The sequence below is a fragment of the Rosa rugosa genome, chromosome 6 (genome assembly GCF_958449725.1).
Source record: "Rosa rugosa chromosome 6, drRosRugo1.1, whole genome shotgun sequence".
In the NCBI taxonomy this organism is placed as follows: Eukaryota; Viridiplantae; Streptophyta; class Magnoliopsida; order Rosales; family Rosaceae; genus Rosa; species Rosa rugosa.
In genome coordinates, this window is record NC_084825.1 from 52,620,413 (window position 1) to 52,734,185 (window position 113,773).

The window sequence follows — 113,773 nt, forward strand, 5'->3', positions numbered from 1 at the left end:
TGTAACAGTAATACATTCTATTTAATAATATTCATTACTAATAATTATCTAATACTATTCAGTTTGTCCCGAGATTTTCTTATGTAAATTCTGTTAGACTCTGGCTTGTTTTCATGACTTGATTACTAATGAAATCGATTCTTATTTAACAAAAAAATTATAGTATAAATGCAAATGATATTATTGTAATAAATCCTCGAGTAATCAGAACTTTTTTTTGAGAAAAAGTAATCAGAACTTTTGAAAGCCATAGATTTGAAATTAAAGAGGAATAGCGCAAAAGAATGGGAGGGATGCCTATCTGTTTAAATTGCAAGTATATGTAAATGCATACAAACAGTTCCACACTTCCACAAGCAAGCTTATGAGATTTTCTACATCTGACTGGCGGTGTATAGAAGAATTGAATCGTCGGTAGATTAACACAACTACAGGGACCAAGTAGTCAAGTACTTCACTCTATCGTCGGAGGCACACGTACTCGGCCCAAGCAAGTTGGCACGTTTGTTAGTCACTAGAATACCCCCCACAACTGTGACAAGCTTCCGAACTCCAAACTCTAGTGACTTACTAGGTTAGGGCCCAAACCCAAAGTCCTAGTATATAAGGGAATCTTCACTCTTCCAAGTGTTCAGTCTCCACTTTCCTCAAAATCAGCTGGAGCAGGACCAGCGTCCTTGCGAAGCCCTAGCTCTGCCGCCGGTAAGCCAGTTAATAGAAATTGATTGTGCTTTTTGGCTACTTTGTTTGATTATACCTCTAATTTTTTGTTCTGTCTTCTTCTGTCAGCTTTGTGGGACAAAACCTGAAAATGAAGAGGATTCTGAAGTCACCCAAGTCAAGTGCCTCAGGTTCAAGTCAAACAGCTTGTCTTAAGAACCACAACAAATCATCTTCATCATCTCAGGTATTTTTTCTCTTTCTCCTTAGTCAGCCATTTAGGGTAACAATGAGAAAACATGTTCTGATCCATTGGTTTTTCATGGTAACACAAAAACCTTCTCTTTGTTTGTTTGTTTTTTTTTCTCTTGATATTCTTTTTACCTGTGTTGTTTTTATACTGATTTTGGCTTAAAGATTGAACCTTTGAGGGTTTTTATGCTGGTTTTGGCCTAAAGATTGTACCTTTGAGGTTGTGGCGCATGGGTTTTTCAGTCTTGACTTCTTGTTCTTAAGTTCAATATATATATATATAGTACTGCTAGTTAGGTTCAGATATATATAGTATTGTCTGTACGTGCGTTTTTTCTTTTTTCTTTTTCAATATTTAACCTTAATCTGAAGGAAGAGTGCTTCAGGGGTTTGCTATCTATTTTAGATTTTCCTAAATTTTGATGGTTTCAATAACCGTTCTTAAAACGTTCATTCCATGTTTACGTACAAACCTATTTCTTTGTTTCTTTTCTTGTTTCTTGAATAGGATTCAAATCCTACACGAGCTGCAAAACTAGGACTTGAAATATTTGTATTATGGTCCTGATATACTCTTTTTTCTTAACTAGACTCATCAAGCTAGTTGCATAGTCTTTTGAGTTGTATGTAGTGGTAACAGCTAGTAGCAGTAGCTTTGATGAGTTGATTTGTGTCATTCGATCACAATTACGTGTCTAGAATTCCTAATGTGAATTGATGCCTGCTTTACGGATTTGCTTTCTGTTTTAATCTTGCAGAATTGCAAGGGTTTTGATCATAATCCATACCCCACTTTCTATTCGAAGAATTAATTTTTGTTTCATGGTTTACAGTCCTTTTAGGTCCTCTACGATACCTTAAGTCTTTAGAACAATGAAATTTGGAGTTTCAGAATAGTGGCCAAATTTGGTGTCCTATGGCTCATTTTGTAGTAGTGTAAGTCTTTAGAACAATCAAACCATGAATGTACTTTTGTGAGTTATTTAGCATTTCTTATGTTTAAACTTTCAAGCCTTTGATGGATGTACAAGTTGAGAATGCATGTTGTGGAGCAAAATTTTGAATACTGCTTTTTTGTGTACTTCTGTTTGTTATTTGATCACAATTTTCTTAATTTTTGAACCAGCTCTATCAATCAGTGATGTTACAGAAGAAGAAAAAAAGTACTTGCAGATTATATTTAGTTGATTTAATCCACTCTCTGAATTGCCTCACACATTCTAGGTCTTGTCAATGTCGAAGGAGGAAGAGGGCATCGGTCTCCCAGAAGATATTATAAGGAAAATTCTGTGCCAGTTACCGGTCAAAACACTGATCCGGTTCACTTGTGTCTCAAAACGGTGGCGTTTTATCATCATTTCCGATCCTCAGTTCGCCAAATCCCATCTCCAACTAGCATTACAGTGGAGAACCCTCACCCAAAGACTCTTCGTCCACTCCTTAAACCCTCATTTTCAATCATGGGAATATGAAGACAATTTCAATGGTTCAGTCATAGACCTCACCTCCCCATACCCATCAAAGGAACCATGCCAAAGAGCAATTACCTCCTGCAATGGTTTGGTACTTCTAGGTGACTCTTATTTAACTGATTTGGTACACTTGGCTATCTGGAACCCATCAACCGGATTTTTCCGCAAAATACCTAGTCCAAGGATAACTATTCCCAGGAATAAATACGGATACGAGTTAGATTTTGCAGTTACTGGGTTTGGTTATGTGTCCTCCACCGATGACTACAAGCTTGTTTTAGTAGTCCCGGGCGATAGGACACATTTTCATGTCTATATCTTCTCACTGAAGGCCAACTGTTGGAAAGTTATTAAAGCCTCTCACTTGTCATCACCGGACTTCAATCACTACGTGTACGGGGCGACTCTTTCCAATGGAGCAATCCATTGGATTAACCACCGCTGCGGAGTTTCAGACCCAGCGAGTATTTATGCTTTTGATTTGGCAGAGGAGGAGTTCCGGGAAATGCCATTGCCTGTTTGGTTCCCAAATAATGACAGAGAGATGAGGGTTCTTTTAGGAGGATGCCTTTGTGTGTGGTTTAAGACGGATGCTAGGCGTAGCGAAATTTGGGGAATGACAGAGTATGGGGTGCCTGAATCTTGGGTTAAACTCTTTGGGTTTAGAGAAGCCGATTTACCAGAGGTGTTCTCTTCACAAGCTGAATGGGATCTGTGTTTTGTTACAGAAGACGGTAAAATTGTGATCAAACTACTTGAGAGTAATGAGTTCTTCAGGATTGAATGCCGTAAAGAAGAGAAGCCGGTCTGCAGCGGGCGATATTTGCTTCAAGAGGTGCCCGGGTATACGTCTTTTATTGAAAACAGATATTTATATGTTGAAACTCTAGTTTCGGTACCTGAATGATCATGTTGAGTCTTGGGGCATGAGGACTTGAGGCCTGGAAAAACTGCGAGGCAGAACAAAAATGCTGGGGACATTCATTCAAATGCTGGTTCGTTTTTATGTTTTAACTATTCTGTAATTTGGATTAATCCTCCTGTAACTATTTCTATCAATTTGTTTTCCGTGTTTTTATTTGTACTTGAGAAGCCAAAACTATGTTGCATGAAGTTTGTGTTGGTGCTGCTGCATGAAGACATTGTCTGATGGTTGTTCTAGTCATTTATCCTGAATGATTTAGGAAATTAGACGCCAGAGTTCCATTTTGTAAATTGTAAATGAGTAGATTAATTGACTCAGAAGGCAGCATTGAACAACTAGAAGCAAATGATGGGTTTGTTCTACTTTGCAATGAGCGACTCGTTTCTTGCTACAGCTCTCTGTTCAATCTCAAGTGTACACATGAAGAGAACTACAATTCGTCAAAACCATGATTCAATTGTATGTAGCAGTTATATACAGTTGACATAACCTTTCTCTCGCAACATGCACTATATACAGTCGCCATTACAATAACGGAATAACCGAATATGAGCATGAATGACAAGGCTCCCCAAAGCTCAAAAGCCGCTACAGAGCTAGACTTTGCCGCTTACAAGATTATTCGTTTTCCTCGTCACCGATGCAAAGAATCTCAAAAATTTAGAAATACACACAATCGCTCTCATTTTTTAGCAGACTTACCTACATTATAGGTAAAACCATTACTCCAAAAATGTTTTCCCCAAGAAATCTCCCTGTTGTGCTTGGCCTTGTCCAGAATTCATGGCTCCGAGTTGCAGAATTTCAAATTTGGTCAATTTCAAGCTTAAAAAAAATATTTGAGCCGAACCGAGCTGAGCTTTTACTTTTTAATATCCATGCGTCTTCACAAAAGCCTAATTGATTTCTCCTTTTCTCTTTCTCATAAAAAAAAATTACATTAATCTATGAAATAACTAACATTGTGAAATTCTAAAGCTAACGTAGCTATTTCATCTCAAATCTTCATAAACTACTGTAAGGATTAAAGGATTTGTGAACATTTAAAAGGGATGATGAAAATTAATGCAAAGACAATTTCGATAAAAGAAGATTTGTTCTAATCTAACCCTGTAAAGAAACTTTGGATTACGTTTTATCGTAGACTTTTATCTTTCTTTTTTAATTTTATATCGTGTTTTTGATCGCGTTTTAAATCACCACCATAGCTTCTATAAAACATTGTGAAATTCTAAAGCTATGTAGCTACTTATTTCATCTCAAATCTTCGTACACTACTTTAAGGATTCACGGATTTATGTACATTTGAAAATTTTCATTGAGACAATTGTTCTTTTAATAATTGGTGTAATTGCATATCGGTGCACTGAATACTCTCTCTTTCAACAAAAGAACACTCATTCTAATGTAAATCTTAAAGGAAATTAAGTTTTGATTACGTATATTGTAGAATTTTATCTTTCCCTTTTAATTTTAGATTGTGTTTTGGATCGCGTTTTAAAACACATCCATTGAATTTTATTGAACGAATCATAAAACAGAGAATTTTTCTTTCTTTCTGTTTTCTCGAGTTTAAACCGGTATTATTTTCACATAGAAAGTCTAAAAACACCAAGACTGTCACGCAGCCTAAAATACAAAGACTATAAATACCAGATAGCCGAGAGGCTATTTATTACAAATTTCTCCCCCGCTTGGTTTTGAATTCTCCTGGGGACTTCTTCTTCTTCCTCTAAACCCTTACATCATTCTGTAAAACCCTACCCAGCTAGCTACTCTTATCTGTACCCAGTGGCGAAACTTGGAGCCGAATCTTGGAGGGGCCGGAAAAAAAAAAAAAAAAAAAAAAAGACTTCAATAACATTTTTTTTTTGGGGTTTGGAACCCAGTCAAGCTGGGAGGCTCATCCCCACGCCTATTTTATTAGTTGCATAAATTAAGTACAATGGGGGGACTTGAAACCTAAACCCCGTCCATAAAATCACAATACAACTAATTTCAGAACTCAGAAGTACAAAAATTATTTAAATAGTACTCTACGCTCTTTTATAGAACTAAAGCCATCAAGTATAGAATCAGAATTGAAGCTCTTAGCAATTTCTCTCTCAATGTAGACCGCCAAGTTATCTGCCAAAAAATCATCCTCCATTTTGTTTCTAAGCCTTGTTTTAATGATTTTCATCGCCGAAAATGCTCTCTCACCGGTTGCAGTAGATACTGGAAGAGTTAATATAAGACGAATTAATCTATCAATAAGATAATATCTACATACCATTTCAGTCTCCACTAACCTCCGACATAATTGTGGAAGGACGACACTAAATACGTCCCTTGACACTAAATACGTCCCAACCAGGACGACAAGCTGCTTTCATTGTAAAAAGATAGCATGGTAAGCAATACGCTGCATCTTCAAAAGGAGAATATTCAAGCCAAGAAGAAAATTGGGTATACCATGACTCTTGAAAGCGACGAGGATGTTTCTTTCCAGACTTTGGATATTCCGTAAGGTGAATTTGATATGGCCCTAATTTCAAATAAGCACGTCTAATCTCATCGCGCTTGTTGGGTGGATATTCCCACATCTTCAAACGTTTTCCATGATCTCGTTCAATAGTAGCAATATCAACGTCATTAAAATCATGCCCAAGATTTTCCAATTGATGTTCTTCAGTATTTTGAGGATTTGAAGGAGGCTCAGCTGAACTCGATGAAGCATTAACACCAGAAGTTGTATTATTTGCAGTATCCTCAACTTCTTTTCTTTTAAAGAATGAATCAATTGTTTTCAGTTTGGGCATGATTTCATGAGCCTAGTTTCCAAACATGATCATAATTCATACCCAAATCAATAATGAATACGATAAAAAATTAAAACTGAAATCAATAAATAAAAGTCTGTACTCACCTTGAGCTCTCTGTGGTTTGAAATTGAACTGATAATTGATCACTGTAGACTGTAGTCTGTACCAGTAGTAGATGACCTTGCAGAGTTGTTTTGTAGAAGTTTAGAAGATGATGTGTTGAAGTTGAAATAGGGTGACTGACTGTTGCTCTTTAATGACTACTTAGTCACTTATAATAATAAAATATGAATAAGCATGAGATTCTTTTCTGACAAAAACTAAGCGTGATGTTCTTGTATGACAAAAACCAACAACGTGAACAGCAAAGGCTGGCCATGCCTAAAAAGCAAAGCAAATAAAAGGTTTAAAAATTACTAATTTAGTAAATTGGGGCAATGGGGGGGCCATATATATACAAAATTGCTGACTTTATTGATGTTATACACGGTTTGTTAAAGAAATTTGAAAACATTGGGGGGGCCATGGCCCTCACCCGCCCCTATAAGGATCCGCCACTGTCTGTACCCTCAATTGTACTTGATGCAAAACAGCACTGACCGAGATTCAAGAAACCCTGTCAGAGCTTCAAAGTTCAAGTCTTTTTAACTTCATGGTAACACAAAAACCTTCTCTTTCTTTGTTTTCTTTTGTTATTCTTCTTTCCTGTGATGTTTTTATGCTGGTTTTGGCTTAAAGCTTGTACCTTTGAGGCTTTTGGGTTGCTATGATTGTTGATGAGGAAGGAATTGAGTTGAAGATTGGGTTTTTGTGTTGTTATTATGCTGGTTATGGCTTAAAGATTGTACCTTTGAGGCTTTTTGGTTGTCATGATTGTTGATGAGGAAGGAATTGAGTTCAAGATTGGGTTTTTGGGTGTGAGATTGTATTTGGTTTTTGGGTTTTTGGGTTTTGGGGTGTGGGATTATGAGATTTCTGTCTGTTTAGGTGACGAGAGTAACTGGGAATAGAGAAGGGGTTCTGAGTTTTATCTGGGCCTAATGTAATGGTTTTGTTTGATCTTTTATCTGATTAGATACTCTGTGGAATCTGTGAATCATAGGGTGATATAGCCCTAAATGTGTATATGGTAATTAACAGGAGGATTAAAGATTCTTATGAGATGAAGTTGAATTGGTTTCATTGTTATGTTGAAAGGTGCTTGATCTACCTGTTTGTTTTCCCAAGTCTTTTTTGTTGGCCTAAGGGGAAATCTTGTTTCACTTGTTGGGCTTTCAAAGAACTGAATTCTGAGCACTGTCACAGGATCCACAGAATCCAGCAGAAAAGCGATTCTCACTGCGCAATGACAAACAAAGTAGCATTGCAAAGAACAAGAGCAGCAAAGTCACACTTCAAGATATCCAAGTTGTAAGACAGTTTGATTTCGTAGTATATATGTTTGAGTTTCGCTTATTGAAAGGATGATACTTACTTGCATCTCTCTGTTTTGGTACAATAATGAACATTGTAGGTCCATAATTTGATTGAAAGGTGTCTGCAGTTGTATATGAACAAAGATGAAGTCATCAATACCCTCTTAGATCGTGCTAGGATTGAGCCTGAGTTTACAAAATTGGGTATGGCACCGTACTACTCCACATAATTTACATTGCATGAGAATAAAGCCTATATCACTTCCTTTGGTTTAACATCTTTACTCTCATTTATAGTTCCAAGACGTAGTATCATCAGTTGATGGGTGGAAGAATAGTTAGACTTCGCATGTTTGTCTTCGATGTCCCTTAGGTTACTCACCTAATGTGGTTTGAAAGCTGATAAGATGTAGTTGACATGCATCAGAACTGAGTTTCCTTTATATTAAAACTGTGACATCCTAATTTGATATGGGGATTTTGAACTTTTCCTTTTTTCTTCTCATGGACCATGAGACATTTATTTGGCCTCGTGACAGCTAGATTCGTTTAACAATCTTAAATGTACTTATGCCTGCCGCAATATCCACTTATCGAGATTTGTCGTCGTGCAGATGTTTCATTTTTATCAATCCGGGGGTCATTTTTGGTACTTTTGTGTAGACTCTTTTCCAATCCATTCGCAGAAATAAATGGCGTGTTCTCCACCATCCAGCTAATTGCTAGGCAAATGCTGCACTGTAACTCCTGGGCATCAAAATCAAATGTTTCTTGGAAAAACCCCCTATGTTATCTTCTTGAATGCATATCTATTGTGTGTTGCACAAGACTAGAAAAGCATATTGCATCAGAGATGTTCGACCAACAGTTTGCTTAAATTTCATCTTTTTAATTTTCGTTTACTATAGTATGGCAGAAACTGGAAGAAGAAAATGCAGAATTTTTCAAGGCCTACCACCTAAGGCTGAAGCTCAAAGATCAAATTCATATGTATAACCGGTTGCTTGAGCAGCAATACCATCTGATGAAACAGCAAGAGCGTGCAGAGTTTAAGATAGCTCCTGTGCAGAATGGAATGCGTCACATGCCTGGTATATTCTTCTCAGAGAACTTCTTGAACAATTAAAGAAGGGAAAAATCAATATGCATGCTGTTTTGAATGAAGAAAAGAGTAGATATGCATGTCATTGCCTTCTCTTGCAATACCAACGACATCTATTGAGTTCCAACTTTTACTATAAAGAAAAAAGTACAATGTATAATAAAAAGACTAATTAAGGGGAATTCGCTCTGCACATACCATGTTTGCTTGGTTGATCAAGTATTTGATAGGTTACTCTTTGTTTGATTTCTTGGTTTTCTGGTTCTCAGCTTTGATGATTTTCCTTGAGTATAGCTAGGTACACTACTATGAACAAAACTAGCTAAAATGGATACCTAACTTCGTCCACAATTCTCTAACCTGTTGTTTATTCATAAATATCAACCAAAAAGGACATTCATATATGAGAAGAAAAATTTAAAGAAGATATATTCTCTGTGCTTTTTACTATAGTTGATCTGAAGTACTTCATAACAAATGATGTTTGGGCATATCTTGTATATTTTCCTTTTTTTTGTTGTCGATAGTTTGGAAGGTTTTTGGCCATTTCTAATTTAAGTCGATGTCATAAATATCATTTAATTTGATGCCATATTTTTCTTTTCTTTTTGTCATTTTGTATAGTCAACAATTTATCTATGGAATGTCCCATCATGCAGCAGCATCTTATTCCATCTACAGGTTATCCCGAAATCAATTCCATGGGCACCATCTCTAGTTGTCATGGAGTTAATGGAATACCTGCTCCAGGAAACTTCCACAGTATGCAACATAAGTGTGTGAAAGAGTGAGTATTGCATCTCCTATCCAATATTTTCTTCTTACATACTCATATCTTTTATCTTTCACGGTGATAGCTGCATTTCTCATAGTGAGAGTACAGAACATAATAACTGGCTCAACAGATTCTCATGCAAAATCTTATTCTCCTATTGTTTTTGTATATGTTTAAAATTTTGGATATGTTGTTATTTCGATTACCTGAGTGATGGATTTTCATGTCCAATGGTAGCTGTTTTCCGTATAAGATAGAGATTAACATACAAATCGATTTCAATTCCTTAAAGTGCTATGCCCCCATGATGAAGGTCCAGGTTACATGTACATGCATACAGACTACCATACACTTGTACATACACATGCACACATACCCGCACGCACACGCACTCCTCTCTTTATGATGTGTGCTTTCTATGGGCTTATGGTTTTGCTCCTTGTTGATCATGATGTACAGAAGAAGTCCAGCTAATACAGTACCTTTCTTCCCCGCTGGTGATATGAAGTTAGATGGGGCTTCAAGTCCTGTAGCAGTGGCATTGAATGGACAATTTTCCTTCACTCCTGAAACATCAGGGCTAAATCTGGACACACCAGTGCTTGACTCTGCATTTACTTCTGATATAGCAAATCTAGAGAGGTTGCGTCTTGGAGCAGATGGTCAGAACACATGTCCTGAGGAGTCACTTCAATCATCGGATCAGATGACTTGGGATTTTGGCTTCTCTAATACTGCTGAATGGTCAAACTTTCAAGGTAGATTTTTTTCATAATGGATTCCTAGTTCTTCTGGTATTTTTTTTTTTTTTGGATTGTCATGCCATGCTGGTATTCATCGATAGTTTAAGCTTAAATGCTTAAAGCTCATGCTGTCTTCTTCTTTTTTTTTTTTTTTTTTGGGATTCTTCTCTACTTGTTGGAATATCTAATTCCTGACATTTTTCTATCATCAACAGAGTTTGGACCAGCGGGGAACTATTCAGGCTCAGAGTTTCAACCTTCTCAGTTGGATATTAATCTTGATTCTGCAGAGCAAAATGACATGGGTAAGATATAGTTGACTCCTTTTACAATGCTTCCTTGCTCAATTTTTTAATTGGTTCTATTTGAGTGTTGCATCTGCTTGCATTCAAGAACCATTACATGTTATTGTGTTAGAGATAGAGATAGATATTTTCCAAACACGCATCTACTATCAACAAATCACAAACTATTAGTAAGATAGTGAAGTTGGTTCCATGGTTCTTCTGGATATTCAGAAATGATTGTCATGATATTTGAGATTGCAAGATGCTAACTTCTTACATGTTATTATTACAGTTGATGGGTTCCTTCTCGATGGTCCACCTGGTCAAGGCACTCAACCTGCAGAGGAAACTAAGCCAAAGTGAGTTCTTGTGTATTTGAGCGCCTCTAGTGTTCAGGATCAGATAGGTTTACCATGCAGGTCAAAGTGCTGCTTAGTCATGAATATTAAGAATTAGATGCTTCTTTTGAGCAAGATATGAACATCTGTTCATGATGAATATTCCAATCTATAGAGTTTTGGTTACAGTCATATGAAATGCATATCAGGGTTGTTTGTATTTTATTGTGACACTGAGTTTTGTGACTGGAGCCACACACACACACACACACACACACGTGTATGCATCTGTTACTTTCAACTTACGAGGGCTTACTGCAAGGTCGACACAGTCCAGAATATGGTCTCTATGTTTGTATGCAATAGATAATCATAGATATTACAATGACCACTTTAAACCAAGCAGATATGCACACAATACCAATGTATGGAACCAAAATGAAACAGATCATCAATAAGTCCTCAGTACAAAAGCAAATTTGCCTTTATTTCTATATGCACATTCAGCCATTTGCACTGTAAATTTAAGAGAAAAGTTCAACTACCGTCCCTAAACTATTCTGCCAATGCCAATTTGATACCCGAACTCTCAAAAGTATCAATGTGATACCTAAAGACCTAAATTGGCATCAACGTGATACTTCCGTCCAAAATTTCTGACGGCGTCGTTTGTTTGCTGACGTGGCAAGCACGTGGGTCCAAAAAAGGACAAAATCGACTTTTTACCCTTTTTTGTTAATTTTCATTTTTTTTTTTTGAGAAAATTTCAGCTACCGTCCCCAAACTATGGTGCCAAGGCCAATTTGATACCCGAACTCAAAAGTATCAATGTGATACCTAAAGACGTATTTTGACATCAACGTGATACTTCCGTCAAAAATCTCTAACGGCGCTATCTGTTTGCTGACGTGGCAAGCACGTGGGCCCTTAAAAAAAGTGATTTTTTTGTTAATTCATTTTTTTCTTCTTTGCATTTATTTTTCTTCTTCTTGTTCTTGTTCTTCTGGGATATTGTTCTAGCCAAACCGCCGCAAGCTCCGCTCCTTCTCCTCCACCCAAGAATCAAAGAAAAATAGCTTCTGCTTCTTCTTCAACCTCAGTCATCTTCTTCTTCTCTCGCCTCCTCCTCTCTCTCATCTCCTTCCCCTCCACCCAAACCATCACCAACACTGCCATCATCCTCTCCAATTCCTGCTACAAATCCATGTTCTTCGCACTCAACTCCCAGCGGACGGACCCAAAACGAAAGTTGGGTGACACGATTAACAAAAACAAAAAAATCAAATCTTTTTGCACCCAGAAAATTGCTCTGGGCACCCAGAGACGCCCATGTCTTCTTCTCCGCCAAAACCTATTTCCTTCTTCTCCGCCCAACAGCTTTCCTCTTTAGGGGCAACCAACTGGGAAACTGGTTTGCTGCACACCAAATTCTAGTGAACCGCTCCACCAACCATCTTCTTTCTTCGCAAAGACCGTCACCCATTCGCTAATAGAACCTCCGTCATCAAACGCCCTCCTCCACCACCACCGTCATGTCAGTAACAACAGATATCAGATACTCCGATCAAAATCACAATCACAAGGTCAAAGCAACATATAACTATGAATTCATGTATACAAGAACTAAAAACAAACCCAGCATAAACCAAAAAAGCAAAACCAACCTAGATAGCATTTGAGCACAATTAGATCAAGAAAAAGACTTGGCAGCTGGTACTTGGTACCTTTGGCTTGTCCCACACACTGTCAATTGCTCGATTTGGGTAAATGGGTCATTTCACTTTTTTTTTTGGACCCACGTGTTTGCCACGTCAGCAACACAAACGGCGCCTTCAGAAATTTTGAACCGAAGTATCATGTTGATGCCAATTTAGGTCTTTGGGTATCATATTGATACTTTTGAGAGTTCGGGTATCAAATTGGCCTTGGCAGAATAGTTTGGGGACGATAGCTGAATTTTTCTCCAAAAAATAGAAGGGTAAATGAGTCATTTCATTTTTTTTTTGGACCCACGTGCTTGCCATGTCAGCAAACAAACGGCGCCGTCAGAAATTTTGGACGGAAGTATCACGTTGATGCCAATTTAGGTCTTTGGGTATCACATTGATACTTTTGAGAGTTCGGGTATCAAATTGGCCTTGGCAGAATAATTTGGGGACGGTAGCTGAATTTTTCTCTAAATGAGAAGAGTGCAATATAACTTTTGTAGTGCCTCACTTAAGTGAGTTGTGGGTGTAAACATGTTTTGGAGGGAGATTCAAAAATTGATCAAACCCAATTGAGTTTTGCCAACCATCATCTACACAAAAACCGTATGAAATTCAATATTATCTGTTCACTTACATTCACTTCTCTTCTTTAGTTTCATTAAACAGAGAAATGATGATGAACACCAACCAAAATTCATTAAGGTTTATGAACCCCAACCACTTGTAGATGAGAGAGAGAGGGCTTGGAGTAGTATATATACAGCCTTCCTCTCTTCTTCAGCCCTCAGCTCACTTCATATATTCCAACCCAGCTACCCAAACTTCATATATACAGATGTTACGTTTCACAGTCGGATTGATGGGCTTGGTTTTTTTTTTATGATGAGTTAGTACTTAGCTTAACAGTACTACAAGTGCTAGCTACTAGGCTACTAGCTCATCATCGAAAAAACTAACCCACCATATCCGTTATATATGGGCGGAAAGGGCTGCAGTATTGGCAGCCAGCGGCAGGTACAGCAGCACCAACAAGTCAGGGCCGAGGGACAACAGCGCCTCGCCAGCCGCCGGCACACCACTCTTAGCAGATGATGCCCCCGGAGCCCCACCCACAGCAAGTGATAATGCCAGTGCACCATCAAAACTGGTGGAAGAATTGCAGGAACTGTTCCCATAAATTTTAGGCTATGTCTATTATATTTGCTTTTTCATGTTGTTAGAGCTTTAGAATTTGCTTCAGCATAAGTCTTAATATTTTGTCTTAAAAAAAAAAAAAAAAACAAGGAGAAAGAGTTGAGAATCAAGGAGCCTGGTAACAGTGAGGAAGAGTTTGATGTGGGACATGGTTTTGTTCTATAGGTTTCCTTTGTTTCCCATTCTTCAGAATTTTGTGGATTTTGGATTCCTTATTCATCAAATGTGTCTTTCCTGTTCATGTACTCTATTCCTCACTTCAATCTCAGAAAATACATTATTGCCTTTTTAATGTTCAAGCTGTCATTTTTGATTAATTGATAACACCAATACCTCAAACAACTTTTGATTCTAAACACAATTACCACTGCAAAACCAAACAGAAAGGATCTAAAGAACAATGTATATATAGACCAGAATGAAACAGATCAACAAGTCATCCTCTCTTATAAAAGCAAGTTAATTTGGAAAGCAAACCAAAATGAATACAGAAATTACATTCATTTTATTTATGCTCATTCAATCATTAATTGATCATTTACTTAAGAATGGTGATGAATCCACACATGAGATGTAATCTTCCAGAGAAACACAGGGTGAAATAATGGGGTGTGAGTGTGTGTAAGGTGGTCCTACATCCTAAATTCCTAATTGGAGGCTATAATTTTCATTGCTACATTAATTCATGTGAAGATATACATTTACATACCTGTCAACAATAACATCGTTCTGGGACAGGTGAGTTTCATAATCTCAATAACTTTTGGTAAGTCCAAAATCATAAATTCTATACCAATACCATAAATCCATTGCAGTACTTAACTTGATCTCGGGACGAGTGAAATATTTTGGAAGGAAATTCAAATACTGCATTATGTATGGTTCTTATATTAATTAACTAATGATAGAATCCATTGGTTAAAAATTTCCCCAAACCAATTAGCTTTCAGAATTCATATCATATACCAATCAATCAAGGGTAATACAACTGTTTAGTTTCTAATCTGTCACAGATTAGCTCTCATTCATATAACCTTTGGACGTTTAATTTGCAGACACACAAAGCCCCACTTGAAGTTTCAGAGATGATCGATTAACCTTATGAGTACATCCATGTAGCCTAATGTATAGGTAAAGAGAAGCATAAAACACAACAAAAGTAATACCCCTGTTTGTTTAAGTTGGTCCATTTGTTGATCAAGTTAACCGCTAATTAATCCAAGGCCCTAGCTACCATTTCAATCTTGTTTCCAACTAGCTAGTAATGAAGTTGAGATTATGCCCTTAAAAAATGAAGATAAATTGGGCCATTGATTTCTCTGATCCTTTTGTGTCATTGAGTGGAATACTGACACTGATCAAGTACATAACTCCATGGTAAATAAGGCTTCTCCCAACTACACGCCAATGACACCACACTATAAATCATATGGTATTCCCAGTACGTTCTTACTTTGCTTGTGAAGATGAATATGTTACATACTTAAATCGCAGAGAGACTCAGAGAAACAAGACTCTTACTGACCAAGAAAGAGCATTATTTCTTCTGAGTAATGCATGTGACAAGATGATCTCATTAATGTTAGGCATTTCTTATAAAGATATATGAAATTCAAAGATATAATTACTTTGTTAATGACATAAACCTAATCTTATCTAACCCATCTTTCTCCCTATATACCTAGCCTACCACAACTCCCTGCAAAATTCCTCATGTTCAGGCTGTCATTTTCCTCTGTTTCCCATTCTTCAAAATTTTGTGAATTTTGGATTCCTTATACATCAAAGGTGTCTTTTCTGGTCCTATATATATATACTCCTATTCCTCAATTCAGTCTCAGAAAATACATTATCGCCTTTTTAATGTTCAGGCTGTCATTTTCAGTTAATTGATTCTCAACACAGTGACCACTGCAAAACCAAGCAGAAAGGCACTATAGAACAATGTATATATAGAACCAGAAGGAAACAGATTAATTAGTCATCCTCTCTTAATAAAAGCAAGTACGGAAACCAAACCAAAATGAGTAAACAAATTACCTTCATTATTCTATATGCACATTCAGCAATTTGCATTGCAAATTTAATTGATCGATTATCTTAAAATGGTGATGAATATACGCATAAGATATAATCAAGTTTTTCTAATATTCCAGAAAAACACAGGGTGAAATAATGATGTGTGTCTGTAAGCTGGTCCTAAACTGGAGGGTATAATTTTCATTCCTACATTAATTCATGTGAAATTATATACTTATATACCTATCATCAATAAGATTGTTCTGGGACAGGTGATTTTCTCAATCTTAATTCATAGCCAATTGAGAAACTGGACTGATTGCTTTGGGGTAGAATCTTTACTTCGAAAAATATTTAGTATTTACTGGAAATCTGTTATAAACATCGAGAACAATAAGTCGACCTTCCCGATTATAAACATCGCACGTGAAGATCAATTTTTTTTTTTTTGGTTTTAGACGTACTGAATCTGTTAACGCGTGCATTGCACGCTCTGTTAACAGAGCCCAGGACCCAGGTGGGCTGAAGAATCTCCTACGATAATGATTCTGCTTATCTTTGGGCTGTGGTGCAGATCAGATTGAGGTGGCAGCAAGTTGCTCACTATCTGATATTTCAGTGTCAAGACTCAAGAGAAGTAAACATGTCTATAATTTCACAGGGTACCATCAGAGATAAAGAGTACAGTCAGTGAGTTCTATTATTTTTCCTTTAGTTGTAATACATTTTATCAGCGAAAATACAACAATACAGTTTAATTTGTTGTATGGAATTATTGTTCAGGTATATACTCTTTATTATTTTCTAGCTGAGGTTGATATAAAGCTAATGTCTATGCTTTTTAGGTTATTGGCTGATGATCATTCAAGCCTTCAAATCCTTAAACCCTAGGCCCTATATCTATACCGGATTGATATTGTAACAGATTTGGGACAACGGAGTAGGGTTACAGGAACTTCTATGGTGAGGCATGCGGTGCAGGAATTGCTGCACATGTTTAGCTTCCCGTTTTTCACCGTGAATGAGAATTCTGGATGCTTTGTAGGATGTGGGGAGTCTCTTAATAGATAGTTGTTCCAAATCTTATGTGCAGCGGATGCATTTGTTATAGGCAGTAATGCTTCCTTTCTGTCATCAACGCTGTTGGAAGAGGAGGATTAGCAGGCTTAGTCGATTAATTCTTCTATTGAGAGTACGACTATGCATTTAAGTTGTTCTTTTGTGCAGCTTTGAAGTTGAGTAATAAATTTCAGTTTTCACCAGTTATTTAAACTCAATTTTGATTTTGTTCATGTGTTCAATCTTTGAGGATATTCTGAGCTAACTGGAAATGAACAAGTATATATCAAACATAATACTTCAGGGAAAGAATATAAACCCGCAACATCGCGCGGGCGAGTGGTCTAGTAATCTCAAACTGGGAGATGCTTGAGTCTTTGTTTACCAATGCCATAATACTGAACGACAGATGCTCTTTGCACTTCACCACAGGGGGAAGAGAAAGCATATTCAACTAAAGGAAGAAATTAAGACAAAAGTCCCATCTGAATCTTGGCTCTGTCTATCATATTTGCCTTTTCATGTTGTTAAGAGTTTTAGAAGGTGGCTTCAGCATAGGTCTTTACACTTTGTCTTCAAAGCAGAAAAGAAAAACAAGGAGAAAGAGTTGAGAATCAAGGTGCCTGGTGTCTGACGTGGGACTTGTTTTTGTTCTATAAGTTTTCGATTAATTGATGACACCAATTTCTCAAACAACTCTTGATTCTGAACACAATGACCCTGTAAACCAAGCAGAAACTCTATATCCATCGGTTCTATTCTGTTGAAGCTGTCATTTTCAATCCATTATCAACAACCGATCCACTTACAAAACTTGATATCAATCTTGATTCTATTACACCATTGAATAATGTCTATGCAATGGAAAATCATGGATATTACAATCACCATTATTAACCGAGCAGATAGGCAAACAGTCTCAGTATATGGAACCAGAATGAAATAGATCAATAAGATATCTTCTCAGTACAAAAGCATATTTGGAAACAAAACCAATGAATAAATTAATTGCCTTCATTTCTATATGCACATTCAGCCATTTGCACTGCATTGCAAATTAATTTAATCAATTACTTCAAAATGGTAATGAATCCACACATGCGAAGTAGATTTCTCTAATCATGGTTAGCCCCAGCAGACTCTGCTTTGTCATGGTGGAACCTCACCACAATGGATGTTATATTGTCTGCACTACCACGGCCAAATGCTGTTCCAATTAACTTCCGAGCTGCCGCCTCGGGTTCTTCTTCTGTTCGGGCAAGTGAAACAGCATCCTGACACACAACGCAGAGATATATAAGCAGGGAGATCTAGTTTGAGAAAACCCAGAAACTGGGTCTAAGAGAACAAGAGGTTGTCATTGCAACAGGCAATGACAAGGACCTGTGTGCCAACATAAAAGAGCCAATAAAGAGCTCTCTCATCTGTGTGAGAATAAAGGAGCACATACATTCCAGTACCTGTGTGTGGGGGTGTGTGTGTGTGTTAATTAGAATAAGGGCAGGTCAGTTATACCTCATTTGGCACCACGTCCCACAGCCCATCACTAGCGAGCACCAGCAATTCAAATTCTTCATCTATCACTTGGTCCTGAGAGAGAGATCCAAATTTTCTCTTTAGCTTGAAATCTAATTATATGTATATCCAACAAATCCCTGACTACAAGTATAATCAACCCACTTTTAGATACCCACAATTAAAAAAAAAAATTTAAAAAAAAAACTTATATCCAGCTTGCTCAAAATATTACATCGGCGCAGTTGTACTCTCACAATCTAACAGATTCTTGAACAGTTAACAAAACACCTCCAATTTTCATGACGCATCAGATTAAAATTCAGTACTGAAATTAATAACCTAACTTTTTCATTGAATCATTTTTCTAATCACGAGGAATAACGAGGATTTACTTAAAAGGCAGCAACAGCAAATTCATGCACAAAAATAGCACCTTGTGAAAAAAACATATTGAGACGTTACAAATGCATTACCAACTTGCCATATTGGATTACGCCCTTTATGATTTTTGGTATTAATATAGGACTCAACAGATGCAACAATTAATTACTAAATAACTTGCTGTTAATTACTGGGATTATACTCTGAATTCATGCCATATCACTAGAAAGATAGGTAAGTATAAAGATTCACCCTCAAAATAGATTAAGAATGAGATGAATTAACCCGGAATTCAAAAATAACATCCTTATTTACCTGGATCTCAGGTTCTGCAACAACAAATTGCTTCAACATGCGGTTTCCAAAAGCCCGAGACATAGCCAAAACACCTCCTACCCTCCAAGTTCCTGAGGACATTAACACAAAAATATGTGAGCTAGACCACTGACACAGTAAAAGAAAGAAATATGCAGCTCTAGAGCTGTAGATCCAATTTTGCACACTTGTAATGAGAAACAAGTGATCCCCATGCAACATATTGTGTGCAACTATGTATTTATCATAGCAGCCAACATGTATTTCAATGCATCAATTAAGAGGTTTTGTTCAAGCCTTACCTGCCCACATTACAATGCCCCCAGCATTTTCAATTCTCTTTCTCTCATCAGTTCGATTTGGTTTATGATCCTCAGATAGAGGAATTGCTGTCAAAAAAGAGAATATATACTTTTAGAAATCCACACTACAAGTCTACAACTCCATAACTTGTAATACTCATTCAATACCCATTACAAAGAAACAAATTGAGAAAAAAAAAAAAAACAGCTGAACAAATTATCATTCTAATTGTCGAGGATAAAACCTAGCTAATCCAGGCTATTGGTTTATGGCTTTCAACATTCATTCAATTTCAAGGTGTTTTTGTGTTATATTTTTATTTAAGAAAAACAAAAATCAAAGCACAACTAAAAAGGACCCTGGTAATTACTAATTAGCAGGCATCAAATCTCTACAATCTCGCGGTTATAGATATGAAGTAAAACACTTGTATATATCCTTTAAAGTTTTCAGCATTGAAGTTTGAATGAGGTTTGAGGTACTTTACCATACATTCAGTTAAGAACTATTTACATTTAACCACTTTTATATTACTCGTGAAGCAGTTAATAAGTTAATACTTAATACCTTTGCCTGCCTTTGATATTACTGTACGAGAATCTCCAACATTGGCAACGTATAGATGGTTGCCCACTAAGACTGCTGTTGAAGCAGTAGAACCATCATCGCGGTATGTATCCCTTTCAGAATCCAAAAAAGCTGCATCAGTTTGTTGATATGATTCACCTGCAAGCTCACCCAAATTACCCAGCAGAAACAAAGAGACACAAGTCACAGGGTGACAAAGTGTTCGATACAGGATCCCACACTTCATGAAATGTAAGGACAAAACTATTTCCTCTTTCCACCTGTCCTAAAAAGACATGAATAATTCGTGTGTGTGGGATCCTGCATCAGAACAAAGGATACGCTACAAGCATGTCACCCACATACTGAAAGTGCTTCATAAGATTGAGGCACAAATAAGTTGCACTCACTAATAGCTAACTTGGTGTCTGTTATAAAGTTTGGATGCTTCATGAGATTCTCAAATAGATGCTCCTTCAGATATTCAGCAGCGCGAGAACCACCATGACCTGTAACACCATAGTAAAAGCTCATGTTCCTTTCTATTGGACAATAATCATGAATTGCATTTAAAGTGGAAACGGTTATCACACTTTGGTCAATCTCTAGTCACTGCAGTTTCCTACGGATGAGCAACAAATTGGCAACTACCATGTTTTTAAAGACCCAAGTTTTTCCACATGTTCAAACACTGAACCGGGAGAATCTAGTCATTTAGTCTGTCATAACAATCAGTGTCATTTATTTTGTTTTTTGTTACAATTTCACAGGCCTGATAAGGAATGTTACGTGCCCTACATTTAAGTAATTAGAATTTCTATGTATAAGAAAAGAAGATAAAGACAATCTCACCATCAAAAATTCCAAAGAGGCAAACTGTTTGCCCATCAATCTTGGAAGTTTTTATATCATAAAAATCCTCCATGGTGGCTCTTTTTCCCCTAAAACTGGAATAGCCACAGCTAAGTTTTCCGCCTTCACTGTCAATCAGAAAACAAGGAGCATGAAGTTCAGAATGGTTATAATTACAGCTCCAGAAGCATGTTAATTTTTCTAAGAATTTCAAAAAAAAAAAAAACACAAACAAGGAGAATCCCATATAAACCTTTTCCAGCCTCCACTGATATATCCACCCTCGTCATCTTTCTGCGATAAGACATCAACAATGGAACCCTGTTTCTCGGTCGCACTAGAATCAACCATCATCCTTAAACACGTTGTCTTAAATTCGCAGTTCCCCAAAGATGTTTGCATGCAAACTCTCCCAATGTTGTTCAAATACGCCCCAGTTTTTGTGCACGCTACTATATTCCCAGCTTGAACAATCAGACTCCTTATCCCACTCTTGCATATCATTTAAATCGACCAGCCTGGCCCCTCCCCGCACCCGATAACTGCCCAACAAAACAAGAAAAATCATTAATTAACAACCAAAATTAAATTCCAGATTCACATAATTAACAATGCGACAGTGATCAGATCAATAACTCCACAGATTTCCTACTCCTACCCGAAAACATCACGCTTTTAACATAAAAAAAAGAATCCAACAAGAAAACACTGCCAAATGAGCAAGTTGTTATTAGAAATCAAACATGTAAACCGAAAACTAGTCATTTCCTCCATTGAAATCCATCAAACTTCACATCCTTCCATTCATATAAGATCCATACAAACAATCAATCATTCTTTCAGCCCTGGACAAAACGTAATCTAGTATCATTGAGCTGGATTGATCTCAAAACCAATCCCGGTTTCAATCGACGACCATTCAAACACTTACCGACGACAATTCAAACACTTACAGGCAATCAAAACAGATCAAAAAAGCTGAAACTGGATCGAGATTTGATAGTAGGAAACTCACGCAGAAACGGCGAACGATCCTTCGAATTTTGAGCTCCGAACGGATCGATATCGATGGCCGTAAAGTATATACCGGCAACCGGATGAGGATCGGAATCTAGAGGTTCATGTGAATATACTACGTCACCTTTTCTGGTGGCTTCAAAAACAGATAGATAAGATAGAAGAATCTGAAACCCTAGAGAGAGAAAGAGAGAGAGAGATTGAATCCCTGAGGTGGATAAATTTAGTGAGAGAGAGAGAGAGGAAGGAAGGAGAGCGATGGTGATGATTGATTATGGAGCACCGAGAGAGAGAGAGAGAGAGAGAGAGAGGGAATGGGAATAATAATAGAGAGAGAAAGAGAGGAGGTGGCCACGTGGCGGCTTCCATGCAGTCCCACTTTAGGGAAATGATCTGGTCCATCAGTTTTTGAGGGATTGGCCATCGCCGCCTCACGCGTGTCCCGCCACCACCCTGCGTTTAGTGGCCTTCATTGGTCGTTTTGGCCCCCTCCTTCCATGCAATTTTGAAATCTCATTCATCTCGTTGGGCCTTTTTCTTTTTGGGTTTAAGTGATTATAATTCAATTGGGCTATGGGTCTAGCGCCTTACACCATTGGGTCGAGTGCTTACTATTGGGCTTTCTAGTGTGATGCTTGTAACTAGTCCAAGTAGTTTATTACTGCCGTCTCATCTCTAAACGGAACGTTGAACGAGGTGATGACGGAACTCGGAAGCAGTGCCTTATTGTTCGAACAGTATAACAACACTGTTAGACAGGCCCTGCATTCTTAAATGTGGTTCGTGTTCATACTGCATGTATCACATACCACTAAACATAAGACAGTCCGTACGACATGGTGTGTGATACCCCGAAAATTCGTATTTATTTTCCGAGGATTTTTCGGAATCTAAATTGTGGTTATTGGACGGTTTCATGGCTCGTGGATAGAGCGGAAGTGTTTCGGGCGAATAAATATTCGAAAAGTGTGGATTTAGGGGGGGGGGGGGGGTTCAAGGTTTTGATACGTCGAGATTCTCTGAAAACTTCATTCACGAAAGTTGTAGATCGCATCGATACGAGTTCCTGGACATGCGGTACGCGTCAATCGGAGCTCGTATGAGAAAGTTATGGCTATCGGAAGAAGTTTCCGTTTTAGTATAAATAGAGAAAATTAGAAATTATTTCATAAAAATTCCATTTCCTTTTCCGGAAAGTTTCTTCTCTCTCTCTTCTCTCTCAGCTGCACCTTCAGTATCGAAGAAACCCGGCTGACCCGACCCGGATTTTCCTGCGAGCTCCGGCGGTCTCCGGCGGTGAAATCTTCCAGATCAGCTCGTCTCGGCCGTCTACTCCTCCCTCTGGTGTCCTCTAGCAGCGATTCTCCTTCACGGCTGTGCTGCAAGGTAGGGCTGGGCAGAAAACCGAATACAGTGGCAAAACCGACCGACCCGCACTGGAAAAGCGGGTCGGGTAACCGAACCGAATAAACAAAGTAAAAAAAACAGCAGGAACCGCACCGACCCTATTACATGTGGTCCGGGTTCGGTGTCGGGTTTCAAACCGACCGTATAGAAACCAACCCGACCGAATTTTATTAATATATATTTTTTAATATTTTTTTATTGTTGTTTATATCTTATTGGTGGTTATAACTCTTACCATAGACCTTACCACAACCTATCACTAGGGTAAACAAAACACAAACTACCCATCTCTCTTTTCAGTTTCACTCTTTCTCGAGCGCCTCTCTCCGTCCTCTCTCAAAACAGTGAACCCTATCATCTCTCTGTCCGATTTCGATCTCCTCTCTCTCAAATCAAACCCCATCATCTCTCTCAAATCAAATCCTCTCTCCTGTCATTTCGATCTCTCGCTCTCTCGGTGAGTTCTCTCAAATCAAACCCTGTCATTACTGTTAAGAGTTTTATGGAATCATGGAATGTTTATTGTTTAGACTTTGATTATGAGTTTATGAGTTCTGATTGCTATAGGTTTCGCGTAGGTATTACTGTTATGAGTTTATGAGATTCTGCATTACTGTTATGAGTTGTATGGAATGTTATGAGTTTAGACTTTGATTCTGAGTTTATGAGTTCCGATTGTTATGGGTTTCGAGTCTTTAGACCACCGATGAGTTTAGGGTTTGAATTTGGGATTCGATGGAGTTTAGGGTTTCTGGGTTTCATTTTTTGTTGTTTGTTGTTTCTGGGTTTCATTTTTTGGGGTTATGGCTATGAAATTAAGTTGATTGGGTTTCATTCTAATGTTATGTGTTTATTAATCGAACTATTCACTGGTCTGTTTATATTTTGGGTTTTTTGTATTTGATGTTGAATCTGATTGATTGCAGATTCTGGTGTCACTCAAGGTGATGTACCTGTTGAATTGGGAGAATGATGAAGCATTGATGCAAACCTGCAAGCTGCAGCATCTAGGATGGCTTGTGTTCAATCTACTTTTATTTGCTTTTGAACTTGTAATAACTTGGAGTTTGGTTGAATTGTTCTCTATTTGTATTCAGGTCTGTAACTATTAACTAAGTTTGGACTATGGACTTATGGAGTATGGAATATATATGCCTGTAGCTCTTTGCTTAAATGTTTATTGCTTAGGACTCTAGGTGTTTAGGTCCTTCAGGATGTAAAAGCAGATGTTATATTTGAATTGTATGGTTTATAGATGGGCTTGAGAATGGCTGAATGGCCTTAAAAAAAGCAGGTAAAATGTGAAAATGAAAAACTTGGGCCTGCAAATATTGGGCCATAAATGAATATAAAAAAAACCTACCCAAAACTGAAAGTTCGGCCCAGCCCAAAACCGAACCGAGCCGACCCGAAAATTCGGCCCAACCGAACTTTCGGCCCACTCTTTTGTAATTCGGTGCTCGGTTTGGATTTGGGCCCAACTGACTGTTCCGGTTTGAAAACGGTTTAGGCCTCGGACCGAACCGGCCCGACACATATGCCCAGCCCTACTGCAAGGAGGCAAAGTTTGAGGATTTCGGACCCGATCAGTTCTCCGATCTCCGACGTCGGCGAGGCTTCAAGTCTTCTTGGTTGAGTTCAGAGCAGCCTCCTTGATCGATCTGTGGTGGTTGTTTGGATCGATTTACGTGGAAGTTGGTTCAACTCGGATTGAACAGTGATCCACGACTTGTGAGGTAGTTTTTGACCCTTCATGCTTGTTTTCTGACTTCGAGCTAGTTATGAAAATTCACAAGCATGCTTAGATGAAGATCTTTGATGTTGGGAGTTTTGTGAAATATTGAGTTTTGTCCGGCGGCGGTGCGCCACCGTCTGTGGCGGCGTTCTGGCCATATTAGGAACTGTTTCTGGTATTATATATCTTCTACTCGTCGAGACGAGCGTTTCGATATATAGTATGCAAATTTTGGAGTTCGTATGGATTTGTTATGATTTTTACCGTTTCATACCAGTGGATTTATTCAATCCGTGAGGATTCGAGCTTCCGATCGACTTGTGTTTTTGTCACATCGATTGTGGAAGTATTCCGGAGATTTTGGGAGGTCTCGGATGTGGTTTTGCCTCGATTGGCGCCACTTTGGGGATTTTAGTTCAAAGCGGGGATTTCAGACTTAAATCGTTTGTGAATTGTTACTAAGTTGAAACCGTATGTAATTAGGTACTTGACGAAGTATTTTGGACGGTTATTTTGTGGATTGGCTGCTTTGTTCTATATTGAAGACGCAACGGGAGTTTCAAGATGAGTAAATCTCACGATATTCGTTAGGAGCCTAGTTACCATATTGTCTTGGAGTTATGGGATTAACTGTGACTATAGTGGTATTAGTGGCATTCCTGAGTGGATGACCATGTATATATATATATTTGCGTGATATATATGTATTGGTGGAATCTGTGTGATGAGTTGGATGATTACTACCTGTGTGATGATTGGTGAAATTGTGTATTGAGTTGTGATTGTACAATATTATGTGTTGAGATACCATGAGTCTAATATGACCGTCTTAAGTGAGATTTAAGATAGGGTAAAGCTTGTGTAGGAATATCTGTGTAATGAATCGTTGAGATCAGTGTGATAAATCTTTGTGATGATTGCTATCTATGTGATGACTCGCTGGACAATGGCTATCTGCGTGATGACCGGCGAAATCTGTGTGATGATCAGCTGGACAATTGCTATATGTGTGATGATCCTCGAAATCTGTGTGATGATCCTCGAAATCTATGTGATGATCAGTGGGATGATGGCTATCTGCGTGATGACCGGTGGAATCTGTGCGATGATCAGTGTGATGACTGCTCGGTTGCGGAGCTGAATTGTTATTAAGTTAACAATGATTGAGAAGACTGCTGTGATGGCCGGGGCTACCTACGGACTTTAGAGTGTGGGGTTACGAAGATTACTATGATTTGAATTGCTTGACTTAGTGTGACCTCCTGAACTAAATTATATGCAGGGGTTACCATGAATTGTTTTGCTTGTTTTGAAATGTGATTGTCTTGTTTCTTCTTGATTGTATTGATTGATGATTTGATTTATCTTAAGAGCCATAGTGGTGACGAATTGTACTCTGTGGTGAGGATAGGAATGTGATTCATTGATTTTCACCTTTGATGTCATGTTGATGACAAAAGCTTCTAGTGGGGAGGGAATGAGTGTGATTGGGAATTCGTCGTAGTGCGTTAGAATGACATCAAACATTGCTTGAGGAAGTCTTGTTTAATTGAATTTGTGTAATGGGACGCTAGTTGAGAATATGAGCATGAGGTTGTAGTCACCAGTTGACTTATATATGTAGGCACGATATGGAAGATTATGGAATTGATGGCCGTAGGTGTGAGCTATGTGCATATCGTGTTTAGGTTGAGGTGACTTAAGAAATGTGTTTTGCTTTGTGGTTTTGAGTTTACTCATACGGGCTTGCAAAAGCTTACCGGGTTTGTTGTGTGGCAACCCGGTGCACCATTCAAACGGTGTAGGGGTTAATCCTGCAGGTCAGGAAAATAGTGGCTGATGCTGAGGTGGCGCCAATTGTAGCTTTACGGTAGGAAGCCATTTTGTGACTTTACCGTTATTAAGACTTCCGCTTGTAGTGAGCTCTGAGGAGCATTTACGTTTTATCTTGTTGTTGGCAATTTAATTCGTAAGCTTATGTAATATATGACTTTATGGAGCGGGTGAATATTGGAATTGTAGGTTCAGGGCATCAATATGTACTTGGTTTAAAGGGAAGATGTCTCCATGTATTTCGTATTGATGACTGAACGATCACACATGTATAATTATGGGGTTATATATCGATTTTTATTTGTGTTAAAAATCAGGGGCGTGACATGGTGAGTCCCGCTTATGACATTTATTATCTAGACTGAAATCCGATCTACCTCGCCGTGGCAGATGATATCTCACAAGAAGACCACTCTCCCATGCTTTCTAAAACCCTTCAAGACTAGCAATTCTACTCTATACATCTCACATCGAAAACATATGATAGAGAGGAGGCTCTCTTACTTATGAAATGAACTCCTCTCCCTCTTAGAAAAGGGGGCTGATCCATGATCTCCCCACACTTGTATTACTACAATCAGTACAAAATGACTACTTAGTTACTGTTATAGTGAAACATTTTAAGTCAACACAGCCTCCTCAAGACAACCGTTATACTTTTTGTATCCCTCTCTATTTTTATCTTGCTTTACTTCTCGTGTCCCTCTCTATTTCTTTCTTTCCTCTTACTTACTTCTTGTGTCACTCTCTATCTCTATCTTGCCTACTTATTACTTAGCTTCATGTTATGACATAAACATTTAACGCCGTCTTTGAAAAAAGATACAAAAGTCTATGTTGTTGGCCAAGTACTCCTGGTCCCCTTGCCATGACACGACTCACGAGGGCACCCTACTCATGATCTCTTGGTCGCAATCTCACGGTGACCTCACGGCGGCCCCCTAAACCGGCTGGACTTATAGGTAGATAGACACCATACTACGTGTTTCACATTTACCTTGTCAAGTCCACCATAGGAAGAACGAAGAACGAAGAACGAAGAACTCACGTAGGTGCATGGAAAAGTGGGGGACGATGGAGTCAAAGGTAAAAGTCCACCGTACCCGGAGGGGCATAGAAAATTTAGCAGCCGTCAGTTTTCATAAAGTGAAGGAGAACCCACTTCCTAGCTAGTACATGCAGTAGTACTCACGGGTCAGCCACCACTACGTACGGTTTCATTAATTCAAGCCTCTACACTTTGCAAGTTTCCAATCATATATTGCCAGCTCAATTTGTTTATATATGGATTAATTCCTAGGCTGCTATAATTCATTTTGGAATTTGCATTTTACATATTGATTGATTGAAAACACCAATTATTTGAATAGTAATGATGTCGACCTAACAATATCCATGCATGTTTACGGTCACATGAGTGAGGTTAATGATGTTTTTGCTCACAACAATACGAGTGAGGCTAGCAATATCTATGACAAGTGATATTAATAATTCTCACCCTTACGCTGATGCAAATGAGGCTAACAATGCCCATGACAAGTGAGACTCATGACAAGAGGTCAAAAGTTCGAGCCCCATCAAGGGTGGGAATGGGGTGGGGTTTTTTTAAAAAAAAAAAAAAAAAAAAAAAAAAAAAAAAAGTGAGACTCATGACAAATATATCCATGCTCATGCAAACGAGGCTATCGAGGCCTATTTAAGTAACACTAAGCACACTAAAATATGTTATATGTTTTTCCAAATTAGAGGGGGCCAAGCTTGGAGCTTTCTCCCAATTTTTCTTTTCTGTCCAAAATCATAGTTTTGCTCCCAAACACGATTTTTGGTCAAAATCACATGTTCTTATTTTTTCACCTGTACATACCTCCAATAATATGGAGTATTTACTACGTCACCAAGCATAAGTAACACCCACTTTGGGACATCCACAAGACATGGCAAGGCCCAACCGAGACATACATCGTGTAGCCCTATGTTCAGGCTACGCGGCGGTATCCGGAAGTCGCAAATCCGCCACCGGGAAGCCACCTTTCCGCCCTTGCCAAGATGCCACCACAACATAGCTTTCTACATGCTTCTAGGCTTTCTAGACTAGAAACATGTGGAAACTTGTCCCACATCGAAGAATAAGTAGAGGAAGGGCATTCCTTCATCTATAAAAGGAATGCCTCCTCCCACAACTCAACACATTTTCATTACATCTCTTGTAATCTTGTTAGGCCGCAAGGCTCGACACACTAGTATAGCTTTCGAGTGGACGTAGTCTCCCGCTCATGCGGAGGCGAACCACTATACATCTTGTGTCAAATCTCTCTCTCTCTCTCTTTATTTATAGCTAACTAGAGATCCCACGGATCACTAACGTTAACATTGGCGCCGTCTGTGGGAAGCCAACACAGTGGCTTCGTCACCTACCAGCAGAGTGTGCAGAAATTTGCACCTTGCAGGCTGGTCAACGCCCAGCGGAGTTAGTCAACGCCTATGGAGCGGTCAAAACTTGCAGAAACAACCGGTCAAAGCTTGGTCAACGCCCGGCGAGGTTGGTCAACGCCCATCAGGCTTGGTCACACTTTCGGTCAGCACCAGTCAAGGTTGGTCAACGCCCAACCCATGAAGGTCAACGCTGACTTCAAAAAAAAAAAAAAAAAAAAAACAAATTTCTCTGGGCACCCAGAAAACTGCTCTGGGCACCCCTTCCCTTTTCAAACTTTTTCCCGCCAGTTCCTATGTCTTCGTCAAGGCTCCAGTTCTGCCGGACATCATCCTCCGCCGAAAAACACTCGCCGCCTGACTTCTTCTCAGCACCGCCTCCATCCCTGCTGCAAGTTGCACCTCCGATGGGACGAACTCAATGTCGGAACTCCTCCGCCGAGCTTCGTCAGCGGCAACCTTCGAGTCTCCACCGACCTCCACCGCTGGGGATCACCGGCGGCACACCACCGCCCAACTCACAAACAAACGCTCCACCGACCACCGCTGCGCTTCACAGCCGGAAGGGTCCCCGCTGAACTCTTGGGCTCCATCTCCGCGGAACTGGTGCCCCGCCGGCATTCTCCACTACTCCATGCTCCAAGGGCACCGCTGGCCACCTCCGCCCATCTTGGCCCCCGCTGAGCTAGCTCCGCTGGACTTCTGCTGCCCCAAGTCCGATCGCTCCAGCCCAACACTGCTGCAGCGACTCCCAAAACTGCAGTTCCGCCAGCCACCACCGCCAGCGAAGCTCCGTAACCACCAAACTTCGACCGCTAAGCACCATCAGCGGCTCTTTTTTTCGCTAGGCTACGTCAGCATCAACGGTCGCCGGAACCAGCAGCGGTAGCCAGCCAGCGAGATCACGGCCGTCGTTCTGTCTGGGACTAGTGTTTGATACTATTAGGTCATATGGGAGAATGATCGATTTATACCAGCGACTCCAATCACGTCTAACACCAGCGACCACCTCCCGCTAGCCAGGCTAGCAAGCCCAAGTCCTCAACTTCCTCCGCCAAGCGGACACCGCCGGAAGGGCTCCACCGCCGCACTTCTTCAGCGGTATCTTCCGCCCAACTCCATCAGCGGCAAAAACCTCCGCTAGTCGCCAACAACCGCCAGCCATACTCCGCTTCAATCCTTTTGGGCCGAGCTTTAAAGAGGCGGACCTCAAATCTCTGGCGGAGGTTCAATTTTCTGGGCAGAGTCTCTTACCTGCACACCCAGACATCTGATTTGGACACCCACTGCCATCCTCTTGGATCAGCGACTATCATCCAATCTTCTCATATGACTCTGCCTTCGTTTATGCAGTCGAACTGTAGGTTTCTATGATGGTCAGAGCGCAACCAGCAGAGCCCGCCATCAAGATAAGTATTTCTATCTCTTTCCTTGGTGCACACGTGCCTAGCTTTCACAGGTGAACTAGCTTAGCACAGTTGGTCAAACTGGAGCATGGTTCATAACTCAATGCATGCTTTTCCCCTGTGCACACTTTCTATACATAATTATGCATATGGTAATTTACGTGCTGCAGTAAGACCATGCGTTCATATACTTGTTATCACATAACATGACCCACCATTGTAGCTATGCACACATTCATGCTCCTACCCATGTTGCACGTATCAACTACAATACTTGTGTGCCACATGCACATACGTGCCATGCATTTAAAGTTGGTAGCTCATGATGGCATACATATGTCCACAACTCTACATATTATACGCACATGCCATCTGTTAAGCATGCTATGTGTATATGCCTACATGCTTATAATAATCAAAGCCTGCAAGATCACATGCTCCGCCCAAAGTTTCTTGTCTCAAATATGCTGCTGTCATCCATTAATACATACTGGGCATTAGCACACTTTTTCGACTAGTACTTGGTTGTATATGTCTAGCAGCTTTATTCCACGAATGATAAATGCCTATATTGTTTGTTCAAACTTGGTCATATACAACTATATATGCAGCGGCACTGAGCCTTGGTTTATCTTTGGCTGGGCACTAATGTTAGAAATGTACCACGGGCACTAACCATCTACCTACTTAGCTACACATATATATTGCTCATTGCAAACTCTCGTGTCCGCATTTAATTGGTGCTTAATTGACTTGCCTCCATCATTATCAAAATTGGCATGCCTCAATTACTCTGCTGCACAAGAAATTACTTGGCTCCTTATTCATATCATAGTTATATTTCACTACCATTGCTATCCGATATATACATCTTACAAGCATTTTTTACAATATTATATGCTAATCGTTTATCTTGTCAAGGAGATATAATCACCAATTACCTCCGCAAGTAATGAACTCATCATCTCTCTCCAAAGAAACTCCGCCGGAGCAATGTAGCGTCATGCTCGCTAGCCTCCAAACCGGCACAAGATAAGTCACTATTTCTTAATCTCCTACGCTCTTGCAATTTGAGCTACCGCCGATGCCATGTCTATACATGTCTCCATGACCCTTAAGCATGCCTACGACATGTTCTTGGCCACTTTACTACATCGTACATGCTTGCTCTATGTGTGTGTCATTTTTTTTCGTGCACATACAAACTTTACGAGTCCACGGTCTACGACCAAAACCGCCAAGCGGTCAGGCAACGCCTCATAATAGCCATTGATCCGGCAGCAAGGGACTAGTTAACACAGCCTACGGCAGCCATTGATCCGGCAGTTAACCCCGACGCTTGGGTACCAAAGATTGGGATCGCTTCCCAACACCCTCTGCTCCGTGCAGCTCCCCCTCAACAAACATGGCTGGGGAGTCGGGGACTCTCTAGCGGGGCCTAGCAGGGGCCCACCCCATTGAGCTTCCGCTCATGCCTTCCAGGCACCCCATTGAGCTTCCCGCTCATGCCTTCCCGGCAACCCATTGAGCTTCCGCTCATGCCTTCCCGGCACCCCATTGAGCTTCCGCTCACGAGCTTCCCGCTCATGCCTTCCCGGCAACCCATTGACCTTCCGCTCATCTCCCTTGAGCTTCCCGCTCATGCCTTCCCGGCAATCCTCGAGCTTCCCGCTCACGCCTTCCCGGCATTCCCAATCTTCACATTCATGTCTACTCGACACACCACACGTTAATGGAACATGGAATTCTTCTACCATTTGTCGCTCCCGACAAATTGAATTCTTTTCGCGTTCCATTAATACGAGCGACAACCAAACCAACACAAGCGTTCACGTACTCCTCATTTACACGCTACAAACGCTTACCTTCGCATCGCTCGTACAAACTTACATTTATCATATGCAATCCATATGCTCACACGGCCATACGCGCTTTCTAGATTGTACGTCATAATCGATCGTCCTCGACGCCATTCGCGTGTATACATCAACATGTATCACGCACCTCATACGTTTATATATGCCAACGCATATCAATGCAACAAGCATTCTACATATGCCTGTCTTATTGTCTTTTATTGTGCAGGATTAAACGAGTCCCTTCTTGCTTACGGAGTTCGGGGACTTGTAGGGGCTCCGTGCCGCCCGGTTACTTATGCTTGATGACTTCGTGGTTATAACTCCCCAACCAAGAAGCTCCTCTTACTTGGGGACTTGTACATACCTCCAATAATATGGAGTATTTACTACGTCACCAAGCATAAGTAACACCCACTTTGGGACATCCACAAGACATGGCAAGGCCCAACCGAGACATACATCGTGTAGCCCTATGTTCAGGCTACGCGGCGGTATCCGGAAGTCGCAAATCCGCCACCGGGAAGCCACCTTTCCGCCCTTGCCAAGATGCCACCACAACATAGCTTTCTACATGCTTCTAGGCTTTCTAGACTAGAAATATGTGGAAACTTGTCCCACATCGAAGAATAAGTAGAGGAAGGGCATTCCTTCATCTATAAAAGGAATGCCTCCTCCCACAACTCAACACATTTTCATTACATCTCTTGTAATCTTGTTAGGCCGCAAGGCTCGACACACTAGTATAGCTTTCGAGTGGACGTAGTCTCCCGCTCATGCGGAGGCGAACCACTATACATCTTGTGTCAAATCTCTCTCTCTCTCTCTCTTTATTTATAGCTAACTAGAGATCCCACGGATCACTAACGTTAACATCACCAAAATCATCTAACCTATAAATCATGATTTTAAAGAAATTCTACAACTGAGGGAATAGTTTTTACAAGTTACAAAAATTAAGAACAGTCAACTTGAATAATAATCAAATCACCAATTCAATTATCTAAGAGAACTACATATACCTAGTTAAGCAAGTCAATGAATGAAACATATATTTCTGCTCTCTCTTCCCCTCTTTTTGAAAGGATACATCACTGTACTATATTTGACTCTTTCTACCCCAAAATTGTTTACAAACAACAATTCAAAACCAAATTATAATAAGAACCCTAAATTCTAGGGCTGCCACTTGGTTTGGTAATTACCAAACCGACCGAATACTAACCGATGTTTTAGGTTCGGTAAACCGACTTTTTGGTAACCGAGACCGATAAAACCGAAATCGAAAATTACCTAAAAAGTTGGTTTGGTTTTGGTAAATACCGAATGTACCGATTATCTAAATATTAGATTTATATACTACAATTTTCAATACACATACATGTATATTAAGAAATAAACATAAAAACTTTTATAATAGTATGAACATTACTACATATACTACATTAATAGTACATATATTTTAAGTAACCTAGTCAAAGATGGTTAAATAACCTAGTTTTATTGAAAATTGCTAAAACTTGATGTCATATATACAAAAGAAAGCTATAATTAATAGATGAATACAAACTTTATGACTATAAAATTCAAAAACCTAGTTTTGTTCATTCTAATTTATATTATAAAGAATTAGTTGTTCTAAAGTTGGTAATACCGAAAACCGAAATACCGAATTTGGTAGATATAATTAAAAACCGAAAATTTTGGTTGGTAATTGGTAGCTCATTTTGAAACCGAAAGCTTTGGTTTTGAAGTTGGTAATACATATAACTGATTCGAACCGACCGAGTAACGGCCCTACTAAATTCCCTTAAAATAACCACAAATCTCTATCTCACTAAGGACTAGTTTGAGATTGCTGTGACTTTTTAAAAAAAATGGCCAATTACATATAAGGCCATTTTTGAATGTTTTTTATGCCATAGGGCCGCCAACTATTTTTTCTCCCTCATAAGGCCACTAGATTAAAATATGTGTTAAATTTTGGATATAAAAACTAATATATTTACCTAAATGCCACTAGAGTAAAAAGTCAATAATCATTCTCTCTCCCTTCTCCGGCCGACCTCCAGCGAACTCCGGTGACTTCCGGCAAGGTTTCCGGCGACCACAAAAGCTGCTGTCATTAACACCAAAAGCTACTGTCACCAGCAATAAAAGCTACTATCACCAACAAAAGCTACGGTCCCCACCACCAACAAAAGCTACGCTCCTCAAAACCAAAAACTACTATTCCCACCAACAAAAGCTACTATCCCCAAAACCAAAAGCTAATCTTACTAGCAACAAAAGCTACTCCAGTGAGATTCTTGACGAGGTAAGAAAAATTACTATCACCACCAACAACAAAAACTACTCTCACCAGCAATAAAAGTTATTCCAGTGAGATTTCCGATGAGATAAGAAAAATTACTGTAACCAACACTAAAAACTACTGTCACCAACAACAAAAACTACTCTTACCACCAACAAAAACTACTACTAAGTAAAACAAAAACTATTCCCTAAAGTCGAGACTAATAAAGCTACTCCCAACAACTATGAAAGCTATCACCAAGCAATACAAAAGCTACTCCAAAATATCAAAAGTTCAAAACAACTATAGATTGAAAATCTCAAATACTAGAATCAAATTACTCTGATTTCAACTTCAACTAACAGAACTCAAGAACTTAATAAAGTAATCATCACATTCATCCATGTAAACCATAACAAAACTACGATCCTTCTTAACAAAAACTTCAGCAATTCTCATTTTGTCTACAACTATAATGTTATCCAATTAGAAAACCACAATGGATCTACAACGATACATGGGCAACAAGCGATAATCATTTGATCGAATATAGATCAAACTGAAACAATTTCAATCAAATGAACTAATCTGATGATTTGTTAACACGAGATCAAGGATAACAATGTGAGAATTCACCGAATCAAATTACAAGCAGAGTAAGAGAATAAAATAGATTGAGCTTCTGAAATGTTTGATTAGAAATTGAAAAGGTCAGAGACGAAACTTCTCGCGAAGACCGAAGGTTCCAGGATTCTGGCAGTCGAACATCATCGTTCGGATCCACGACCTCAACTTGCTGAGGCTTCTCTACTGCGGCGGCGCTGCTCTTTGGACTCGCTGGCGTTCGATTGTGTTCGTCAGAAGTAGAAATGACCTCATTCCCGTCGTCAGCAGAAACGACGGATCTCCCGAGTCAATTCGCTGCAGCCGAGATCCAAGATCGGAAGGTTAACCCAGTTGTGGAGAACCAAATGTTTCGGGTCAGGCTCAAAATTTGCTCGCCTTGGACGACGAAACAGTGGAGGGAGGGAGTCGGAGGGAATCATCGAGGAGCCTGAGACGAAGATGTGGTCGGTGGAATTGAGAGGCTCCTCGAGATCCAGTTCAAGTTGGGGTCGTGCGTCGGCGATTCAATTCCAGTTCTGGTTGCCGACGTGATGGTGGAGAGAGTGAGTACTTTGCCAGCGAGAGAGAGATGGAGTATTTCGCCGGCGAGAGAGAAAGGGAGGAAAGAGTTTCGTCGGGGAAGAGAGTGGAGAGAGAATGATTAATATAATAGGAAGCAGTTAGTTTTCTTAGATATAAGGGTAAAATCGTGAAGGACAGAGAAATTTGATAATGCAAGTGGCCTTACGTGTACAAGAACAATTAGATGGCCTTATAGCTAATTAAAGTTTCAAAATAATACTTACGTGTAATTTTCTATAAAAAAAAACTGCTGCTGCTGTGTTGTGAAAATAATCAGCTGTGAATTAAAACAGTTTTATGTTTGGTAAATAATATTTTTAAAAGTGTTGTCAGTACATAAAACAACTGTAGATCATGTTTTGATCCCACAACAGCTTCTAAAAGCAACCTCTGGGCTGCTTCTAAAATCTGATGTCAGTGACCTATAACTTTCAATTAAAGCTGCTAATAAAACTTAAAATTTTGAACAAAAGCTGATTTTTTTTAAAAACGAAGCAATCCCAAATGGAGGCTAAGCAAGTTGGGACTAGTAAAATCATTTCTCTAAACAAAATAAATAAAAAAAACCTCTTGGGGTTAAAAAAAATAAAAAAAATCCGCCGAACAGATATTCCCTATATCTCCGGGAAGTACGCGGGGGCACGAGTTTAACTGCTCTCGGGCATATCGGTCACTTTACCCCACCGGACCTGAAAGTAACCGCAGAGAGAGAGAAGAAGGAGGAGGAGGACTATATATATATATTTTATCTGAGTGGGTCCTAGACAAGCAGGACTTTGTTATCGCACTCGGGTTGGACTATATCCACCATTTTCTGTTCTGTCTTTGTATAAAACTAAAACTAAAACTAAATCACGAGAAGGAGAGAGGGGGCTATCTTCTTAGACGGCCCTATACGCATCTTCCTCGAACTTTCTTCCTCTGTTTTTCTCTCACTCGTTGATCTTCATATACAGAGGGGTCTTTGTTTGTTTGTTTGATTTGATTGTCAATACCCAAGTCAAGGCTTGGTTCTTTCTGTTCGTTTCTGGGTATGTTTATTCCATCTTTTTACTTGATGAATGAGTTCTGGTTGTTGTGTTTTGAGTTGAAAGTTGTGATTTTTTGATCGGGAGTTTATGTTTAGTTGGTCAAAGATTGAGTTTTTAAGTTGTTTGGGAATATGATAATCTGTTATGTTTGCATCCCAACTGGTTTATTTGGTCAAAGATTGAGTTTTTAAGTTCTTTGGGAATATGGTAATCTATTTTGTTTGCATCCTGAATCGTTTATGGGGCGAAGTTAGTTGATTTCTGTTTCAAAGATTGATTTTTTTGTCAGTTATTTTGATGTGGTTTTGTTGGTGTTGGGTTTGTTAGAAGATAGCAATCAGTTTTTTTCAGAGTGTATGTAGTCTCATCTATTAAGTTATGGATGTTTCTGTGGTGGGATTTTACTTTAGGAAGATATTTTAAGGTGTAGTGCGATGTCTGCTTTTTGGAATTGTGGCAAATGGCACCAAGCAGCCAAAGACTTTGGCTTTTTATTACATGGGCATTATGGAAAAGTTTCTGTTTTGAATTTATTTCATTGAAGTTTTTGTTCAGGGGCTGGAAGTTGGGAGCTTGGGTGGTACATGAAGAAGTTCTTTGGGTCAATCAAAGGTTCATCGGTTGATTTTTCGTTTGGAGAGTCTGTTCAGAGTTAGAAACAGTCATGAATTTTCAGCAAGAGAAGATAGTCAGGTTAGTTCAATCAAACTGCTTACTTTGGATGATATTTTCCAGAAGTTCATAGTGTGCATTTGGATTTTTCTTACTTGAGCAAAAGGAGTGATTCAGTCTTACCAATACTATTGCTAATTTCACTTCTTTCATCCAGTTTGCTAAATGTTAACATGTGTTCTTTATTGTTTTAGGTTTCAGGATTGGAATCCAGAGAAACCTATTGACCCACCATATTCTCCAAATGATGGAATGCAGCGAGGAACTTTCAGAACAACATTTAGCTCGGTTTCATCTAAATTTCAAAGACGCCTGGAATCAGGTTCTGAGAGGATTAAGAAGTCATGGAAGTCCTATTCGATTGATGGGGTTGTTGGTAAAAGCTTTTGTTCTAGAGTTCTTGATCCGCAAGGGCAATTCCTTCAAAAGTGGAATAAGATATTTGTATTGGCATGTGTAATTGCTGTCTCCCTGGATCCTTTGTTCTTTTACGTCCCTGTGATTGATGATGACAATAAGTGCCTTGACAAGGACAGAAAGATGGAGATAACAGCTAGTGTTTTGCGCTCATTCACCGACATATTTTATGTAGTTCATATAATTTTTCAATTTCGTACTGGATTTATTGCTCCTCCTTCTCGAGTTTTTGGAAGAGGTGTTTTAGTTGAAGATGCTTGGGCTATTGCAAAGAGGTATCTATCCTCATACTTCCTAATTGACATTCTTGCTGTCCTTCCTCTCCCACAGGTACTCTATTGTCCTTAGTTGTAATCTGTATCTCGTGTAGATTATATGCCTATTTTGATTTTACTTTTGAAACCTAATACTAAAAAATATTTCCAGGTGGTCATTTTAATTTTTATTCCGAAATTGGGAGGCTCAGCATCATTGAATACAAAGAATTTGTTGAAGTTTGTTGTTTTGTTCCAATACGTGCCAAGAGTTATTCGTATATATCCATTGTATAGAGAAGTAACAAGGGCTTCTGGCATACTTACGGAAACTGCATGGGCAGGCGCGGCATTTAATCTTTTCCTTTACATGCTTGCTAGTCATGTAAGTTCGATGATATTATTCATTTTGTGCTGTGCATTTCCTAGCATTATATTGTTTAAGTATGGTTAACATTTCACTGATTGCCTATCTTTCTGTTTAAATAGACGCTTAAGTGCATAACCATCCCCATTCACACCAGTACATCATTTGGACATTTGAAATGACTTCAGTTGTAATTTATGTAGTATTCAAAATCTAATGGATGTTATGATCTATAGAGTTATTTAAAATGCATAACTCTTTTTGTAAGCATTCTTGAGCGAGCTTGCTGGTTATGCTTATGAGATAGCTCCTTCACACTGGTGTTGTTTTGAAAAGTTTCTGATGGAATTGTTAGGTATCCCTTATAAAAATATGAAATAGCAAAGGAAAGTTTATTTATTGATGCTATATGTGGTGACATTGTCAACTTTTTTCTTCTTCTTCTTTGTGTGTGGTAAATTAATAGGAAAAATTCTGATTTTGTGAGCCTCTTTGACTTCTATGGCTTACTTTATTAAATTCACATACTTTACATAGCATGATGGATCTTTCTGCATGTTCGTTTTATGATGTTTAACAGTATAGTTGCTTGTCTATCTTAAATGTCCTGATCTTCAAGTGATGATATGTTGCTCGTAGGTACTTGGAGCATTTTGGTATTTAATTTCTTTAGAACGAGAAACCACATGCTGGAAACAAGCTTGTGGAATGAATTCAACCATATGCTCCCGAAAGGATTTATACTGTGATACCGGGGGGAGGCATCCTAATAAGACAGCATTCTTAAATTCTTCATGCCCAATACTAGAAGAAGATAAAACAAAATTTGATTTTGGAATATTCCTTGATGGTCTTCAATCTGGTATCGTTCAGTCAGACACAGACTTTCCTCAAAAGTTCTTTTACTGCTTTTGGTGGGGATTACGGAATTTGAGGTGTGCTTATACAACTTTGCTTAGTGGGGTTGATTTTGTAGTTAGTTTTTGATGACTTATGCTTGACTGTTCTTGTTCATTTTTCAGTTCGCTTGGTCAAAATCTTGAAACAAGTACGTATGTTTGGGAAATCTTGTTTGCAGTCTTCATTTCTATTGGGGGCTTGGTGCTATTTTCATTTCTTATCGGAAATATGCAGGTTGGTTTTTTCATGGAAACCTTTTAGTCATGTAATTATGCCTATGATGCATAATCGGTTTTCAATTTCTGGTTCATATCTTTACTTCATGAACTTGACTACTCATCTAGTGGGTACAGTGAACTGATGAGATAGTTTCTTTTAAACAGACATATTTGCAGTCTACAACTACAAGATTGGAGGAGATGAGAGTAAAAAGGAGAGATGCAGAACAATGGATGTCCCACCGTTTGCTACCAGAGAATTTGAGAGAACGCATAAGGCGGTATGAACAATACAGATGGCAAGAAACCAGAGGTGTAGATGAAGAGAATTTGATCTGTAATCTTCCGAAGGACCTTAGAAGGGACATAAAGCGCCATCTCTGCTTGGCTCTACTAATGAGGGTGAGTTTGTCCGTGATTCTCTTGATTCTAATACACGCATATGACCATGATCAATGTTTGAGTGCCTTTACCTGCATGTGTTATTAATTTTTAAATTTCATCAAATGCATCTCAGGTGCCAATGTTTGAGAAAATGGATGACCAATTGTTGGATGCAATGTGTGACCGTCTCAAGCCAGTACTGTATACAGAAGACAGCTACATTGTTCGGGAGGGAGACCCAGTGGATGATATGCTCTTCATAATGCGAGGCAAGCTATTGACTATGACCACAAATGGTGGAAGGACTGGGTTCTTCAATTCTGAATATCTCAAGGCCGGTGACTTCTGTGGTGAAGAGCTTCTCACATGGGCTCTTGATCCTCACACCTCTTCTAATCTTCCCATCTCAACTAGAACTGTCCAAGCCCTTAGTGAAGTCGAAGCCTTTGCTTTGAAAGCAGACGATCTGAAGTTTGTAGCCTCCCAGTTTCGACGGCTTCACAGCAAGCAGCTCCGCCACACATTCAGGTTTTACTCACAACAGTGGAGGACCTGGGCAGCTTGCTTTATACAGGCAGCATGGCGCCGTTATAGTAAGAAGAAGCTTGAAGAGTCTCTGCGGGAAGAGGAGAATAGGTTGCAAGATGCACTTGCAAAGGCCGAGACTAGCTCCCCCAGTCTTGGTGCCACCATTTATGCCTCGCGATTCGCTGCTAATGTACTTCGTGCTGTACGGCTACGGCGCAGTGGCACACGCAAGGGAAGGGTGCCAGAGAGAATACCGCCCATGCTACTTCAGAAGCCAGCAGAGCCGGATTTTACTGCTGAAGAACAATAGGTATATATAGATAGGTTTCAATTGATTATAAGCTTGGTTTTGTTGTGCCAAAATGTAACATGAACTATTTAACTGAAAATCAAGAAAATTGTGACAGCACAATGGTAGAAAGCCACAATCAGTTCGTTGAATGTATTAGGTCTGTAAAGTATATTGTTGTATATGGCAATGCCTGATTGTTTTTCTGGTTTCACAAAACATGCGAGAGATTTTGCATTTTCTTTTGTGTATCGGAATTTTCTAATTAAGTGTATGATCTGAATCTGGTGGACTAACAGAAACAAATCCCCGGCATGCGTAGTTAATTGTCCACTAGATTACCATAATGAAAGGTTGAACGATTCTTGTAGACTTTGAATCTCTTAGTTAATTGTCCACTAGATGGAAAAAGATTTAGACTTGACTATTGAATCACGTAGACTCACCGGGGCTACCCAGCAGCCTATATCAGATTAAAAACATTTCGAATACCTGATGGTTTACATTTAAGAAGAGATTCCCGGTTCCATTACATAGTTTTGTGAATCACGAGTACTGGAGAAGGAGTAAACTCCTACTATGGAGTCTTGGGTTCCAAGAAGAAAGTTCTTGGTCCACAGGAGCTTCGGAGATGGAATAACATGTTTCTGGTTTTGTGTGCTATTGCACTGTCACTGGATCCTCTGTTCTGTTATATACTTGGTTTCTGATGAGGAGAACAAGTGCCTCAGATTGGACAGAAAACTGGGAATCATAGCTGTTATTTTGCGCTTCATCGTCGATTTCTTTTATATGCTTCATATCATTTTTCAGTTTCGTGCAAGTGTTGCTAGTCTTTCTTCTCGAGCATCTGGAAAAGGTGAATTACTTAGAGAGATTCGGTCATTAGCATGGAAATTTTTTCTGTTCTACTTTCCAGTTGACGTACTTGTTGTTCTTCCACTACCACAGGTATAAGAAGTTACTGCAATTACTTTAGCTATCATATTTATAGTGTTGTTTATGTATAAGCTGTGGACTCATCACCTTTGCTCCAAATCTTTGCAGGTGGTTATCTTTGTTTTAGTTCCAAAATTAAATGATTCAAGGTTTTATAAGGGTTCTTCGAATTTGCCCCTTGTTAAGAAGGGTTACAAGTATTTCTGGCATCCTCGCTGAAACTGCCTGGGCTAATCTCTTCCTTTATATGCTTGCTAGTCATGTAAGTTTTTCAGAACCATTTCTAATTAGTCATTACTTCTAGTCATGCCAGTCAATGTTATTAGACACACTGTGTTTTCCACCGGAGAGCTTCTGATGATTACTTATTGAACAAGTTCTCTTTAATATATACCTATTTCTGTTGTTTTCTCATAATCTTGCTATTGATTCTCTCCGATTCTGACCAAGTGGTTTGCTGCCCCCTGTAGGTTGTTGGTGCCTTTTGGTACTTGTTTTCTATAGAAAGGAAAGTAGCTTGTTGGCAAGAATCATGTGTAAATCGTGCCGGTGCTTACCCATGTTCTTTATATTGTGTTGCCACATTTGGAGCTAGCACAGTTCTGAATGACTCTTGCTCTGCAAATACACCAAATGTCACACTTTTTGATTTTGGGATATACTTTGACGCTCTTGAATCTGGTGTCATCGACTCAGCAGATTTTGTGCAAAGGATTTCTTACTGTTTTTGGTGGGGACTGCAAAATCTGAGGTCTGTAAGCATTAAACCCTTTGATATTTACAAGTTTAGATTTTTTTTATTAAATTAAACTCACATCCTAACGTATAGAATTCTTTCCACAGCTCCCTTGGCCAAAGCCTGAAAACAAGTACCTATGTTTGGGAAATCTACTATGCTGTTTTCATTTCGGTTTCTGGTTTGGTACTATTTTCATCTTTTTTTGGAAATATGCAGGTTGGTGCTGAATATAAATAACTTGAATCGCGATGTGTTGGTTATGTACTGTGGCATCATTTCTCCCTTCTAATTTTTAGTCTTTCATCCAAAACAGACATATTTACAGTCAAAAACGGCAAGATCTGCAGAAATGAGAGTGAAGGAACGCGAGAGAGAACACTGGATGGCCTTCTATACAATTCCTCAGCATCTCAAGAAGCGTGTAAGGGAATACCGAAAAGATCAATGGCAAGAAAACATAGGTATAAACATGGACAACTTTCTGCTCAGTCTTCCCAGGGACATTAGGACTGATACAAAGCGATATCTTTGCTTTGGGGCTATTCGTGGAGTGAGTTCTGCTGTCCTCTTTTGTTTATCTAATGAAATACAACCACTTACTAGATATTGGATTAATAATTACTTGGATGCATTTGATTTTTAGGTGCCATTCTTTGAAGCCTTGGATAAGCAAGTGCTGGATGCAATGTGTGATAGTCTCAAGCTAGCCGGTACTCTATAAAGAAGAAAGTTACATTGTTCGGGAAGGAGAACCAATGGATGCGATGCTCTTCATAATGTGAGGCAGACGCTTGAGTGTGACTACTAATGGTGCAAGGACTGGTTTCTTCTTCAACTCGGTAAATCTCAAGGCTGGTGACTTTTGTGGTGAAGAGCTCCTGACATGGTCTCTTGATCTACTCCCCTATTCTACTCTTCCAATCTCCACTAGAACTGTCCAAGCCCTTAGTGAAGTTGAAGCCTTTGCTCTGAAAGCAGATGACTTGAAGTCTGTAGCCTCTTAGTTCCGGAGGCTTCACACATTCAGATTTTACTCAAATCCCTGGAGGACTTGGGCAGCTTGCTATATTCAAGCAGCTTGGCGCCGCCACTGTAAGAAGAAGCTAGAGAAGTCTTTGCGGAAAGAGGAGGATAGGTTGCAAGATGCACTAGTCAAGGCTGGTGGAAGCTCCCCAACTCTAGGTTCCACCATATACGCCTTGCGTTTTGCTGCTAATGCACTTCGTGCTATTAGGCACAACGATAGGCCATTGCTACTCCAGAAGCCAGCAGAGCCTGATATATCTGCTCAAAAGCAACAGGTAGTAGTCTTTCGGGTTTGATTCAGCACTTTGTTTTGCTGTGCAAAATATTGTAACATGAACTCACGAAGTAATGGGATACAACAGAAATGTATTAATCCGAGTCTATACAAAAGTATGTTATATTTGGTCGCGATCGTTGTACTAGTTGCAGAAGTATAAGCTTGAGCAAAATGAAGCACAGGCTTAAGTCAACTTGTAGATTGGTTGACTCGTCAGAATGGGAATCTCGAGGTCGTTTTAATCACTTTTCGGTTTGTTTAATTCATTTGTCTTTTGGAGTTGTGTGTGGATTGGATGCGTCCCAGGTTATTACATAATATTGCAAAGACTTTGACCGTGGACTATAGTAGCCACCACGAGCTTAAAGACTCGAGTCTTTCACTTATAAAATTTGCAGGTCAAGCAACTCTTTTGGTTTTTATGAAATCATTGCAACACTTTTTGCTTCTTAAAAGCCATATTTTCTTTCCTTGTCCCTGCAAATAAACTGCTAGCTAGATCAAGATTCGCAAGAATGGCGCTTCAAATGTCAAGGTAAAGTGAATATATTTCTTAATTACCTCTTTTTTTCTTCCGCTTTTGGGTTATACGGTTGTACTCTTGTCACTATCAGTGAGTATGATATGGGTATTTCATGATCATTACTGTTTCTGAACTCCGTAAGCTTAACCAAGAACTGTTTTAGGCTATCCATAATCCATGTATGCTAAGCTATTAAGTTTGTGTTGTTCTATGGCTTTATTTAGGATACAGAATGGTGATATAGAAGAAAATGGTGGAGAACTAATTCAAAGGGCTAATGGTACTCTTTCAAGTGCAAGTTTAGCATCAGTGGACTCGGCTGTCGATAAGGTCTATAGAGCTATGGGGCCTGCAGGTTTTGAAGGGCTAAAGAGTTTTAGGAAAACCATGAAAATCTATTATGGTGTTTTGTCTATAGGCTTGAGTTCCAATAATAAAATTCTTTACCGCCAGGAATTAATCCAGCACAGGTGGAATAAGATGCTTCTTGTTCTGTGTGTCATCGCTCTCTCACTGGATCCCTTGTTTTGTTATATTCTTGTGGTTAATGATGAGAAGAAGTGCCTTGGATTGGACAGAACATTAGGAGCTATAGCTAGTGTTCTGCGATTTGTCGTGGATTTCTTTTATGTGTTTTATATTATTTATCAATTTCGTGCTAGTGTTGTCACTCTTTGTTCTAAATCATCGAAAGAAGGTGAACTAGTTCCACATACTCGGACAAGAGCATGGAGATATTTGTTGTTGTACTTCATATTCGACATCCTTGTAATTCTTCCACTTCCACAGGTATGGATTTCTACTTGACGTACTTACAATATGCAACTAATTGTCTATTATGTTTCTTATAGCTAGTATTATGTATTTGCCAGATTTCACAAGTAGCTAGAAAGTGTAGAACCACTTCCAGTTTAATTACATCTTTTTACAATTGGTAATGATGTGAAGTATTGATTACATCTCTGAACTCATAACTTAGTTTGCTCCATTTTTTGGTCTAGGTGATAGTTTATGCTATCATTCCAAGATTGAATAACTCGAGACTTTTCCATGCAACACAGTCATTGTACTTCATAGTTATCTTTCAATACGTGCTAAGGGTTCTTCGAATCTGCTCATTGTTAAAAGAAGCCACAAGTTCTTCGGGCATCCTCGCTGAAACTGCATGGGCTAAAGCTGCCTTTAATCTTTTTCTTTATATGCTTGCCAGTCATGTAAGTTTTTCATATTGCCAGTCATGTTAACCAAACAAAACTTCTAATCATTCTGTTCTACCTTACTTGGAAAACTAGCTTCTTCTCATCTTCACTTTAGTTCACCACTGATTCTCTCGAGTGATAAATTTTCTGACCCCGTAGGTTGTTGGAGCCTTTTGGTATTTCTTTTCAATAGAAAGGAAAACATCTTGCTGGCGAAAATCCTGTAAAATGCATGCTACTGCTCACTGTCCGTTATATTGTGACGATACTTTTGGAGCTAGCACTTTTCTGAATGACTCTTGCTCTTCAAAGACACCAAATTCCACATTTTTTGATTTTGGAATATACTTAGGTGCTCTTGAATCTGGTGTCATCGAATCAACAGATTTCATGACAAAGATCTCTTACTGCTTTTGGTGGGGACTGCAAAACCTGAGGTGTGCACACATTTCTAATTTGTGAATCAACAAATTAAAAGTTATTCTGAGATATTTGTGGAGTTTTTGTTCCTGCAAATGTGTTTAACTAGCTACCCTTTTGACATTAACTTCTGGTACATTTCAATTTTACATTCTGCAGTTCCCTGGGTCAAAGCCTCAAAACAAGTACCTATGTCTGGGAAGTCTATTTCTCAGTTTTTGTTTCACTTTCTGGATTGATATTGTTTGCATTTCTTATTGGAAATATGCAGGTTGGTCCTTAATAAAGTTTTACTTTCTGAGCTCTCAGTTATCGAGTCATTACGCATCACGAATTTAACACCTCTTACTGGCTTGACAATAACTGCTGTCTTTACTTTGTTGTGGAACAGACATATTTACAATCGAAAACAGCAAGGCTGGAGGAAATGAGATTGAAGGGGCAAGAGATGGAGTTGTGGATGGCCTTCCATTCCCTTCCTCGGAAGCTCAAGAAGCGAATATGGCAATACCAGAAATACAAATGGCAAGAAACTAAAGGTGTTGATGTGGAGAATTTTCTTCACAATCTTCCCCGGGACATCAGAAGGGAAACAAAGCAGTATCTATGCTCTGGTCCACTCAGTCAAGTGAGTATGTTCTATTGAGAAAGGTCACTATATACATCTAACATTTATACGGTGCTATCAGTTTTACATTACATGATGAGGTGATGACCATCCGCAGGTTCCAATGCTTCAAAATATGGATAAACGATTGTTTGATGCAATATGTGATCATCTGAAGCCAGTACTTTACATAGAGCACAGCTTCATACTTCGGAAAGGAGACCCTCTCGATGAGATGTTGTTCATCACTCGTGGCAAAGTATTGACTTACACCACAGAAGGCAATGCAGGCGCTGATTGTCTCGAAAAGGGTGACTTCTATGGCCAAGAACTTCTTGACTGGGTGCTCAAGACTTATCCCAATCCCAGCCTATCCAACCTTCCCTTCTCAACCAAAACAGTCCAAGCGCATACCAAAGTTGAAGTGTTTGCTCTAAGGGCTAATGACTTGAAAAATGTAGTCTCTAAGTTCTGGTGGCTTTTCCCCAGCAAGGGTTTGGACCAATCACGCCAACCAAGGGCAGCTCATGCTTTGCAAGCAGCATGGCGCCGCTATAAACAGCTTCAAAAGACTCCCCGGTCAAAGGAGGGCAGTGTTTCTCGCACTGACCATGCTGTAGTCTCAGAACCCATGATAGCATCATAAAGATGCACACACATTAGTTCAAGATAACATTTTACACTTCTTGTTAGGAACATGCAGGTATCAGTTTGCTTAGTTTGTTTTGGTAATGAACTAATTTAGATCATAAATGTTTTTTTCATTTGATTCTTGCTATTCTCCTTTTACATAAACATACAAGGCCAGCACATTGCTGCAGCCAAATCTAAAGCTTTAACAACAATAAGCAGCATGAAACACGAAATTACAATGCGAAAAATATACAATAGTACAATACGTATACAATATCTCTGCAGAGGTGCTAAAATATACATAGCACATATTATTAGGGTGTTAGGGTGTATATAGATTTATGTCACAGTAATCAACTAGCTGTAGCGCTCCTAATATTGGGTGTATGTATCAATCCTTTGGAAGTGTGCACAGTCAAGTAACTCAGTTGTATACTGTTAAAGGCCCATCCTGAAAGAAATGAAAGATGAATCTCAGTGGACAAAGCCCAAAACTATACATATGCTGTAAAGTTCTGACACTCAAACCCTTACATATACGGTTCAAAGTTCTGAACTTTTTTCTTCTTGGGGCAAAGAAGTTCTGAACTTCGCTCTGATAGTAAAAAAACAGTAGTATTGAGCTTGATGACCAAGGGCAAGTAGCCCCATCTTTGTTACGTTGAATCATTAGAGAATCAATGGTAGCTGTAACCTGTAAAGAAGCACATGATTGAGGAAATTGAAGCACAAGTCCAAGTTATCAGAACCAGATCGACTTGTGAGGAATGGTCAATAGCTCTGAATCCGTCTTCATAGTTGGAATGTCCATGTCAAATTGAAGGTATACTTTGTAAATTTATTTTTAAATTATTTTCTTTCGTTTTGGTTTTAGTGCAAGTTGTGAATTTGATCCATATCGTATATCGGTATATATGGACGTATTCAATCTCATCATTTTTAAAGTTGAGAATAGCTCTGTGGACTAGTGGATTCTGTCAAAAAAAGACTGCTCGCTAGTCACTACTACAAATATAAGCATAATATACCATTTGTCCGCCACCGTGTAGGAATGGTGAGACCACAAGAAAATTTGCACACCACTGTTATTTTTGGCGCCATATTTTACAAAATGTTATACCCCGGCCCACTTCTTTCTTATCAAATACAATGTTCTTTAGTCTTCAACCGCCACTTCCACCAGATCCATAATCATGGACAATTGCCCAGCACTCACCAGCAGCAAGTCCAACCTCTTTTTTTCTACTGGTCGAAACAGACGCAGATCCAAAAACCTCCGTCTCATGCATTGCACATGGGGATCTGTTAGAATTGTGGTTTTAATACCACGGTTGGAATTTGGTGCGGAAGCTTTGTAAGTAGTGGGTTAGGACAATTTATTTTGAACAATGTGTTTAGGAGCTAAAAGTTGGGAGAAGATGTCCTAATAACAACTAATATTAGGAGAATATGACTTGGAGGAGAAACGATTGAAATAGAGGAGGAAATGATAAGCAATACTCTGAAACTTTCAATTGCATTGCTTAACTTGCTTCTTGTTCTTCATTTTTCTTTCTTAATTACAAGGGTACGTACATCACATATTTATAGACCATGATGGATCATTCTAGACCTTCCTAGACTTGTTAGATATTCTAGATCTTAATTACACTTCCATGATTAATCTAGAGCCTTATCACAATTACATGATAATCCTAGAGACTTCCTTTACTTATATACTCACATGATAACTCTAGAAACTTCTTGCACTAGCTATCATGGTCATACTAGATCATGTTCTAGAATACTCTAGCAACTCTTAAGACTTCTCTTTAATTGCTCTAGACTTCTCTAGATTGATGTAGATCATCTTAGATGATCAATGTGCATTAACTTGCAACATGATCCAACCAATCTGCTAAGGTTCATAACTTCATATCTCCTCTCCTTAATACATTTATGTTTATTATCTACATATAAGTTGTTTCTTGCTTGATGTCCATGTAGGTTTGAGAAATGAATAGTCTTCCCTTGAATTCAATTAGATTTTTAATTTTTGATTGTTTTTAGGTCAGATTGAATTTGATCTCAATTTCACTGATTGATTAGTTAACAGGAAGAGTACTTTATACTGCTCATGATGTTGATTAGAGTGTCAATGATTTTTGTATCTCCATATGGATCTACATGAGTTTTATCTGCTTTTTATAGATTGCAAAGGAATTTTTATCTCTAATCATAAGTCTTTTTTTGTTTTTTGTTATACCCTTCAGAGGTATTGTTTGATTCTTGTCTGTTTTCTAATCACTTGCTGAGCAAGTTCACCCGTTGAGTTACTGGGTCAGTTACTATTCATTACTTTTTAGTGTTTATTTCCACCCTCTAGGGAAGGTTACAGTTGCAGGGCCATGAACGGGGTCTACATTGAATAATGAGGAAGAAGATGATGGGCAGCCAAGGAAGAAGATTCGGCGAGGAGTAGCTCGACAATGGATATAAATTTTCAATGCTTGGATGCCAATGAACAGAAGTTTAGTCATATCAAGAGAAAAATAAAAGTTTGAAAGATCGTAGTAACCAAATTTTGGTTTTTATGTGCACTAACCAGGAATAACAAAGTTCCGGGAAGCAATGGTCTAGACAATCGAAAATTCTTCTACCCACCCAGGTGGGTGGCCATGGTAATTATAACTAAGGAGATGGGTAAAATGTTAGGGTAATACCCAAACCCTCTCCCTAATCACAGGCCCAAGTCCAATTGTATCAGCATCTTGTACCCTTTTTTTTTTTTGAGAATGGAGCATCTTCTACCTTGTACGCTACAACGTTGTAGATCTCCACCGATGTTGATCAGACATAGGGCTGAGTCAAAAGTTATCTTCAGTAGTGTTGGGCTGTTTTGTCCTCCTTCTCAGTAGTCCTTGTCCATGTGACAGATCCCAATTATAGAGATCTCTTATATTGTACCAACGGCTCAATTATGGGCATCTATGAATGAAAATGCTTTTCTTTTAATTGTCTTTCCTTTCAATTGCCTCAAGCACCTAATATAAAATGACTACATGTACAGACGAATTAATCAAAAGAATTGATAGAGCGAGGTAGGGGAAATAGATGGAGTGGTCCAGAAGTAAGTAGATTGGGAGGAGGCACCATGAAAATCGAAACATGCATAGTCATGTGATTGATGAATCGAAGGTCGATCCGGGAATGTTGCAGTAATTTTGATTCAAATGGGGGTGGAAGAAAAGCCCAAGATGTGAGGCAAGAAGAAACTGAGCAAAGTTTTAAATAATGGGTTTGATTTTCTGGTTAGTATGTAGCTCATGAATATCTAATGGGATATGTGGTGTGCATGTGTGTGGATATCTAATGGTTTTTATTATTATTATTTTTTTTTTATGACAAAATAACCTTACAACGAAAAAGAAAAATCATGAGAGACACCCCTTCCCTGCTGATTCAAATAAAATGTTGGGCACATCGAAAGGGGTAGGCAGTAGAACCAAGATTGAGGACACTGGAAGTTATAAGTTAAGGATGCTAAATAATCGGCTACAAAATTGGCCTGTCTAAACGTATGTCTAAAAATAATATCGTGAAACTGAAGTGCCAATTCTTTAATGTCTCTGATTAGGATATCTAATGGGTTAATCTAGTTGTTTATGCTTAATTGCGGTCAAGTGGTTGTAATGAGTTTCTGGGCTGGTGAAGTAAGGCAAGAAAACTAATCCTTAATTCTACTGAGTTTAGTGAAAGCGGAATTTAGAAGGACCCAGGTAACCAGGTTCTGGCGGAGATCTAGGTCGAAGAAGAATGAGCAAAATGACGTCAGTGCAGACGAAACCGGTAAAACTGTGCGCATTTTACTTCTTTTCCTCAAACTTTAAACTGATGGCGCGTGCATACACGCTCCGTTAATGACCAAGGGGTGAGCACCCACAATCTCCGCTAGACAATTACTGATGGAGTTAGCTATTCAATTTAGTTGTAGGTCTTGGAAGTACTACTACACTACGAGTATTGGGAATGTGCTGCACTTTTACCATGCAGTTTTGTTTTCCAAGAGGAAACTATTTGGAAGTGCCACAAGAGTTTCGTACAGGTGGAGTCATATATTTGATTATTTCTGATTATTTGTGTAGTTGCACTGTCACAGCTGGATCCTTTGTTCTGTTATATACTTGTGCTTAACGACGATCACAATTGCCTTAGATTGGACAGAAAATTGGGGACCATAGCCATTGTTTTCCGTTCCATCATTGATTTCTTCTATATTCTTCATATCATTTTTCAGTTCCGTTCCCGTATTCCTTGCCTTTCTTCTAAAGCTCCAGAGATTAATTCGGGTAGAGATTCACGCAATATTTCTTGTACTCCCTAGTCGACATACTTCTAATTCTCCCACTGCCACAGGTAAGGAAAGCTTACTTGAGTTTCAGCATTTTGCATTTTGTGTTTCGTAGTGTAAGTCTCGTAACAGTTTGTGATCAATCTTGTAGCTTTTAATCTTTTGTTAGGTATGAGTCTTGGCAGTATATGTGAAGGATAGGCGCACTTAATACTTTATGAACAGTGTTCTTGGCTGTATGTTGGAGAATGGAGATTGTGTTCCTTGTGTGCGTCTTCATCACTGGTCATGTATTAATCATCACAATATAAGGGGTTGCCATCACACTCCCTTAACGTTAAAATAATTAATTGCTGGTGTCAGTGATTCCAACGTAGGGCTCCTCTGATCATATCCTCGTGGTCTTCACTCACTTTCTATAGCAGCTTTCCCTTCAAAGTTGTTCTGGTTAAACTTAAAGCAACTTCATGTTCTGATTTTTATGAGATATTTGCCACACCTTTCGCCTCCTCTTAAAACCTGTCGTCTTCTTTATCCTCACAACAATGTCGATTCAACTTTCACAGTAAGTGAATATTGTTCTCTCTTTTTTGTTCGGCTTTTGGGAATTTATGATTGTGATGTTCACTTGTTTACACCCCACCATGTATGATATGAATGTTATTTCATGATCATTACTACCTCTGATGATGATAATTAAGCTTAAACAAGAACTGCTTTAGGCTCAGTCCATGTATGCTAAGCTACTCTGTTTTCTGCATGATCTATATAGGACTGGTGATATAGAAGAAAATGGTGAAGAGCGAATTCAGAGTGTTAATGGTACTAATTCAAGGGAAAGTTTAGCATCAGTGCACTCTGCTGTGAATAAGGTCTATAGAGCTATGGGGCCTGGTTATAAAGGGCTAAAGAGTTTTGGGAAAATCATGAAAATTTATTATGGAGTTTTGTCTATAGGCTTGAGTTCCAATGATAAAATTCTTCGCCGCCAGAAATTAAACCAGCAAAGGTGGAATAAGATGCTTCTTGTTCTGTGTGTCATCGCGCTCTCACTGGATCCTTTGTTTTGTTATATTCTTGAGGTTAATGATGAGAAGAACTGCCTTGGATTGGATAGAACATTAGGAGCTATAGCTATTGTTTTGCGATTTGTGGTCGATTTCTTTTATGTGTTCTATATCATTTATCAATTTCGTGCTAGCGTTGCCACTCTTTCGTCTCAATCATCGAGAGAAGGTGAACCGGTTCCAGATACTCGAGCAAGAGCATGGAGATATTTGTTGTTGTACTTCCTATTTGACATACTTGTAATTCTACCACTTCCACAGGTAATTAAGAGAGCTATTATGTATTTGCCAGATTGCATAAGTAGAAATGTAGAAGCACTTCAAGTTTACATCTTTATAAAATGGGCATTAATTTAGAGTTCGACTAAAACTACAAACTCATATAACTTGCTCCAATCTGTGCAGGTGGTAGTTTTTGCTATCATTCTACGAATGAATAACTCGAGGGTATTCCATGCAATACAGTCATTGTACTTTATAGTTATCTGTCAATTTGTGCTAAGGGTTCTTCGAATCTGCTCCTTGTTAAAAAAAGCTATACGGTCTTCTGGCGTCCGTCTCGAAACTGCATGGGCTAAAGCTGCCTTCAATCTCTTTCTTTATGTGCTTGCCAGTCATGTAAGTTATCCATGATCACTTTAGTCATCCTGTTCTAGTTCATCGATCTCAAAAACTAGGTTCTAACTATCGATGGGTTTTGTTGGCCGGCCTGTAGGTTGTTGGAGCCTTTTGGTACTTATTTTCAATAGAAAGAAGAGCATCTTGCTGGCGAAAAGCTTGTAAAACTCATGCTACTGCTTACTGTTGCTCTTTGGATGAGTCCTGCTTTTCAAAGACACCAAATTCCACAGATTTTAATTTTGGAATATACAAGGGTGCATCTGCTGTCATTGGATCAACAGATTTCATGACAAAGATCTCTTACTGCTTTTGGTGGGGACTGAGAAACCTGAGGTGTACACACATTTCTAATTTGTAGATCAAGAAATTAAAAGTTATAATTTCTACATATTTGTAGAGTTTTAATTTGTTCCTGCACATTTGTTTACCTATAGCTACCCTTTTGATATTAACTTGTGGTACATTTCAATTTTACATTCTACAGTTCTCTGGGTCAAAACCTCGAAACAAGTACCTATGTGTGGGAAGTCTGCTTCTCAGTTTTTGTTTCACTTTCTGGATTGATATTGTTGGCTTTTCTTATTGGAAATATGCAGGTTGGTCCTTAATGAAGTTTGACTTCCGAGTTCTCAGTTATTTAGTCATTACACCTCACGAATTTAACACCTCTTATTCGCTTGACAATAACTGCCATTTGTTGTGGAACAGACATATTTGCAATCGAAAATAGCAAGGCTGGAGAAAATGAGATTGAAGGGGCAAGAGGTAGACTTGTGGATGGCAATCCATTCCCTTCCTCGGGAGCTCAAGAAGCAAATAAGGCGATACCAGAAATACAAATGGCAAGTAACTAGAGGTGTTGATGTGGAGAGTCTTCTTCACAATCTTCCCCGGGACATCAGAAGAGAAACTAAGCTGCATCTATGCTCCAGTTCACTCAGTAAAGTGAGTATGTTCTATTGAAAACTGTCCCTATATAGTATATATATGTAAGTTGTAACATGTACACGATGCTATCAATTGTACATTACATGATGAGATGATGACCATCCGCAGGTTCCAATGCTTCAAAATATGGATAAACAATTGCTCGATGCAATATGTGATCATCTAAAGCCAGTGCTTTACATAAAGCGCAACTTCATATTCCGGAAAGGAGACCCTTTTGATGAGATGTTGTTCATCACTTGCGGCAAGTTATTGACTTACACCACCGCAGACAGTGCAGGTGCTGATTGTCTCGGAAAGGATGACTTCTATGGCCAAGAACTTCTTGACTGGGTGCTAAGGACTTATTCCAATCCCGGCGTATCCAACCTTCCCTTCTCTACCAAAACAGTCCAAGCGCATACGGATGTTGAAGTGTTTGCTCTAAGGGCCAATGACTTGAAAAATGTAGTGTCTAAGTTCTGGTGGCTTTTCCCCAGCTCTGGTTTGGAGCAAGCACGCAAGCCAAGGGCAGCTCAGGCTTTGCAAGCAGCCTGGCGCCGCCATAAATACCGTCAAAGACTCGCCAATCTAACCGTCTAAGGAGGGCGGTGTGTTTTTGCCACCCACTGCACTGCATTCTCATTCCCTTCATAGCATCATAGAGATGCATGCACATTAGTTCAAGATAACATTGTAGCTGATTTATTAGTAACTTGATTTGATGAAGAACTAATTAGACCATGAATGTTTGATTTAGTTCTTGCTATTCATGTCCTTGGGATCTTCAGGTTCAATTTGGACCGAGACGTACTGGACTCATTTTCACTCACATATTAATATTCTTGAAGCAAATTACGTACCTTTACTGTTCCAATGACTGATTGCTCAGACTTTGATGAATAGCCCGTGGACTTGACTTCTACAGAAGCAAAATGAAGCAACAAGATCTTTTGGTTTTCAATGAGATCTTTTGTGTTCCACTTTTGGCAAGAGCTGTTTAGGCTAATTAATCTAGTAATTAATTTTTGTTTGCTGTATGATCTAAATAGGACACATAGCTGTGATTTAGAAGATAATGCTGAAGAAAAAAAACTCAAAAACTTGATGGTACTACTCAGTCAAGTGCAAGTTCAGCATCAGTGGCCTCGGTTGTAAGTAAGTTTGACTGCCGAAGGTGGAATAAGATACTTCCTGTTCTGTGTGTTATTACTCTATTACTGGATCCTTTGTTTTGTTATCTCCTTGTGGACAATGATGAGAAGAAGTGCCTTGAATTGGACAGAAGATTAGGGGTCATAGCCATTGTTTTGCGAGTTCTGGTGGACTTCTTTTATCTGTTATATATTATTGTATCAATTCCGTGCTAGTACTGTTGTTACTCTCTCCTCTCGATCATCAAGAGAAGGTGAATTGGTTCCAGATACTCGGACAATAGCAAGGAAATATTTGTTCCTCTACTCCCTATTGGACATACTTGTGATTCTTCCACTTCCACAGGTAAAGGATAGCTACTTACATCATAGCTACTTGTGATTCTTCCACTTCCACTTCCACATGCAGGTAAGGATAGCTACTTACATTATAGTTTTTTTTTTTTTTGGAAGTCCTTCCATTATAGTTGCATTAGTATATCTTGCAACTAGTTGCATATTTTGTGTACATGTGATGTTTATTCTTGACTTTTAATCCAAACCATTCACTTGATATCCTAAGGCTAAAACCATGACACCTCCTTATTAAATGAGGCATTTTAAATGCAAACGTCGTTTGCTATGAGGACGGAGACGGTAAAAAGACGGTTCTTTTCTCTTCCCGAGTTCTTCCGACTCACCTCACTTCTCATCGTCCTTTGTTTCTGGTTTATACTTCCATCTTTTCAAGTTGGGTTTTGCATAAAAGCTCAAATCGAAAAAGATTGAGACCCAATTTGGGGAAGCAATCTAAGGGTTTTGTTCAGACGATGAAGAATGCTTTGTTATCGACTCGATGCAGATCTGCGCCGTACAGGTCGTCTTCTTTAGCTAGTAGATTTTGGGGCTCACCAAACAGAGCTGCAGAAGAAACAGGGAAAGAAGAACAGAGCATTGAACCCCAAAACAGAGAAAGAAGAACAGAGCATTGAAGATTCGAAAGAAGGGGAATTTGGATCAGACTCCACTCGGCCTTTGATTCACAAGGTGTAAATAATGATTTTCTAGAAAGAGAACCCTTCAAATTCTGAAATTCTCCACCATCATCATTGAGTTCTTATTGTTAGAATTGGTGGGCCAATAGAATGAACTTGGGCATTTGGAATTGGAGCTTCGTTTTCTACAATTCGGCGTTGCTTGAGATGCATTAGTGGGATTTAGAATCTGGGTTTGGAGGAAAACTCGAGAGGAACGCACATGTTTTTCTTTTGTGTTCGTCTTCTCGAATACTGAATTGGATCTCAAATATGGGTTAGAAGAAATTTCATGTGGGTAGCCTATAACTAGTTCTGCTCAAGTTTCGATTGAGAAAGAAAAAGAAATTGCACAAGTGTGAGAACATTCTTGAAGCAAATGACGTACCTTTACTGTCCCAATTGATTGCTCATGTCAGTAATTACTTCCAACAGGTAAGTTGGCAGTTGAATTTGAATTACTAGTACAAATAAGGAGGGCAGCGTTTCTCGCACTGAACACTGCCCACGCTGCAGTCTCAGAATAACACAACATACCATCGATTATATAGATGCATAGTTGCATACACACCAGTTCAAGATAACATTTTACATGATTCGTTACGACTTTCTCGAAAAGTCTTTGCGGTAAGAGAAGAATATGTTGCAAGATGCGCTGGTTTGATTCAGTGCTTCGTGTTGCCGTGTAACTTATTGTATCATGATGTAATTCGACATTTTTCACGGAGTCCTTCTTGCATGTCTGCGCTACATTTGTATGGCTCATAACCAAACAAAACCAAGGCAGCTGGTAAAGACTAGAGACAGCCAGCCGTATGCATGAGAAAAAGACTTTGAAGAGTAGATCGGTTGACTTCACTCTTTATAGTGAGCTCAAGTCTTTCACTTCCAAATATATTTGCTTTTGACTTCTTTGAATCTTTATGACACTTCTTGCTTCTTAAAACCCTTCTTTTCTTTCTTTTCCGGCAAATAAATTGCTAGATCAAGATTTGAATTGTGACAATGGAGGCTCAAATTTCAAGGTAAAGTGACTAATTTTCTCACCTCTGCTTGTTGCTTCCACATTTGGGTTGTAAGGTTTTAAGCCTGAGCAAGAACTGTTCTAGGATAGTTAATCAAGTAATTTTTGTTTGTTGTATGATCTAAATAGGACACAGAGCTGTGATTTAGAAGAGAATGCTAGAGAAAAAACTCAAAAACCTGATGGTACTACTCAGTCAAGTGCAAGTTCAGCATCCAAAGACTCGGTTGTAAGTAAGTTTAAAGGGCTATTGAGTTTTATGAAAACTTATTGTCGAGATTTGTCCATAGGCTTACGTTCCAAGAATAAGATTGTTGACTGCCAGCATAAATTAGTCCAGCAAAGGTGGAATAAGATACTTCCTGTTCTGTGTGTTATTGCGTTATCACTGGATCCTCTGTTTTGTTACCTCCTTGTGGTCAATGATGAGAAGAAGTGCCTTGGATTCGACAGAAGATTAGGGGCCATAGCCATTGTTTTGCGATCTGTGGTGGATTCCTTTCATCTGTTATATATCATTTATCGATTTCGTGCTAGTGTTGTTACTCTTTCCTCTCGATCATCAAGCAAACGTGAATTGGTTCCATATACTCAGACAAAAGCATGGAAATATCTGTTATTCTACTTCCTATTAGACATACTTGTGATTCTTCCACTTCCACAGGTAAGGACAGCTACTTGAGATACTTGCATTATGGCATTCATTGATCGATTTGCACAAGTTTATCTTACAAGTAGTTGCCTATTTTGTGTACTTATAATGTATTTTCCAGATTGCTCAAGTAGAAGTGTCAGAACTAAAGGGACCAATAACTTTCTCCATTCTGTGCAGGTCGTAGTTTTTTCTGTCATTCCAAAATTGAATAACTCATGGGTTTTCCATGCAACAGAGTCATTGTACTTTATACTTATCTTTCAATATGTGCTAAGGGTTCTTCGAATCTGCTCATTGTTAAAAGAAGCCACAAGTTCTTGGGGCATCCTCGCCGAAACTGCATGGGCTAAAGCTGCCTTTAATCTCTTTCTTTACATGCTTGCTAGTCATGTAAGTTATTCAAAACCACTTCTAATCATTCTGTCCTAATTTATTAGAAAACTAACTTCTTTTCATGCTTACTTTTGTTTCATTACTGATCCTCTCAAGTGATAAACTTTCTGGCCCTGTAGGTTGTTGGAGCCTTTTGGTACTTCTTTTCAATAGAAAGGAAAGCATCTTGCTGGCAAAAATCCTGTAAAATACATGCTAGTGCTTATTGTTCGTTATATTGCGATGATACATTTGGAGCTAGCCCTTTCCTGAATGACTCTTGCTCTCCAGAGACATCAAACTCCACATTCTTTAATTTCGGAATATACTTTGGTGCTCTTGAATCTCGCGTCATTGAATCAACAGAAGTAATACCGAAGGTTTCTTACTGCTTTTGGTGGGGACTGCAAAATCTGAGGTTTGCACACGATATTAGATATATCCTAGCTGTTCTTAGATTTTCTGTTCTTAAACATTACCTACCCTTTGGAGATTAACTTGTGGTACGTTTCTTCGGCAGCTCCCTTGGTCAAGGCCTCAAAACAAGTACCTATGTATGGGAAATCTGCTTCTCAGTTTTTGTTTCGCTTTCTGGCTTGATACTTTTTGCATTTCTTATTGGAAATATGCAGGTTGGTCCCAAATTTGAGTTTTATTTCAGAGCTCTAGGTTGGAGTTAATTAGTACTACATGACACAAATAAGTATTTTAGCCTAGAGTCCTTTTTTGTTGTGGAACAGACATATTTGCAATCAAAAACAGCAAAGTTGGAGGAAATGAGATTGAAAGGGCAAGAGATAGAGTTGTGGATGGCTTTCCATTCCCTTCCTCGGAAGATTAAGAAGAAGATTCGGCGATTCCAGAGATACCAATGGCAAGAAACTAGGGTGTTGATGTGGAGAGTTTACTGCACAATCTTCCCAAAGACATCAGAAGAGAAACAAAGCAATATATTTGCTCCGGTCCACTCAGTAACGTACGTGGGTGCTATGTTGATACTTATGCCTATATGCTACATATATTATATGCTAGGATTGCTAGCCATGCTATTGCTACATTACATGTTGAGGTAATGATATATCGATATTAACAGGTTCCAATGCTTCAAAACATGGATAAACGATTGTTTGACGCAATCTGTGATCATTTGAAGCCGGTGCTTTACATAGACCATAGCTTCATAATGCGAAAGGGAGACCCTCTCGATGAGATGTTCTTCATCACTCGTGGCACATTATTGACTTACACCACAGAAGGCAGTGCAAGCGCTGTTTGTCTTGAAAAGGGTGACTTCTATGGCCAAGAACTTCTTGATTGGGTGCTCAAGAATCCCAATCCCAGCCTATCCAACCTTCCCTTCTCAGCCAAAACAGTCCTAGCACATACCAAAGTTGAAGTGTTTGCTCTAAGGGCCAATGACTTGAAGAATGTAGTCTCTAAGTTCTTGTCGCTTTTCCACACTAGCTCTGGTTTGGAGCAATGGCGCGAACCGAGGGCAGCTCATGCTTTGCAAGCAGCCTGGCGCCGCCATAAACAGTTTCAAAAGACTCCCCAGTCTAAGGAGGGAAATGTTTCTGCGCCTTCCTGACTGCATTCTCATTACCCATCATAGCATCATAGAGATGCATGCACATTAGTTTAAGATTACAGTTTACCTACCTGATTTATTTGTAACTTGGTTTGGTAAAGAACTTATTAGATCATGAACTTATTAGATTGTTGACTGCCAGCATAAATTAGTCCAGCAAACGTGGAATAAGATACTTCCTGTTCTGTGTGTTATTGCGTTATCACTGGATCCTCTGTTTTGTTACCTCCTTGTGGTCAATGATGAGAAGAAGTGCCTTGGATTGGACAGAAGATTAGGGGCCATAGCCATTGTTTTGCGATTTGTGGGGATTTCTTTATCGATTTCGTGCTAGTGTTGTTATATTTCATTATCGATTTTGTGCTAGTGTTGTTACTCTTTCCTCTCGATCATCAACCAAAAGTGACTTGGTTCCAAAATGCTTCAAAACATGGATCAACGATTGTTTGAAGCAATCTGTGATCATTTGAAGCCGGTGCTTTACATAGTGCACAGCTTCATAATGCGAAAGGGAGACCCTCTCGATGAGATGTTGTTCATCACTCGTGGCAAAGTGTTGACTTGCACCACAGAAGGCAGTGCAAGCGATGTTTGTCTTGAGAAGGGTGACTTCTATAGTTCTATGTCAAGAACTTCTTGACTGGGTGCTCAGGAATCCCAATCTCGGCTTATCCAACCTTCCCTTCTCAACCAAAACAGTCCAAGCACATAACAAAGTAGAAGTGTTTGCTCTAAGGGCCAATGACTTGAAGAATGTAGTCTCTGAAAGATTACTCTGATTACCTTTATCTATTGGTCTTCCACCTTTCCTAAATACTTTATATCTGTTAAGATACACTTAGTGGCACACTAAACACTTATTTTTTCTATATACATAATTAGTCGTTATTTTTTCTATATACATGTGTTTTACTAAATTTTTCTTTAATACATACTTCTTCTTTTTTTTATGATGCAAGGCTTACATACATAAGGTGGTCTATATTAGGATAGACAAAACGCAGTTCAATTGGAAACCGGAAGCGATAAGGATCTCGTTTTGCCTGCACAAGAAAAATTTAGTAAGATAATACCCACAAGAAATATAACACTAGCCGATCAATAGTAAGAACATCATACCATAAGAAAGAGAATACAAAGTCAATAAAACAAAAGAGAGAGAAAGAAATTGGAGTGCTGGACTTGCCAGAATTTCAACCATTACACGCATACCAACTTTTATGTGATGGCGGATCCAGTACCAGTCATTATTTTTTATCTGAACCCACCTGAAAGACATTAATACTCATCATATCAAACTACTTTGAATTGAAATAAGCCAGCTTTCAACTCTGGATTAGTTAAACCATGAAAGTATCAATGTATGCACCCCACTATTACACATTACTGAAATTAGTCGATTTGCCCCCTCAAGAAATAAAGATATGGCTTCCAGCAATGAATATAAATTTCAAGTAACAAAAACTTGAGTAAAACTAAATAAGACAAGCATAGCATATCATATACACCTCCGATGTCCACAAATGCTCCTTGATACAGATGTATAGATGTCACTTTTCCTTCACAGATCTGCATTACACATATTCCCACTGTAACATCAGCCACCCTGTCTCTTGCGACCAAAGACACATCCTTTACCCTTCTTTCTCAACCATACAACCTAGTAAGCATTCCGTACTAAATGAAACACAACTATGCCATATGGATGAGCACCTAAGCAATCAGCATTCTTTGGATATAACGTTCAAATTTTCATTTCCAGAAACACAACATATAAGATATAAAAAGATAAGCACAAGAACTTACTTGTCGGAGCTGAAGGCTTTGGGTTTGAAGAGGTTGGTGGGAGGGGAATGGGTGAGATGGGGAGGGGTCCATTTGGGTTGGGGTTTGGAGTGGGGAGAAGGGTTTAGGGTTTTAGGTGAAGAGGAATTGGTGAGGGGTTGCATCACTGAGAGTGAAGGTGAGAGTGTCCTAAGCTCTCAGAGTGAAACTGGTGAGTGGATAAAGTAATTTCTATTTTTGTTTTTGTTTTTTTCTTTCTCCATGTTGGGTTTCGATCTGGTGTGTCGCTTCTATAATTCTTTCTATGCTGTCTGCCAATCTCGGCTCTTTATGCTGTTATTGACTTGGATAAATTTAGCGCGAGTTGTTTTAAGAATTTATCTTCAGGGTTAATGGTCTTCTTATACCAGTTCATAAGATCTTGAACTTGCACAATGTTCATTCAACCTAAATTGGTTTGAGACGGATGCTTCGATATTTCTACAAGCGTATTAGGCTTAATAATTGTGGATGTTTATGATCATCATTTATTTTACTTCTAAAATAGGTGATTATATGATAAATAAATGAAACATTCAACTAATGCACTTGAGAATTGGAATTGCACTAAAAAATATAAATTAACGGATTTTTTTTTAAAAGAATAAATTAACTGATTTCAGGATTTAGAGTTTTATCAAACAATTAAAGCTAAAATAATAGAGTATTAAAGCACTTGAAATTTTCGCCATCAGCAGTAAGAGAGGTCATATATACACTACATATCCATCAAACAAGCTATGAACAGCTGAATAAGTAGGCCCTATTAATTATTAAGATAAGCACTAATTACAGATAGTTAATTTGAAATGTCAAGACTCTAAGAGTAGAATTTGAAATCCTTGGCTTGAAGTATGATATTCCTCAATGCACCAATAGGAGCAAAAATCAGCAATAACACTCCAGCTATAATGCAGAACTGTAATAGAAGAAAACCAGAATGAAATTAGTATTTGCAAAGAAAAATAATACGTAAAAGAACAAAGTACTTTAAGTTCTTGCTATCTTACCCAATTTGCAAACCAGGATAAGCTGAACTTCTTAGGTTTGTAGATGACGAGCCACATGATGCAAGGAAGCTACAAGAAATTTTCAGGTAATTAAGTACTAAAAGGGAATGAAAAATCCACTGATGCAATGTCATTATAGAAGTTACTTACAAAATATGTTGTGGGAGCAAAAGCAAATCCTCCAAAGAAACTGAGAAGCCCGCCAAAGAAAGGGAACGTGACTCCGATGAACAAGGTCATTGCTGCATTCACGCAGAACACATTAATATTGAGTGAAATAGAACATATGTACCATATTTCTAAACCACATTATTAATCATATCTCAAGACTCATGTATGATGTGTGAAGTTAACTCAAGATTAAGATGATGGGGAAGAAAATGATAATTACCAACAAATAGATTTCGTGATATAAAGCGAAGAGAATAAGAAGGTTTGAAATTCATCTGTTTCACTAGAGCTGCTTCAATTGTGTCAAACACCGGCATTGCATAGACCTACATAAGCAACAAGATGAACAACATGAATACTTAAACAACTGTTTATGCAGTAATGTAAATATTGAAGTAGGACTCTACCTGATAACTTCCAATGACATGAATAACAACAAAGGCATTAGCAATAACAATAAGCCACTTAGGTTTCTCCAATGATATGAGGATGTTATCCTGAATACTGTTTCCGAACACCCAATAACCGATAAGAGCAACTGGGAAATAGCACAAAGCCACCACAACATATGCAAGCATCACACCCTTCCACATTGGTTTTTTGGAAGGCTTGTCAGGTGTAGAAGGAAGTGTTGCTTGAATCTCCAAAACCACATTGTGACCAGCAAAAGAAAAAGCTACATCTCCCAAAGCACTAAAGAAGTTGAACACATTTCCTGTGGTGGTTGAAGCCCTGGGGCCATACTGCACTTCTGGTTGAACCCCTTTGTGAAGTGAAGCTCCCCAAGCAACTGTAGAGTAGCTGTGTAAATACACAATGAGACATTAAACCAAATACTTCAGCAAATTAAAAAATGTAACTGACATGAACTTCTTAATCTGAAACTAGATCCCATTCGTAGAAAACTCTGCTCAATCAATAAACTTGTATAGGAGGTGCCAGAAGCAATTCTAGAGATTAACTAAAGGCCTCTTGTAGAAGCACTTCAGGGTGATTTTGCAACAAGCAGTTCAGTTTTTAATCAAGGATTTGATTCAGGTACGATGTCATAAGTACTGGGTGACCTAAGTACTAGATTCTATAGGTTGGTTAAAATAGATAAAAGTGCTTTTATAGTTACTGAAGCACTTGTACTTTTTGGAGAAGCAGCTAATGGTTAATTCCCTAGAAATCACTACCTATCAATTATAGGAAGATATAAAGGTATATAATGTGTGTCTCATCTGTTCTAGGAAGATATATGGGAATTCGACTGTACACAATTCTAACAAATTAACTGGATGAAAAGGAAAATATATGTACCTCAAGGACATGACAGCTGCAGCAAGAGAAATACCAGCAATGGAATTGAAGCTAGGGAGGTGAGAGATAACAAAGTGGACAGCGGCGAAGATCATGATGAAGTAGGTGGTTTTGATTGGTTTTCCAGGGGACACAGTATCGTGGATCTTCTGCAGTGATTTACCACCTGTAATCATATAGACGATGCACGTACCAGATTGCACCATTAGTTGTTGGGGTACCACAATCCAAAGCCCTAGCTTTTCTCCGAAGGCATGTTGACCCAACTCATGGTACCTATCAAACCTCTTCCCCGGCACGGACTCATGCATCTCTACCATCTGCCATAAGGTGTATAGCGTGATAATCCATGAAAGAACAATCACAGTGACTCCAGGTCCCCTAAAGCACAAAACCCAATTTAGTTAATGGCTCCAAAATATGCTATCATTATGTTAATCATGCAAAAAAAAAATATGGCATATTACCTAGCTCACTGAATCTTAAACGGGGGTCCTACTTTGTATCACCACACGCTAAACTTAAACTCCAAGTACTGAATTTATGCATAAAACTAAGTCGATTTTGCTTCTATTATCTTTCTCACATAATGCCTTTAACACTTGATCCAAAAACAGCTTTGAACAAAATCAGTATAAGGACGTACTAAATCTTTAAAAATCATGTTCATGTCAAAAAGCACAAAAACAAGCCAACCTTTCGACCCTAAAAAACTCGAAACGCTGGTCCTACAACCAAAAACCTGAAGACATGAAATTGAAGCATGCCTTACCATCCAAGTTGAGACATGGCAAAAGGAAGACCAAGCACACCAGCACCAACCATGGCGGTGACATTGTGGAAAGCAGAGTACCACCAGGTTGCAGTCCTAGAACTTGTGATGGGAAGCCAGTCATTCAGATCTTTTTCCTTCTGATCAATACCTTTTGCTTCAATATCCATCTCTCCCTTCAATGAGTAAAAGCATAAGAGTTGCCCAAACCCAAAACAAGTTCTCTTGCTTTGATTTGATCATAAATAAGAACCGAGAAAGTGCTACGTAAGTAGGACTCCTACAGGACTTCGAGTTTGTTTCTTGTTGAACTGAAATCGTTAGGCTCCTGAGGGTAGATTGAGTACTTAGTGAACTGAAACTAACTCACACTATATGTGCAAGAACTTACTTTTAGCCATTTGATTTTTAAAAACTTTTGAAATTTCTAATTTACCCTTTTTTGGATCATATCTATCTCATTGAATCCTTGTAGAACTGAAATTCCTAAGTAGAATCTGTATCCAAAAAGGATAAAGATTCTTCTAGTGAGGAATCAGATGGTACAGAATTCAGTCAATCACTTTGCCAAAAAAAAAAAAAAAAAATCATTCAACACAAGTGAATCCAATCCACCCTCAGAAGTCTATGATTTCAGTTGAAAAAGGAAATCGTAAATCAAAGTCTCTTTGACTCTTTACCTATAGCTTTTGGGTAAAAATACTTGAACCTGTGCAACTACATTTTTTCGGTTAAGATCTTTACTATGAGGCTCTAGCTCAAGGAGAGAGGAGTGTATGAGATGGTGAAGAGGAGGCAGAGATAAAACTGTTTAGAAGAATGAGATATGCATGAGTCGAGTGGTTGTTGTAAAGTGCGACTCCAACCAAGTCCACAAATAGTCATGAAACAAAGATTCTGAGTTGTTTGTTAATCACACAAGGTTTGCTTTGGCAGTTGTCAAGCAAAGTGTAAGTGCACAACGGAGAAGTTCTCAAGTATTGCATATCACAGACTCTCGTTACGTAAGGAAAAAAACAAAAAACAAAAAAAAAAAAGCCACCGGATTGGTTAGTAATTTAGCAATTAACTACTCTTGAAACATATTGTCAATGGATACCTACAAAGCTTGATAGATGGAGAAAATATACAATGATATCGATGTAGTTTACGGTTGCAGTCTTACAAATAACTAATTATAGCTAAATCAACATTCTATTACAAAGCAGGAGGCCCCCAGAACCAATTCTGCGCTGTTGCTTCAGTGTTTCTAAGAGAAAATCTTCATTGTTTTTAAGCTGGAGATACTTTTCCATGTCAAAGCGTGAAGGATTTGACCCGCCCGGGTATGATTGGCGCTGGTAATTACCAGATTCTTCAATTTTACTGGATGCATTTTCCATGATGTTAAATGGCAGGGAATCGATTATTCCAGGGCTCCAACTCCCACGGCTACTAGCAGACTGACTATGGTCTTGCGCATTGGTCACTTCCTGTAAATTGAATATCAAAGAAATTTGAGTACGATATACTAGAGATAACAATGAATGAAAAACGAGACACGCCACAGTGGCAATCAAAAACTGTAATGGGGACGCTAAACTTCCAAATATTACCTGAGAAGCACCCCATGAAAAAGATTGTGGGGTCATTGGTGGTTCAGTCTTATTCCTGCACCCCATAGGAGTACCATCATTACTAGTCTCCCACCGCACCCAAGGCAGTACAACGCCATCCATGAAAACAGGAGGAGGAGGAGTTGACATGGCTGGACTCTGAAAAGTTTCGCCCTTCATTATTCCTCCTAAGCTGGAATTTGTATCACTCCTTTCACCATCAAGTGATGATATATCTGTGTCTTCAACATTTGAAATGAAGTCCTCAATATATCTCTCTGCTTCCTCAGTCAGTCGCTTAGACACCCTACCTTTGTCATTGCTCCTCTGCCAAGTGCAATACAAATGTCAATATACAGAGTCTTAGAAATTTCATACCAATCCCTCAGACAGGTAAAATAATAATAAATGTAAAATATAATAATAATAACATACAAATATAAACAAACTCAAAGATGACAAATTTTGCAGATTATCAGATGGAACATGTACCCTTCTAGTTCGTGACGGTCTGTCTGGACTGACAATTTTCTTTGGCTCAGGAAGCAATTCTTTTACAATCTTTGAGAGTTCCCTACTGTGTTGTTCCTCCAGCACTATTTCCGCTAATAAATCTTGTTTACGCTTTTCTGACTGTCAATACAAAAAAAAAAAAAAAAAAAAAAAAAAATATTTGATCTACTAGTAGCTAAAACTTCATTAAAATGGCACATTTGAATGCGAAGTAGTTGCACAGAACATTTCAAAGTAGAATATAAAAGCAAACACGGCACTCTCAGCTTACAGGCTGCTATGGCATAGTTGACAAATAATCTGCCCTAATATCCAGAGTCCAGACATCAAAGGCCATACTCTATACTCAACTAAACTCGCCTTTACACATAGGCCAACTGGTGGACATTGTGTAACAGGCTGAAAGGCACTCAAAAAGTCATAAATTGACTATTGTTAGAGATGAAGGACATTTCAGAGGATGCACTGTTTTCAGAACAACTACAAAACATACACAATACAAAATTATAACCTGAGAATCTAAATACAAAATTTCATACCCGTTCCAATTTGGAAGAATAATTCTTCCTGATCGAAGAAACAGCCTGAACTACATCTGAACCGTTAGAACGCAAGGAATCACCAGGTGCTGGAACAGTATATTTAGTTTTGCCCTTTTCCTGAATAAGTTAAAAGGAAATGAGCTTTAAAATCAAAATAAAGGACCATCAAAACTCTACAAGCGCAGGACAAAGAACATATGTATTGGTTCTAAAGAACACTAAAAGCAGACCTGTTCAAGTTCCGTCCTAATCTCTTCCACAGCATGTCTAAGTTCTTTTCGCATTACTTCATATAATCCACTTTTCATATCATTACCAGCAGGGTGCTCTGCCTGAAAATTAACAAGATAACAAATAAGAGCAACTGAGACAAAAGAACTAACTAGGTGGTCTTGATTTCATAAAATGTTCTACAAAGTTTGTCTACCTTCTTCTCTGAATATACAGCTCGTATAGTCTTCTCAGCCCCATTTTTATAGATATAAGCATCCTTCCCCTCATCATCAGTTAGGACAGAAGACTGGCTCTAAACAAAAAACTGAAAGTTAAGGTCTTTAAATTTTAAGGATTGAAGCCAACTCAACCACCAGATATGGTCACTCTCAGTGCTTCTTTTCTACCAATTTCAGCTATATGCTGCCCTAACTAAACACTAGTAGGTAAAAATTCAAACAAACATAGACCAAATAAATGGAGAAACACTTACGGAGTAACCATCATGGCACTTCAGATCTTTTTGGCTAAGAGACCTTCTTAATCCTGGCCTATAATTTGAATCCAATGACTTACGGGACAAGGGCATGTGGTTGTTTCCACTAGTGAAGTTTTTCGACTTAGCAGTGCTACGATTATGAGTATGATCGAGATCACTCTGTCATAAATGCAGCCAGAAATAAATGAGTTGGAGTATCTCTATAATCTGATATAGATAACAATCTTACATCTACATTGAGTATTAACAGATTACATAATAGTCTTCAGTCCCGATGTCTAATACAGTCTACACAATGTGGCTAAAAATTCTTTCTTTTACCCATGCAAATACTCCTTCAAATGATTCTAAAGAGCACTAATTGTAATGCAAATTTGTTATCCAAACAAGAACAGAATGCAACAGTAAACTAACTACTTTCTAATGCTATCACATCAATCACAATTCAAAATGAAATTAAAGAAGAAAGCCACCACTATTCTCACCTCTGAATCGCTCATCTGATACCGAGCAACAGAAACTGATCGCCTTTGCCTCGAATTTGTCTTACTTTCCGAAACTACCCTCCCTCCACCTGAGCTATTACCAGCACGGCCCCTCGTCTCACCGCCGCCGCTGCTCACCCTCGGGCCATGCCTCGACACCGACCTCCCCCGCCTCTGGGCAGGGGTAGTTTCGGAACTCCGCAACGCCGAGCGTCTTCCTCTATCATCCGAGCCAGAATCAAACAGCTCAATCGCCAGGTCATCAAGACTAATCTCCGGGAACCCCGAGCCCCTGACCGTGTTCACAAACTTCCTCCTGGGAGTCGGATTGACTTCAAACTCCTCGGCAGGCGGCTCCGTTAGCCCGCGCGAGAAGCAGCTGAGGCTGCGCGAGCGCCGGTGAGACCGATTAACCGAAGCCGAGTCCTCCGCCGGAGCCGGAGAGCTCCCGGTCGGCATCCGCTTCGTCGTCGATTTGAACGCCGAGGTCGCCATTTCGCGAAATTTCAAAACTAACAAGCTTGTGGAACGAATCAAACTAAAACAAATATAAAATAATCAGATAGACGAAAGCTAAGTTTTTCGACGGACAGTGAAAGCTAGGGTTTGAGTGGTCGGCGATCGGCCGGAGGTAGCTGAGAGAAGAGTGAGAGAGGTTTTAAGGGGAAGATTAAGACCAGGGTGTATACTCACTGTATGTATTGCAAGAACCTTCAAACGTTTGCACACTGAACACACCTGATTAAGACATGGAAGGAAAAAGAAATGTAATCAAACAAACAAATCAATGAAGATTAAGACATGCAAATTTTTTCCTTCTTTAGATGGATTAGAGCATGTGAACCAATGCAAATGGTATCAAATACTATAGGCGATTTGTAACAAATCACGCTTAAATTTTTTTTTTCCCTTTCATGAGTAGGAGTTGAGTCACACAAAGATGAAATCTCACCTATTTCTTCTTGCTAACAGACCTGCAATGCAATAAAAAGTAGGAATAAGGAGTTCATACAAAGAAGAATAAATGATGCAATTGACAAAGAGAAAAATTAAGCATACAGCTTTTAAGAATAGAAATCCATCATATAATTCGTATCAAACACAAACTATAGCTACGAAGATCATGAACATGCAAAAAAGGGTATATGAATTCAGTTGAAAGTATAAGGAAAACCGGTCTGAAGCAGAAACCACAAATAAGAGGGCAATCATATCAATGAAGAATAACAGTAATCAATATTTTCTCTCTTACAACTCCCCCTTTCTTAATGTGGACATAATTTTAAAATAGAAATGAAATTTTAAAATAAAGGTCCAGTTGCCTGTAGAGCAATTCTTTATAGTGGAAGATATACCCAGGTGATGGCAAGCTGGGAAAAGATTAGAGAAAAGGCTTGGTAAAGCAGAAGAAGACGCAGCAGAGGACTAAGTTTTTTTCATATTCCCAATCCCTCAAATATCTGGTGATATCTGACTTTGTAAAAATATATGATAAAGATATATGCATAACTAAAGTCCAAGTGGTTACATTACATGATACGTACCTTTCTACTTGATCATCAATTTATAAAAATAAAAAATAAAAATAAAAAAATCAGAAATTAAAGAAAAAAATATCTCAAGCATGAATGAAATTACACTGAAGACCTCAAAATTAATAGTCCTCTTGCTTAAAGGAGTATTAAACTGTGAAAAACATGAAAAGTATATGTAATATTGTTTTGAGAGTTTTACTTACCCTCAAGACTTAGATCAATTAGTTTCAGGTAGCCTCCTGGGAATTCTGTTTTGGCCAGCAAAGTTTTTTTTTTTTCTGTTTTTTTTTTTTTAATGGTGTGCAGAGAATATCTTTGCTGTAAGCAAACAGAAAATCCATTAGAAATTTACAACATTAGAGAATAAATATGTTACTTTAGGTTTACTGATGCAGGTTGTGAGTGTGAAAAAGGTAAACACATTTTTCTTCACGCATATTTCTCATGCTTATTCACTATGTAAATCATGAAGGTATATCAGATTACAATTCAAGGGAAGAAAAAACAAACTATATTGATCTGACCAAACTTAAATGCAGTTAAACTGACCAAACTTAAATGCAGTTAAACTGATCTATGTGCTGCTCTATCTGAAAGCTTTATAAGAAACTACCATTTTCTGATAATGTAATGATTCAGGTTATGGCTATGTTTAAAGAGCTTCAAGTTGATTCGGAAAGTGATGTCCTGGATAGCCTTTCAGTCAAAGACACTGTTGTTGAGGAACCATGAAAAGAGTAAAGCTTTGAAATACTGACAGTGGATTCAATCCTTCACATTATGTGGACTGTATATAATAGAACACCAAATCAGAGAGCAAAGTTGAAGAAAGGTATGGAGGGAACCAAGGACAGGAATTCTTGTGTTAGCTCAACTGGGTAAAGCACATAGTCTTTCATTTTGGAAGGCATGGAGAGAACTGCAATGCAAATTTCAAATACATACCCATATCACCCTAAATGAAAGGTTTATGCTGTAAATTAAATTTCTTGAAAATTGTTGTAGTAGAGCTGAAATTTCTGCTGAGATCGGAAGGCGTCTCTCAAAGTTCAACATGATTAGATCAGTTACTGAGAAAAAGTGTTCAGTAACTTTTACCACTGGTGGCTACCCATTTTTGGTTTAAAATTTTCTAGCTGCGCTACGTGAGTTTCTTTATAAAATACTGAATCTTTACTATGTATGGCCTTTTTGGTTGCTGTTAATTAGATGTTATCAAAGACTGGACCTTGTTGACTTAGATCCTAATTATGATTCTCAATTACTTTGATGACATTGATTGCATCACTGTTAACTTCAAGCTTGCTGAAGTTTTCTCCAACTTCAAAACAAAGTTCTATTAACTGTGTTATGGGCTTAGCTGGCTCTGTTTCACTCCAAAAGAACATACACTTAATGAATCTAAACACAACAACCTATCTATTTAAAAAGATCATGTAACTATTTTTTCAAAGAATATATAATAAAGAAGAAAAGAGAAAATTATTCAGACAAAGAATAAGAACATTTGAGAGTTGAATCTCAATTCGATTACTGCTATGATTGTTGCTGCATTCTTAATATATTATCAAAGGGCAAAATTCAATAAAGACAACTGAAACAATTTCGTTATGAAACTCAAACCATTATATCATATTGTTAAAAATTCTAACTTGAACTCAAAAACTGACAGAAAGCTAAATACCAATTTATGCAAACAAACTTTGAAGACCCTGCAAGTCATGTTCCTACCTAATACTATCAATCAATCAAAAGAAATAAAAAATTACTTAACGATTAGAATTGACCTACAAAAATGACAAATAGAGCAATGTTCTTACCTGTTTTCAAATTATAATTTGCTTATCACAAAACTCCTTTGACCAAAACCAAATAGTCCAAGACACACACCAGAACCTGCATTAGAAAAGAATCATACTTTAGTAAATGATAACAAACATAAATCAGACTAGTGCAACCTATACCAAAGTCGGGCATGTATAGAAAACCCTCATTTACACGCCTTGATCGAAGCAAAGAAGACTTTAGTATAAGGGGAATTCTAAGGTTTATCTGTTGGGTTGGAGTCTTTGGAGGGAATTGTTAAATGTCTCTATTCCCAGACTTTGATTCCACTGCAGTCACAAACAATTCCCTCCAAAGACTCCAACCCAACAGATAAACCTTAGAATGCAAAGTTTGTTGCCGAGCACAGAACTTATCAAGGATAAACAATTTCAATCACATACTCTAATACATTGCTAATTTGTCTTGCTAGCTTTAACATGTAAATTATTATTTCCCTCGCGCTAATTAATTAGTCTAAGAATTGGTAAAGAGTTTACACCCTTTGACAGAATTTTGGGTTCACCATGTGCACAAACTAATACATATACCAATTGCTGTTCAAATTTTCGCATACACTTGAGAGAAATCCCTTTCCTTGGTTATCATTTTGTGGCTGTTTTAAAGGAAGGGAGCAGCTGTGGAATAGAACATATATATATCTTCAGGTGAGGTGATTCATCAACACTCAAAAGATACAAACTGCCCTACGTCCCAGTTCACTATGTAAAACTTTGTTTGGTATTGACAATTCTCTAATATGAATTGAATTCGCAGAAACAAATATATAGTGAGATTGTAAAGCAAACAACAAATACAGATAGATTTCATAATCAAAACCACAATTTCAAACAACCCAAACCAAACACTCACCTCCTCTTCTTTTCCAAACCTGTCCTACTCGTTTCCAGGCCACCTTTGTATCGACCGGACAGCGACGCCTGTTAATGTCAGAGCTTGATAACTACAGTGTGCAGTGCAGGAGCTTTATTTTGAATGAGGGACACGGGAGTTTTTGGGCCGGTTTTGTGTTTTGATTTTTGAAAAAGGAAATTTATTATTTCCTACTATTTTCACGGATTTATTGCCCTCTTTGGAACTTTGTGTGCATGAACAAGTTTGGTGAAGAGGATCAAGCTAGGTAAAATTGCAACAAGAAAAAGGAAAAACAAACTTGCTTAATTAGTATATTTGCTTTGCCGGAGAAGTATATATATAAAAAGAAGATAGTAATCGAGAATTTTGATGTTTAAATATTTAATTCAATCATGTGGAAGAAAATACATAAAGATGGCAATAAAATTGCGCACCAATTGGCTAAACAAGCTATGGTTGCTAGAGAAAATAAATTTTGGAAGGAAACCCGAAGCTGTCAAAGTGGCGAGGCACTGTGCTGCAATGCACAGTTGGAGCATTTCACATGCGCCGAAGGGGTTTATCTTGGGCCTAGGAAGCCTTTGGGTTCCCCTTGACAAAGTCAAAAAAAATTTTTGGAAGGAAACACCATGGCTTTTTGAAATACTGTTAGTTGATTGTAGGAATTGAAGTTATGGAGGGTGGTACTTTTTTTTATTTGCTCTCATCAAGTAGGGTTTTTAATGAGGCCACATTTAATTCCAAAGGTTGTATTGACCATTTGTTATTGATGAAAGTTTATATTTGATAAAAAAAAATACTAAAAAAGTACATATTAAAAAAAATATTAAAAAAGTACAACGAAAAGATAACTCGATCTGCTACTATTAGTTTATCATTGATTTCCTGCAACCTCCGAAAGGTTGCGATATGGCACAAATTGCTCATGAAATTGAGCTCATAACACTAGTCTAATTGTATATGTGTATATCCTACCATTTTTCAAGCCAAGTGTTGCAACTGTATTTCACATCGCAAATGTTAAGTCCAGCATTACCCAAACAATTTTCTTGATCTCCAACTAATTTTGCATTAGCTTTTACAAAAAATCACCTGCTTGAATTTGTTAGGAAAGGCCACAGACGGCATTGGCGTGTGGCTTTCTTTCTTTCCTTTTCCAGGAAACCTACTTCTATACCATAACGTAAACGGAAAGGCCACCAACTCTGATATTATAGTGCTTGTAAGAGACTCCTATTTTAAATAGGATAAAGCTGAAATTGTCAAAGTTTGAATGTCCACACTTTTCTAGTTGTGAAAATGTCTGATCTAGCTACTCTAATACAAAGTACCGAAGCATCTAATCAGGCACAGACCAATTTTGAGTTTATATGTTAGAATCAAAATTATTTTCCGCTGCTGCATCTGCTAACCATGAACCGAAATCTACACATATACTATCGACATTGATTCAATACTACTTTTGCTGCCTTATGCTGAATCAAATGATGCAATGTACGTCATCAAGTCAACGATGCGAGTGCTGCAAGTTCATCATAAAACAAACCAAAATGAGAAGAACATTTGGATTATGGTTTCATCACCATGAATTCAAAAATGGAGGTTACATTAGGTGTCGAAAATCACCTGTATCCCCACTCATTGTCGTACCATGCAACCAACTTGTGGAAGTTATCGTTCAAAGCAATTCCGGCCTTTGCATCAAAAATACTTGACCTGCACAGTTATGATCCAATAGATGATGTAACAGCAATTACCAAAATCATAGGCATATATATGCATTTGTGTACCTGCTGTCACGCTCAAAGTCAGTCGAGACCACATCATCTTCAGTGTAACCCAAGATTCCCTTCAGGTTTCCCTCAGACTCTTCCCTATAGAGACCATTATAAATTGAATTATACCACCAAATCAGAGCTTGATAGTTTAGATCAAGAACTACTAAATACATTTCAACGTATTCGTCTCTGCCCTTACTTGATGGCAGCTTTTATTTCCTCATACGTAGCCGGCTTTTCTAGTCTCACTGTTAGGTCTACCACCGAAACATCAAGACTAGGAACACGGAATGACATTCCGGTCAATTTACCATCCAGGTCAGGTAGAACTTTACCAACAGCCTTCACAAGCCACAGTACATATGGTTAGTTTGAGACATTGCAAAACTAAGGTGACAAACCAAACATTACGGATAAGATCGACTTGTGGTAGTGAGGATGATTCACAATGTTACCCATGCGGTCAGAAAGTAAAGTGCATAATGCTTCACCGGTTTTAGTCCAAATCCTCATTTCCGCCCAACTTTGGTTGAAACGATATATACATCAACACAAATCATCAGTTGAAATAGGGGTGTAGAGGCCATTTGGAAGATACTTGAACGAAAATTAGGATTTGGAACTCCGAGGGAAGTTACTAGGAATTCTTTTGACGATAGCAATGACATTTTGATTCAACCACAAAGATGTTTTGTGATTCTTAGTCTAAGATTTCCGCATAATTTTAAAGGAGGCCAGGGTTTAAATGTTCCATCACATGTACTACAATTGCTATTACCTTAGCAGCTCCGGTAGTAGTGGGAATGATGTTTATATAAGCAGCTCTTCCAATTCTCCAATCTTTGATAGTTGGTGCAGCTTTTCCAGGTCTCCAATCATTAGGACATGTTCCATCAACACCTCTTTGGCTAGCTGCATCATCAAAAGTTAAGACCGCAAACTGAACATAGGGTAATGTGGCCTAAAGAACTAAACTAATGCCTCTATTGGTTCACTGCTTAGAGATTTAGGAATGTGGAAAGAATTCATTAATTAATTTCCCCTGTAAATGCAAGCTTGGGGAAAAAACAAAAGATGGCTGCTCAAAGGAAAATGGTGCCCGAAAAGATGGAAGACTAATTAAAAGCATTCGTCTCCAGCGGGTTTGCTTTCATTTCTCCTGAGACATTGAATTGTTCAATTTCCTCTAATCAAACGGGGCCGAAAAGAATTGCAAAACGAACAACAAAAAAGAGCCCTACCAGTAACTGAGTGAACAGTGCTCATCAGACCCTCGATGATACCAAATTTATCATGAATTACCTGCAAAATTCACATGAGTATTAGACTATTAGCAACAGCATCAAATTCTACCATGATCAAATGTGCAGACAGACATGAACCTTTGCAAGGGGGGCAAGGCAGTTGGTGGTGCAACTAGCACCGGAAATAACATTAAGCTCCGGCTTGTATTCCTTCTCATTGACACCCACAACAAACGTAGGAGCACCATCACAAGGGCAAGTGACAATAACCTTCTTTGCTCCGCCCTGGTAGTATACATAAAAGAAACTCAGGTAAGGCAATCAATTCATGACCGAAATCCATGAATATCCCCCAAAAACGAAGAGATCAAAGCCATAGTGTTTGAAAAAGCAAAGGTGTGAGTATAACAAAGCTAGCAAACCAATTTCTAGCATACAACTCTAACTTCAAAAGGAAAAAAAAAAAAAAAAAAGGCTCATCATAAAGGCCTGAGCAATTGCACTAAACTAACTGCCTGCTAAACAGAACAAAATTTGTCATGATCTGAAATCCACGATACATAAACCAAACTGCATCAAAACATGACAAGTTATTAGGGAGAGCAGCCAACCTTCAAATGGCCCTGAGCAAATTCGATTTCTGTGGCAGTACCAGAGGCATCCACGATGTATTCGGCTCCGGGGCCAGACCAAGGGATTTCGTCTTCTCGGCTAAAAGGTTTTACAATCTTTTCATTCTTTTTACTCTATTGGAAATGGAAAATTACATTATAGCTAGTGAGACTGTTATCATACCTGATTGCAAAAATGGTGACTACCTTGTTACCAAAGTAAACGTGATTTGCATTCTTAAGTTTCACATCGCAATTCTTCCATGCACCGTGAACAGTGTCGTGCTTGAACATGTAGACCTGGTCCAACGATAATTCGACTCCTCAAATTTCTGATCAACTATATTTTCACGACTTCGGACCAGAAATAAACTATATTTTCATGATCATTGAAAAATGAACATGATGGCAAATTGGTAGCAGCATTTGGTACCACATTTATCATTTTCACTACCCTAAAATGGTTTAAGAATTCGGATTTCTGAAAATTGAAATCATATGAAGTATTAGATTGCAATACACCCAAAATATAGAAACGAAAAGAAAATTACAATATAGTCGGCCGTGATGTAGGGGTCATTAATGCAAACAAGCTCAATATCGTCTCTTTGCAAAGCCACTCTTGTGACCAATCTTCCAATTCTTCCGAACCCTAAACAATAAGTCCATTATTTAAAAATTCTAAAGAATAGATACTTATCCAAATCTTCATAAGATTAAAAAGAGAAACGTGCAGTTAATGAAATAGTACCATTGATTCCGAGTTTGATTTTCCCTGTGAATACAATTTAAGATCCTATTAGGGAATCGTGTATAATGATGAAATTCAAACAGAAAGACAAAAAAAAAAAAAAAAGCATGATTAAAATTTCATCATTACCCATGACGATACACAAGATTGAACAGATTATTAGACAACAAGCTCTGGAGTGTGTGTATAGTGGGCAAGTGCAGCGATGCTATTATTGAGGTTTCCATATGGAAGAGAGACGGAGAATTGGAGACCAAAAGAACCGGTGGCTGTGACATCAGGCAAGGCCAAGACACTCCTTGGCTGCTCTGCGTAGTTTTAGTTTTACCGCGAGATTCGGTCACATGGTGAGAAAATGGATCTGGTTTTTGGTCTTTAGGTTTGAGATCACGGCCCAAATAGGACGTTTACAATTTGCCCCAATCTGAGCTACGTACCAGTAACATTTCAAACAAACTTCTAGTTGCAACAGTCTGGGCTGGTAATGGACTGTGGGGCTAATATGTGAATTCAAAAATGTAGCCCATGCTACAACCCGTGCATCCAGCAACAAATTTTCTTCAATATGTACACGTTGGGATGGTGTTCACAAAGTCTAGTTTAACTATGATTGACTATGACTAATTCCTTGATTATCGAGGTTTAGATTCCTTTTCCCCGACTTACTTGATTACCGAGTTTAGTTGGGTATCTACTTTCCGTATTCGATACAGGAAAAGTCTATATATGTTGTGTCTACGCAGTTGGCACAAGTTCGTCATTATGGTAACTGAGAATACCCAAAATTTCATAAATTCAATCTTCATCAATCTCTGAAGTCGAAAAACAGAAAATAGGACGACGAGATGGCGCCGCTAGTGAGTATGGAAGACTTCATAGAAAAACAACTTCGACCTGGTTCAACCTTGAATATTTTGGGTCAGGTTGCTTTTGTTGCACGGGAGCAACTCAAGCAAAGGAGGAAGGAGAAAAGTATTAAAGTCAAAACTCAGATGGGTAGTAGTACTAGTAGTACCCCCAAGGTTAAAGAGCCCAATTATGTAGCTGAAACATATTCCAAAGAGACGGATGCTGATATGAACAAAAGAAAGAGTCGAGAGGTCGACGATGTTGATCATCATGACAAGGGTTTTCAATTGAAACAACGGAAGACAATTTTTTTGCACGAGGAATTTGGTACTACCTCCAAGACTAAAGAACCAAATTCATCAATGGGTAAAGAATTTGAGGCGGATGCTTTATACTCGGTTGGCACAATAAGGAGAGACAGGTCTTTCCTTAGGACAAATTATATAACGAGCTCTGATTCAGGGTTTCAGGAAAAAAATGGGTTGACAAAGAAGAAGAGTATCGATGGTGGTGAGGATGGTAAAGCTTGGAGTTTGAAGCCCAAGCCGAAGAATATGAAGATTAAGAAGGAAAAGGGGTTGGGATTCAAGAGGCCTAAGGAGCATATGAGAGCACCAAGATATAGTACTGATCCTAATGACTTGCCTGAAGACTTGAAAAGGAAGATTGGAACTTTGGAAGGTATTGAAAGTTTTGAAAAGGCTAAGATGACTATGGTGATAGAGAAGCGTCTGTTCGAGACTGATCTGACTGATAGCGCAAGCCGATTGTCAATGCCTCTGAAACAAATCAAACCGGAGAGTTTCTTGGACGAGGATGAGATAAAGTTTCTTGCATCTCAACAAGACTGGCCGGTTTCGGTTATAAGTCCCGAACTTAAGGACGAAAATCTAACTTTCAGGCAATGGAATATGAATAAGAATAACGGCAACGTTAGCTCAAGTTATGTGTTGAAAACAGGTTGGAACGAACTTCACAAGAAAAACGGTCTCCAAGTAAATGATGTAATCCAAGTTTGGTCATTTCGAGATGTGGGAAACAACCTTCACTTTGCTCTTGTTCTGGTTGAGAAGGCAACAGAGGGCGGTTTAAGTAGTGGTGGTGATCGGTGCATGTAGTCTACCTTCTTCGCGATCAACAACGCCGCCTAGCAACAATAATGTTGATGGTGAAAATAGTAGTTGTAATATTGGCCAAGGAACAGAAATAAAAGAACAAGAGATGATAAGAGGAGGTGAAAATCGTGAGGTTAATGATGAGAGCAATAGCAGGAGTGGAAGAAGTTCAACACCGTCTAATAATGTATCTCAATATTATGAAACTTCGAAACCAACATTTGATTAAATTGTTTTAAGTGCTGAACAGTGAATCCTTAATTGGTTCTCATCATTTCATATTGTGAAGAGATGAGCAACCCTTAGTTTAGAAGAACAAGATTTGATTCTAAGATGAGCAACAATCAAGATTAGCAAACCTCACTGGTCCAAAAAAAACAACCTATATATCGAATTTCAATCTCTTCAGTCGTGTAAGACTAAGAAATACTTCAAATATCGTTTTGAATGAATCGAATTTCGAGTATCTATGATACAAAAAATTGCTTGCTAATCCCAAGTGCAGGAGTCGCGTAGTAGTATAGACTCAGAAGTACGAGTGTCGTTTCCACCGAGAGCAGTGAGAAAAACACAGAATGATGAATAAACTGAAAAGAAAACAATTTGAATGAGTTTAGTTGAGGAGAAAATTCAATAAGGATATTCACTAAGGTTTCGGGGTTCCACCTTAAATCACCTATGCAATCATATTAATTCGACTCTTTTCCTTGAAACTTATTCAAGAAAACTGACACTAAAGATAAATCCAATTTATGGTAGTTCAAACACACAAAGCCCAATTAATTTCTCTAGGAATAGTTCAAGTATAAACTGTACCTATGGCAACAACCTATCAAGACATAATTCCAACGAAATTATTTATCAATCTGCAACTCTACTTAGTCTCAAAAGCATGGATATTTTTACTACACAATAGGAAAAACATGGCTGAACCTATGAAATAGATTATCAAATACCCATCAATCAATGAAAAAGTAAATGCAGAAATTAAAATTGAACATCCAAAAACTGAATTTGCATTGAAGTTCTTGTCGAATCGAACTAATAAAAACTACATAGGAAATCCAAGGTTTCTCCCCTAGCCTTAGCTAGGAGATTAGTTCTCCATAAGAAAAATGAAAGCAACAAAATGATCCATGAGTTTGGAAGAGTACAACGCAGAGGATGAACTGTGGTTGAAGGAAAAGAAGAGAGAAGAGAAATCTGCTCCAACCTCTCTTTATAACCTTTCACTTTTGCCCCCAAGAAAATCTGAAGAAGAATCCAATCCCCAAAATACTAGGAGCCATTTGATGAAGTTTAATTGCTTTCCACTTCTTCTCAGAATCTGGTTTAATTGGGAGATCTCCTTCCATCTTGATATGATGTCGATCTTGGTTCTCTAATTTCACGGAGATTGGGCTCTTCATACTTATTCAATTTCCTTCACTCCCCCTTAATTAAGGTTTATTGATTCTGGGTATTTGGTGATATTGGGCTGCGGCAAGGCAAGGGAAGGTGCCTTCCAATATGTAGAAGAAAGAATGGAGAGCTAGGCACGTGGGAACACTTATCTCCTCCCAAAAGATAATTATACAAAGCACTTGACCGATAAAGTCAACTTGTCCACATCCAAGTCCCAGACCTAATAAAGCAAGAATATGATATAGTTAGATTAAATTAGGCCAATAAATTACTCAATAGTTAAGCAATTATGAAGATATGAATGCACTTTTGACCACTTATCACACCCCCCAACTAGCTTATTGCTAGTCTCTAGCAATTAACAGCGACTCGAAACGACTCTCCAACTCAAAGAATGCTAAAAAAAAACAAATTACCTAAGCCACTTTCGTAGGGATCACGATTGCATTTAGCATATGCAACAAGCCTTTAATTCCACTAAGAATTCCTTAGCAGACGAGTTATAGTCTCGTGAGGGTTTTCCAGGGATGATACCCACAAACATCAATTCCAAGAGATTACTACTTCCCATCATTAAACTCAGAGATACCAAACAAAAATATGTCAACACAGAATCAAATCATCCACTAACATAATTTCAGAGAGCTAAAAGAAGACTGAGCAAGAGCTCCACACGTTGTCCAAGTGCCAGACTCAACTCATAAACACCCAAAACTGCCCAGCCACAATCAGTACCATTCCAGATCCCAGTTTCGACACAAACCAAATCATCATAAGCAAGCCTCAACTTCAACTCTCACATAGGATATATCACTCAGAATAAAATCGCTCAGAAGTTGGTTAGGTGTTTCTCTCAATGCATATGTGAGAAGAATTGATGTACATGGATGCAAAGAGTCTCACATATAGTCATGAAAAATAGCTTTTTCTGGTAAAATAAAATAGATCTCATGAAAAGATACCAACCACCATTGAGAATATCGGACTACACCCCATAGTTCCCTCTCTATCTATTCTCCACAATTGTACCACACAACTCCCAAGATCATAGAGGTCTTATATAGGGTTGTAATGGGGCTAGGGACATGGCTAAACAAAGAACGGATAGGATATTCAAAGAATTCCTGAGAAACTATTAGAGGCCTTCAAATTATACACTAGACAATCTTGCTTTCTATGAGTCTGCATCTAAATAATCTGCAACGAACCGTGCTTACTCATCTTCTCTTTCTGTTTCGAATATTTTATTTATTTTTTTTTTTTTTTACTAGCAGCTTTTTTTTTTTTTTTTTTTTTTTCTGCTGCACATTTTTTTTCACTCCCTTCATTCACTAAATCTGCATACATATAGTAAGACTGCGCACACATATTTGCAGATTCCAAAAGCACAAAATTTCACCCTTCACTCATTCATTTTTTTTTTTTTTTTTTTTTTTTAAACTTTCCTAACCATTTCTCCAACAATAGTACAGCAATAATCAAAAGGAGAACATTTCTGTGAATACAAACCATCTCTAATAATTTCTCAGAAAATAAGGGGATGGATATGTATATGTGGCTCAACTCCAATATTGGAGCATGGTAGGAGAATATGGTTAAGAATGAAAAAGGCTTATTTTAAGGCTCAAAATGGTTATCTAGGGGATGATTGTATAGGACACAGGCATATATGGCAATGGAGGTAATCCTAAGTGCCTTAATCCCTTCCCAGTCATCATGTGGTCAACTTTTACGCTTCGAGAGACATTAAAGGAAGTTCTAGTGTAATAATCCAAGGCAATGAATCCTCGGTGGTTGATCAAAATAGAAGAATAATGAGATCATCAAAAATGTATTTAGCACAGAAGGAAAATAAGATTTCATATATAACCCTCAACAATAAAAGAATAGCTCAAATCTCACTTTGGGTTATAAGTCTCCACTTATTTTATGACTTTCCAGTCCATGTAAATTCCAAAACCTTGAACAATACTAACATGGCTGAAACAACCCCAAATGTCATGAAGATTATCTTGCAAAAGGACAACATGCAAAGCTAACGCTCATATCTCAAATTAACCACCAAAATCTCAAGTATTTCTTCATGCCATACAGGAAGTATCACTAATGTCTCATCATCGTATTGGGAAGTAGGCAACCTCAAAGGAAATATGACACAAACTAATAATTTTTTTTTTTTTATATTTTCCTTTTTTTTTTTTCTTTTTTTTAACACTATGTGAACAGTGACGACGATGAACAGTACCAAAATTGAAATACACAGTAAACATAAATGCACTAAGACAAAACTGACAAGTTGCTACTCCCCCCAACTTCAAAGAAACATTGTCCTCAATGGGATGATCAATAGCAAAAGATAACAGACAAGTCATTAAAAGTAAAGAGTGAGTAGGAAAGAGTGCACCTGAAAGAAGAGATGTTCCCAAGCAATACTCTGCAACTTGTTAGTGACCGAACAAGAAAAGAAAAACAAACAAAACTGAAAACAATTTTACACTTTACAACAAAGGGACTAAGAGTCCAACAGATCAATCTGCATAGATAGGATTTTCTAGAGAGATGGTTTCATCCTCTAGAACAATATTCTCCAAAAATGGTTTCAAACGCTGCCCATTAACTTTAAACACATTACCATTCTTTGGGTCCTCAATTTCAATAGCACCAAATGGAAAAACTCTTGTAACCACGAACGGACCTGTCCACCTAGAGCGAAGCTTACCAGGAAACAAATGCAATCTAGAATTATACAAAAGAACTTTTTGACCAGGTTCAAAAGTTTTTCTCAAAATTTTCTTATCATGGAAAACTTTCATTCGTTCCTTGTAAATCCTAGAATTTTCATATGCTTCATTCCGAATTTCTTCCAATTCATTCAACTGAAGTTTCCTAAGAGAACTTGCATCATTCAGACCAAAATTAAATGTCTTGATCGCCCAATAAGCTCTGTGTTCCAATTCTACAGGTAAGTGACAAGCTTTTCCATAGATTAATCTATAGGGGGACATACCAATTGGGGTTTTATAAGCTGTACGGTAAGCCCAAAGTGCATCAATTAGTCGTAAAGACCAATCCTTACGGTTTGGGTTCACTGTTTTTTCCAAAATTTGTTTTATTTCCCTATTGGCAAGTTCAACCTGACCACTTGTTTGTGGGTGATAAGGGGTGGCCACTTTATGAGTAACTCCATATTTCTTCATCAAGGCCTCGAAAGGCTTATTGCAAAAATGCTTACCCCCATCACTAATAATAGCCCTAGGTGTTCCATGTCTAGAGAAAATATTTTCTTTCAAAAATTTCAAAACAGTTTTATGGTCATTTTTCCGACAAGGAACAGCCTCAATCCATTTAGATACATAATCAATGCCTACCAAGATATATAGATATCCAAAAGATGAAGGAAACGGGCCCATAAAATCAATGCCCCAACAATCAAATATTTCAATGACTAAAATGGGATTCAGAGGCATCATATTTCTACGAGTTATCGCTCCTAACTTTTGACAACGCTCACATGTTCGACAATATGCATTGGTGTCCTTAAACAGAGTTGGCCAATAAAATCCACATTGCAAAATTTTAGCAGCTGTTTTTTTAACAGAAAAATGGCCACCACATGCTTCATTATGGCAAAAAGAAATCACATCATGCATTTCATTCTCAGGTACACATCTCCTATAAATTTGGTCTGCACAATATTTAAATAAATAAGGATCATCCCAAAAGAAACTGCGTACCTCCACCAGGAACTTTTTCCTATCTTGTGCATTCCAATCCGGAGGGATTTTACCTGTGACAAGATAATTAACAATGTTAGCATACCAAGGTAATTCCGAAATAACAAAAAGCTGCTCATCAGGAAAAGAATCATTAATAGGCTGCAAGTCAGGATTTTCATCAAAAACCAATCTAGATAAATGGTCTGCCACCACATTCTCGACTCCCTTTTTGTCTTTGATAGTGATGTCAAACTCTTGGAGTAGGAGGATCCACCTAATAAGTCGAGCCTTAGCATCCTTCTTAGTGAGGAGGTATTTTAAAGCTGCGTGGTCAGTGAAAACAACAATAGGCGATCCAACAAGGTAAGCACGAAATTTATCTAATGCAAATACTACCGCAAGGAGCTCTTTTTCAGTTGTTGAGTAATTCATTTGAGCACTATTCAAAGTTCTACTTGCATAGTAAATGACATATGGTTTCTTATCTTTTCTTTGCCCCAAAACAGCCCCTATTGCAAAGTCACTAGCATCACACATAATTTCAAAAGGCAAATTCCAATCAGGTGATTGCATAATAGGAGCAGAAGTGAGTAATGCAATTAATCTTTCAAAAGCAACCTGACAAGCATCAGTCCAAACAAATGGAGTGTCTTTAGACAAGAGATTACACAAAGGTCTAGATATGGCACTGAAATCCTTTATAAATCTCCTATAAAAACCAGCATGTCCTAAAAATGATCTAACATCTTTTATGCTCTTTGGAACAGGTAATTTAGCAATCAGTTCAATCTTAGACTTGTCTACTTCAATTCCCTTAGAAGAAACAATGTGACCAAGAACAATTCCAGAAGGGACCATGAAATTACACTTTTCCCAGTTCAGAACAAGATTTTTCTCTTCACATCTTATCAACACTCTTTCTAGATTAGACAAACATTCATCAAATGAATCACCAAAAACAGATATGTCATCCATGAAAACTTCAAGAAATTGCTCTACCATGTCACTGAAAATACTAATCATGCATCTTTGAAATGTGGCAGGAGCATTACACAAACCAAATGGCATTCTACGAAAAGCAAACGTACCAAATGGACATGTAAAAGTAGTTTTTTCTTGATCTTCAATGGCAATTTCAATTTGATAATAACCTGAGTAACCATCTAGAAAACAATAAAACTCATGGCCTGCAACCCTTTCTAAAATTTGATCAATGAAAGGTAAGGGAAAATGATCTTTCCTAGTTGCGGAATTAAGTTTCCTATAGTCTATGCACATGCGCCAACTAGAAACAACCCTAGTAGGAACCAATTCATTTTTATCATTCTTGATCACTGTTATTCCAGATTTCTTAGGTACAACCTGTGTAGGACTAACCCATTTACTGTCGGAAATTGGATAAATAATACCCGCATCCCACAATTTCAAGACCTCAGTTTTTACAACTTCTTTCATGTTTGGGTTTAGTCTACGTTGTGGCTCCCTAGATGGTTTAGCATCCTCTTCTAAGAAAATCTTATGTGTGCAAACAAGAGGGCTAATTCCCTTAATATCAGCAATAGACCAACCCATAGCAGATTTATGGGCCTTCAAGACATTTAACAACATACCTTCCTGTTCAACAGTAAGTAAAGAGGATATTACCACAGGAAAAGTGTCGTTTGGACCCAAGAATGCATGTTTTAGGCCTGCTGGCAGAGGTTTCAGTTCCAGTTTTGGCACCTCTACACTTGATGGTTTGCTCTCAACTCGCGGTGGAAGCTTCTCAAACTTAGGCGTCCATCCATTCACTCCTTGGACCTGAAAAGAACCAAAATATGAACTTATTTCAGCAATTTCAGCAACATTAGAATCATTTGAATTCATGAGGAAATTTTCTAACACATCTACAACGCTGCTCTTCACAAATTGTTCATGCATTAGAGTTCCAATAAAATCAACAAATTCACATTCCTCATCTCCATATGGCTGCCTAAACACATTAAAAATATTAACTTCCATTGTCATATTTCCAAAACTCAATTTCATCACTCCACTCCTGCAACTAATGTTAGCATCACATGTAGCTAAGAATGGACGTCCTAAAATAACAGGGATTTGATTTTCAGTGTGTGAAACAGGTTCTGTGTCCAAAACAAAGAAATCAACAGGATAATAAAATTTGTCCACTTGGACCAACACATCCTCAATCATTCCCCTTGGAATTTTTACAGAACGATCAGCCAGCTGCAATTTAAGCTTTGTAGGCTTAAGCTCACCGAGACCTAGCTGCAGGTACACTGAATAAGGAAGTAAGTTTACACTAGCACCCAAATCAAGTAAAGCACGATCAATAAAATGTTCTCCAATGACACAAGAAAGAGTAGGACTACCGGGATCTTTGTATTTTGGAGGAATTTTACTTTGAAGTACTGAACTAACATGAGCAGCTAAAAATGCAGTTTTCTTCACATTATGCTTCCTTTTCACAGTGCACAAGTCTTTCAAAAATTTTGCATAAGATGGCACCTGCTTAATTGCATCTAACAAGGGAATGTTTATTTTTACTTGCCTAAAAAGATCAAAAATTTCAGAATTCTGATTCACTTTCTTTGAAGGAAGTAAAGCTTTGGGAAATGGTGCAGGCACAGAATGATTTTCAACAATTTCATTCTCTTTAGACTCATCAAATTCATTTTTACTCTTAGGTTTCTCTACCTCTTTAACAGGAGGTGCATTTTCAATTGTTCTTCCATTCCTAAGAGTAATAGAATCAGCACGCTCAACTATTTCAACCGAATTGATACGTTTGGGATTTGGCTCAGTATTAGAAGGAAACCTCCCTTTTTCATTAAAAGCAAGAGAATTGGTTAATTTAGAAATCTGATTCTTAATTTCCTTATTCTCTTCAACTATCTGACCAAACATAGAATCATATTTAGTGAACATGGCATCATACCTTTGACTTTGTTTTTGCTGCTCTTGCATGAATGTCTGAAGAGTGTCTCCCAGAGATGGCTTAGAATTAAATGTATTAGGTGCTGAAAATTGAGGGTTAGGGACACTTACCTGAGGGTGAGACTCATTCCGCCAACGAAAGTTGGGATGATTCTTTGTTGTTGGGTTGTAAGTCTCCGAATAAGGTGAATATTGTCGCTGAAAATTTCCCAATGCAGCCACTTGTGGCTCATTCATCACCTGCAAAGAAGGACAATTTTGACCAAGGTGACCAATCTCATAACAATAATCACAAACTTGATTACAATTAACCGTTTGAGGCACGTGAGATTTATTCAAACCAGCAAGTAAGGTCTCATATTTCATCTTCCAGTGGTCTTCTTCTTTTAATTGAAAAATTCCTTTACTCACAGAAGGTGTGGAGGGCTTAGAGCGATCTGTGCTCTCAAAAGTAGAAGAGTCACTCCATTGGTGAGCCTTCTTAGCAATCTCATCTAAAAACTCTATGGCTTCATCAGGATCTTTTTTCAGGAAATTTCCATTGCACATAGACTCAATAAATTGACGATCACGAGGGAGAAGTCCCTCATAAAAGCAACTGGCCAACCGCCAAGTTTCAAAACCATGATGTGGGCATAAGCTCAAGAGTTCCTTAAATCTTTTCCAAGTTTGATACAATGACTCATTTTCATTTTGAGCAAAATTAGCGATCTTTCTCTTTAAAGCCATTGTCTTATGATTAGGAAAATACTCATTGAAAAATGCTTCAGTCATTTCAGCCCAAGAACCTATAGATCTAGCCCCCAAAGAATACAACCAAGCTTTTGCCTTGTCCCGCAACGAAAATGGAAAGAATTTTAGTTTGACAAAATCAACGGCTGCAACTTGATCATAAAATGCAGTAACTGCTTCCTCGAATGCCCTAACATGCACATATGGATTTTCATTTTCCAAACCATGAAATGCAGGAAGAAGTTGAACAATGCCAGGTCTAAAATCAATGTTGGGCATGTTAGGTGGTAACATGATGCAAGAAGGCTGAGCATTACGTGCAGGATGCAAGTAAGTCTGCAAAGTCCTAGGTGGAGGAGGTGGGGGAAGCAGATTATTGTTGAGCACATTATTCAAAACATTGTTTTGGTCATTGTTTACATTATTATTGTCGTCGTCTTCCATGTTTACAGATGATGCAGACGAACTCGAAGACTCAAACAAATTGCCAAACAAAGTTTCACACTCAGGCTTTTTAGCAAATCTACCTAATTGATCTCTATAACGCATAAGAATGAAAACAAACTAAACTAACTAACACTAACAAAATGAAAAAAAAGAAAATGGAACGAATGTACCAAATGTCGAAATATTCCGTGTGCTTCGTCAAACGCTCCCCGGCGACCGGCGCCAAAAAATTGCTTGCTAATCCCAAGTGCAGGAGTCGCGTAGTAGTATAGACTCAGAAGTACGAGTGTCGTTTCCACCGAGAGCAGTGAGAAAAACACAGAATGATGAATAAACTGAAAAGAAAACAATTTGAATGAGTTTAGTTGAGGAGAAAATTCAATAAGGATATTCACTAAGGTTTCGGGGTTCCACCTTAAATCACCTATGCAATCATATTAATTCGACTCTTTTCCTTGAAACTTATTCAAGAAAACTGACACTAAAGATAAATCCAATTTATGGTAGTTCAAACACACAAAGCCCAATTAATTTCTCTAGGAATAGTTCAAGTATAAACTGTACCTATGGCAACAACCTATCAAGACATAATTCCAACGAAATTATTTATCAATCTGCAACTCTACTTAGTCTCAAAAGCATGGATATTTTTACTACACAATAGGAAAAACATGGCTGAACCTATGAAATAGATTATCAAATACCCATCAATCAATGAAAAAGTAAATGCAGAAATTAAAATTGAACATCCAAAAACTGAATTTGCATTGAAGTTCTTGTCGAATCGAACTAATAAAAACTACATAGGAAATCCAAGGTTTCTCCCCTAGCCTTAGCTAGGAGATTAGTTCTCCATAAGAAAAATGAAAGCAACAAAATGATCCATGAGTTTGGAAGAGTACAACGCAGAGGATGAACTGTGGTTGAAGGAAAAGAAGAGAGAAGAGAAATCTGCTCCAACCTCTCTTTATAACCTTTCACTTTTGCCCCCAAGAAAATCTGAAGAAGAATCCAATCCCCAAAATACTAGGAGCCATTTGATGAAGTTTAATTGCTTTCCACTTCTTCTCAGAATCTGGTTTAATTGGGAGATCTCCTTCCATCTTGATATGATGTCGATCTTGGTTCTCTAATTTCACGGAGATTGGGCTCTTCATACTTATTCAATTTCCTTCACTCCCCCTTAATTAAGGTTTATTGATTCTGGGTATTTGGTGATATTGGGCTGCGGCAAGGCAAGGGAAGGTGCCTTCCAATATGTAGAAGAAAGAATGGAGAGCTAGGCACGTGGGAACACTTATCTCCTCCCAAAAGATAATTATACAAAGCACTTGACCGATAAAGTCAACTTGTCCACATCCAAGTCCCAGACCTAATAAAGCAAGAATATGATATAGTTAGATTAAATTAGGCCAATAAATTACTCAATAGTTAAGCAATTATGAAGATATGAATGCACTTTTGACCACTTATCACTAATTTTTCAAAAGAAAGCAAGATCTTCTACTTCAACTGAAAATCTTAAACTTGATCAAGTCCTAATCAAAATTATCAATATCAATACAAATTTCATCTACAATTCTACATTGTTTCTCTTTACTGCTTGTGGCTATGGACTAGTTAGTTACTAATTATGGGAAATTTATCAAAAAAATGAAGATGAATTAAAAGTGAAACAGCCAAAGCCATGACATTTATCTTGCTAACCGTTTCAGCCGTCTTCAGGTTACGACGGCTATTTTTCTAAGTAATTAGTTACTAAATCGTGCATAATCACAAGACCCCAGGAGGATGAAGATATGGTTTGTACTGGTAATAGATTCGTAATTAATATATTCTTCATGGGAATTTATGCCCTCAAACCTCGTTAATCGTATAGTAACCTCCTCTCATCAACCTTTAATATATATTTTTTTGCCATGCATTTAATATTCATGTTCACATCACGTATTTATCTATGCATGTTATCCATATACATCCATGAGACTATGACAAGTGAATATTTGAATATGTATATATATATATATACACGGAAGTAAACTATAACGAATTTTTTTTCAGACAACTAAGCTAAAGAACATTAAGTTAAAAGGAAAAATTATATCGAGAGCATTCTCTCAACATGGGAATATCTTCAAGACAACTAAGAGCATCCACAGTACGTATATGTTACAAAAAATTCACAATTTAATAAGAGAGAAAAATAAAGAAGAGAGGACTCAACCATATTTAAAAAAAAAAAAAAAAAACCTATATATTAGAAACATGTAAGTGAAAACCTTAAGGTGCAGTCCGTCGAATATGGCAACCCTCTCAAACTAAAATGACTATACTGTGAGTCTCATTTTATACTGAGAAGTGCAAGTGCACTGTCAGTTATTTTAATCTCTAAAAAAATAACAGTCACTCATCTAATCCACTCCTTTATATATTTTAATATCAAAAAAATTACAACCATTCATATTGCAAGTACCCATGCACTGACGGTGCATGGAATACACTCCCGTAACCACACCCATATTACTCAATACATACATACATGAAGAACACTAATGATGGTAATTAAGCCATTATTAGATGCGCCCCCCTTTCGTGATTGGTAATTGTTCACTAATGGCATTAATTAGTTAGTGACACCGAAATTGTAACCCCTATGTACACGAACTTCTAATTAAACCCTTCCCCTCCCCAATTTAAACCCTCCTTCTTCTTCACCAGTTTAATCCAACTCGTTCAACTCAGTACTATTAGCCTTTTCTTTCTCTGTCAAATCTCAAATGGAGTATTCTACTCAACAACTAGTTATTCCAAAGATTGAAGAAAACCCACTTGAATTTGACTACTTAGAGTACTACTATCAAGACCCATTTCAAAAGTAAGCTTATTTATCTTTGAATTTGCTTCAAGTTCATTTCTTTAGTCACATTAGTTGCTTGCTCTGTGTTTTCGTCTCTGCATTTGAAATTTATGTGCTTCTTGTTGTTTCATAATTTCTAGTTGTATAATACTGTTCATGGTTTTTTTTTTGCAGTAGTACTACTTCGTTATTTGAAGTTCCACTGCTTGAAGATTTCCATGACCATGAATTCAATTCACTAGCTTTGCCATTATCAGAAGATTACAACCAAATTCCCCACATGGGTTTTCAAGGACTTGAAGATTTCAGCACCTGGGACTTTACTGCTTTGGACATCACCACTGCTGTTTCATCACCATCTCATTGTGATAATCATGTGCTTGATGAAAAGCCTCTTCCAACAATGGTGGATTCTTTTGACTACTTGGACAATGTCCCAAGTGATTCTGGTCATGGTGAAGTTTCATTCAAGATTCAAAGATCTGGTTTTTCATCATCTCATTGTGATTCTTTGGTGTTTGATGAAAAGCCTCTTACAACAATGGTGGAGTCCTTTACCTACTTGGACAATGTCCCAAGTGATTTGGGTCAGCATGAAGTTTCAATGATGACTGAAAGCTGTGGCTTTTCATCATCTCATTGTGATTCTGTGGTGTTCAATGAAAAGCCCATTTCAACAATGGTGGAGTCATTTGACAACTCAAACAATGTCCCGAGTGTTTTGGGTCCCCATGAAGCTTCCATGAGGACTGAAAGCGCTACTGCTTTTGCGTCGTCCCATAATAATTCTCTGGTGCTTTATGAAAAACCCCTTTCAACAATTGTGAATTCTTTCGACTACTCTGATATTCCTACACCTGATTTGGGCCATGAAGAAGTTTCAGTGATGATTGAAAATGGGTTTCCTAGTTGGGACATATCAGACATTAGTTGTAAAAGAGAGACAAGTAATAGAAGGAGATATAATACAGAGATGAAGGTCAAGTCTGATTCTTTGGAATTTGAGGAGATAAAGAAGTACTTTGACCTCCCCATAGCAAAAGCAGCCAAGGAACTGAAGGTGGGAGTGACTCTGTTGAAGAGGAGGTGCAGGGAGCTCAACATCATGAGGTGGCCTCACAGAAAGATTAGGAGCTTGAACTCTCTCATTGAAACTCTCAAGGTATAAAATCTCAAGCTACATTACTGGTTTTGTCTATGCTACTGATTTTCACTTAATGCTTCAACCTATGTTTGCTTTTTCACCAAGTTTGCAATCATGTACCTATATATTTGTTTTGGTCCTTTTGGACCAAATCTTATAAACTAAGGTCACCCTTTTCTATGTTTGGTGGTATTTTATACATTTCAAACTCAAATGCATCACAGTTCATGACTACATGACAAGTGAGCAGTGTTTGTGTGCCCAATGCCGATTTTCAACAGTTCTTGATGTTGAGAAATGTCAAAATCATGGAAATCAAGTAGTAGCTAGCTTGATTTATGAAAGTGATTTGCTTACAAAATTTTCATCATGTGCAGGGAAAGGGTTTGAGAAATGAGGTAAAGATGCTGGAGGAGAACAAAAGGCTTCTAGAGCAAGTGCCGAACATGGAGCTAACAAAGAGAACCAAAAAGCTGAGGCAGTCTATTTTCAAAGCCAACTACAACTACAAAAAGCAGATGTCTTTGTCTTTGTTGCTTGGATGATTATTGCTGATCATGACCATGACTTTTATAGCATTTTGATTTTACTATACATGTCAAATAGTCTCTAGCTAGCTTTTAGCAAATTAAGACTACACCTTTCATATTCAAGCATTTCTTTTGCTGGTATAATTTTCTATGCTAGAAATGAAATTTCTTGATCTTGGTTTTGCGTTTTAATCCATTACCCATCTGTTTCATGTCAATTATTGCTTTTGTTTCAGAGAGGCTTTGCTACTAATAATTAAGCTATACTTATACTGGTCAATCATATCATACATAATCTGATGGCATTGAAAAAGAATATATAGTACTAGAGTAGAAATATTCATGAAACTAGAAAATGGAAACAAATTGTTGGTAGCTGCTTCATTACATAGAGATGAAGACTTGGTTTATATATATATGTAATTTGTACTATTAGGACCATTTCTTCATATATGCTATATTTTTCATAAATTGATCAACAAGTGGGAATTGGATTTTGAGGTTCATATCCAACAGTAGCAGATTTTCTCAGTTTTTCCTGTCTGCGTTTCCATGGAACCACCTGCTTTAAGCTTTCATAGATGCTGGCCTGCATTTATAAAATAGAAAATAACTATCTGATTCACCCAAAATTGTATTTAACTCTTTGAGCAACACGAAGTCACTAAACTAACTAATTTCATTAACAAGAGGCATTTGATTAAACAAAAATAATATAACATTTTTTATACACTCAGTCTCTTCCATTTCTTTTAGACTTTTATCAAGAGAGGTCCAATCATGAGTAGAAAATGGGATGGTGGTGCACACAATTGGACCTTTATATCCATTTAAAATTCTAAGGCTCTAAGCTAACATTTTCATGTGAAATTAATGAACATATATGTATGTTTTGGCCCTAAAACCAAAAGGAAGAACATGATATATATGTTTTGGCCGATTATGTAGACACATTATGAAAGAACAAATGTTTATTCCTTTTCTTTATCTCTTTTAGAAAATTATAATCATGGTGTTTCTACAATATACTAGCAAAACCAAAAATAATTATAACATTTTCATGTGAAAAATAACATGTATATCTTGGCTATGAACCAAAAAGAACATGTTATGTTTTGGCCACTTATGTAGACACATTATGAAAGAACAATTGTTTATTCCTTTTCTTTGTCTTTTTTATAAAACTACATTCATGAAATGCATCATAAAGTTTCTACAACATTTTACCAAAACTAAAAAATAATTATAGAACAACATAACAAAGTATCAAAACTATGATGTAACCAAAACGTATCAAGACTATGAACCAACTCAAGTTCATCAAAAACATTGATCTTATGTAAAACAAAATTCAATTTAGATGGGAGACACTTACCCACATGTGTGACCTTGAGTGATGAGCACCATTGAAGAAGCTAGCCTTACTCCTAACCCTTGTAATCTTCACCTTTGTCCGATCACCGCCGCTGTCGGTAGGCGAAAAGTCGAAATTGCCCTCACCAGCCTCCTTGTTCTTCCGAAACCTGGCCCACCTCATAGACCCAAACCCCCCGCCGCCGCCGCCCTTAACCTCCTTGCTCGGGCTCCTCAATGCATACGAAAACGACAGAGTCCGGCCCACCTCAGGCCCATCCAGCACAGTCGTCGGGGAAGGCATGTTGGTAACTTTAGCCTCACTCACCAACAACCTCGGAGGCAGCTCCAAGGATCTCGCGCACTTGGCCTTGGTCTCTGTTCCTCCGCCGCCGAAGTGTCGGGGCTTTCCCGGCGCCTCCTCCCACTGGAAAGGAACCGAGACTGACGTCAGCAGCGGCGGCGTCAGCATCCCTGGAGGCTCTGGTGGCTGGCTCGGAAGTGAGAACAGAGCCAGCTTCCTTATGGGGCTTGCTTCGTTCACTGCCTCAGACTCCTTCTCCATCACCTCCTCGCCTCTCTCTCTCTCTCTCTCTCTAGAAAAGCAGAGAGGCTCTGCTTGGTGTTCTAGTCGGATGGTGAGGTAGGTTTTGTGGGTTTATATAGAGAGAGAAATGGGTGTTTGAGTTTTGAGAGCGAGAGAGAGAGTGAGAGTGAGAGTTGGTGGAGGTGAATATGAAATGTGAATGGTCGATCACAGAGCAAACGCTCCTATGGCGCTTCTTCTTCACGAGGAAATGACTAGTCCTCTTATATTTTGTCACAGGGTTTGCTAAATGACCAAAACGCCATTGTGGGTCAAAGTGGTCAGGTAGGGATAACGACCTTTAACTGTCAAGCTTTCAGTGTTTGTCAATTGGTCTCTAGGAGAAGTCGTATCATGGGGATAGTAAAACTGGTATTCTGGGTATTTGCAGAGAAGCCAAGTAGCCACGTACAAAATGTGTGATGAGATCAAGTAAATTCTGAAACCGAAAAGTCTTAGATTGCAAATTGGTTTCGAGAATCACATGTAATGAGCTAATTTAACAGTTTCAAGTTGCGGAACACTATGTAATACACCACTAAATTTGGAGGCAAATTGTGCTTTAGTTATATACGTATGCCAAAAAAGGTTGTATAGAGCACAAATTTTCTCTGACCGTACTGCTAAATATCAAGATTTACACTACGAAAAAAGCCGGCTGTGGCATATAAACAAGTCGGTCAAAAGGCCCTACATAAAACAAAAACAGAACAAGAGGTATGCTTAGTTTAGTAATCTCAGATTTGGTGTTTAATAAGATTAAGGACGTAAGTTAACTTTTGGTTATTGTCCTAGAATCATATAGAACACTTTCGTCACTCTCACTCAGATGAAGGTTGGGCACTTAGAGTTGACATGACAATGTATTGTGTTTAATTAATCATGCTCGTTTTGTGTCATGTAAAATTAATAAAAAGTTCAGGAACGATTTTACTATTTATCGTGTCGCAATATATTAAACACAAATTACGTAATCTTGCTTTCCTCGTATTTATGATTTTTTGATACTAGAGAGGAGAAATCTCTCTTTCACTTCAAGTGCATTGAAGTATCTGGTTTAGGCGGGTACATATTTGGAATTGGAAGCTAGAGATGATATGAATGACAAAAGCTTAGATCTTTATGGTACTTTACAAACTTTATCGAGTCAAAAGAATGTTACGCAGTACAAAAGTACTGGCATATGGTCTGATTCCTTTGGTTTTTTCTGCATATGGAAAAGGCCGGGGATTGAAGAACCAATATATACTTCAAATTAAAGTATTCGATCAACCATATGGTTTAGATTTACAGAACTAACAGAGACTTTATTAAAGCTTTAAGATTTAGGGTTTTCAGATGTGTATATATTCTTGATGGTAATGAAGCTGAGCTAGATTAGAACATGAGCGGTAGGAAATATTTGAGTTGCAAATTTCAACTCCCTCTTCTATTTCTTGTCTTTTCCTACCGACAAAGCCAAATATATAGAATGAAGCTAGTGAAACATTGCCAATTGACTTCATTATTCTACAGTTTATGAGCTCACTCATCCCATTCTTTACTTTCATGACAAGTACTGATCAATAATTTTGATTTTTTTTCTCTATATCAGTATCCCACTTCTTCTGCATTATTAGTAGTTCACAATAATACTTGCTAGGTAGCTGTATGTGAAGTAACAAAGAAAAATAGAAGAAAAGAAAGCATATGTATATATCCAACAAGTTCTTTAAGTCATTGGGACCCAAAAAGAGAAAATGAGAAACATGCATCGATTTACTAGTAGTCTAATACCAACCAGAAAACAAAGTGTGTGATCAAAAGTTCTAATTGCAAAGGCTCACGCTCACGTCATTAGATTGTTCGTTGTTTTATTTTTGTTCGATTCCCATTCAAAAAGAAAGAGGTATCCCAACAAAAACGCAACTCTCATATTCCATTTTGAGCTGTAATCCTACTACCAGCCATTACTGTACGATAATATTGTACGCCTCCTTCTGGTAAGGGAATGATATTGGATTTAGTATGTCTGTCCTAGTTTTACAGGTCCTTTTCTAGCTTGTTCTTTTACAATACGGAAATACATAAAAACAAATTGAGAGTGCATAGACAGATGAGTAGTTAGTAACTAATGCATTATCAAATGTTGAAATTGTCTGCTTGTGAGTACTTTTCCTCATATATATAGCAATAATAGGTAATCATTGATTAGAACAGAGAATTCTAGCTTCTATCCACCATGAAAAACAAAGTTTCAGCTCAGCAAAGTTTTAATCACCAACTAACTCAACTACCCAATTAAAAATGGTAGTGGAAAATGGGAACAAACATGTGTGCAGAGCCATGTAAATCAATTAAAACTGACTGTGGCCTATCAAAGCCATTAATGGATAGGGTATGTGTGCAGAGCCATGTAAATCAATTAAAACTGACTGTGGCCTATCAAAGCCATTAATGGATAGGGTATATGTGCATGAGCAAAATTTCACAACCAGGAAAAACTAAGAGGACCACATCCTCATTTCATTCCTAGATTCATTGAAGCTTCATCTCAGTTTGATGAGTTTATTGAGCAATAACTACAATTCAATATATAGACCTCATATACCTACAATTCTATCACCAAGTGTTTCTTTTTCTTCTGTCATGACGAATATTAGTACGGAAACCCAACAAAACTACCCCTTCAAATTGACATATAACGAATTTGCTGGCGGCTACTAATTGTAAAGGAGAATGTCTCATACTATAAGAACTTTTATATAATTAATTGAGATTTTTATGGGAGAATATATAAAGGGTTATGAATCCATGTTTGGGTCATTTTTTTCTATTATAAGATTCCCAATGTTTGAATTGCTCATTTGGAAGTTCAGATTAAGCTCCTAGATAATATAAAAGGGGCTCTTTTCATTTGAATAAGAGGAAAAGGAAAAAAAGAACAAAAAGTCTTTCCATTTGAATTAAAGAAAAAAAAGGGCTCTTCTCATTCTCCTTTCATGTTTGTTTTCTTTCTGTATATTGGAATAAAGTTACGATTCTGTATGAGATTGATGATCTAACAAATTAAAGGTTAAATTCATGGTATTTCTTCTGCATTGAGATTATATACGTTTTTTGGCTATACAAATATGAGTATATAAATCAGTAGAAGCTACTGTTATTAATCTTGTGGATCAAACCACATCACTACCTCCTCAAGTGTATCATTCCATCACAAGCCAAAGTGCCTTCAAGATCTCCAATCATTCGAGCTATTCGAACTTCCAAACCTCTTTGAACTTCCTGGAAGAGAGTCCTGATAAACTCGGTGAAGCGATTCATGTCAAAGCTTGCGCACTTTTCTAGCTCTACAGCAATCCCAACAATTCCAGAAGCAATCTTGGGTAGGATTTCCATTAGTCTCTGGCCTGTTGCAACCATATATCTCTGCAACTGAAATGTTTCATCAAGAAAGTGCTCTAGTGTTTTAGACTTGTCTTTTGTTCTTGCAACATCAGAATCTCCGCGTCTCCCATTTCCATCCAGATCATTCTCATGCTGAAAAATCATAAATAAAGTCCATTTCAGATAGTAAAAGATGTGCCAATGCAAAATATGACTATCATATAGTGAAGCTACAAAAATGTGCTAACTTCAACATTTGCTTCTACTTTTGGACCTGTTTAGTCTTGGTTAGATCCTAATGTTTCATAGAATTAGAGATACATAGTATTGTTCTTATTTTGGATATGTATATTATTTTAAATAGACTTAAATCAAGAGTCGAAGCTTACCATCCGTTGGCAGAGGTCATCAACTTTCCCTTGGAGGGATTGGTACCGTCCAACTTGTTTGTTCAACAAAGACATTAGCAAAAGATAATCTTTCATCCCACTTTTTCCATCATCATTGCCTTCCTTGTGATCTGCGCTGTTATCATGCTTTCCTGTAAATCTTTCCAGCATAAGAAGTTGTTGCTTCAGCCTCTTGATCTTGTAGGACACTCCCAGAGCTTGGAGATCCATCCTCCACAGTGAATTATTATTTGTACTTGTACTTGAGGCCTGGCTTGGTGATGCAATCACCCACTTTTCGGCACCAATAACTTCCACAGGACTTGCACAAGTTTCACTTCCCTCTTGACTTGTACCCTCATGCAAAACATTCTTCTCAATTTCAAAATCTTTGTCAGGAGATTGTACCTTCAACGTTTGATCGTTAGACTCAATATAAGATGAGGTTTCGTCTTCTTTCTCAGTGTCTTCCTCCTGAGATAGTTCAACCAAACTTGTTTCTGTTTTCTGATTTTGCTCCTCAGCTTTGCTCCTAAAGTTGTTCATCTGGGAATGCAGAAACCTCAACTGTGATGCAAACTGCTCTTTTAGGGAAGTTGATTCTTCTTCTCGCTCTGATAACAAGGCTTCCAATTTCATGTTGTTATGTCTGAGTTGTGAGATATCCTTGTTCAGTCCCTCGAGATGGGAGTCTAACCTCTTTGACTCTATTTCCATGCTCAACAAGCGCCATCTGTAAGTCTCTAGTTTCTCATCTTTAACTCTTAACTGTTCTATAAAAGCATCTATTTCTAGGTGATGCCTCTGCTCAATTACTGCTGCATACCTCTCTGCCTCTGAGCGAACCCAACCTTCCAACTGCTTCATGTCAGCTGTGATTAATTAAAGTCAATAACAAAAAATGAGGTTAACTGGAGGAGCCATATATGCTAAATCAAAAAGGATACTTAAGAGTTTATTTCTCACCTAAGTCGACATTTTCCTCGAAAGAGTACTCAACAGACTCATTTCTAAACTCAGGATTTTCATACCCAAGATGAGATGTACCTGTTGCACTAGTATTCATGACTCGTTCATTTAAAGCAACCTCAAACCTCGAATTCGCTTTCTCCAACATACTTCTCAATGAGTGCCTCTCATGTTTAGACTCGGATACTACTTTCCATCGTTCTGTTTCAAGTTCAGCTTGCTTCCTCTTTGCCTTTGACAACTTAATCTCCTTTACAAGCATTTGCTTCTCTGATATGTCCAACTTTGATTTCCTCAGCATTGCTGACAAAATCTTGTCTTTCTGTTCCAAATCCTTGTGCATCTTTACAATCTCCGCAGATAGTTTTTGGACCATCAAAACCGACTCCTCCTTTTGATCCAAGACTAAATTAAACTCCCGTTTAGTAGCTTCGACTTGCCTAAGTGCTCGGCCCATATCAGCATCCAGTTGCCTTTGGTTTGACACAAGCTCAATGAATGCAGTTCTGTGCTTCAAAATTTCAGAAGAATGCTGCTGAGCTTCACTCTTTGCCTTTTCTCTCAATTCTTCAGCCACATTTTCAGCCTCTGTTAGCTTTTCTTCTAATTCTTTCAACTTCTGCTCCATATCCCCCAATTCCTTGTCCTTAGATTGCACCAAATGCTCCATTTTCTTCATTTTTTCATTCCAGTGAGTAATTGCTTGATCCTTCTTTTTCTCAAAAACCCTCAATCCACTCATTAAAGCTCCAATGTGCTGCCTCAGTTTCTTCCTTTCGTTCAACCAACTCTGCTCCTGTGCAGCAAAGATGCTCACAACTTTCTCGTTCGCCTTTGCGTCTTCATGCCTCAGTCTCTTCAACTCTCTAATCTCTCTTTCAGCAATTTCAAGCTTATGGAGAAGCTCACATTCTTTCCCACCTCTTCCTTCTTTCTGAACTCTCCACATCAGCAATCCCAATAGTTGAGCACTCCCTCGAAGCATCTTATCACGCACTTCAGACAACCTCTCATCTTGCACATCAGATATTGACAGGATCCGTAGAGCAAAGAATGCACAAGAAACACCAAAGTATGTAGGATACAAGCTATCACTCTTATCTTCAGAAACAATCAAATACGAATTCGCCACCACTTTCTCTTCCATCACTCAGAAGCTTTACTTCCTCTCCTTTAGGTAACAATATCAAATTAAAAACTAAAGGTCAGACTTTGATTTGGAACACTAAAGTTTAAGCATCAGTGTAGAGCTTCAACAATTCACATACTATAACTAAATAAGATTGTAAACATGGAACCTAGTGTAGTACTAGATTACCAAATAGAAAACACAAAAACCAGCAAGGTAATCAAGAAACAACAGGTCTTATCACAACTATGAATCATTTCAGTACTAACATTCATGAATCGTAAGAGAACTCACAGAAAGAAGACGCGTATGATTCTTGCAGCTTGAAACCACAAACCACAGCTAACTGAGATTGAATTTATAGCTCGGAAAGTGCAGTACTTCAACGGCTAGAGCCTGCAAAAGCCATTGAGGTGTTACTCATATATGATACTGCAAAATCAGTTAAAAAAAAAAGAGAATTGGAGAAGGTTCTTTGTTCCCTGGTTTTCAGTGAAAGACTGACCTCAACAGCACAACCCCACATGTTCTTCATTTTCTTGGGCAGCACTGGTCATGAGTCATGACTGATATTGGAAGCAAAAGCACTAGATTCCTGGTTGTTTGTCACCATTACTAGTGAGAGTGGACTCCAGGAAAACAATAAACATATCCCAATCAAAACAGTCCCAGAATAAAATTGTATATTTCCAGAGTGGCTTGCTTACCTGTAGAAAACTACACAGCATAAAGTATTTTTAAGTGTCACAAAAGTAATCCCCAAAAGACTACAAAATAGATAATAGTTTTCAGTAATCATATCTGTTTGCTACTTCTTTTCTAATTTTCTTTACCAAAACAAACTGAAAAAAAAAAAAGATACTTCAGAATCAGAAACCCATTATTGCAACCAAGTATTTGAGAACCACATAGCATACCCAATTCAACTAAAACCCAGTCAGTTTCAACCAAAACCAAAGATTGAAATTTCCAACATTTATAAGACCAATAATATAAAAGTAGGAGTACATGTATTTACCAATGTAGAATATCACTTCCAGTTCAGAATGATGATAATGGAACCACCTAAGCAGATGGGTCATGGGTCCAGAGAGATGGGCTTCTTCTGAACTCTCTCTCTTGGCTGAGAGACCTGTAAAGCAGCAGCAGCAGCAGCTTGTTCATCAAATGCTATGAGAAAATTATTGAACTTGAAAAGCTGCAAATCACACTTTAGTGTTTTTATAATAACAAAAAAAGGACCAGTAATAAGCACCTAAGTTTCTTTATTCTAGTTTTGCTTGATCTGCCCTTGGAATCTGGGGTAGGTGATGCTGGACTCATAATTTGATTATCTCCAAGCAATCTCTTCCCCTCTGACCTGCATAAACATTTTCTGAAAATAATTAAAGAAAGGGGAAACAAGAAAGAAGAATATACTAGTGTCACAGTCTTAAGTCTGGATATTTGTGATCACAGCACATGTTCCCAACATGGCTTTGTATTAAATTATTGTGTTTTTCTTGGGTCCACTAGGAATGGTGGAATTACTTGAACTTTGATTCAAAAACTTCCATTTCATGAACAATATGTCAATATTGTTACCCATCTTCTCTTCAATTTGATTCTTCTTCCACAGGGTGAGTATTAATTGTGAAATCTACAAGTAGGGGAGGGGTGGTCACCATGTACAGAATAATTCTCTTTCCCTTTTATTTCTATTTTTGTAATTTCTGTTTGTTTGTCTTGTAGCTTCACCTTTTACCTAGCCTTTGTCTGCTGGTCTTTGTATCAATCACTCTCCATTTTGGCATTTTGAAATAATTGAGTAGCTCATTCATACATTCGCAGTTATAACTCATTGTCCAAATAACTTGTATGATTGAGACTTTGTGACCAAAATTATCACTCGACTATATACGGTAAAGATAGAGTAATAAAAGCAAAAGAGAAATTAGTTAAAATGGCATTTAAATCAAAGCTTTGCACAAAAATTGGCATTTTTGTAAACAAAAGAAAGCATCATGAATCTTTTGCAACAGTAATTTTTTTGGTAAAATAGAGATTTTCAGTTTTGTTGAAGTCTGAACTATTTCCCTGCCAAAATTGAGTTTGAAGTTCCGCTAATAAGGCCACTGCTGCTATGAAATCTTGACAGTTAGAAATAAACATGAATTGATCTAAGATTTGAAGGATTAAGATCGGTTGGCTTTTTGAAATGAGGTAATTTCAATTCAGGTATAAGTCGAGTGTGTGTCAGTTTCTATTGTTTAAGAGTTTATAAGGTTTAAAATATTTAAGTATCTGTGCAGATGCTTCTTTGGTCCTTTTACGGGTCTTGTCAAAATCGAATTTTCTTTTATTTTCAATGCTCAATGTTATTTCCATGTCTCATTTGGAAGCTCAAAAGAATCGGCCAACACTCGTGAAAGAAAATAACTCTTTGACCAAAATAATTAAAAATTAGTCAAACACTTATTTCGATGACCTTTATTGCTTTACATAAAGAAAGCCATCATTCCGGTGCATAAGACCTTGTGGGATTGAATTCTTGTAAAATCATTAAATTTACCTTTGCTCCCGGACAATTATTCTCAAAAATTATCAAAAGTGTTAATTTTCATAAAAATTGTAGGTTATAACACACATTTTAGAACATACTTTCATATTTGATGGCCTCAGAAGTTCCAAGGGTTACAAGCCATTTTCTTGATCAAGTGTATGTACGACTATATTATTTGAATGATATTTTGGAGTCTTTTATTACTTTCATTAAAAATAAAAAAATTGTTCCACGTGGCAACGCGGATCCACTATAACAACTCGGTACCTTTCCACACAGAAACTCCCCATATAAATACTTCTCCCTCTTTAATTTCCCCAAATTTCCAATCCCTTCCAGAATCCCAAATTCCCAAATCTCAAAACCCTAGAATTTTCAAATTCCGCGATTCAAAGCTTAATTCTTTGGATCATTTCTCCAAATTAACATCCATGGGCGAACTCAATATGGACGATATGCCCCTACCGGCGCTGTTCGAGCAAGCTCGGAAGGTCCATTTCACGGCGACGGAGTCCGGCAATGAGATTGATCAGGTAAGCTAATCCTCACCATAAGCTAAATGGATTCAATTTCTAGGGTTTTGGTGTTTATGGGTAATTGATTTGAGTGATGGGTGAAATAGGATGGGGTGAAGAAAGCGTGCAGGGCTTTGGAGAAGTGCGATGAAATGATAAGCAAGCTTGGTTTGTTCTCAACAAACGAGACCAAGGAGGATATCAGCACCACCAATCTCAAGTATATTATGGTAATTTCACGTTTTTGGTGATCTTTTTTGTGTAATGGTCGCTGAAAGTTTTGGTCTTTTTGGTGTTGAAGTGATGAGTTGGTTTTGATTGTAGGTGCCGTATTATCTTGGTGAGTTGACCGAGAAGGTTGCACATGATGATAGGATACAGATTGTTAAGGAAGCTCAGGCTAAGTTAAAGGTGAGCTGTATTGTATGGTTGCATTTCATGATGTTCGATGTGTTTTTTATTTTTTTTGGGAATATATGTGGAGTTTTTCGGGTTTGAAGTTTTGTGGTATGATTCTGATTATATGCGGGAAAACGCTGTAGGAATTTGTTTCGTTTTGTGAGGCGATGGAGCTTGTGCCGGAAGAAGAGTTGGAAGTGTCTAGACAAGATGGTCCGAAATCCAATTCAATGGCTGACCGAAGGGCTCAGAAGGTACTTTTTTTCTTTTCCTGATCATGTTGTTTGGAAAGACATGATAGTTTGATGTTGTGACACCATTTTCCTGGCGACTTGTCATTGCTTGTATCATTTTGGTGTTCATATTAAGTTTGTGGCAGTTAAATATAGGGTGGAAGCTTTGTTGTTGTAATATTTTACTTATCTACTTCTTGTTTCTCTATCCAGATTGCTCGATTCAAACGCCAAAGAGCGGCAGAATCAAAGTTGCTGGAAATTAAGGAGAGGAGAGAGCGGAGAGGGCGTTCAACTAGAGCATCTGCCTTGTCAACTCCTATTGAGGCAGGAGATGAAGATGTGCTGGATGATGATGGAGAGGAGGAACGAGAGGTTAGTTGATTTCTCCTTTTGTTTGTAAAGGACAGTACTATTAGCACTTGCAGGTGTTTATTGTGTCTCAGTCAGTTTGAGTGCCACAACATTGCATGTAAAAGTTGAATGTGGAGTCCAAATAGCCTTGACCTCATTACTGGACTGTTGATTGGTTTTCTTTTACAATGTTTTGTCAAGTTACATGTCTGATTAGGTACTTTCTTTTTTTTATTTGCAGGCCTGGTTTACTTCTATCTCTTTGGCACTCTGTAAGGTTGGTTTGTTGCCTTAAAGTAATCTTCAACATGATTATTCTTATACAGTGCTTTGGACTTATGCCCTCCTATTATGTGATCATGTTCAGGCTTTTGATCTGTTGGAAATGCTAAAGAAGGAAGAAGAGATGTTGCTAGCTTTTAAGGAAAGGCAATCAAAGGTATTGTCTAGCCGAATGTCTTTGAGTAGAAAGCTGCAAGTTGTCTAACAGTTAGCTGCTATGCATTGCTCTATTATTAGTAGTTGGTTGGTCGGGTAAAGCTATTAATGTTAGAGTAAAAGAATACAGGTTCAAAGATTTTGTTTTGGCCATGTATTTCACTAGCGTAATGCACATAATGTTTTTGAGTAGAAAGCTGGAAGTTGTCTAGCAGATGTTTCTCTTTTGTTACTAGTTGGTTAGTCCATAAACATATAACACTGGTCTAAAAGATTTGTTGTGACCTTGTATTTCAGGAGGGGGATAAGGAATTTTATCAAGAAGTTCTTGTTGATCGCGCCCAGAGGGCTGAAGCTTGGCATCGTAATGCTGCAGCTCGAGTGCAGTATAGTAAACCAGCACAGCCTATTACATGTGCAACTTTTGCACAAGATGTTTTAGAAGGGAGAGCAAGTGTGTCACAGATGCATGAGCACAAACACCAGCCACTAATCTTTGGACCAGCAAGTCTTGTTGGTGGAAGCATAACAAGTGAGAGGGAAAGGATGGCTGCTCAGGTTTTCCAGCCTAGTCATAGGTACCTTTCTAAGAGTATCTATCTGAATTCTGAAAGTATATGGTTGTTATGTTTCTGATTCTGTTGTTATTTGAATACATATGTTGAGATGCTAAAGTGAAATTTTGTTCAAGGTTACCCACCATGAGCATTGAGGAAGCTGGGCTGAAGGAGATGGAGATAATGAACAAATGGCAAGAGAGGAATGTTAAACTCATGGAAGAAGCAAACTCTTCATGGTACAATGACAGTGGGAAACTGCCAGGACCGCCCCAGGAAGATGATGAAGATGATGATGCTGCTCAAGACAAGGCAAGGGCGTGGGATGACTGGAAAGACGATAATCCTCGAGGTGCTGGCAATAAGAAGCTCACCCCTTGTGGATAAAAGTCTGCATGGAAACAGTGGCTTACAGACGCAGGATCTAAATTATTGTGTTCGATGACTAGTTTAAACTCATGTAAATTAATTTTTTTTTTTTTAATAAAAACATTTTCATGAAATTCGGGAGGTTTTTGTTTGTGGTTCGGTATGAATTTCAGCTTAGTTGTCTTTCGATCATCATTGTCGAGGTCATATTTGTCAAGTTCTTGTTTAGATTCTCTAGAGCTTACTTATATGAATGGTCAGGTTGTCATGGTGCGCTTGTTGTTTAAGCCTAGTAATGAGCTGCCTTTGAATTGCAGTGATATGCCTTACTGGGCAGAATTTTTCTCCGACGGAAAATTTTGCATGTATTGTATCATCTTAAATCTGTCGTGTATTTATCATTGTTGTGCTTCATATCAAATCCACTCCCCAGTATCATCCTTTTGAATGAAGCAAAATGTGCTTACACTCTTTCACCGACATATATATTCCTCATCATCACCACCAAGTTTTCCAGAGGATTTTTCATTTTTTATTTTCTGATGAGTTTAACCCAGGACTCGTAACTGGAAAGCACTGAGCACTCGGTACTCAAGCAAGAGCACGAGAAAATAAATGATTGCATCGAATATTATTTGCTTCATTTCTTTATAAAAAAAAAATACAGGTCAATAATCCTGATAAGGTAAGTACTGGAATCCAAATCAAAGAAGGAAACTAGAGTTTTCCTCTGGACTCTAATTTCTTTTCCTATACTATCGGACTTTCCTTTCCTATATACTCTCGGAAATTCCTTTCCTATATACACTTGGAAACACGGACAAACGCTTATATACAATGCCAATATGCCATCCCAAACGCTCAAATTCACATATCCATTTTCAAACTTCAGTTAGTTCACAATGACTATCCATGAGAAGTGATTATAGTACTTGTGTTGGAAGATACAATAGAACATCCCAATCTTCTTTGTCCCTTGCATCAGCAACACCGTCAAGATCATCAAAGTTGGTGAATCTAACCTTGATGATCTCCCTGATGATGTATTGATCGAGATCCTTTCTCGACTTATGTGCTACGAGTTCGTGTTCCAATGCTAGTCTGTGTGCAGGCTTTGGGGAAATCTAATGTCGGAGTTGTACTTCATTGGCCGCTTTGTGCTTCAACAGCAAAGGAAACGTACCGAACCGCCATGGCTACTTCCACCGCTGACTCTGATGAACCAAAGAGAGGAGACCCCTCTTGTATTATTGCCGGCTTCCTCGCCCAAACTTGTAGCTCGTAGGAACATAAAGTCATTTGGGGGTTTGCAATGACTTGGTTTTCTGTTGCGAACATGATCGTCATGCACATGATTATGCTGTCTGTAATCCGTATACTGAACGTGTTAGTCTTAATCGTCCCTGCGGAACCGTCTGTTACGTACCTCGAATTCGCTTTCTCCAACATACTTCTCAATGAGTGCCTATCATGTTGACTCGGATACTACTTTCCATCGTTCTGTTTCAAGTTCAGCTTGCTTCCTCTTTGCCTCTGACAACTTAATCTCCTTTACAAGCATTTGCTTCTTTGATTGTCCAACTTAGATTTCCTCAGCATTGCTGACAAAATCTTGTCTCTCTGTTCCAAATCCTTGTGCATTTTTACAATCTCCGCAGATTGTTTTTGGACCATCAAAACTGACTCCTCCTTTTGATCCAAGACTAAATTAAACTCCCGTTTTAGTTGCTTCGACTGCCTAAGTGCTCGGCCCATATCAGCATCCATTTTTGTAACCGAAGAGCACGGCCAGCTGTGGAATATCACTTCATAATTTGATGGTCTAGTCCACTAATGTTGATGTGATTTTGTGACATGCATCCATTTTTGTGCCTTCAAATACCAAATGCTCACATAGGTCATCCCAAAAGGATGTTTCATATCCACTTTGATCTTCCTGGTTTATTGAGTTTGGTTGCCAAGCATTGAATTGGATCAGCCACCCCAAACTCAAAACCAGAATAGCATTTTCTTGGATTTGTCCTTGAAATGAAGTTTTAGGTTATGGTTGTATACTAGTATCCAAAATCGACTTTGGAAGGTACTAGCGGAGCTTAATCAGGTAACATGGAAGGCCGAACACATGCTCGGTCACAATCAGCAGGTAGGTAATGTACCACATCTCAGATTGAGACTTTGTTTTCCATCTGAAAAAAATTCACTCCCATCACAGTTACTGTGTGCTGAAATCGTTTTTCACCTGTTGCAAATAGAATCATAGTTTCAAGAACAGCATTAGTTCTAAATAACCACGATGGGGAAACTTAGGAGAACCTTAGCGCAAAACAAAGAAGGGAATCTGGGGCCAAGTGTACAATCAAAGTACATATTATGTATTACTGTCTCATTATTATTCTTCAAATAAGCACTACTATACAGATTGATCAGGGATGTATCAAAGTTTGACAAAAGGGGAAACAAATTAAAAGAGGAATTTTAGGCGGTGGATACACGATACATAGAAGATGGATAAAATTCAATGACCAAAATATCAAATATCGAGGAAATATCAACGGTTTGAAAAATGAAATTTCGATAGAAAGATCGGAAAATTTTCGATATCGATCAATTTTAGAAAGAAATGGTGAAAATTGAGAGAAGATTATTGAAATTACTAGTGAAACTTTGTGAGCTGCTTATTTGTTCAATTATCTATTATATTTGAAAAAAAAAAAAAACAAATGGTGAACTTAATTATAGTAATTTAGAGTAAATTAGTAAATTATGCTATTGCTAGTAAAGTTTTTTTTTTTTTTTTGACAGAGTAATAGAGATTTCATTTAATCCCAAAGCCAGAACGGCACATACAAATACACCCTATATGCTTTTACCCTAAATCAGTGGTCAAGCAGGTAAGGGAATACGAGTACCATCCACTAGTACAATGAAGCTCACTTATTTAGAAGCCTACAAACTATGACAATTCCATCAACACAAAGAAAACTATCGTGAATCTTCCTTCGTCAATGCACTCAATTGTGGTACTCCGGGAGATTCATTAACTAGGTGTAAAAAGAACCCATAGCTTGTAAGCTAAAACAGAAATAAACTGAAAAATTAAACTTTCCCCTTACCCTTAGAATTATGGCAAGGAAAAAAAGTAGGATAAGTCAACCTTAAAGGTTCCATAGCAGCATCAGACTTCTTATTCTTTGGTGGATTCTTGTTCTTAGCTCCAGGAGGCATGCCTCGTTTCTTTTTGGTCTCCACATTTTCCTTATCTGCTCCAATTTGGGATACCATCATACCATCTGGAGTTTCCATCAGACCAAAAGACTTTGCAAAAATGCGGGTGGGGAATTCCGGCATTTTCACTTTCTAAGGAGGCAAAAAGCAAGCCTGCCTACCTTCCAGCACTGCCTCCAGACCATGCTTCATCTTCTTGGGTGACACAGTCGAGGATACTAGTCTGCCCCTCTTCTTCTGCATGGAATCATCCACTGATACCACTCCCAAGGTATCATCTCCATTCACTGAAGACCTAGAATATATCAGCATCCCTGATGACCACTGACCTCTTCTCCTTCCTAGGTTTGACAAACTGCATGCACATCCGTAAACAGCGACCGTGCCATAGGAGATGGAATAGAAGATTGAAACTGAAAAGTTGCCCCGCCCAATTGAAACCTACCTTCAGCGAACTTGAGCACAGGACCAGCCCTAGTTGACTGGTTTTTCGATGGTGCAGTAACAGTACACACCCCATCCTTATGAAAAATAAGAGCGCAGTTCCGACACCTACCAATCAAATTCTCAAAGAAAAAGTGGATGTCCTCCTCGATGCCTGGACCCAACCTTATTGTTTTTTTTTTTCAAAAAAAAAAAGGCTTGGAGATGTCATGTGAAACCCTAACCCTAATCTCCCTCTCATACTTAAAAAGCTTCTCATCCATATCAAGATACTGCCCAGCCATAGATGCTATTTTCATAATATTCTCCTTAGTCTCAAACAAAGGTGGAATGTTTGTAATACGTACCTAATATATGATCGACGATAGATCCACTTTGTTGATTGAGGTAGCGCCATATTCTTGCAGGATCAGAGTAGCCCGGTTAAGGTTCCAGGCTCCTCCCTTCAAAACCTTTCTGCAGTCCCCACAATCGTCAAAAGAGAAAAGAAAGCGGTCCCTTAGTTTTTCCTGAATCTGGAATCCCTTCTCAAGCATCCACACACGCCGGAAATGGTGGCGCACGTCCTTCAGAGCCACTGTCTTTGTGGTCAGAAAACGCCCCACCAGAACCGCTTGGGAGGTACGCTGCACCAGTCTTGCGACCAGTTTGGTCATGTCCACCACGTCCTCCCCTGCTAATGCAAGAGAGGAAGCAAAGCTTGCCGTCATATCTTCAATGGAGGAAAGCTGAGAGCAAAGGACGTCGAGTAGAGGCGCGCGGCTAAAGCAAAGCAGCGCTAGGTTTAGGGTTTTCTCACAGAGAGAAAAAATATAGCGATCTTGTATTTTTAGAAATATTTGCTAGTAAAGTATTTGGTATTTCAATATAAATAATTATAGTTAGAAATTTAGTAAAGTTGTAGAACTAGTTAATAAAATACAAATGAATTAATATTACTAAAACGTGGCAAGAGTATTTAGGAGATTTTGTAAATCATTAAACTATTTAGAAATGTTAGAGACAAGAAATTAAAAGTCTAAAATTGGTAGAAATTATAACCACGTGGTGTGGTGTGTTGGTCGAATGGCCTAGTCTGGAACCCCCAGGTCTAGCGTTCGAATCCCAGCTTCATCCCGTGGCCAGCAGATTTGAGGGACCCTTTGGGTTCGTGCGTCTGCGGTGCAGTGGATTAGTCTGGCTTTGCCAGGCTTTCGCAGCAATGTCAGTGTAGGTGTCCTGACGCTGGGATACCACTGCATGGGTGTGTGAGTTACTAACAACTAACCCGATCAAAAAAAAAAAAAAAATTGGTAGAAATTATACCTTAGATTGTCTAAAGAAATCAGTAATCTATTCCATGAAAGTGCTAATATAAAAAGAAGTATGCTAGAACCAAATCAACTCCAATCGAGTTGGTTGGGGCGTTCTCTTGACTTCATTTTGGTAGGGGACAGGTTCGAAGCCTGTTTATGTCAAGCTTTGTTTGGATTTTATTTAAGGAATATTTCATACAATTACATAAATATCGCATATTTCTGTAAGTATCGGATATTTCAAGAAATTTCGAAAATATCTCGTGAAATAATGGTGATAGGGGCTTCGAAAATTTCGGCGTTCTAAAAAAAAAAACAAAATTATCACCAAAATATCGGTGAAATTATCTATATTTTTGTGACAAAGGCATTATGCCTTGTATTCAGTATGTAGTCTTTTCAGTAAAGCTCATCATATCTATCCATGATTGATGACACTAATTCTAGAAATCAAGCTTCACTTGTTCCTGGGAGTGCATCTTCTTTTGCTTCTTGAATGATCCGTTCAATAACAGGTTCTTTCTTTGAAGTCTCCGAACACATGATGCTTCCGATGGCAAAGGGAGTGAGTCCTCTCTCTGCACCTTTCTTTAGAAGCATGGTGGAATGCGGAGAGTGCAGGCACATTCTGGTGGTAGGTCCCACCCATAGAATCTTAAAAGGTCAATATATTTTCCTACATCTAGTGATTTGATGTAGTTCAAAATTTCGGACGGATAATGTCGCTTAGCTTGAGGCCAGTAGAGCCACTCAAATGTGCACTCTCCAAACTGCATTCACATATTGAGGTATAAGAGACATCATTTCTCAACCCAAAGTTTCAAAACATTGAGATTCAAATGCTACAAAACAGGTTATTTGTACTCTAAAGTGTAATGAATAAAACAAATTTCAAACTCTAGTAAAGCATCCGTTTTTGTAACCAAAGAGAACAGCCATCCTTTCTTGATTTCGTTTCAGGCCTCAGTTTCATGAATGACCCATTCACCATCACATGCATGCTTCTTTTCACTTCGTTTCATTTCTAGAGAACGTGTAACATACAATTGTATGTGGAATTGTGGATATTGAGCTTCAGCAAAAAGTCAAAGTACTCTCATTTTTTTTATTTATTTAACAGGCTAGAGAACTAGCCGTTAGAAATCCTTAAACCCATCTCTGCTCAAGTCAAATTCTTTCCTAGTCTTAATGCGCTCTCCCTCCCTTCGTCACTCCCTCCCTCTTAGAAATTTGAATCACAAGTCATTGCAATTCCTTGTTGCTAATTTCCATCATCATCATGGGTTGTGAAGTGTCCACTCCACCAGCGTATCAAAGAAGGGCATCATTTGCATCTTTCTCGGCATTTGTGCCTGAAAGAGAGTAAGATTTTTGACTTTGTTCATATTCTTCCATGCTTCCATGATTATACTAATCAAGGCCAAACGCAAATCATTGATTACTGACATGCATGCTATCTTTCTTGATTTCGTTTCGGGCCTCAGTTTCATGAATACCCCATTTACCACCACATGCATGCTTCCTTTTGGTTCGTTTCTAGGTCAGATATGAGTTGTTTGTGATAGATTGTGGCATGTCTCAAAATCTTTGGTTATAAAGAATGTTAAATGATTCGTTTTTTGCTCATCCCCCATTGTTTTTTTGCGAAGAGACCACATGCCCATTTTCTTTTCCTTTTCCCTTGTTCTTTCTCAAACTTAGGATTGGTGGGTAGTTCTTCCCCTTTTCATTTAGGTTTTCATTGTAAAGCCACGAAATTCAAAATTATTGGAGGTTCATTTCAAAATTTTGGAAATTTTTTTAATGGTGATATGCTATATATATATGGTAAAAACCTAAAATTTTGGAAAATTTGAGGGTCTAAATTTCCTTTTGTGAATTTAATTGGGATTGGGATACCGAAATTCTTGTCTTAAGTCAATTGGGATTACGATCCCAAGATTTTAGGTAGTTATTCTGGATCGATTGTAGTGGTCGCCTCATCAGTTTATAAAAACCAGATATTTGGAGAAGTCATCCGTTAATTTTTTTTTCATCATTCCCTCTTAAAACTTCCGTACAATTCAAATTCTTCACATTTCTTAGAAGTTAATATGATTTGAGGTTGTGGGTTTTTTGATATTTGATTCTGAGTTTCACGATTTTGGAGTTTCATCTTACGATTAGGGCCAATTCAGAACTTGTTTCTTTTTCCAGATTTTTCATGTTGTAGTTCAAATATGAGTTGTTTGTGATTGATTATGGCTCGAAATTCTTGGATTACATACACTATTACAAGATTTATTTTTGGCTCATCCAC

At 38.2% G+C, this 113,773-nt stretch overlaps 14 protein-coding genes, 1 long non-coding RNA gene, 1 other non-coding gene and 2 pseudogenes across 25 annotated transcripts; 11 read left to right on the plus strand and 7 right to left on the minus strand.

Moving 5' to 3' along the window:
* The first annotated feature begins 556 nt into the window (after positions 1 to 556).
* On the plus strand, positions 557 to 3,531 carry LOC133717828 (F-box protein CPR1-like). The gene is made up of 3 exons (XM_062144571.1): positions 557 to 702; positions 790 to 907; positions 2,137 to 3,531. The coding sequence occupies exons 2-3, from the start codon at positions 812 to 814 to the stop codon at positions 3,289 to 3,291; spliced, it is 1,251 nt and encodes a 416-aa protein (XP_062000555.1). The 5' UTR covers positions 557 to 702; positions 790 to 811; the 3' UTR covers positions 3,292 to 3,531.
* A 1,515-nt stretch (positions 3,532 to 5,046) lies between these two features.
* LOC133717246 (uncharacterized) lies at positions 5,047 to 10,998 on the plus strand. Of its 3 annotated transcripts, XM_062143929.1 has the most exons (10): positions 5,047 to 5,090; positions 6,674 to 6,768; positions 7,419 to 7,523; positions 7,627 to 7,732; positions 8,143 to 8,268; positions 8,437 to 8,619; positions 9,312 to 9,417; positions 9,865 to 10,163; positions 10,364 to 10,453; positions 10,728 to 10,998. In XM_062143929.1, exons 2-10 carry the CDS (start codon positions 6,766 to 6,768, stop codon positions 10,796 to 10,798), a joined length of 1,089 nt encoding a protein of 362 aa, XP_061999913.1. In that variant the 5' UTR covers positions 5,047 to 5,090; positions 6,674 to 6,765; the 3' UTR covers positions 10,799 to 10,998. The 3 variants fall into 3 exon arrangements, with proteins under 3 accessions (XP_061999913.1, XP_061999914.1, XP_061999916.1); XM_062143930.1 differs by lacking the exon at positions 8,143 to 8,268; XM_062143932.1 differs by lacking the exons at positions 5,047 to 5,090; positions 6,674 to 6,768; positions 7,627 to 7,732.
* Positions 10,999 to 17,679: 6,681 nt separating this feature from the next.
* On the minus strand, positions 17,680 to 22,006 carry LOC133715528 (probable protein phosphatase 2C 76). Its single transcript, XM_062142045.1, has 9 exons — positions 21,706 to 22,006; positions 20,944 to 21,232; positions 20,691 to 20,818; positions 20,249 to 20,347; positions 19,839 to 19,997; positions 19,271 to 19,357; positions 18,969 to 19,060; positions 18,270 to 18,344; positions 17,680 to 18,028 (listed from the first exon to the last, which is right to left on the minus strand). The coding sequence occupies exons 2-9, from the start codon at positions 21,192 to 21,194 to the stop codon at positions 17,870 to 17,872; spliced, it is 1,050 nt and encodes a 349-aa protein (XP_061998029.1). The 5' UTR covers positions 21,195 to 21,232; positions 21,706 to 22,006; the 3' UTR covers positions 17,680 to 17,869.
* Positions 22,007 to 23,389: 1,383 nt separating this feature from the next.
* LOC133718414 (uncharacterized) lies at positions 23,390 to 24,288 on the plus strand. The gene is made up of 2 exons (XR_009850283.1): positions 23,390 to 23,571; positions 24,041 to 24,288. It is a non-coding gene; the product is annotated as an uncharacterized LOC133718414 (long non-coding RNA).
* A 12,400-nt stretch (positions 24,289 to 36,688) lies between these two features.
* LOC133717362 (cyclic nucleotide-gated ion channel 1-like) lies at positions 36,689 to 41,155 on the plus strand. Its single transcript, XM_062144066.1, has 8 exons — positions 36,689 to 36,889; positions 37,445 to 37,582; positions 37,756 to 38,308; positions 38,405 to 38,617; positions 39,239 to 39,534; positions 39,622 to 39,733; positions 39,883 to 40,119; positions 40,235 to 41,155. The coding sequence occupies exons 2-8, from the start codon at positions 37,554 to 37,556 to the stop codon at positions 40,937 to 40,939; spliced, it is 2,145 nt and encodes a 714-aa protein (XP_062000050.1). The 5' UTR covers positions 36,689 to 36,889; positions 37,445 to 37,553; the 3' UTR covers positions 40,940 to 41,155.
* A 132-nt stretch (positions 41,156 to 41,287) lies between these two features.
* On the plus strand, positions 41,288 to 44,030 carry LOC133717364 (cyclic nucleotide-gated ion channel 1-like; annotated as a pseudogene).
* A 246-nt stretch (positions 44,031 to 44,276) lies between these two features.
* LOC133717363 (cyclic nucleotide-gated ion channel 1-like) lies at positions 44,277 to 47,417 on the plus strand. Its single transcript, XM_062144067.1, has 7 exons — positions 44,277 to 44,434; positions 44,647 to 45,211; positions 45,424 to 45,636; positions 45,781 to 46,058; positions 46,201 to 46,312; positions 46,433 to 46,669; positions 46,767 to 47,417. Exons 1-7 carry the CDS (start codon positions 44,415 to 44,417, stop codon positions 47,292 to 47,294), a joined length of 1,953 nt encoding a protein of 650 aa, XP_062000051.1. The 5' UTR covers positions 44,277 to 44,414; the 3' UTR covers positions 47,295 to 47,417.
* Positions 47,418 to 51,425: 4,008 nt separating this feature from the next.
* On the plus strand, positions 51,426 to 54,974 carry LOC133717373 (cyclic nucleotide-gated ion channel 1-like). Of its 2 annotated transcripts, none has more exons than XM_062144077.1 (7): positions 51,426 to 51,676; positions 52,384 to 52,939; positions 53,084 to 53,296; positions 53,394 to 53,632; positions 53,784 to 53,895; positions 54,008 to 54,244; positions 54,356 to 54,974. In XM_062144077.1, exons 2-7 carry the CDS (start codon positions 52,496 to 52,498, stop codon positions 54,827 to 54,829), a joined length of 1,719 nt encoding a protein of 572 aa, XP_062000061.1. In that variant the 5' UTR covers positions 51,426 to 51,676; positions 52,384 to 52,495; the 3' UTR covers positions 54,830 to 54,974. The 2 variants fall into 2 exon arrangements, with proteins under 2 accessions (XP_062000061.1, XP_062000060.1); XM_062144076.1 differs by lacking the exon at positions 51,426 to 51,676 and adding an exon at positions 51,821 to 52,176.
* Positions 54,975 to 55,983: 1,009 nt separating this feature from the next.
* Positions 55,984 to 60,309, plus strand: LOC133718100 (cyclic nucleotide-gated ion channel 1-like; annotated as a pseudogene).
* Positions 60,310 to 62,614: 2,305 nt separating this feature from the next.
* LOC133718318 (lysine histidine transporter 1-like) lies at positions 62,615 to 65,179 on the minus strand. The gene is made up of 7 exons (XM_062145130.1): positions 65,112 to 65,179; positions 64,340 to 64,720; positions 63,445 to 63,838; positions 63,258 to 63,363; positions 63,017 to 63,108; positions 62,867 to 62,935; positions 62,615 to 62,775 (listed from the first exon to the last, which is right to left on the minus strand). Exons 1-7 carry the CDS (start codon positions 65,162 to 65,164, stop codon positions 62,677 to 62,679), a joined length of 1,194 nt encoding a protein of 397 aa, XP_062001114.1. The 5' UTR covers positions 65,165 to 65,179; the 3' UTR covers positions 62,615 to 62,676.
* A 1,015-nt stretch (positions 65,180 to 66,194) lies between these two features.
* LOC133717840 (uncharacterized) lies at positions 66,195 to 73,489 on the minus strand. 4 transcript variants are annotated; one of them, XM_062144587.1, is made up of 13 exons: positions 73,191 to 73,489; positions 72,314 to 72,389; positions 70,697 to 70,811; positions 69,911 to 69,932; positions 69,652 to 69,696; positions 68,959 to 69,496; positions 68,468 to 68,632; positions 68,189 to 68,281; positions 67,992 to 68,093; positions 67,759 to 67,878; positions 67,199 to 67,339; positions 66,707 to 67,033; positions 66,195 to 66,583 (listed from the first exon to the last, which is right to left on the minus strand). In XM_062144587.1, exons 6-13 carry the CDS (start codon positions 69,451 to 69,453, stop codon positions 66,293 to 66,295), a joined length of 1,734 nt encoding a protein of 577 aa, XP_062000571.1. In that variant the 5' UTR covers positions 69,454 to 69,496; positions 69,652 to 69,696; positions 69,911 to 69,932; positions 70,697 to 70,811; positions 72,314 to 72,389; positions 73,191 to 73,489; the 3' UTR covers positions 66,195 to 66,292. The 4 variants fall into 4 exon arrangements, with proteins under 4 accessions (XP_062000571.1, XP_062000567.1, XP_062000568.1 ...); XM_062144583.1 differs by having other exon boundaries at positions 68,189 to 68,287; positions 73,191 to 73,487; XM_062144584.1 differs by lacking the exon at positions 70,697 to 70,811 and having other exon boundaries at positions 68,189 to 68,287; positions 73,191 to 73,487.
* A 938-nt stretch (positions 73,490 to 74,427) lies between these two features.
* On the minus strand, positions 74,428 to 77,859 carry LOC133715950 (glyceraldehyde-3-phosphate dehydrogenase, cytosolic-like). Its single transcript, XM_062142655.1, has 12 exons — positions 77,707 to 77,859; positions 77,578 to 77,601; positions 77,378 to 77,478; positions 77,011 to 77,126; positions 76,827 to 76,926; positions 76,354 to 76,500; positions 76,213 to 76,273; positions 75,750 to 75,883; positions 75,171 to 75,313; positions 74,984 to 75,067; positions 74,820 to 74,909; positions 74,428 to 74,715 (listed from the first exon to the last, which is right to left on the minus strand). The coding sequence occupies exons 1-12, from the start codon at positions 77,708 to 77,710 to the stop codon at positions 74,664 to 74,666; spliced, it is 1,056 nt and encodes a 351-aa protein (XP_061998639.1). The 5' UTR covers positions 77,711 to 77,859; the 3' UTR covers positions 74,428 to 74,663.
* A 563-nt stretch (positions 77,860 to 78,422) lies between these two features.
* LOC133717004 (putative B3 domain-containing protein At5g35780) lies at positions 78,423 to 79,544 on the plus strand. Its single transcript, XM_062143626.1, has one exon. The coding sequence runs from the start codon at positions 78,423 to 78,425 to the stop codon at positions 79,542 to 79,544; it is 1,122 nt and encodes a 373-aa protein (XP_061999610.1).
* A 984-nt stretch (positions 79,545 to 80,528) lies between these two features.
* On the minus strand, positions 80,529 to 90,245 carry LOC133718706 (uncharacterized). Its single transcript, XM_062145573.1, has 2 exons — positions 89,739 to 90,245; positions 80,529 to 89,112 (listed from the first exon to the last, which is right to left on the minus strand). The coding sequence occupies exon 2, from the start codon at positions 88,877 to 88,879 to the stop codon at positions 83,474 to 83,476; it is 5,406 nt and encodes a 1,801-aa protein (XP_062001557.1). The 5' UTR covers positions 88,880 to 89,112; positions 89,739 to 90,245; the 3' UTR covers positions 80,529 to 83,473.
* Positions 88,218 to 88,325, plus strand: LOC133719107 (small nucleolar RNA R71). The gene has a single exon (XR_009850835.1). It is a non-coding gene; the product is annotated as a small nucleolar RNA R71 (small nucleolar RNA).
* A 3,360-nt stretch (positions 90,246 to 93,605) lies between the features above and the next one.
* LOC133715983 (uncharacterized protein At4g00950-like) lies at positions 93,606 to 95,442 on the minus strand. Its single transcript, XM_062142707.1, has 2 exons — positions 94,684 to 95,442; positions 93,606 to 93,897 (listed from the first exon to the last, which is right to left on the minus strand). Exons 1-2 carry the CDS (start codon positions 95,224 to 95,226, stop codon positions 93,784 to 93,786), a joined length of 657 nt encoding a protein of 218 aa, XP_061998691.1. The 5' UTR covers positions 95,227 to 95,442; the 3' UTR covers positions 93,606 to 93,783.
* Positions 95,443 to 98,286: 2,844 nt separating this feature from the next.
* Positions 98,287 to 102,718, minus strand: LOC133713518 (uncharacterized). Of its 4 annotated transcripts, none has more exons than XM_062139563.1 (7): positions 102,359 to 102,718; positions 102,122 to 102,235; positions 101,609 to 101,698; positions 101,398 to 101,499; positions 99,972 to 101,145; positions 99,006 to 99,877; positions 98,287 to 98,769 (listed from the first exon to the last, which is right to left on the minus strand). In XM_062139563.1, exons 5-7 carry the CDS (start codon positions 101,119 to 101,121, stop codon positions 98,419 to 98,421), a joined length of 2,373 nt encoding a protein of 790 aa, XP_061995547.1. In that variant the 5' UTR covers positions 101,122 to 101,145; positions 101,398 to 101,499; positions 101,609 to 101,698; positions 102,122 to 102,235; positions 102,359 to 102,718; the 3' UTR covers positions 98,287 to 98,418. The 4 variants fall into 4 exon arrangements, with proteins under 4 accessions (XP_061995547.1, XP_061995548.1, XP_061995546.1 ...); XM_062139564.1 differs by having other exon boundaries at positions 101,609 to 101,810; XM_062139562.1 differs by having other exon boundaries at positions 101,609 to 101,820.
* Positions 102,719 to 103,948: 1,230 nt separating this feature from the next.
* LOC133713519 (PP2A regulatory subunit TAP46) lies at positions 103,949 to 106,924 on the plus strand. The gene is made up of 9 exons (XM_062139567.1): positions 103,949 to 104,178; positions 104,268 to 104,390; positions 104,485 to 104,571; positions 104,703 to 104,813; positions 105,006 to 105,167; positions 105,388 to 105,423; positions 105,514 to 105,585; positions 105,882 to 106,162; positions 106,276 to 106,924. Exons 1-9 carry the CDS (start codon positions 104,077 to 104,079, stop codon positions 106,526 to 106,528), a joined length of 1,227 nt encoding a protein of 408 aa, XP_061995551.1. The 5' UTR covers positions 103,949 to 104,076; the 3' UTR covers positions 106,529 to 106,924.
* Positions 106,925 to 113,773: the final 6,849 nt, after the last annotated feature.

Excerpts from the sequence above, each read along its gene's own strand:
- LOC133717828 (XM_062144571.1), top strand. The coding sequence starts at position 812 with ATGAAGAGGATTCTGAAGTCACCCAAGTCAAGTGCCTCAGGTTCAAGT. Across the intron at positions 908-2,136 it reads AATCATCTTCATCATCTCAG|GTCTTGTCAATGTCGAAGGA; the intron begins GTATTTTTTCTC and ends CACACATTCTAG.
- LOC133717246 (XM_062143929.1), top strand. Across the intron at positions 7,524-7,626 it reads CACTTCAAGATATCCAAGTT|GTCCATAATTTGATTGAAAG; the intron begins GTAAGACAGTTT and ends TGAACATTGTAG. Across the intron at positions 8,269-8,436 it reads TGCTAGGCAAATGCTGCACT|TATGGCAGAAACTGGAAGAA; the intron begins GTAACTCCTGGG and ends CGTTTACTATAG.
- LOC133715528 (XM_062142045.1), bottom strand. The coding sequence starts at position 21,194 with ATGATATGCAAGAGTGGGATAAGGAGTCTGATTGTTCAAGCTGGGAAT. Across the intron at positions 19,358-19,838 it reads AATATCAAAGGCAGGCAAAG|CAATTCCTCTATCTGAGGAT; the intron begins GTATTAAGTATT and ends CTTTTTTGACAG. Across the intron at positions 18,029-18,269 it reads GGGACGTGGTGCCAAATGAG|GATGCTGTTTCACTTGCCCG; the intron begins GTATAACTGACC and ends GTTGTGTGTCAG.
- LOC133717362 (XM_062144066.1), top strand. The coding sequence starts at position 37,554 with ATGAATTTTCAGCAAGAGAAGATAGTCAG. Across the intron at positions 39,535-39,621 it reads TGGGGATTACGGAATTTGAG|TTCGCTTGGTCAAAATCTTG; the intron begins GTGTGCTTATAC and ends TTCATTTTTCAG. Across the intron at positions 40,120-40,234 it reads GCTTGGCTCTACTAATGAGG|GTGCCAATGTTTGAGAAAAT; the intron begins GTGAGTTTGTCC and ends AATGCATCTCAG.
- LOC133717363 (XM_062144067.1), top strand. The coding sequence starts at position 44,415 with ATGGCGCTTCAAATGTCAAG. Across the intron at positions 44,435-44,646 it reads ATGGCGCTTCAAATGTCAAG|GATACAGAATGGTGATATAG; the intron begins GTAAAGTGAATA and ends GGCTTTATTTAG. Across the intron at positions 46,313-46,432 it reads TTCTTATTGGAAATATGCAG|ACATATTTACAATCGAAAAC; the intron begins GTTGGTCCTTAA and ends GTTGTGGAACAG.
- LOC133717373 (XM_062144076.1), top strand. The coding sequence starts at position 52,157 with ATGTCGATTCAACTTTCACA. Across the intron at positions 53,297-53,393 it reads TTTATGTGCTTGCCAGTCAT|GTTGTTGGAGCCTTTTGGTA; the intron begins GTAAGTTATCCA and ends GCCGGCCTGTAG. Across the intron at positions 53,896-54,007 it reads TTCTTATTGGAAATATGCAG|ACATATTTGCAATCGAAAAT; the intron begins GTTGGTCCTTAA and ends GTTGTGGAACAG.
- LOC133718318 (XM_062145130.1), bottom strand. The coding sequence starts at position 65,164 with ATGGTTGGTGCTGGTGTGCTTGGTCTTCCTTTTGCCATGTCTCAACTT. Across the intron at positions 63,364-63,444 it reads ATGTCATTGGAAGTTATCAG|GTCTATGCAATGCCGGTGTT; the intron begins GTAGAGTCCTAC and ends TTGCTTATGTAG. Across the intron at positions 62,776-62,866 it reads TATCCTGGTTTGCAAATTGG|TTCTGCATTATAGCTGGAGT; the intron begins GTAAGATAGCAA and ends CTTCTATTACAG.
- LOC133717840 (XM_062144584.1), bottom strand. The coding sequence starts at position 69,453 with ATGGCGACCTCGGCGTTCAAATCGACGACGAAGCGGATGCCGACCGGG. Across the intron at positions 68,288-68,467 it reads AGTGCCATGATGGTTACTCC|AGCCAGTCTTCTGTCCTAAC; the intron begins GTAAGTGTTTCT and ends TTTTTTGTTTAG. Across the intron at positions 68,094-68,188 it reads CTGTATATTCAGAGAAGAAG|GCAGAGCACCCTGCTGGTAA; the intron begins GTAGACAAACTT and ends GTTAATTTTCAG.
- LOC133715950 (XM_062142655.1), bottom strand. Across the intron at positions 76,927-77,010 it reads GTCACCATTTTTGCAATCAG|CCGAGAAGACGAAATCCCTT; the intron begins GTATGATAACAG and ends AAAACCTTTTAG. Across the intron at positions 76,501-76,826 it reads TTGCTCAGGGCCATTTGAAG|GGCGGAGCAAAGAAGGTTAT; the intron begins GTTGGCTGCTCT and ends GTATACTACCAG.
- LOC133717004 (XM_062143626.1), top strand. The coding sequence starts at position 78,423 with ATGGCGCCGCTAGTGAGTATGGAAGACTTCATAGAAAAACAACTTCGA.
- LOC133718706 (XM_062145573.1), bottom strand. The coding sequence starts at position 88,879 with ATGCGTTATAGAGATCAATTAGGTAGATTTGCTAAAAAGCCTGAGTGT.
- LOC133715983 (XM_062142707.1), bottom strand. The coding sequence starts at position 95,226 with ATGGAGAAGGAGTCTGAGGCAGTGAACGAAGCAAGCCCCATAAGGAAG. Across the intron at positions 93,898-94,683 it reads ACTCAAGGTCACACATGTGG|GCCAGCATCTATGAAAGCTT; the intron begins GTAAGTGTCTCC and ends TTATAAATGCAG.
- LOC133713518 (XM_062139563.1), bottom strand. The coding sequence starts at position 101,121 with ATGGAAGAGAAAGTGGTGGCGAATTCGTATTTGATTGTTTCTGAAGAT. Across the intron at positions 99,878-99,971 it reads CGAGGAAAATGTCGACTTAG|CTGACATGAAGCAGTTGGAA; the intron begins GTGAGAAATAAA and ends AATTAATCACAG. Across the intron at positions 98,770-99,005 it reads ATGACCTCTGCCAACGGATG|CATGAGAATGATCTGGATGG; the intron begins GTAAGCTTCGAC and ends ATGATTTTTCAG.
- LOC133713519 (XM_062139567.1), top strand. The coding sequence starts at position 104,077 with ATGGGCGAACTCAATATGGACGATATGCCCCTACCGGCGCTGTTCGAG. Across the intron at positions 104,179-104,267 it reads CCGGCAATGAGATTGATCAG|GATGGGGTGAAGAAAGCGTG; the intron begins GTAAGCTAATCC and ends TGGGTGAAATAG. Across the intron at positions 104,391-104,484 it reads CCAATCTCAAGTATATTATG|GTGCCGTATTATCTTGGTGA; the intron begins GTAATTTCACGT and ends TTTTGATTGTAG.